Below are 144,179 nucleotides of genomic sequence, written 5' to 3'. Positions count from 1 at the left end.
AAAAGGGGCAAAAATCTTACAGAAAAATTAAGGAACAAATGATCTGTTCTATTTGCATGGAGCAAGTAGGCAACTGCTTTGTTTTAGTCTTTAAAAAAAAGCTGCTTAGTATTAGTTTGGTTGGTAATTGGGATCCTTCTCTGTGCCACAGTTAAACAGATAATCACTACCTGCTACTTTACAATGTCTTCACTTTGTAATAACAAACTTGTGAGTACCACTACAATTGCTGCCACAAGTAACACTTTTGTTTCAAAGTAATGATCAAATGATGTCCCGGGAGTATATGCCAAAGCACCAGGACCTAAATAGACTAAAGCCGCAGACTTGCAATATTACTAGTACTAATGCACACGCTCACACAGTACGGACAACAGTCCTGCACAGGAACTCTCTCTCCCTCCCTCTGCTTCGCCCCTCACTGCCTTTGTTCTTCATGTTGCACAGCTTTGATATCACCAGTAATGTCCTCCTGGCATGGCTCTACTGTGAATTGACCAGGAGCTGTGATAGGGATGGAGACTTGGTACTCATTCTGTGTATTTGGTGTAGCTGCCCATGCTGGCTTGCAATATTATGCATGTGTTCTTTGTGGTCCTTACGTGGCTTTTGAAATGGCTGAAATGTGGTGATTGCAAGCTTATACAGAAATGAAATTATATTTGATGGATGGTAATTAGCCGGAAGATGAATCACAAAAGCTAGAGGTGTCAATTGGCTTTGGACGGTCTTGGTATCTCGGTGAGCTACGAGAAGTAATACTATTGGGTCTGACGGCAAAACAAAAGCTAAGACATGCTTAGCTTTACATGGTCGGTTGTTGCCTTTCTTTCTATGAGTAGGGGAAAAAAAATGAAAACGGTACTGTTGTATAGCAAGTGTATTTATATGTGCTGCTTTCCATACACCAAGAGCTTTCTTTTTACTATACTAGGTATCATGTCCATGCGTTGCTACGAGATAGCTAACATCTTGTACTTAAAATACACGGATCACATGATAAGATAATAATAGTGTAAAAATTAAATATCAATGTTAAAGTGTCATTTAAATCCAAAAAAATAAAGTTTGTGAAATTAACATAGTCACGGAGAGCGCGGCGTCGCAGGCTCACAAACTAACATGTACGGATGATTTTCTAGTAGGCATGTAGTGTGTATACAACATATTCGTGTAGAGTCTGATAAACTATTTAAAAATATATAGGAACAACAACAAATATGACGTTAGTGAAATAATATTTGTACAATATAAATTGAATGAAAATACATTTTGTACGTTAGTAATGTTCTATTACCTCGTCTATGGCGTTAGAACCTCCTTAAATACAATATTCTTCGTGAAAGTTCCATCCACTATTGGGGTCTTCTTATCCTTACCTTTTTATTTGACGCATTTTTATCTTTTTTCTTTCGGCATTCTTTTTAGCATTTTTCTTCTTCATCTTTTTGGCCTCCTCCTATGCATCCGCAACAGGCGGGGCAAGGATCTTAATATTCGTTCTTGATGTGTTAGAGAACAACGTACAACTGACGGTTAGAGAACACCGGTGCGGGCAGGTACACACCCACGTTCGGAATAGTTTGGCCCTGTGACTTGTTGACCGCCATGGCAAAGCTCAGCCCGATAGGAAAGTGCTTCCTCTTAAACTGGAACGAGAACATCTCGTCATCAGACGGGCATAGCGGTATTCGAGGAAGAAATACCCGCTTCCCAGCATGCTGCCCCACCACGATTTTTTGCATCGACTGTATTTCTTCGGAACCCCCGCACCACTAGCCTTGTGCCATTGCATAGCCCATTGGCAGGATCAATATTCCTAAGCAATATGACAGGACACCCGAGCTTAAGCTTCAAGACGTGTGGAGGCAGCCCGTTGGGGGTCAGACTGTTATGGAACTCCGATGGATAGTAGTTATGTGGATCATCTACCGTGGAGTCAAAACTGTGATACACTCTCTCGCCACCCTAGAACATATCAATCATTTTCATATTGATCATGTCAACCCAATCGTTACGTGTAGATAAAATCACTCTTGTGGTGATGTAGTCTTTGTCCGCCTTGTTTGCATTTAGATCTAGAAAGATAATGCCGATCAATCTATGAAGATCTTTCTCGGCATCGCCAGAGTACGGGACACAAATCTCATCTGGAATACGTACATTACCATCTCCGTTAACCTCTTCCGTTCCACCACCAATGCGCAATAGATAATCTGCAAACCACGGGTCACTCTGAGCCCTCATATTGCGGATGAGCTTTTATGTGGCGCATGGATTCCCAAAGATACGACCTTCATAGAGAAGCACCGACTATTTGAGCTCGGGATCCTTTCCGCACAATAGGGAGGACCTGTCTGAAATCTCCACCAAGGACAACAGTCTTCCCACCAAACGGTAGGTTTGACCAGTCCATTATATCTCGTAGGCTATTGTCTAGTGCTTCCACATTTTGCCTCTTTGTCATAGATGCCTCGTCCCAAATTATGAGAGATGCTTGCTGCAGCAACTTAGCAGTACTACTCTATTTCATGAAGCTACAACAACAACCCTCTTCAACAGTGAGGGGTATCTTGAAACATGAGTGGGCCATCCTCCCGCCTATCATTATGGACGTTGTGACTCCAGATATAGATATAGCCACGACAAGCTTGTCCTAGCTACATAGTTTTGTGAGAAATGCCCTATACGAAAAGGTCTTTCCCATCCCGCCAGGTCCATCCATAAAGAACAGCCTACCTTGCTTGCTATAGACAACGGCCATTATCTCATTATAGGCAGACATTTGCTCAACGTTGAGTGAGTCATACAATAGCACATCTTTGGGATTCTGCTCGATGCTAGCTTCCTCAAATATCTCACGAGGAATATGGCTGGCATCGTCATATGAGTGATCAACATCTAGAAGAGGAAATGACCATATGTCCTTCCCCATAGACTACATCATGTTTCTAATGTCTATGAAAACCATTTGTTGCACCAGATCCAGGGATGGATTATTACGATTGTAGTCCTCTGACATTGCATCATAGTGTTTTTTCCACAACCCCATCACATCATTCGGCTCACAGAATACCAATATTGTTGCAAATAGCCTTCGCAGAGAGGAAGGAATCTAGAAGAAAGTAGCTTCAATTAGACATTCATCCAGTGTATTGTCTTCTTCGATTAAACCCCTCCTTTCTGCAGCTTCACGGAATGAAGGTAGTAGCACGCCATCAACCATCCTGAGGTGTTCGTATGAGGTAGCACCAACAACATTGTTTAAGAGAACATGGAGAAAATAGCATTCTCCCTCAGCAGGATGAGCCGAGATGACTTTGCCAACTTGGAAAACAAAGTTTTTCCTTTTTTGCTAGAATTTACCATCAGGCTACCACGTAAAATTCTCCGAGAAGTCCCGATACAAGATTCCGTGGGCTTCCTCATGCCGCCTGTTTGCATCGAAGTATGCTGTCAATATTGACTCCTCTACACCTGACCTATTAACGATCCGTTCGACCTTGTCCTGTTTATAAAATGCCACCATGTGCATATCGGTAGATGAAGCTGTAGCTGCTGTATTGGTGGATGGTTCTTGCTCAAGTCAAAGCCATATATCCTCCACAGTGCTTCTGGAGGCGCCACCCACCGGACGTCTCTATACTGCTTGATCTCATCAATGTTCCCTTTCTTGTCTGCTTTGTCGGTCTCCCTCATCACCATCGATGCCCTGTCGTGCCCTTGTATATGTACTTGAATAGTACTTTACTAATTTAATGCTCCCACAGGCCTCAATATTTATATGACAGTTGAAGGTACGTAGCAGGCAAGGGTTGTAAGGCATGACCCATTGATTGTCTAGGTAATGGCCTCAAACTTTTTGTATACGGCCGTCATTGCATCGCCGATCGATGGGGTACGAATCCTTTCCCTATGATGTTGCCTCACAGAATGGGTGCGGGTAATGGTTCTTGCATGACCCGCGGCCCACCGTACATGGATAGTATGGATTAGGTGTCCCACAAGGACCATGCATCATATGATTCATGACCATCTTGTATAGCTCAGGGTGCTTCTTCTTGTTTGGTAGCTCTACAGTGATAATCATGTCATATTGCTCGAGACATGTGAGCTTGTACTTCCATTCCATTATTAGCAAGAAGTGTGCATGCGGCAAGCCCCTCTTCTGGAACTCCACAACATTTACGTAGGCTTTCACCTTCCCAAGTATGTCTTTCTCCATCAATATTTTCCTCATCGCCTCTAACTTTGCTCTAAAGACTCATGTGATGAGATCTGGGCGGTCCTGTGGTGTCTGGCCTAGATAAAGTTCATTCTTGATCTCATCCCAGTTAGGGTTGCACATCATTATGAGGAAGATATCAGGTTTATCATACTTTCGCACCAGAGCCATTGCATCCATGTATCGACGCCTCATATCACGGAGTCCTTCGATGAATGACGAAGATAGGATAGTACGCCTTCCGACATTCTCAGTAGATCCTTCACCCAAATGCATGATGTCCACCAGGCCTTGGTATAGGTCAGCCCTCAAAGTATCTTGATTGTTCCACATGTAGTCTAAATGTGAACTCTCAATCTTGATGTAGGTGTCGACGATGAACTGCTGGAAAAGACGCCAGCCATAGAGTATTGGATTAAATATCCCTAGCCGCATCTAGAACTTGTAGCAGTAGTAGTCACGCATGGAGACACATGTATTCACAATAGGTTCTACAAGGAGACATTGTTCGAATTAGTATCATGAGTTAACAAAAAAGAGTTTATATTACACTATTGAAAAGAGTTCAAGTTGCCTCCATCATTATCGCCACCATTCTTAGCATGCTTTTTGTGGATTGCTCGAGCTCGCTCAACTTGAGCCATAGTCACACCCAATTTTGGAATGCAATTGTGCCACCCGAGCTCACCTTTTGAAAAGAACATCGGGTATGACAGTGGGTCATAGCATGCATTATATGAGCAGATGTCGTGTATAGACTGATCCTTCCCTTGTAGGAGAACACTATGCTTGAATTGGCCATGATGCTCACTCCCCTCAACCTAGACGGTGGCCACCTCTAATGTCAATGACATGTTATATGTTCTCTGGTCAAGCCGCTGGTCAAGGTTCAACTCGACTCGGTAATCCTTGAGGTTTTCAACGTGTCCCATACTCCTCAGTTGCTGAGATAGGGATTCCCATTAAAGATACTTACCAATTGCTCTATAACTTCTCTATCTTTTTGGGCGCATTGCTCACGTCACTTGCTCATCCGATGCTCAAGGGATGGATCATCACCATAGAAATAAAGCTCGAGGTGTCTCTTTTCGACACCCTCCTCTTTACCAAATGATCATATGTTATGGTAAATCTAGCCATGGGCATGAAACGTGTAGACACCATAGATTCTCATGTTAGTGGTCACACGATCTAGGTGGCAGCATAGAGAAGTGAAAGAGAAGTGTCCGTTGAAATATTTGATGTTTGCACGAAAGTGCCTAGCATCAGTGTCTGAACTTGACCACAACCTCATGAGATCTGGTGGTGTCTTAGGAGTTGAAAGATGAATCTTTCCACCCCGACAATAAAATCTGGGCGGTTCACCCTCAAATTTCTTTGTGTTGTAGTGCTCACAGTTCGACATCGATGGTAGCATGTGCGACTCTAATGGGACATTAGCATAAACCCTGTCGTATGGATCTGGGACATCAGGTTCATTGTTCTCTTGCTTATCTATGTTGAGATTGTGCTCGATGTCGGTTCCCTCCTTGTCGTCTTCTGACAAAATGTTGATGTGTTACGCGTTGAAAGAAAGTTTGTGAAAGAATGTTTTGACTATTATGCAGTGTACCTTGTCCGACAAAAAAGTACGCCTCATCCTCTTCCTTGTCCTCCTCAAATATGGCATCCTCATCATAGTCTGTGCAACATGACCACATATATAATGAGAGAAACATAATGGCATACAAAAAAAGAAAAATGGGATAAATTTAATAAAGAAAATACCATCCTCGAGCATAGAGTCTGGTGTATGAGCTTGTGCACCATTTGGAGGCATTGAAGAGGTAGCATCAACTATAGGCGGTTGTGTCTGTGTACCTGTGCAATTATTAGGTGGTGGAACTGGCGCTTCCTGGGTGGCACCATCTATAGTAAGAAAATGTATGAGTTTTTGTAATAGAAGAGCGAAGGTAAAAGCACTGATAATATATAGTGATCAAGGCTAATTACTGTTGTAAACCACACTCGGTTGAGTTGGGTCATTCAAATCATTGCACTTTCCATCTGCATGCCCTCTAGCCCTTCTTCCAATGTTTGTTCAAAAGCTTGATTGCGATGGGATAGAAGGGAATTTCTCTCTCTAGTGGTCACTCGATGCCTATGTATGGTCTGTGCCATAGCCAATTCAGGTGTCTAGACTTCTGGATTTTGAATTACAGTCGGCGCGATGTCAACAGGCGTGCTCGTCGATTCAGGTATTTCCATATCGTGTGAGGGTGCTTTAGGCGATTGAGGTGAAGAAGGGAAAATAAGCTGATGGTTAAAGTGGGGGCTCTCCATGGCGATTGAGTCTGGATGCAAATTATTGGCTCAATGTTCTCTCACCATCATTTTGTAGTTTTTATTGCTCTCTTTTTTGTTTCAACTTCTTCTCTTGTGGAGTCATTCATAGTTTTCTTGCAGTATTTTTGTGTGCATTTTTTGCCGCATACAACTCACGTCGCCTCTTGTTTATTAGCGCCTTTTGTTTAGGAGACATTGCAGCCCTTCGTGCTCTATCTAGCTCACGCTTACGCTCTTTCGGACACATGACAATATTGTCGATGGAGCTAGATGCATTTACAACACCTATATTACAATACAAAAGTAAGGTCTCAACGTCTAATCCATGAAGGACACAGATTAAGTGAAATTCTATGATAATAAAGTTTATGCAACAGTGTCAGCTACTCTGGTATTCAAACTCTTTTTGTAATTAAAAACAAAGCCATGATTCTATAAAGGCGTACCCATTTCATGAATAGTGTTGATATCCATCTATGTTAAACCATCATCAATATCATCAGGAACTCCAATGCTTAAAGGGACAAGACCATCTAAAATTTATTAATATAATAAGTATCCAACAACACCATGATATTTTCGTTGTAAAGAAATCAATTTTATTACCATACCTGTTGACTAGGCAGTCTCCTTTGGAGTCATTTGTAGCATCTTTGCAGATTTTTTCGGTGCAGTTTTCATTGCATACAATTCATGCTGTCTCTTATTCACTAGCGCCCTTTGCTCAGGAGACATTGTTGCATTTCGTGCTCTGTCACGATCACGCTTACGCTTTTTTGGACATGTGACAAGCCAGTTGATGGGACCTAGTGCATATCCAGAACATATATATATATATCATGGAATGCCACTTTAATCAACACACAATAGGATGGTATCTAAGCACAATTGTAATAAACAAACACAAGCATGATTCACCAGAATATCATGCAATGGATACAAAAGTATACCCGTTTCATGAATAGTATTGTTATCTTCCTCAGTGTCAATGTTATCCATGTCACCAGCGCCACCAGTGTCAATGTTTCTAGATAAAGAAAAAAAATTAAAGGGTCAATTGGATGTCGTATTCTCACATCAACCCTGTCCTCCTCCCTAGCATAAACAACAAAACAAGCAATAAAAAAGTGCAAATTTTTTATCAAATTGAAATCACTCTTGGGTAGATATTAATGACAGGAACAACAAATTCTCTTGAGGTTGTGCTAATTGTAATAGCAAGGGAGTAAACCCTATATACTAAACCTATCAATGGGCATTGCATAAAATTTTGCACAAAGCGGTAGGACTCAATTCAATTCCTCACACAAATGGAAGGAGTCAATTTTGTAAATACAGAACAAAAAAGACATGGTAAGCTGTGAGAAATTGACTAGGGAGTCATGACAATCCACTAAAATTAAACTGAAAGCATCTAGCCCCCCAGTTGGGGTTTGGTGATTAATGATGACACAAGATTACTATGACTAACGTGTGTTTTGCAGATGCAATTTGAGTTAGGTCATTGTAATAGAAATTGATTGGGCAATCATTGTTGTCATGCCCCCCATCGATGGAAATTGTTTTAGTTTTAAAAGGATAGATGACAAGGTTAAGGACAGACTAGTTCTAAGTGTCTTTTGGTGTTAGAGAGACACTTAGAGTAGTTTAGGACTTTGTTTTTCCTTTGGCCATACTATTAAAGGGGGTATGGACTAGTAGCGTGACCTAGGTGAGTCTAATGGATTAGGTGTGGTGCACACGTGTCAACCTGAGCACTAGGTAGCTCAAGAATAGCCCTAAGATCGATAGAAATCAACTTCATTCTTGAAGGATTTCGAATTGGAAGTGAATAGAGGGTTAAATGACTGACCAGACGCTGGTTTGGTTGTGACTGGACATAGTTTGAAGAGTCCGGTCAGTTCATTTGATTAGCAGCTATAGTCATATACTGACCGAACGCTAAATAGTACATGACCAGACGCTAGGATGCCTGTGTCCGATCAACATCAGAGAGCATCTGTAGGTGCATTTTTCTGACCGGACGCATCCGGTGGGTGATAACCGGACGTAGGTCAGAGTCTAGTTAGAGCTAATGGCTCTCTCTGACATAGTGACATGTACTACTGACTGGAGCGTCTGGTCACCTCAAAACTTGCTGAGTTGGCCTCTAACCGTTATGTTTTGAATGAGGGGATATAAATACTTACCCCACTCATTCATGGGAGGTCTCTTGCCCATTTGTTCAGATGTGAAACACCTTTGGAGTTCAAGAGAGAGCAAGAGCCTAGTGTGGTGATTGAGAGTTGATAATCCAAGATTAAGGACCTCACTAGTGCATATAGAGTAGCAAGTGTGCATCCACCTTTCTCATTAGGCTTGTCTTGGTCAAGTGAGAGTTTGTGCTTGTTACTCTTGGTGATCGCCATCACCTAGACGGCTCGGTGGTGGTTGGGAGCTTAGTGATCATCCAGCGGAGCTTGTGGATGTCCCAAGTCATGTTGTGAGCGGTTGTGGGCGATTCATCATGATGGAGTGTTAAAGAATTAGCCCGTAGAGAGCACTTGATCCTTGCGTGGATCAAGGAAGAGCTACACCCTTGCATGGGTGCTTCAACAAGGACTAGTGGGGAGTGGCGACTCTCTGATACCTTAGAAAAACATCACCGTGTTCCTTTCTCTCTCTTTATTTTGAGAATTTACATTTGAGCAATTAGTTTTATGTCTTTACATTCCTAGAATTATCATGCTAGAGTAGGATTGGAACCTAGGGTGCAAAACTTTTGTATGGTAGAATAATAGAAACACATTCTAGACACAAGGGGTGAAATGAGCTAAGTGTAGAGCTTAATTATTACAAAAAAATAGAATTAGCCCAATTCACCCCCCTCTTGGGCATCTTGATCCTTTCAATTGGTATCAGAGCCTCGTGCTCCCTAAATTAGGCTTAACCGCCTAGAGTAAGATGTCCCACGGAGATAGACCCCCTCCTGTCTTTGAGGAAGATGGTTTTTTCTTATTGAAAAATTCACATAGAGGCATACCTAGAGGCTTTAGATGTTGGAGTTCTTAGAGCCACCTCACAAGGCTTCCTAAAACCTAAGGATCCCACAAACCTTCAAGGCGATGAGGTTAACTACGAGAAATGGAATGCAAAGGCTAGAAACATTCTCTTTAGAGGCCTTTATAAGGGTGTCTTTAACCATGTGTGGAACCATAAAGACACCCATGCACTATGGTCAGACATTTGTGTGCTCCATGAGGGAACCAAGAGTGAGCGTGAGGAACGCTATCATCTTGTGATGAAAAGGCTTAATTCATTTGAGATGCTTCCTAGAGAAAGTGCCAATGAGATATATTCATGTTTGAATGTTCTTGTAGGGGAAGTCAATGGGCTTGGACTCACACAAATACAACCATCCGATGTTATGAGAAAGATCTTAAGTGTCCTCCCCATTGATAAGTATGGGCATATTGTGACGGTGCTTCATCAAGGTGATCTTTCCATCGCTACACCAACTCAAATATTGGGGAAGATCAATGCACATGAGATGTACATGCACATCACTCCACAAGATGGCTCATCTTCCACCAAGAAGAAAGATTTGTCATTCAAGGCTAGCTAAGAGAAGAGGGGCAAAGCAAGAGTTGATTATAATAGCTCAAGTGATGATGAGATTGATAATGCAAGTCTTGCTCTCATGGTGAGAAGAATCACCAAGATGCTCAAGAAGCTAAACAAGAATGGTGTCAAATTTGATGGCAAGAAGAAAAAATTCTTCACTAGTAGTAGAAGGAAGCTCATCTCCAAAATGGATTGCTATAATTGTGAAGAACTTGGTCATCTAGCTCATTAATGCCCCAAACCCAAGAAAGACAAGTACAAGAAGAAGTACAAGGGCAAGAAAGATGACTCAAGTGATGAAGATAATGATGAGAAGAAGAAGAACAAGCCATACAAGAAGAAGAATGGCAAGAAGAAGGAATTTCATAAGAAGAAGAAGAATGGCAAGACATACATTATTGGTGATTGACTCACGGACATTGAATCATCAAGTGGCTCATCCGATGATGAAAGTGAGAAGGAGAAGGAGAAGGAGAAGGTAGCCACTCTTGTGATTGATTCTTCACTATTTTCACCGACACCGCCGCCATCATTCTCTACACACCTATGCCTTATGGCTAAGGGTGAACGAAAGGTACAAAATGATGATGATAGTAGTGGTGACGATAATGCTAGCAATGATAAACATGGTAGTGATAGTGATAAAGAATTTGAATCACCTTCTTATGATGATCTTATCAAGTTGCTAAACCAATACACTAAAATCATTAGAAAGACAAGAGCTAAAAATAAAAAGTTAGAACTTAAGAAGGACTCACTCTTAGCAAAATATGATATAGCCGAAAAAGCTAGTGTTGAGCTTAGAGAAGAAAATAAAATTATGTCATCCAAACTCAAGGAGCTCAAAATCTCTAAAAAGGAGCTTAGAGAAAAATGTGATAAACTTGAGGGGATACATAATGAGCTAACCACTAGTTACAATTTGCTAAAAGAAGAGTACACCAATCTCAAGATTAATCATGACAATCTTATTCTTTCTCATGAGTTATTATCCAATGAGCCACATGATGCTACTAACAATGTTGTTAAGATTGATAAGCTACATCATGTGATGACTTGATGGTTGAGAGCATTGAGCAAGGTTATAGTAGCAAAGGCAAGAAAGTGGTTGAGTCCGACAACTATGATGATCATGTCAAGCTCAAGAATGAGAATGAAAAGCTCAAGAAAGATCTTGAAAAGCTATCAACCACCGACACAATTATGATAGATAATCTTGACAAAGATTATGATATGGCTCTTGAGAATGAGATGCTTAAAGAAGAGAACAAGAGACTCAAGATGGAGAAAAATCATGATGAACTTAGAGAAGAAAACAAGAAGCTCAAGTTGAAGAAAGAGCATCTTAAGACCGGTTTGAGCAAGTTCACAAGAGGCCAATATCTCCAAAGTGAGCTACTTATGAATACCGTGATGAAGATGGATAGAAGTGGTATTGGGTACTTGGCAAATCAAAAGAAGAAAGCTCAAGGTCAACATCAACAACAATACAAGTCAAAGCCTAAGCCAAAGAGATGCTTTGAGTGTGGACAAGAAGGTCACTTTGCTCATGAGTGTCAAACTCCACCACCATAACCCTTGCCCAAGCATGCTAGACCATTTGCCTCCAATGCTCACTACATGCTTAGAAAGGATTCTAGTTGAAAGATGAAAGTCATGTTCTTAGGTCCACCCAACAAGAATAGGCCTAAGCAAATTTGGGTTACAAAGTCACTAGTTGAGAAAGTCAAGGCCCCCCATCAAGTTTGGGTCCCTAAACAACAAGCTTGATCTCTTGTGTCTAGGTGAACTACAAGACCGGTGGAAGTCATTGGGTTATTGATAGTGGTTGCACTCAACATATGACCGGTGATCCTCATATGTTTACCTCACTAGATGAAGAAGTAGATAGTCAAGAAAGGATTACATTTGGTGATAATTCAAAGGGCAAAGTTCAAGGATTGGGCAAAGTTGCAATATCAAATGATCATTAAATAACAAATGTGCTATATGTTGCTTCATTGAGTTTCAACTTATTGTTCGTTGGTCAATTATGTGATCTTAGCTTTCTATGTTTGTTTACCGAGAAGGAAGTGGTTGTGTCAAAGAAAGATGATGATCAAGTTATATTCAAGGGTTTTATATACAACGACCTATATCTAGTGGATTTCACCTTCGAAGATGCAAACTTGAAGATATGCTTATTCACCAAAACATCACTTAGGTGGCTATGGCATAGAAGACTTGCACATGTTGGGATGAGCTCACTCAAGAAGCTAATGAAGAATGAATTAGTGAGAGGTTTCAAGGATATGAAATTTGATAAGGACAAGCTTTGTAGTGCATGTCAAGCCGACAAGCAAGTTGGAAACACTCATCCAACAAAAACTTACATGTTAACAACAAGAGTGCTAGAGCTTCTTCACATGGATCTATTTGGACCAACAACTTATAAGAGTTTGGGAGGCAATCTCTATTGTCTTGTGATAGTTGATGACTGTCGGGGAGCAATACTAGGGTACCCAAAGAGGAGGAGCTAATAACCATCAATGTTGATTCATTCGAGTGGTCAAAAGCATGACTACGCCTCTTGATGGGCTCTGCTTCGGCTGACCCTCAAGGGTTGGCTCCGCCTTGCCCGACCCTCGAGGGTTGGCTCTGCCTTGGGTGACCTATGAGGGTTGGCTCCAGCTCTTGCCAACCACCAAGGCCATAGACTTTGCCTTGTCTGACCCCTGAGGATGGCTCCACCTCACCCAATGTTTGAGTGCTGGCTCTGCCTCGCCTGACGTCTAAGTGCTAGCTCCGCCTTGCCCGATGTCTGAGGGCTGACTCCGCCTCGCCCGATGTCTAAGGGTTGGCTCTACCTTGGTCGACGTCTGAGGGCTATCTCCACCTCACCCAATGTCTAAGTGTTGGATCCACCTCGCTCGACATCTAAGGGCTAGCTCCGCCTTGCCTGACCCCTCAGGCATGGATCCTAATGGAAGCTCACGCCACCGCCAACCACTATGGTCCAAAAAGTACCACCCAAGGTTAAACTTCTAGCATCGCGCAAGGAGTGGTCATGTCTTAGCATGACCCATCCCCACAACATGTCATTCCAAGGAACTCACGTCGCCCACAGTGACGGACACATGGTCACTATGTTGCCTACTCCCTGTATAGCCGCTGATTAGCACGCTGGTGCGCCGTGCCACCCGCCAGGGTAGAGTGGGATGTGGCAACCCACTAACAATGCCAAGGCATGGCATTGTCAGCGGATAGGTGCTCGGTGTGGAGCTATCCCTATCACCACTACCGTGTTAGTGGGACACACATAGAGGAAAAGGAAGGCTCAGCAACCCTAAAGGACTTCCTCTGCCTCTCGTTCTCCTTTTTTTCCAATGTAACCCGTTCTTTCTCTTAGCAAATAAAAGGGAAAGTAGGGTGTCCCACTAAGGGGATCAGTTCACCGCACCACATCAGATCAAGAGCACAAGCATCAAAACTCTAGCACATAGTTGAGCAGTGACCAAGCTCCTGACACCCATTCGTCCTTTCCACCAGAGACTTGGGACCTGTCCCTCTCTCACCTGTTTGTAACCCCTACTACAAACTTTCAGTGCTAGTAACACAAGCAGCCACAATGAACTGGACATAGGGACATTCTGCCCAAACTAGTATAAACCTTATGTCCTCTTAGCACACCATCCGAGCTAGACGCGCAATAATACAAATTGACATGTGCCTGAGGTGCTCTTCCTTTCAACCTTGCATCCTGCATAATTCAAGTTGGAGTAACCAACTAGCTCAAACTTTGCTCCTTTGGGATACCACAAACCAACATTTTATGTATGCTTCAAGTACCTTAATATTCTCTTTATAGCCTTCAAATGACTTTCTCTTGGTGAGGCTTGAAATCTTGCACACATGCATACACTAAACATGACATCCGGCCTTGATGCGATCACATAGAGTAGGCTTCCAATCATAGATTGATATAATTTTTGATCCACCATATTGCCACTTGCATCGCTATCCAAGTTGCCATTTGTTCCCATTAGTGTACTAATGGCTTTGCTATTACTCATGCCAAACTTCTTGATTATATCCTCGATATACTTGCCTTGACTCACAAATGTACCATTTTTAATTGCTTGATTTGAAGACCAAGAAAGTAATTCAACTCTCCAATCAAGGACATCTCAAACTCATTAGCCATCATCTTTCCAAATTCTTCACAAAAGTCTTGATTGGTTGATCCAAATATGATGTCATCAACATAGATTTGCTATATAAATAAATATTTTCCAATCTTCTTGATGAAAAGAGTGGTGTCAACCTTGCACATCATGAACCCTTTAGAGAGTAGGAAGTCTCTCAATCTCTCATATCATGCTCTAGGTGCTTGCTTCAAGCCATACAATGCCTTCTTCAACTTGTACACATGGTTAGGCTTCTCATCATCTTCAAAACCGGAAGGTTGCTCAACATATACTTCTTCATTGATGTAACCATTAAGAAATGCACTTTTAACATCCATTTGATAAAGTTTGATGTTGTGGGCACAAGCATAAGCTAGTAAGATCCTAATTGCTTCCAATCTAGCAACCGGGGCATATGTTTCTCCAAAGTCAAGACCTTCAGCTTATGTATATCCTTGTGCTACCAATCTTACTTTGTTCCTTACTACTATCTCATCTTGATCTTGCTTGTTTCTAAAGACCCATTTGGTTCCAATCATGTTGTGTTCCTTTGGTCTCTCTACTAATTCCTATACTTGATTTCCTGTGAAGTTATTCAATTCTTCATGCATATCATTCACTCAATCAACATCCTTCAATGCTTCATCTATCTTCTTTGGTTCAATGGATGACACAAATGAGAAATGCTTACAAAATAAAGCCAATCTTGATCTAGTTTGCACACCTCTTAAAATATCACCAATGATAGTGTCCAATGGATGATCCCTTATAATATTGATTGGTTGGAGGATGGGAACTTGATTCCTTGCACTTCCTTGATCATTGGATTGAGATGATGTCCTAGTCACTTGATTTTGTTCATTATCATAAGAGCCACTTGTAGTAGCTTGATTTATATCATCTTGCATATTTGAGTTAGAGAGCACTTGCACTTGATCATCTTCATCATCATTCACTTGCCTAGGTCTTAATTCACCAACATCATGTTCTTCATAGCATTTGAAAGTTAAATGCCTCTAACATCTTTCAAGTTCTCATTTTCTTCTAGTGAACCCTTGGTTTCATCAAATTCAATGCCATGAACTTCCTTAAGAGTACCACTATCTAAATTCCAAACTCTATATGCTTTTCTAGAAGTTGAGTATCCAAGTAGGAATCCTTCATCACATTTCTTGTCAAACTTGCCTAATCTAGTGCCTTTCTTCAAGATATAGCATTTGCAACCAAAGACCCAAAAATATGCAATGTTGGGCTTTCTACCATTCAAGAGTTCATATGGTGTCTTCTCTTTCAATGGATGACAATAGAGGCGGTTGCTACAATAGCAAGCCATGTTGATAGCTTCGACACAAAAGGATTGACTCACATTGTACCCACTAAGCATAGACCTTGCTAAAAGCTCTAGTTTGGTTTTGGTGAATTGATGAAACCCTAAGTGCTAACCTAGTTTATCAAGTGATCATGAGATAGGTAGCACATTCCAAGTGGTGAAGCAAATGAAGATCATGACATGATGATGGTGATGCCATGGCGATGATCAAGTGCTTGGACTTGAAAAGAAGAAAGAGAAAAATAAAAGGCTTAAGGCAAAGGTATAAATGGTAGGAGCTATTTTGTTTTGGTGATCAAGACACTTAGAGAGTATGATCGCATTTAGGTTTGATAGCCGTACTATTAAGAGGGGTGAAACTCGTATCGAAATAAGGTTATCAAAGTGCCACTAGATGCTCTAACTCATTGCATATACATTTAGGATCTAGTGGAGTGCTAATACCCTTGAAAATGTTTGTGAAAATATGCTAACATATGTGCACAAGGTGATACACTTGGTGGTTGGCATATTTGAGCAAGGGTTAGGTGTAACACCCCAGGTGTTTGCCACTAGTTAAGCAATGGGTTTGAGCTAAAACATGGTATATTAAGTGATGATGAAGATGTCAAGGTCAAACCTATAGAAACGAGCCCCAACCTAAACTTGGATATTGCACCTGTGCTCGCCTATAGACCCCTTTTCAAGATATATGCTTGGGTGGTGTGATTGGGATATCTTCATGTGTCTCACATCAATACCCATCTATATTGGGCACTCAAAAAGTTTCGTGAAGTTTGGAATCAAGAAGTCACATGAAATGATAAGTTATATCCTTATTGGAATGACTTTACTAAGTGCTTGAATTGCACTATTAAGTGAATGAGAACATGAGATGTCAACCCAAACCTTGCAACCTTACCAAAATGACTCTAGATGAACTCTACAACAAAAATCATGAAAGGTTCATGTTGGGCAAATGCCAAGAAAATGCTCCAATGGATCAAAAAGGATAATTTAAGCTTCATCGTGATCCTACTTTGGTCAAAGTAGAACAGCAGGTTCTATACCAGTTTTGAGGTTAGACCTTAAATGAAAGTTGTAGTCCATATCATGTAGAACAAACTTTGTTTTTGGACTAAGAGCTAGATCATCTTGGAAGCAAGTCAAATCGAGGTCACAAGATCAAATTTGCTGCTGATTTCAGCACTTAGAAATATTCTAAGTCTGGAATTTCGCTAAGCAACGACGTTGGCATTCCGCGTTCTCCGAAATTCGTTAAGCAACTTGAGTTGGTCCAAGAATAAAAGTTGAATGTTATATTATGGAGAAGAGCATGCAAAAAGTTGCACTGAGTTTGACCGAGTTTCGACCTCCGAAAGTGAATTTCCGTGACCGTTATCAAGGCGCTGACACTGTCATTTTATGGCTTAATTATCTGCTGATGAAGAGCTCTAACGACCATACCGCCTTAATCAAGCTTGTAGAGCATCCAGAGTAGAACAACTTTGCTACTGGCGCCAAGGTCCGAATATGCACGGAATATGCCGAAAAACGAACTCCAAGTCGGGCACAGTGACGCTCACCACGTGTTCGACGAAAGGGCGCCGTGGCAGCCATGCAGCAGAGCGCGCGTTTCATTGCTGCCGCGCGTCCGACCTCCGTGCCACGCGCCGCCTCGCGCCCTGCTGCTCCAAGACCGAGCGCCCGGGTGTCTCCATGCCTCCCTCCCTCGCTCTCGCCCTCCCTGGCGCATTTCCTCTGCGCGCTCGCTCGCTCTGTTGCCGCGTGGCTGCTCGCCATGGCCATGGCCGCCATTGCCAACTCCCAACCACCGCCTTGCCCCTCTGCTGCGCCATGCCTTGCTGCTCACTCCACCCGCCGCTCCCTTCACCTTTCCCACCTCACGCGGAGCCTCCTGGCCGTCGATGTTGCATGCTCAGATCGCCGCCGCCGCTGCAGCCGCCGCCCGCGCATGGCCAAGCCACCGTGGGCCACCTCGGGCCGAGCCGAGGCCTCCGGCGGGTGCGTAAGGACCCCCTGTTGCTCCCCCACTACTCGTCGCCATCAATCGCCGCCTCTCCGGCCGGATTCCGCGAGCTCCGACGGCCTCCTCTGCTTTGAACCCCGTCAAGGACTTCGCGCAAGAATTTGAAGAAAGGGAGGGGTGTAACTGCAATGTCATAGACTCAGGTGAATAGTACCATAAGGATTGGTTTGTAATTATTTTGCAGGAACTTTGGAAATTCATAGTAAATCGTAGAAAATTCGTAAAATAGTAAATGAGGACTTTTTGGAATCCTTGTGAAATTTTCTATGCAGTGGATCTATAATATGACATGTTTTAGTTTAAATATTTTATGGTACAAATAGATTTGTGCAGTAAGGTTGTAATGCTAGTTGAATTTGTTATTTTTCATAACTGTAGATCTAGGGCTCCAAATGAGGTGAAATTTTTGTGGCATGCTACTCATGTGATAGTTGATGTGTGGTAAAAATTTCATGAGTATTGGATGAAGTATGAGTGAGTTATTGGTTTATCTTGCTCTCACATGAATTCTTGCTTTAGCAACTTGTCTTTTTCATAGAGGTTGCTATACATATTCAAATGGAGTGAAATTTGTACAGTAGACTATTGAGAGGATATGTGAGCCACTGTAATTTTTGTAGAGTTTATTGTATACTTTTGGTATATGTTCATTAAGTCACCTCATTATCTAAAATAAATTAAGAAATGCATTAAAAGAATTTATTTGGTCATGGACACTAGGTTTTCTGGTGTTCTTTAGTCATGTGTGACATGTTGGTAAAGTTGGTTTTGCCTAATTATGTATTTGCAACATAAGTTAATAATTATTTTCTTGCCGATGTGGTTTATGGACAGATCTGGGAACTTAGCAAAGTTCTTCATGATAATGTGCTTTGTTGTGAAACTTGTTTATACAAAAGTTGTAGATAATTCATGTATCTAGCTTCTATTAAAATTTGGTGTCATTTGGCCAAGTAGTTTAAGAGTTATAGCTGTTTAAAGTTGGGTTTCAGAAATGGCTGTTTTCTGTCAATTGTGGACCAGTTTCTGTAAATGGATATATTTGACTTAGTTAACTTGAGAATCATGCTAAGATGATTAAAGATGAATTGTAGAAAATTTCATAAGCTTTCTAGAATGTCTTCTTGCAAGTCATTTGGATTTGTGTAACTCCAGTTATAGCTAAATCTTATAGCTGCTGTTTGCATGTCCAGAAATTGACAGATTCCAATTATAGTTGTTTGCTTGTATATTGCTAAGTGTGGCTTTGTTGATAATCAAGTTATGATACTTGTGACCTTATTAAACTTGTGTCATGCTTGATGTGCTTGCTCTCTATACTTAGTTGTGTGATGATAGTTAAATAGCTATTGGTGTCTATGTCTTACATAATCTTGTGTTGTCTTGAATGCTTATGTGATGCATCTTGTGTTACCATTCATCACATTCATACACATGCATCTTGCATCTCATTTAGGTACGCTAGATGAACCATGTGAAGGACATGATGTTGGAGCCAAACCCGAAGATGGTGTTGGATGGATCTGTCCCGAAGATGGAAGGACTAAGCGAGTGCTAGGATCTGAGATGTCACCAGGATGGTGCAAGTTAACTGAACTGACTTATGTCGGATCCCAGGCAAGCCCCGGAGCATTTTAAGTCTCCTACTTTATAAAAGCAATTGTTTCTATATATATGAGTTTATATATTGTTGCATTAAGTTGTAGGAGTTGATTGAAACCGTTGATGCATTTATTACTATCCTTGCCTACCTTATTACCTTTTACCCTGTTAGGTCAGGATCGAATAACTGCTTAGCCTTGCTTAGACCGGTAGCGATCGGTGATATCCGGTCACCTACATTTATAGGTGGTTACTGGAAGAATTTAGCTATGGAAAGAATGATATCCTGGAATTAACCATGTGTGATGGATAATTGGAGACCGGACGGAAAAGTTGGAGGCAACCAGACAGGGTTCTGGGGTGCTGTTAGTTTCCGTCTGTGTCGATTAAGGACCGTTCGTTGTTGGGCCTCGAGTCATGTTGAACGCATGCCTTACATTTAGCTGGCCGGATAAAGTACCTTCCGACCACGAAGCTAGGAGATTTTTCGGGCCGAGTAGATTGCCCGCAACGCACTGTGCCGGAGCAGGTGTGGTAGGACACGGGGGCGGGATGATAAGACCAAAGTGCAGTCGGTCAGCCCCCGGGTACATGTGGTTCCTGGCAAACTCGAGATTCCTGGAAAGTTGACTCGGTGATCAATATCTCACTTTAGCGGGTGAGTGAGGTTTGTGTAAGGAATAAATCACCAGCTGGTTAGGAATCGATTCGAATCGCCATCGCTCCTGGATAGTGAGCACTTGACTCGAGTTACTTCATCGTAGTAATTATTATGGAACAATGATGGTTATCTGGATGATATGGGATATGCTAAATCTAAATTGGTAACTGGATGTTATTGGTTAATCAAGTGATTGCTATAGTATAGGTGCTTACCTAGATGGATAGGTTATAATAAAGATGATGCAAAGTACTTAAAATGGTTTCTTCATGCTAGCTTATGCTTTTCGCAAACAAGTCAGCTAGCCCACTAAAGAAAGCCTTGCATGATCCTTGGTGTCATTTGTTTTGGTTTTCGACGGGTAAGTCTGGCTGAGTACATTCGAGTACTCAGGGTTTATCCCACCTTGTTGCAGGTGATGTTCTCGACCTGTTGATGATGGTGGCTAACCACCGGTGGGCTCGGTGATTCTATACTTACTTCTCATCTATATGCTTTTGTCGGATGATGTCACTATGCTAGCAATATATTTGGAACTTATATTAATGTAATCATTTGAAAGCTATGTTGTTTTCACTAAGCAGTTTTGAAACCCCAAACTTGTACTATTATTTGTTAACCCCTTTGTAATATTATTTCCACTGCAACCCGATGTATGTGATGTGTATTTGCTTAATCACGCGATCTTGGTTGTGATGTTGATTTACCGAGGTCTTTCAGGGACACTCGGCGGACTACCAGGTTTATATGAGTGAAAGTATGGGTGTATCAACGTGTTAGCGGGGACAACCATACTTGATCTTGTATAAATTGGGCAGTTCTGTCACATTAGGAACTTCACTGGTGGAGTGTCCGCCCATAGAGTGTGGATAGTCTGATGGTGCCACCGATGCCCAAGATAGAAAAGATGGAGGTCACTGTAAGTGACCAGACGCTGGTCTCAGTTGGACCGACGCATCCGGTTAGTGGCAGTAGAGGGCACGCAGCGTCGGTCTCTGACTGGACGCTGGGTCACTTAGTGATCGGACGCTAATAGGGTACATCCGGTCCTGCTGACGTCGGTCATGAAAAGTTGTCTCTAGATGCTTACTAGAAATGACCGGACGCTGGGGTTCAGCGTCCGGTCACTTTGAGCTATTGTGTCTGGTCATCACTTGACCATTGAGATTGGGTGATCAACATTTAAAGAGAGGGACATGTGGCACGCATTACGTGATCGGACGCTGAGGTCCAGCGTCCAATCACCCCGTGTTGTGCCCAGTGAAGGGGTACAACAGCTCTATTTGTAGGGGCTTTCTATTTAAGCCCCATGGCTAGCTCAAGCTCACCCTCTTGGTCATTTCCATTGACATAGCAACCTTATGAGGTTAGCCAAAGCCCTCCCACTCATCTCCATCATAGATTCAACATCTTTGTGAGATTGGGAGAGAATCCAAGTGCATTGCTTGAGTGTTTGCATCTAGAGGCACTTGGTGTTCGTGTTTCTCTATAGGATTCGCTTGTTACTCTTGGTGGTTGTCGCCACCTAGATGGCTTGGAGTAGCGAGGATCGTCGAGCAGAGGGTGGTGATTGTCTCTAGCTCCGATCGTGGTGATTGTGAGGGGTTCTTGACCTCTCCCCGGCGGAGAGCCAAAAGGTACTCTAGTGGATTGCTCGTGGCTTGTGTGATCCTCATCTTGTGTTGGTTGTGTGGCACCCCGCACCCTATTGAGGGTTTGGTGTGTGATGCCAATTAGCGTGTGAACCTCTAAGTGAGTGAATCACCACAACGAGGACTAGGTTGCCGGTAAGCAAGTGAACCTTGGTAAAAAATCATTGTGTTCATCATTTGATTCTGAGGTGATTGGTCTTCATTGATATTGATTCTTGTGATTGATTGGTTCACTCCTCGACACGGTGGTATAAATATCTCACTCTCTTCCTTTACATTATCGCAAACCAGTTACCAAGCTCTTTAGTGTAGCTAGTTGTGAGAGCTTGTTAGTTTGGTTAGTGTAGCTCTTTAGTTAGTCTTTGAGAGCACACTAACTTAGTGTAGTGTCATAGCTATTGTGTGGATAGAAACTATATAAACTAGAATTGCGGTAGGTGGCTTGTAATTTTAGTATGCTAGCGCAACACTTGCTTCGCCTCATAATTGTCTAATCGGTTTGTTAAGTGTTGTTGTAGAAATTTTTATTAGGCTATTCACCCCACCTCTAGCCATTAGGACCTTTCACTTGCTATATCAAAGAGTGTTCTATTCTTCCTCTCAATAAGGCCATTTAATTGTGGAGTGTACTTGACCGAGAATTGATGTCTAATTCTAAATTCATCACACAACTCATCAATTCTAGTGTTCTTAAACTCACTACTATTGTCACTTCTAACTCTCTTGATGGTTGTTTCAAACTCATTGTGAATGCCCTTGACAAATGATTTGAATATTGCAAACACATCACTTTTATCCACTAGAAAGAATACCCAAGTGTATCTTGTGTAATCATCCACTATCACAAAGCCATATTTGTTTCCACCGATGCTAGTGTATTGTGTTGGCCCAAATAAATCCATGTGCAACAACTCAAATGCTTTACTAGTGCTCATCATGCTTTTCTTAGGATGGGTGTTTCCAACTTATTTGCCAGCTTGACAAGAGCTACAAAGCTTATCCTTCTCAAACACAACATCTTTCAAGCCTCTAACCAAGTCATGCTTAACCAATCTATTCAATTGTTTCATTCTAATATGACCAAGCCTTCTATGCCATAACCAACCTATGCTAGACTTAGTGATCAAACACATAGATAATTTAGCTTCACTAGCATTGAAATCAACCAAGTATAGATTCTCATATCTAAACCCTTTGAAGATTAAGTTAGAGCCATTTACATTTATGATCTCTACATCATCTACCTTAAATATGCATTTGAATCCAAGATCACACAATTGAGCCATGGATAGCAAGTTGAAGTTCAAGCTCTCTACTAGAAACACATTGGAAATGCTCATGTTATTTGATATTGCAATCTTACCAAGCCCCTTGATCTTGCCTTTGCCATTGTCATCAAATGTGATACTATCATAACCATCATTGCCATTGGTGTTGATTGAGTTGAATATTCTTGCATCACTGGTCATGTGTTGAGTGCACCCACTATCAAGAACTCAATGCCTTCCTTCGGCTTTGCAATTGACCTACAAAAGAAGATCAATTTTTTTAGGTACCCAAACTTACTTGGGTCCTTGAAGGTTAGTCATTAAGCTCTTTGGTACCAAAATGGCTTTCTTCTTTGAGCCCATCTATGGTGCACCAATGAACTTAGCCTTCACACCATTTATACCCTTAGTAAGCACATAGAAAGAATTAATCTTAATTGAGGATACATTGGCCTTTTTGCTCTTATTCTTGCATTCATGCTCTTTATGACCAACTTGCTAGCAACTAGTGCAAAACCGACCATTGTTCTTCACAAAACTAGTCTTGTGAGGAGCAAAGGCCACCTTGCCTTTCTTGGGGGTATAGCCCAATCCCTCTTTGTAGAGAGAAGCTCTTTGACTACCCATGCATATAAGCAAGCGGTCCTCACCACCATAGGCCTTAGCCAAGGTGTGAGTGAGCTCATTGACCTCCTTATTGAGGGTCTCATTCTCAACCATTAGTGAGGCATCATAAGTGAAAACCATCACTACTAGATGAGGTGAAAGTAGAAGTGCTAGAAGAAGGGTTAGTGGGAGCAACAATGATAGGCATAGATAATGATTCATCAATTATGTCACAAGTTAAGCCTACATTACATGTCTCAACATGCTTCTTGTTATTTTGCTCATCAAACAAAGAGGAATGAGCTTTTTCAAGCTTCTTGTGAGCATTGCCAAGCTTCTCATGGGCTTCCTCTAGCCTCTCATGAGATACATTGAGATCATCAAAGGCTTGCTTAAGGGCTTTTATTTCCTTACGCAAGCTTTTGCATTCCCTTCTCTTAATGTCAAAGTGTTCTTTAGCATCATCTAGCATGTCAAGTAGTTTATCCTTAGTTGGTTCATCATTATCACTATCACTTTCATTTTCATTATCATGTTCCTCACCACTTCCATCATCATGAGTTTGTACCTTAGTGGCCTTAGTCATAAAGCATGAGGGAGTGCTGAAGAGAGAAGGCATCTCATTGATAGCAATGCTTACAAGTACCTTCTTCTTGGTGGTCTTGTCATCATCACTATCATCATCATCACTTGAGGAAGCGTCACTATCCCAAGTGACCATACATGAACCACCCTTCTTCTTCTTTTTGAAGGTCATTTTGTCCTTCTTCTCTTTCTTTTCTTTCTTGTCCTTCTTCTTGTTCTTTTTGTTGTTATCATTGTCACTATTGTAAGGGCATTGTGCAATAAGATAATCCTTGCTTCCACAATTGAAGCACCTTCTTGACTCTTCCTTATTCTTGGATGAAGACTTCTTTCTTCTAGCATGGTAGCCCTTCTTCATCATGAACTTGCCAAATCTCTTAACAAAGAGAGCCATCTTCTCATCATCCATCTCATCAAAGCTCAAGTCTGCATCTTCACTTGATGATTCTGGCTTTGCCTTACCCTTGGATGATGTGGCCTTGAATACCACACTCTTCTTGTCATCCTTCTTCTCATCTTTCTTCTCTTTCTTTTCTTCCTTCTCATCATCATCTCTATATGTGTCATCGGTCATTATATCTCCCAACACTTGGTTTGGTGTCATGGTGTCCAAACCACTCCTTACTAGAATAGTGACCAATGTGCCAAACTTGAGGGTAAGCATCTCAAGAACTTGTGGGAGAAGTCATTGTCCTTCACCTCTTCTCCAAGTGCTTTAAGATCATTAACAAGCACTTGAATCCTAAGGAACATCTTCGACACACTCTCATCCTCCTTCATCTTGAAGCTTGCAAACTTCTCATTAAGAATGTATGCCTTTGCACTCTTCATGGCTTGAGTGCCCTCAAATGATTCCTCCAACTTCTTCTAAGTCTCATGAGCTCTCTCAATGTTCTTGATTTGCTCAAATGTTCTCTCATCCAAAGCATCATGGATGACACTAAGAGCAATGTCATTATTTTAGAGTAGCACCTCTTCGATGACGGTGGGAGCCTCTTCATCATCAATCTCAATCTTGGTCTCCACCACCTTCCAAACCTTCCTATTGATTGACTTGATATATATTATCATCTTATCCTTCCAATAGGGATAGTTTGAGCCATTAAATTGGGGTGGCTTCTTAGTGTTGTTTATTTAAGCTATTTTGACACTGAAGGTTGTTAAGCCTCAAATCACGATGACCTCAGCTCTGATATCACTTGAAGGGTCCTAATGGCTAGAGGAAGGGTGAATAGCCTATTAAAAATTTCTACAACACCACTTAACAAACTAGTTAGACAAATATGAGGCGAAGCAAGTATTGCACTAGCCTACTAAAAATACAAGCCATCTACCATAAGTCTAGTTTCTATAGTCTCTATCCACACAATGGCTATGTCACTACACTAAGTTAGTGTGCTCTCAAAGGCTAACTAAAGAGCCACACTAACTAAACTAACAAGCTCTCACAACTAACTACACTAAAGAGCTTGATAATTAGTTTGCGGTAATGTAGAGAGAGAGAGCAAGATAGTTATACCACTGTGTCAAAGAATGAACCAATCAATCACAAGAATAAATACCAATAAAGATCAATCACCTTGGAATCAAATGATGACATAATAATTTTTTACCGAGGTTCACTTGCTTCCCGACAAGTTAGTCCACGTTGTGGTGATTCACTCACTTGGAGGTTTACGCGCTAATTGGCATCACACGCCAAACCCTCAATAGGGTGCCGCACAACCAACATAAGATGAGGATCACACAAGCCATGAGCAATCCACTAGAGTACCTTTTGGCTCTCCATCGGGGAAAGGTCAAGAACCCCTCACAATCACCACGATCAAAGCCGGAGACAATCACCACCCTCCGCTCGATGATCCTCGCTGCTCCAAGCTGTCTAGGTGGTGGCAACCACCAAGAGTAACAAGCAAATCCCGCACCGAAACACGAACACCAAGTGCCTCTAGATGCAAACACTCAAACAGTGCGCTTGGATTCACTTCCAATCTCACAAAGATGATGAATTAATGATGGAGATGAGTGGGAGGGCTTTGGCTAAGCTCACAAGGTTGCTATGTCAATACAAATGACCAAGAGAGTGAGATTGAGCCAGCCATGGGGCTTAAATAGAAGCCCCCATGAAATAGAGCCATTAGCTCCTCAGTCCACTGAAAATCAAGGCAACCGGACGCACCGATCGATTTGACCAGACACAGGACCCCAGCATCCGGTCCTCAAATTTTCACCATGTGTCCCCTGCTTCCAATGTTGATCGCCTGATCTCAATGGTCAATAGTGCACTTAAGTTATGATCGGACGCTCTACAGTGTAGGACTAGACACAGGACCCCATCGTTTGGTTACTTCTAGTAAAGTTCCAAACTGTACTCGCCCAGTGTCCGATCACTTACCCTCTTCTCTGTGCACCGCAACATCAGCAGGACCAAATGCTGAACAGTGTTTAGCCAGAGTCTGATCACCTGCGTCTGGTCACAGGCCGAGAGTACCACTTTCTTTTATAATTTACCGGATGCTGCTCTCTAGAGTCCAGTCACACATGACTAGACTCACTCAGAGTTCGATCAGTCTCTACTAACTGATCGACGCCTAGGTTTAGCCATCAGACGCGTCCGATCCGACGAGGACAGCGTCCAATGCACTCTATGAAACCCTATCTTTTCTATACAGGGCACCGGTGGCACCGTTGGACACTCCACCGGTAAAGTTTCGAACCCTTGCTCCCATGTGCTAAACACATTTTCAAGGGTGTTAGCACTCCACTAGATCCTAAATGCATATGCAATGAGTTAGAGCATCTAGTGGCACTTTCATAACCATATTTTGATACGAGTTTTATCCCTCTTAATAGTACGACTATCAAACCTAAATGTGATCACACTCACTAAGTATCTCGATCACCAAAACGAAAAGCTCCTATCAATTTCACCTTTGCCTTGAGCTTTTTTATTTTCTCTTTCTTCTTTTCCAAGTCTAATCACCATTGGATAATCACCATGCCATCATCATTATCATGTCATGATCTTCATTTGCTTCACCACTTGGAGTAGTGCTACCTATCTAGTAACCACTTTGATAAACTAGGTTAGCACTTAGGGTTTCATCAATTCACCAAAACCAAACTAGAGCTTTCACGCGTCCGACGGTACGGACGCCTGTGGCTGAGCGTTTCCGCACTTGTTATCATGACTCACTATTGTATAGGTTCTTGTGCCCAACTTGTTATTTGAACATCTTTAGAAATATAGTATCTCGTTATCCCATATCCCCATAAAACTATCATGTTAGGAATAAGTATGCTTTTTTCTTGCTTCACTAGTTTCCCATCTCTCTTTATCACCAATATTTCTCTTATCTCCCTTCAAGTGGGGGGTGTATCTCCTCCAAATAGCATGAAAACCACCCCAACTACCACTTTTTGTCCATCTTTTCTACTACACTCATAAGGGACCTACCTTCCATATGGGTACTGGGGGAGATATATTGATATATTGCTACAGCAGTCACCAAATATTCACAAAAATAAATATTGGGGATAGGATATTGGGAAACTAGTGGAGATGCTCTAAGAGCCAAGCTCTGCTCTGCTCTCCTCTCTTCCACATGAGCAAAAATATTGACTAACTTACTATAGGATAATTGTTCTTGCTCTAAGGCTGTAAGGGCAAAGCCAACTAGGAAGAATACCAGGGCCATTAGAGCATCTCCATGGGTTTTGTAAAACAACTCTCTTGTGGGGGTATGGCCCCCTGTATCCTCAAGACAAGACATGGGCTGCACCATCAGAGGTAGCCTAGCCCACAAGATCAAGACATGCACGGCGCTGCTCGGCGTGCACCTCAAGATATTGTATAGTACCAAATAGGATACTTTCCTTGTAACCCTACCCCTTTAGAGTATATAAGGAGAGGCAAGGGTCCCCTAGCGGACAAGATACATCAAGATACATACATCCGCATTTACGTAATATCATACAATAGCTAATACAAATCAACAGACCACAGGAGTAGGGTATTACATCATACTAATGACCTAAACCTGTCTAACTCGTGTGTCTCTATTGCCTTCTTGTTCTTGATCACACGCTTCCCTGTCGATCAATCTATCTTCGTGGGATATCCCTCGGAGGACTGCCGATGATATTTTGTTGGCAGTTGACGCGCCAGGTAGGGGCTTGCGTGTTGTTTCCTTGTCGAACAAGATGACTTTTTTCGTAGGCTCTTCGTTCCTCCCACAACCTGGCCAGATCTTCACGGTCGGATTGATCTCGTGGATCATCAATGCTGATGGAGTCAAAGAGCTCCTCGAGCTAGTGCAGATCGATTCTATGCCGATCATCCCCACACTTGCAACTATAGATCTGATCTCGGAACTGCCTCCGAGGTCACCTTCATCAACAACTCGCTGCTCGCTTCCTCGCTACCAGAGAAGGCAGATCAACAACGATGATCTGATTGCATCAATCGATCAAGTTGGTCAGAAGCTAGCCGATTGCCCTCCAGCGCTGAATCGGCTCTGGACACTTTGGTTCAGCGCCGACCACCCTCCAATCCAGATCTATCAGAGGCTGCTCAGGAAACTCTAGGGGTTATGGCCCTACCTTTTGGGTTCACCAACACCACCATCGCTTACCAACATGCCCTGAGCGGTAGATTCGTAGACCAGGTTGAAGACGTCCATCCTCTCGCTGACCAGATAGCGCCATACACCGTCGACCAGATGTTCTGTGCTAAGTCACGCTTTAATATTTTTCTAAATCTTCTCCAATTTTCGTTAATCACCATAATGTTTCTCCGAGTTGTTTTCTCCATATTTGCTCTCCAAACAATTTTCTGAACCCCCGAACAGTCATGTTGATGCTCGAATGCCTCCAGAGACGGCCCTGTCTTCGGCCCCTCCCTACACGTGCACGAGCATCTGCCCTCTGCGTTATGGGTGGTCGGCAGCGGCTCCTTAGCGATGCCTATTCCTCCTACACGTGCACGGGCTCTGTGCTCCGTGTTATGGTTAACAGTCTAGCTAGGGCTAGAGACTCAGCTACACACTAACTGTTTCGGTGGTTTATATTAAATACATCTTCACACCAACTAATCGTCGAGCTACTTATGCTATTTCATCGTCATTGCTGATTTTTCTCTGGAGTTCATATATTTGTACATCATGTACTACCCATTCTACAAATTTGTATTGTTGGATTATAGGACCACCTGGTGCTCAGGCTTCTCCACCGATCAACTAGTCAGACCGCTAGGTCCATAGACTTCATCACCGACCAGTTGATCGGATTGTTCATCGGTCGCTTCTACTCAATGTTCACTTCGCCACCGACCAGTTGACCAGACTATTCGTCGCTTGTGCTTTATCGCCAGCTGCGTCGGTTACTCCTCGGCCCTCGGATTCTTTGTGCTCGAGGACTAAGTGGGCACACTTCACCCCACTTTACCTTGTGGACATCGCTAGCTACACCGGGAACTCCTCGGTGCTCGGACATCGTCAGCTACGCCAGGGACTCCTCGGTGCTTGGACATCGCCGCCTACGTCAAGGACTCCTCGGTGCGCAGACATCGCCAGCTACGATGGGAACTTCTTGGTGCTCAGACATCACCAGCTATGTCGGGGACTCCTCGGTGCTCGGATATCGCCGCCTACGCTAGGGACTCCTCGATGCTCGAACATCGCCGCCTACGTCGGGGACTCCTCGGTGCTTAGACATCGCCGCCTACGCTGGGGACTCCTCAGTGCTCAGACATCGCTGCCTACGCCGAGGACTCCTCAGTGCTCCGATATCGCCAGCTACGTCGGGGACTTCTCGGTGCTCGGACATCACCGCCTACGCCAGGGACTCCTCAGTGCTTGGACATCACCGCCTACGCCGAGGACTCCTCGGTGCTCCAACATCGCCAGCTATGTTGGGAACTCCTTGGGAACTCCTCGATGCTTGGACATCACCGCCTACGCCAGGGACTCCTCGATGCTCCGACATCACCAGCTACGCCGGGGACTCCTCGGTGCTCAGACGTCGCCAGCTACATCAAGGACTCCACGGCGCTCAGACATCGCTCTTGGTGGTCGGATCTTGCTACGTCTCATCGGTGTGGTATCAAGCTGCTCCATGCTATTCGAATTAGGGTGCTAATCTTGGGTAGCACATCTGGGGTCTTGATATGCACATGTCGGATGACGTCGGCAAAGCTTTTAGACTTCTTTTTCTTTGACCCTGCTACAAGATCCATTCTTCATCTTCCAGCAGACTCGGGGACTAAGAGGACACACTTCACCTTGCGGTGAATGTGTGCTTTTCTCATCTCGAGGCTACGCCCAGGGACTGGCTACCTGCTCGGCTGGTCTTCTACTTTCTAACCCTAGCACCATGTGACTACGTCACCTACTGTCAGGCTCAGGGACTAAGTGGGCACACTTCACCTTGCGGTGAATGTGCGCTTTTCTCATCTCAAGGCTACGCCCAGGGACTGGCTGCCTGCTCGGCTGGTCTTCTACTTTCTGACCCTGGCACCATGTGACTACGTCACCTACTATCAGGCTCAGGGACTAGCTGTGGGGGTATGGCCCCTGGTATCCTCAAGACAAGACATGAGCCGCACCATCAAAGATGGCCCAGCCCACAAGATCAAGACGTGCACGGTGCTGCTCGGTGTGCACCACAAGATATTGTATAATATCAAATAGGATACTTTTCTTGTAACCCTATCCCTCTAGAGTATATAAGGAGAGGCAGGGTTCCCCTAGCAGACAAGATACATACATCTACAGTCACGCAATATCATACAATAGCTAATACAAACCAACAAACTACAGGAGTAGGGTATTATGTCATACTGATAGCCTAAACCCGTCTAACTCATTTGTCTCTGTTGCCTTCTTGTTCTTGATCTCACGCTCCTCTGCCAATCAATCTACCTTCGTGGGATACCCCTTGGAGGACTGCCGACGATATTCTATCGACATCTTTATTTTAATGTTTTAGCAAAAAAGGAAAAATCATGCTCCAATAGTTTGGTAAAAGAGCTCCTTAAAAATAAAAAGTTGTCAAATATCCTCTTCAACTTGTAAGTTTTCGCGGTCGAGAGAAACTTCGTATCTGCTCCCGGACATTTTTCTCGAGAGATCGGAATATATTGGACCAATGAGTAAATTAAGAAAATGATTCCATATGAGAAAGCGGTAAGAAGAAATTGATAAAAAAATATTTGTTTGGTTAGAAATCATTTAAGATTCCTAAAGCAAAATCATTTAGGAAGCTATTAAAGGAGGCTGTTGGAGAAACATAAAATTTAAGGTTGATATTTTTTCTGTTGACTTGCGAAATCTATTAGTTTAGCAAGTACATTATATTAAACTCGTGGATATGCTCTTAGCTCCATTAAAACATGCATGATGATACCAAGCAAGAAATAAACTGTTAAAAAATTCTAGAATTTCGTCGTGTTAGCTGAGCCCGACGACAAAAGGGGTTCTAGCTCGGCCATGTTCTACCTGTTCGTTGCCAACATTCCACTCTTGGGCCGTCACTACTACAGAATGGACTTGTTGTCCCGGGCGGTAACAGCCTTTAGTCCTGGTTACCACGCCGGGACAACGATCTTAGGACTAAAGGTGGAACCTTCAGTCCTGGGTTATCGAGCTGGGACTAAAGAGGGACCTTTAGTCCCGGTTGGTGTTACCAACCGGGACTAAAGGCCCTCCAGCCGAGCAAACCTGGCTGCACCCTTTAGTCCCGGTTGGTAACCCCAACCGGGACTAAAGGTTCCTTTTCTTTTTTTTTGTTTAATTTGTTTTCAGTTCAGTTACACATATTTGTTTAATATATAATATGTTTTTATGTACGTATTCTACGCTGCTAATATAAATACACGCACGCATATAATTACATCTAATTCTCATCTCGAGCATTATTATATTCGAATAAAGTATGAAACTATATATATTATAGATATATATGTATATATACAACACTTTCATAATCTTGTTTTTGAAAATAACGATATCAATAAACATTTAATTTACATCATTAGTTCCTTAGGATCAAAGTAGAACTCGCCGTTGGGATTTAGCACTTTTTCTAGAAGATATCATGCTATTGACTCTTGAACTACTTTCAGATGGTCTTTTTGCATGACCCTTCGTTTCAACCATTCAGTCTTGCATTTGAAATAAAAGGAAAAGTATTAATACATATATATATTCATTTAAAAATAAATAAAAAATTGATATATACGTACTCTGAGAACATCTTCAGGAGTTCTTATGTATATAGTGATAAATTCACAAACATAGTATCCACACAAGTTATTACCTAGTTCCTACCGCAAACACCATTGTACGAGAAGAAGATTATTCTCATCATCTCACACGTAAATTAAAGTACGATATAGTAATTAAACACGTGGGGAAGTATATATAGTACAACTTACTGGTATTTCAACTACATTAAGTGGTGCCTTACAATCCTTGCGGTGTTGCCGAATAAACTCTTTCCAAACCTTATACGACCAATAATGTACGATCGTTAATAAATTATGGCAAAGTCTATTCAATAATAGTTGTGCGCGAGAGATCGAAATTACCCCTGGATAATATCTATCATATCTTGGTATAGTGCCCGCTCTTTTCTCAATGAGTCCAATATTACTAACTGACTTGAGTTTAACTCAATGACAATGAGTATCCAGTGAAACCTGCATTGGTTTATACACACACGTACGTGCATATAAGTTGTATTGATATTACATAAAATATATAGACTACATTATTATTAACACTTACTCAAAGTTGTACGAGAAAAGTATTGTTGTCTTGTCGTGCTGCTTCATGAAGAACTTCATGATATTCGTCTGTGCTTCAGATACCCAGTGCTCCTTAATAATAATATCGGTTTTGAATACGATATAAGGATCAATGAAGCCAACACTGGTGTCTTGTATTCTTTGGAGCTCTGACATCTGGAATCTGTATATAAATATAAGTTACATGTGAGGATAATTATATACACGTACGCATGGAAGTGAGTTTATTAAATAAAAGTAAGAATCACTTACAAACAAAAGGAGCTAATGATTGATTTGTCCAGAGTGTCCAAGTGGTATAGTTGATGCAATTCTTCGAAACTAATATGTAAGATATCATCGCCATGGAAGTAATTATGGTCTCTAAATCTGACAAAGATCCACTGCTCACCCCTGCCACACGCCTGCATGTATCACTTGTTGAGCAAGTATATTTACGTACCCAATTCATTCAGAGCCGTAGGGTTGTACAGACTTTTGCCAAATTTATAAGTCTTCTAGGTATCAACTTCCAGGTTCTGGATTGGATCTTTGCCCATCACTTGATCCAAGCTTAAACCAGTTTGTTCAAAAAAAGCATTAAGGTCTTGAACCGACACTTCTCTAGAGTTGTCTGGTCGATAGACTTCTATGTTGGAACCATATTCATTAGCAACAATAAGATTTTGCATTGGTTGCTTCTGTTGTTCGAGCTGTGGGACATCCTTTCCCTGATGCTCTTTTCCTTTTCTTATGTGCATCATGTGACTTCACGAGGGAGCGGTCATAGTCTGATAGTGGCGGAGGCTTACAAACTTCAAGCATCTTTTTCTTGTGAGCTTCGACCTTCTGCCTCAGCTGATCTCGTGGTATGTAAAAGTATGACTTCTCCTTAAGCTTCGCTTGTCTCTGCTTTTGTATATCTATAAAAAAATCTTTCACTTTTTTGTCTTCTTCAGCTGCTATTTGCTCATTAGTCTTTTTAGAAAGTATTTCTTGAGAAATAACTCTTTTTTTAGGTCTTCTTTGCCGCTGGGACCTTAGACGTCTTTGTAGTGCGTCGCTGTGGAGGGGGTGGGGGCGGTGTTGGAGACTGGCGTGGAGGTGATGAGGCTAGTGTTGGAGTCCGGCGTGGAGGCATTGGAGATCGTTGTGGAGGCGGTGGGGCCGGTGTAGGAGTTAGAGATCGTTGTGGAGGCGATGGGGCCGGTGTAGGAGTTGGAGATCGCCGTGGGGATGAAGTCGTCTCGCCCCCCCCCCCCCCGATGCTATGATGAGATGGGGAATGAATGATTGGGCTAGGCTAGGGGGAGACCCTGCTACAAAAACAAGTTGTGGGTCAATTATTTTTGAAGCCAATATAAAATTAATGGAAAAATAATATTTCATTCACTTTCATTCGTACCTAGGGTGAGGTAGGGGAAGCGGTGGCGCCCCAGGAATGATGATGAAGCGTTTGCGCCATTGAATAAATGTCTTCTCTGCTTCTCCTAGTGTCTTCTCCCCATCACTGCCTTCAATGTCAAGAGGAACATTGCTGTAACCTTTGAGCACTCTATCGACCGAGACGCTAGCATATCCAGGTTGAATAACTGACCCATGGATTCTTGGTGTCTTCGTTCGGTCTATTGGAGATACAACCCCGACAGCCACCATGATTGATGCATTATTACCATCTGGAATATGCAGCTCACATGTTGTTAGAGGCTCGGTAATGTCATCAATAGGGAAGCGCAACCCAGCATCACCTTAAATAACTGGCAGCTCCGTGGAAGCACAACTGCTTTTCATCTGACCAACGGGGCTAATGGTGACTCCCAGCGTTGATTGCGATTGCATTTGACTCATTGCTAGCTGCACTTGCCTCTTGATCTCCTCCTGCATTCTTGCCTCAAGAGATTTTTCTCGTTCACGTGATTCAAGCAATGCTTGTCGTGACTCATTAACAAATTGCTCCAATACACGGATTCGGTCTGCCTCCTCATCCTTCTTTCTTTAGCGGCTTTTGTAGGTATCCCTATCTGCTAAGGAATGCTTGTAGCCACAGAACCACCCCATAGCCTCTTGTTCGACCATCGTGTTTGGGATTCTCTAGGGCATATGTCAATTCATCATTTTCTCTGTTGGGCTTGAAAACACCACTATCAGCTTCTTCTCTAGCACGAGCTAGTCTCTATGTTGCTCTCTCAATTTTTTGGCCAAAAATTAGCTTACCAGTGTCTGGGTCTAGGCTTCCCCCATGAGCGTAGAACCAATTCTTCGCGTATTGTGGCCAGTTCTTCTCTATTGTTTCAGGTATAATTCCCTTGGTAGTAATCTCTGCTTCTAGGTTCTGCCACTTGGGAATAGCACTCCTATAACCACCTGATCCTATGCGATGATGGTATTGCTTCTGTCGGGCATTCTGATGATTCCTCATCACACGTTCCTCACTCTCTTGAGATGTCTTGTATTGTACGAAGTCATCCCAATAGGGACTCCAACTTGACAAACGCCTTAGCATTGAAATTCGGCGTTTCATTCTTCAAGATAAACTTTTTATACAATGTCTTCTTCCAACTCTGGAACAATGTTACCATCTTCTTCATTGTCCAATCCCTCACTAGCTCCTTCAAAGCATCATCTGCTTGTAATAGTGAAATGCTGAGTGATATCTCTCCAAGCTAGGTTCTTGTCACGATCAGATATAAAACTAACATTAGGAGCGGATATCTTCTGCTTCCATTCATGAGCACTAACTAGGATCCTATCCCTTACAATGAACCCACATTGATTGACATATGTCTGAGCATGTGGTCCCAATGGTTTACCGGTGTCGATGTCGAATTCTGATATTATGAAACGGCCCTCTAATGGCTTTTTTGGCCCTCGGACTTTCCTACTCTTACCGGTGGTTAATGTAGATCCAGAGACCGGCTACTATGAGTAGAAACACAATGATTAACAACAAATATATGTACGCATGCATCTATAAGAGATGATAGATAATCGAATATACCTCGCCAGTATTTTCTTGTGCGATAATTTGTTGATCTTCAACCACCAGCATATTCAGGATATTCCTCATAATCAGCGAAGTACTGACTCATGTCATCTACATCCATATTGGTGCCGACGTTGATAATATTCGCCATTATGTCATCATTCAAGTTATCATCCGGAGCAGCCATTTGTATCTTCAAGATAACACATAGATAGAATTACTATGGCACATAACATAAGTACATGTGATAACACATATAGAATTACTAAATCCAATTAAATATAATAACACATAATATTTCATAAGGATAAACAATAATAAGGTATAGGCTTTGGAATCGGAATAAAAAACACTTTCGATCCAAAAACATGGAAATAAGTACATGTATATATACACATAGAATGATACAATTTTCTCTCTCTCTCAACACATAGAATAAGTGCATATGTATATATCTCTAGATATGCATGTGATAACACATAGAATGTCTCTCTAGATACAATTTTCTCTCTCTCTCAACACATGGAAATAATTAAGTACATGTATATATACACATAGAAATAATTAAGTACATATATATGTATACATATAGAATCTCTAGATAGAATTAATTACTAAATCTAATTAAACCTAACATATATGCATAGATAGAATTACTAAATCAAATTAAATCTAACACATATATAGAGAGAGATAGAATAATAATTACTAAATATATCAAAAACTATAATAAAAAACTATCTAAAAAACTATCTAAATAAAGTACTAATTAAATTTTAATACATTTAAATCTAATTAACATATATCAAAAACTATCTAAAAAACTAAGAATAAACTACTAATTAAATTTTAATACATTTTAATCTAACATATATATTAAACACTACCTAAAAAACTATCTAAGACTATCTAAAAAAGTATCTAAAAAAATATGTCCGAGCGTGCTATATAGCTAGCAACAGGCTATGGATGGCCATGGCGGCTGGGTGTGCTGGCTGGCCACGGGGCCGAGCAGAGCCGCGTGAGGACGACGTACGATGGAGACTCGACGGTGGCCAGGCGAGGCTCGATGATGAGGCTGGGCGGGGGTAGACGACGACGGTGGCGCGGGCGCGACAGAGACGACGAGATCGATGTTGTAGATCGAAAAGTAGAAGATGAACAGAGAAACCGTTCAATATATATAGGCCGGGATCCTTTAATCCCGGCTGGTAACACCAACCGGGACTAAAGATCCTTTAGTCCCGCCTGGTAAGCCGAACCGGGACTAAAGGTCCAACCCTTTAGTCCCGGCTCGGCTTACCAGCCGGGACTAAAGGATCTTTAGTCCCGGTTGGTGTTACCAGCCGAGACTAAAGGTATTTTTGGACGGGTAATTACGCCCATCCTTTAGTCCCGATTCCTGGCCTGGGCCAGGACTGAAGGCCTGAAATTTTTGCAGCCCGCCTAAAGTGTTGTTTTTTCATTAAGGATTGTAGATCTTGATGAGCTGCTCAAATGAGACACTAAATGACCTCAGATGAAAAATCTCTGAATATCAAGTTTGATCATCTCATCAAGATCTACAATTGTTACATAGCTCATTTTTCCATTTGAGAAAGTTTTATCAAACACTAGTCACAAATTCTTGAATCTCATATAGACTTTCTAAAACTATGTCACACACTTATGAAATTTGAACTACATTTTATTCAAACTTTCTCAAATGAAAAATGACCTATATAAGGATTGTAGATCTTGATGAGCTAAACAAACTTGGTATTCAAAACTTTTCAATTTAAGACAATCTAGGGTTCCGAAAACTAGTTTGTAGGCTGTCGAAATTTAAAAATCATAAATTTGAACCATCCAAACTATCTCAAATGGAAAGTTGACCAAAACAATAATTGTAGATCTTGATGATTTTAACAAACTTGGTATTCAAAACTTTTCAATTTGAAGTCATTTAGAGTTCATAATACTAGAGTCAAAGTGTTGTTTTTTCATTTGACCAAATTTGACTTAGTCAAACTTGCTCAAATGAGACACTAAATGACCTCAGATGAAAAATCTCTAAATACCAAGTTTGATCATCTCAGCAAGATATACAATTGTTACATAGCTCATTTTCCCATTTGAGAAAGTTTTATTAAACACTAGTCATAAATTCGTGAATCTCATATAGACTTTCTAAAACTATGTCACACACTTGTGAAATTTGAACTACATTTTATTCAAACTTTCTCAAATGAAAAAATGGCCTATATAAGGATTGTAGATGTTGAAGAGCTGAACAAACTTGGTATTCAAAACTTTTCAATTGGAGACAATCTAGGGTTCCGAAAACTAGTTTGTAGGTATTAAAATTTAAAAATCACAAATTTGAACCATCCAAACTATCTCAAATGGAAAGTTGACCAAAACAATAATTGTAGATCTTGATGATTGTAACAAACTTGGTATTCAAAACTTTTCAATTTGAAGTCATTTAGAGTTTATAATACTAGAGTCAAAGTGTTGTTTTTTTATTTGACCAAATTTGACTTGGTCAAACTTGCTCAAATGAGACACTAAATGACCTCAGATGAAAAATCTCTGAATACCAAGTTTGATCATCTCAGCAATATCTACAATTGTTACATAGCTCATTTTCCCATTTGAGAAAGTTTTATCAAACACTAGTCACAAATTCTTGAATCTCATATAGACTTTCTAAAACTATGTCACACACTTGTGAAATTTAAACTATATTTTGTTCAAACTTTCTCAAATGAAAAAATGGCCTATATAAAGATTGTAGATCTTGAAGATCTGAACAAACTTGGTATTCAAAACTTTTCAACTGGAGACAATCTAGGGTTCCGAAAACTAGTTTATATGCGTCGAAATTTAAAAATCATAAATTTGAACCATCCAAACTATCTCAAATGGAAAGTTGACCAAAACAACAATTGTAGATCTTGATGATTTTAAGAAACTTGGTATTCAAAACTTTTAATTTGAAGTCATTTAGAGTTCATAATACTAGAGTCAAAGTGTTGTTTTTTTCATTTGACCAAATTTGACTTGGTCAAACTTGCTCAAATGAGACACTAAATGACCTCAGATGAAAAATCTCTGAATACCAAGTTTTATCATCTTAGCAAGATCTACAATTGTTACATAGCTTATTTTCCCATTTGAGAAAGTTTTATCAAACACTAGTCATAAATTCTTGAATCTCATATAGACTTTCTAAAACTATGTCATAATAGTGCATCGTTGTATCATGCGGGCACAATGGTGAATTTTTTCTTAACGTATGACCCTTGGTTATGATCTTGTCATAACCATGGAGTGTCTTCATCATTTAACATGATGCTTGGATCTTTCTTCACTATGAAGGGTGGAATTCGGATATTTCTTTCATAATCTTCTAACATGTCTAACTTGTCTTCAATTCCTCACTATATTTATTTTCCCAGAAAGAACTATGTAGTGCTTTGGCTCATTGATCATTGAGTTGATGTCTTCATTTTTTTCTCTCTTTGATTTTGTAGACATGTCTTTCACATAGAACATCTAACTCACATCGGTAGCAAGGACGAATGGTTCGTCTTTGTACCCAATATTGTTGAGGTCCACTGTTGTCATTCCATACTCTTTGTCGACTGTTACCCCTCCTCCGGTCAGCTTCACCCATTGGCACCTGAATAAAGGGACTTTAAAATTAGGTGCGTAGTCTAGTTCCCATATATCTTCTATGCGGCCATAATATGTTTGTATATTCCTATCTGTATCTGTGTCATCTATGCGAACACCACTATTTTGATTGGTGCTCCTTTTATCTTGGGCAACTGTGTAAAATGTATTCCCATTTATCTCGTACCCTTGGTACGTGAGGATATGCCATGATGGTTGCCTAGCCAATAAATACAGTTGCTCATAAATATTGTCATCGCCTTGACATTCTTTTTGCAACTAACCACTGAAACTTTTCATGTGCTGACACCTAATCCAAGCTTCAGTCTTCCCTGGAAACTTGGATCGTAAGAACTCCTTATGTATCTCGATGTACGGATGCACCAATGACGAGTTCTGAAGAACTGTGTAGTGTGCTTTATTGAAATAATCATCTTCCATGCCAATATATGTTTTCTTTCCTAAAGTTCCTTTACCACTGAGTCTCCCCTCGTGTCGCGATTCGGGAACGCCAATCGGGGCAAGGTCAGGAATAAAGTCAACATAGAACTCAATGACCTCCTCTATTCCATAGCCCTGGGCGATGCTTCCTTCAGGCTTAGAACAAACTTTCACATATTTCTTCAAGACTCCCATAAACCTCTTGAAGGGGAACATGTTATGTAAGAACACATGTCCAAGAATACTAATCTCCTTCACCAAATGAACTAGGAGGTGTGTCATGATATTAAAGAAGGATGGAGGGAACACCAACTCAAAGCTGACAAGACATTGAACCACATCATTCTGTAGAGTAGCTAGTTCCACTGGATTGATTGCCTTCTGAGAAATTGCATTGAGGAATACACATAGCTTCATGGTGGCTAGACGTACATGTGGAGGTAGAATTCCTCTTAAAGCAACTGGAAGCAATTGCGTCATAAGCACATGGCAGTCATGGGACTTTAAGTTTAGGAATTTCTTCTCTAGCACATTTATTATACCCTTTATATTGGAGGAGAATCCCGATAGGACCTTGATGCTGCTTAGACATTCAAACATGCTGTCCCTCTCTTCTTTGCTAAGCATGTAGCTAGCAGGACTTAAGTAATGACGTCCATCATCTGCCTTCTCTGGATGAAGGTTGTCTCATTCTTTTATGCCCTGCAAGTCCTGACGTGCTTCAAGTGAATCCTTTGGCTTCCCATACACACCCATGAATCCTAACAGGTTCACACAAAGATTCTTTGTCAGGTGCATCACGTCGATTGCGTTGCGGACCTCTAGGACTTGCCAATAGGGTAGCTCCCAAAAGATGGACTTCTTCTTCCACATGGGTGCGTGTCCCTTAGCATCTTTGGGAACAGATTCGCTGCCTTGTCCCTTTCCAAATACTACTTTCATATCCTTGACCATTGCGAGTACATCTTCCCCGGTTCGGTTATGAGGCTTCTTCCGGTGGTCTGGCTTACCTTTAAAATGCTTACCTTTCTTTCTTACTTGGTGATTCAAAGGAAGGAATCGACGATGACCAAAGTACATGACCTTTCAACATCTTTTCAAATATATACTGTCAAGGTCATCAAAACAATGTGTGCATGCATTATATCCTTTGTTTGTCTGACCTAAAAGATTACTTAAAGCAGGCCAATCATTGATTGTTATGAACAACATTACTCGTAGGTCAAAGTGTTCTTGTTTGTACTCATCCCAGACACGTACACCTGGTTTGTTCCATAAAACTAGAAGTTCTTCAACTAATGGCTTCAGATAGACATCAATGTCGTTGCCAAGTTGCCTCGGACCTTGGATGAGGATCGGCATCATAATGAACTTTCGCTTCATGCATAACCATGGAGGAAGGTTGTAGATACATAGAGTAACTGGCCAAGTGCTATGACTAGTGCTCTGCTCCCTAAAAGGATTCATACCATCTGTACTTAAGGCGAACCTTAAGTTTCTAGCCTCATTTGCAAACTCTAGAAATTCCCTGTCTATCGCTCTCCACTAGGACCCATCAGCTAGGTGTCTCAGCATATTATCTACCTTATGGTCTTCTTTATGCCACCGCAACAACTTTGTATGGTCTTTATTTCTGAACAAACGTTTTAAGCATGGTATTATAAGAGCATACCACATAACCTTGGTAGGGATTTTCTTTCTAGGACGTTGTTCACCCTCGACGTCACCAGGATCATCGCGCCTGATCTTATACCGCGCTGCTTTACATACCGGGCATTCATCCAAATTCTCGTATTCATTGCCATGGTAGAGGATGCAGTCATTAGGATATGCATGTATCTTCTGGATTTTTAATCCCAAAGGGTAGACAACCTTTTTACTTCGTACGTAGTGGTGGGCAATTCATTTGGCTTCGGAAGCATCTTCTTTATGAGGTTCAATAAATTCCTAAATGCCTTGTCAGATACACCATTCTTTATCTTCCACTGTAGCAATTCTAGTGTTGTACCTAGCTTTTTTTGCCCCTCTTCGGCCGTCGGGTATAGCAACTTCCTATGATCCTCAAGCATGCGCTCGAACTTAACTTTCACTTTTTCACTTTCGCATTCTTGTTGTGCATCACGAATGGCATCGCCAAGAGCATCACCGAGATCATCTTCTGCCACTACCTCTTCTTCATCTCTCCCCATTGTAGTATCATCAAAGGCACCATACTGAGCAATAATATCATCAATGTCTAAATCTTCTCCTTCACCTTCTTCCATCATGACCCCGCTTTCTCCATGCTTAGTCCAACATATATAGTTTGACATGAAACCTGACTTAAGCAAATGTGAATGAAGACTCATTGAGCTTGAATATTCCTTTAAATTCTTACATATGGCACATGGACAGCACATGAAACCATCCCGTTTATTTGCCTCGGCCACACCTAAGAAATAGTGTACGCCCTCAATAAAGTCTTGGGAGCGACGATCGGCATTGTACATCCAATGACGTGACACAATCTGCATTACACGATAAATTATGAAAACCTTAAACATAATTAAGTATTTTATTACACAACATAGATGACACACACACGGTTGATTAATTAACTAAGCCTGGCTACAACGTAAGCAATCCTAACTATCACTAAACAAACTAAAACTACAATGCACTTCAGTAACATAATTATTTGTGATCGTACGCAACTAAAACAGATAAATCATTCTTCTATTGAATATCAATAAGCTTCTCCTGCTGGCTCACTGCCTCATCATCAGCAGCCGCTACCTCAAGCGCACCCGAATTCTACACGTATGTAGCATAATCTTCCTCCCAGTACCAACCATCGCATCCATTGCCCTCCCACTGAAATTAAAGCCAGAAAATATTTAGTCAAAAATATTCAAGAAAAGCAGGTCAATTAGCCATAATAATCAAATGCGTAAGAAACTCATATCGCGATTCGGGCACTTGTAGAAAACACGACCCTTGTTGGGTCCCTGTCTCTTGACTTGGTACTCCATCACAATCTTCTGCTTACACTTGCCGCAGATAATGAGAGGGAGTTCTGGCCTCAGTCGTTTCGCAACCGAACGAGAGGCCGAGGATCCGGTACCAGTTGTCATCTACTTTCTATACTTATTTTTGCAAACTAGTGTAAATTTATATTTTCTAAAATAATATATTTAAACAAAACAAAAATTATTTATTTATCTAACTAAACCATGAAATATGTACTATGTATAATAGTAAAATACAAAACTATCAAGTGATTTTACTATTGTAAATCATCATGTGATTTTGAGCTAAAAATGACATAGAAATCACATAGCTCAAAAACATGTTTCAATAAATAACCATCCGTACTAGTTGACCTTGCTTACGTGATCATCTCGGCGAGCATTTCTCCACCGGACGGCACCGTACTTGGCCAAGGAAGACCTCCGATTCTACGAGAAAGGCAACACGGTCTTCCACGACCGTTGCCGCTCTCCCTCATAGAATCAAAGCTCCTCCTTGACGTCCGTTACCGCTCGGCAGAGAACATACTCGGCGAAATGAACACGGTCCGCAAGTTCAACTAGTACGGATTTTCTATAATTTTCTAACTATTTTCTAAGTTTTTCATTTTATGGAAAATTTAATTCTAAAAAATAAAAGGCATGATTTCTAAGTCGTTCATTTCATGAAAAAATAATTCTAAGTGACCTGCTCGATATCGGCGAGCTCGCGGGCGTTTAGGTTGCCGAGGATAGTAACATTTGTAGATGACATTTGTAGGTCTGAAGTTATCAAATATCCATCAAATTATTATTCAAAAACATGTTTCAATAAATTACCATCCGTACTAGTTGACCTTGCTTATGTGATCATCTCGGCGAGCATTTCTCCACCAGACGGCACCGTACTTGGCCAAGGAAGAGCTCCGATTCTACGAGAAAGGGAACACGGTCTTCCACGACCGTTGCCGCTCTCCCTCGTAGAATCAAAGCTCCTTGACGTCCGTTACCGCTCGGCAGAGAACATGCTTGCCGAGCTGAACACGGTCCGCAAGTTCAACTAGTACGGATTTTCTAACTATTTTCTAAGTTTTTCATTTCATGGAAAAATTAATTCTAAGATCACGTAAGCCGCCGGGGATGAGGATGGCGTGTGCTCCAGCGAGGACGAGCGAGGCGTGATTTTGATGAACTAATTTAACTTTTGTTTATCCAAACATATATGCAAATCATCATGTGATTTTGAGCTAAAAATGATATATAAAATCGTAATAAAGTCCAACATATAAAGTTACATATGCATCTATGTTCTACTGATAAAACATAAGAGGATTAAGTTTGTTACCTCCAAAATCGAAGAGCAACACCAATGAAGGGGGGGGGGAGCAAGAACAACAGCAAGTTGAAGAACAGAGGCAGTGAGTTTGAATGGAATGGCTTGGGCTCAGGGAGGAAGAAATGAGCCGGTGTATAGGCCAGCATAATTAGTCCCGGTTAGGTGGCCAAACCAGGACTAAAGATTAATATTTATTCCCAGGGTATCATCTAAACCGGGACTAAAGATCTCTGCCCCGCGGACGACCGTTGGGCAGGGACCTTTAGTCCCGATTCGTAACCGGAACTAAAGGGTCCTTTAGTCCCGGGGATAAAAAAAAATACCGAAGCTAATACTAAATTGGGACATCGTTCTAAAGTCTGTTCTCCAGTAGTGCGTCTACGTTTTCTATTTACCTTGAACTCGATCGATTACACTCCATGGACCATGCTTATCGCTGGTCCTTTTCCCTTGTCAATTTGTCTTGTGGCATGACCTGCATCGCCCCCCCTGTCTAAACACACAGGAGGATTGGATTGTACGTACCCGTGCCCAAGGACGCTTGAAATTTGGGAATTGGGATCTGTACATGGGTCACACTGAGACGCACCTTCCCTGGTAACTACCTAACTGGCATGGAGGTTTCTGATCTGGCACGACCATCTGCTGCTGCTGCAGCATGGGTTTGACACGCGAGGACAGGACAGGAGATGAGTACGTCCAAGGATCTAGAGAGCGTACGTTCTGCTCCATTGCACATCAGCATTCACCAACCGAACCCTCAACCATCTGATGGTCCATCCGTGCATATATTCGAAGAAGGCCATGCCGGCATGTTTAGCCATTAACCTGTCTCTGTGGCCTGCCTCATTTTTCTTCCTTCTATTCTCCTGATAGGACACATCATGTCGACTGCATGTAGGCCAGCCCATAAATCATGACACAAAATGCATGATTTATTGCCCATCAGGCCACCAGACATGCGGCTGTTTGGTTGCCCACCACAATCTGCCACACCTCAAGTTAGGCTTGCCACAACTGCTTAGGCTGGTGTTTGGTTGAGTACCGAGGTTAGGCTCGCCACAGCCACGAGAAGCATTCGCCACAGCTTTCGCGGTCGAATGGGTGGCGGGCGTTTCTTCCGCCTCCGACACAAGCTGCTCTGCCGCCACATCTCCTACGCCACGGACACGCCGCCATCCAAGCCCCCAGGCAGCCTGCCCCTCCCACCATGACGTGCTCAGCCCCCGCAAGCGCCTTCGCCACGACGACGCGAAGTCCATCGCGAGGGCGCCTTGCCTGCGAGGACGCTGAGGCAGTAGCACGCGGAGCAGAAGGGCCAGCAGGAGCGTGAGCGGCGGCCGGGACCGGGAGGGCGCCCGCAGGAGAGCGAGCAGCGAGAGAGAGGACGAGCATGGCATCCAGGAGAGTGCGGAGGCTGGAAGAGCGGCGACGGGAGGTTAGTCTGGCCATCTGAGAGAGCAGCGGGTGGTCGGTCCATGGCTCAAGGATAAGACTTATCCACTCCATGGCTCAAGGATAAGTATGCGTTTGAACTTTTTTTTTAAATGAGGTCAACTCAATTTACGTTTAGGCTATTATTTCTTACTTATTAGTTTAATCTAATTTAGCATAATATGATTCAAACCGTACATTGTAATACTATCACTTTTTATCAAATATACCAGTGGACATGTATTATTTTGACCAATATGTTGCTGCATCTAAATGGTTACCGTAACTTTTTGCCTAACATTTGTAACCATAAACCAAACAGCTGTCACATTGTTTTTGCCACACCTTAGTTGTCAACCAAACACTCTTAATTTACCACAGAATGTGGCTAGCCACAAGTATGGCTTGTACCTAACGTTAACGTTAGATATGACAAGTTGTGGCTGGCAACCAAACATGCCCTACAAAGACGCCCCCACGTTCCCATGCCGCCCGTCTAATTGCCCCAAGACGGCAAAGAGTCACGGACAAATGATGAATGGATCTATCTATATATCTACGGTCTCTTCGCTCTTAAAATTCCTGAAACACACGACGCATTTTCGCATCCTGAACTGTGTGCCTAGCCTTGAGGACGATCAACAGGTTCATACTTCATAGCCGCTCAACAATTTCACTAGAGCTGAAAGTTCGAAAAGACAACGCTGATCCATTGACAGCCAAATTCTTGGGCCTGATGGGCTTTGACAGACGCAGGTCGGCCTATGCAAAGCCATCTGGGCCCAACTGCCTCGTCTACCATCCATTCATCAATGGGTAAGCAAAGAAACAACCCGACAGGCTTTGCTCACTATATAGTCAGTACTCTACTCAGTGGTAACGTCTCAGTGTGAGAATGGGGCCCACTTGTCAGTGAAACCCTTAGGTCAACGCTGAAGACTCTGGTACACGCAGGCCACGGCAGATCTGGCCTGATAAGAATTTTGGCAGCAAGCTGGTAACCCGCTAGAGCACAACTCAGTGCTCTCGTGGTAACTCGTACTCGTAGTAGGTTGCCGATTATATTAGGCACACCGTGCTGGCCGCCGGCCAAAAGTTGGGTGCACTCAACCTTTTTTGCATGTCAAATTTAATTAGTACCATAAATGCTATTCATGGAGTCAGGAAAAAAAATATTATTGTATTTTTTTTACCAATTGAACTTGGAGAAAATAGGTAAAAACTAAAGAAAGGGCATCATACGGTCCTTATGACAGGGCTTCGTTTTGATCAACTTGGTATGAGAACTATACAACCCCTCAAGTGTTTGCTTTGGCTCTACATACATGACCATGCATCTTTTTTGTGTTCGGATGAATGCGCGTTGTCGCCAAAGTAAAGCCGAAAGCCATAACTCTGCAGTGCAAATGTCTATGGCTGTAGCTCTCTTCAATTATGGTCGAACCACTAATACATATCCGTGCTACTAGAAATATATTGCGTTTATTGGCTCTCAATAGAAACTATGACTACTACAAGTTTGGCTTTCATGCCAATATTACAATTAACATTTTTTCCTCTTCAAATATTTTCGTGTTCAGCACGGCATTCCATAGGTGCCAGTGGTTAGGATTTTAAGTGGTTTTGTGGTCAGCACGAGACATTTCATAGGCAACAGTGTTTACATGGATTTCAGGTGGTTTCGTGGTCAGCACAGCATTCCACAGGTAACAGTGTGTTTACGTGGATTTCAAGTGGTTTCGTGGTCAGCACGGCATTCCACGGGTAAAAGTGTGTTTACGTGGATTTCAAATGGTTTCGTGTTCAGCACGGCATTCCATAGTAGGTACCCATGGTTACGTGGATTTCTGGTGGTTTCGTATTCAACACGTAACATCGCTTTAGTATTGCTTCGAAGAATCTCACACAAGGTTTGAGCCCTTAAACCTAAATTCCGGTTCTTCTTACTACTCACGCTACTACCAGCCGCCTTTCTCTGCAAAGCCTCTTTTATGTCGAGATGAACATAATTCTTTCATCGCAATTTTTACTCTCGGGCATATATTTTAGACCCTCGAACAACCCCCCCTACATACATTGTACATACTCATTGCCTGGTTGTGGAAAAATACGCATTTGCTTGTACCGTTGTACACCTAGCAATGGGGCAAATCTCATTTGCCTTGGCACGGTGGCACCCCAGGCCCTCTCCCCTCCCCTGTAGAATAGCTAGAGCAGTTCAGTGCACATGGTGTATTGCATGCGAAAACAAACGAGCCCACCACTGAACCCGTCACGCGGCCATCTTCCCCTCCTGGCCTCTCCTCTAGTCTAGCAGTAGATCGATCGATGCAGATATGCGCGCGTCCGCCACCATCTCTCCTCCCAACGGATCGATCGAACGAAAAAGGGCAAGGCTAGGCGAGTGCCGAAGCGAGACGAAACTCACACCACCCTCATTGCATTTAGTTACTGCTTCCCATAAATAAATGCATCCATGAGCGAGGTGCAGCCATAAAAAGGCCAACCAAAACACCAAGGGAAGGAGGACCCAAACCAACACACACACACACACCCTCCTTCGATTTGCACCCTCCCCAAATCTCCCACTGCCCCCACTCCCCAGTCAGTCTCCCTCGTCCTCCGCTCCGCCCGGCGCCCGCCCCGCCCATGAGGATCAGGAGGCGGCCTCCGGGCCAGCCTCTCGCCTACCTGCTGCCCTCAGATCCATACCCCGCGCCCCAGTCGTCGCCGCCGCCTGCGTCGCGAGATCATCAGGAGCGCCCTCCTCCGCCTCCGGGGGACAAGCAAGGGGAGGGGGAGTTGCACTTGCACCCCGCAACAAATGATTCCGCCGCGGATCTCGGGGACGCCCGCTCCTCCTCGCCGCTCAGGCGCCCGGCATTGCCGCCGCAGGTACGCACGCGCGCTCGCTCCTACCAGCCTCTTCTTCTCGATCGATTCCAATCCGCGTACGCATTCCTGGAATTTCTTAGGACACCGTCGTCTCGTCTCGTATCTGGGAAATAAAAAAAGTTGCCTTCCGTTGCACTTGCACCCACGGGCTGTGGGCTGGGCGGCAGATCTAGCTAACCACCATGTTCCTGGATTGCTGCTTTCGCAGGACGGTGCGGTAGAGCAGCGCAGCAGCGGTCTACAAGGTGCACAACAACAACAACAACAACAACAACAGGGGCCTGCAGACGGCGGCAGCAGGTATGTATGTGATGAACACGAACGAACTGCTGCCTGAAATGAAACCGCGACAGCCAGGAGCAGAACAAGAAAGTGCTGCTGCCTGCCTGCCTGTGCGACTGCGCGTGCTGTGTGCCGTCCGTTTCGTTTTCGTGGGTATGGTATGGTACGGGTGGGCTCTTGCGATGGCTGTGGGAATTTTACGAATAGAAAAATAAAAAAAGGAAAGGATCCAAGGCCCCTTTTTTATTATTATTTGCAGGGCTTGGGTTCACTGTTTCACACTACTATAGTGGGCAGTGCCAGCTTGACACATCAGTCCAATCGATTAATGCCCTCACTTGCTTGCCAGACAAAGCCCTCATGTACCCATGTAGGGTGTGTGCGTGTGTGGAGCCGGCCGGCCGGCCGGCCACTGCTCCTGCCACCCCTATGTGCATGCATGCGACATCTATCTATCCAGTGCAACCTCTTTTGGCTCTTTCATTCGCCACTTTGATCTGGGCCTTCCTTGCTTGCTTGATCGCCTTGCGTCGTCGTCCATGTTCTTTTGATTGATCGGGACCTTCCTCGCTTGATCGCCTTGCGTTGCCCATGTTCTTTCGATCTGCACCTTGCGTTGCCCATGTTCTTTCGATCTGTATGAGTGCAACTCGGTCTTTCGATCTGTATGAGTGCAAGTGCAACTCGGGTGCTTCGGGAAACATGGTCCATGTGCGGTTATGCACGCCGCATCATGAAACAGTCCAGTTCACTTGCACATTGCACTTTGTTTTCTGTCGTCAGGCATTAGTAGTGGTTTTGCATCCGTGCCTGCTTGGAGTTGTGTATGCATCGATGCACTCAGATAGTCATCGATGCACTCAGATAGTCAGATGAAGTGCACGAAGAGGGGCCTGCTGGCCTCCATCGTAGCCACGAATAGGTTCTGGTGGTCTCAATTGTCTCCGGCATCAGTGCTGTGGTCAAGAAAACCGGACTGTTAAAATTTCCTAGCGCTGTTCGTCAGTTTAGTCTCAGGCTCTCAGCAGTTGCAATGCTGTGATCTATACTAGTAGTTATCCTTGTGTTGTGTTTCCTGTATAATGTACATGTACTGCTTCTTTCTTTGCTGGTCGCATTTATTCTGTCCCGTCTAACCCAGCATCCATATACATAACCGTAACCAAGGTTTTAAATCTCCAGCTATAGCCTCCGCTATCTCCGGCTATAGCTATTTGAGAAGGATTTAGCTAAGTTTTTTCATGTACAAATTAACTCTTAGTTGCCGCTATAGCCCGCTATAGCCAGCTATAGCCTGTTTTCGGACATAGAAAACTAAATGGCTTAGCCGGCTATTTAAAACCTTCACCGTAACACGCTACATTACACACACTTTGCAGCCTAGAGAATAATGGTCTCCATCATCGCCACGTGCCGGAGCCGGTGACGATCCAGGCCGGAGAGCATCTCAGCAACAACGGCGTTGGCGCAGCAGCGGTGGTGACAACGACAGCAACAACGGGCGCAAAGGCGACGAAGCAGAAGCAGCAAGTGACAAAGAATACCAGCGGCGGCGTGAAGAGGGCGCCGCCGAGCCCAAGCAAGCTGATGGCGGGGTCACGGTGCAGCCGGAAGAACGGGCGCGGGTGGCGGTGCAGCCAGCCGACGCTGATGGGCTACGCCCTCTGCCAGTACCACCTCGGCAAGGGCCGCATGAAGAGCGGGAGCGCCGCGACCGGCGGGCGTGGCCCCGGCCAGCTCGGCCGCACCGAGCACGCCAAGAAAACCTCCGCTGCTGACGTGGCCCCGGCCACCGCCGCCGCGACCGGCGGGCGCGGCCCTGTCCAGCTCGGCCGCACCGAGCACGCCAAGAAAACCTCCGCTGTAGCTGCTGTGGCCCCGGCCACCGCGGCGCCCAAGGCGGAGGTGCCGCCGCCGCCGAGCGTGGCCCATGCCACCGCGGCGCCCAAGGCGGACGTGCCGCCACCGCCGAGCGTGGCTCCCGCCACCCCGGCGCCCAAGGCGGGCGTGCCGCTGCCACCGAGCGTGCAGCACTGCTAGGCGCTCGCTGGCGCGTGTGGCATGGCATGCCATGGATGGCTGGTTGTGTTCCGTCGATCATGGGGGCGCAAGATTCTTGGACATCGTGGTGGGGTTGCATATAACCTGGTGGTGGCGACTGGAATTCTTTTGTTGCGTTTCTAAACATGTAAGTGCTGTCCTGCCGACGTGCCGTACCCTGTGATGAGTTTTTCCGCGGATTCGTTGTTATACAAATCTTTCTTTCGTGTTCGTCGTTGCATTGCACCCTCCCCCTAGTGCTAGCCGTAGTCAAGGTGCACTCCTGTGAGTGACTCCATTGCTACATGCCGTGGCTGTTGGCGCAGCTTTGGCTTGCGGTGCTTTGGTGCATCGACGTCCCAGTGCATGCATTTGCGGTAGCTCGTTTCTTTGTTTTTCTTTTCTTTCGATTATTCTATTCGACGAAATTTTGAAATGCTAGTGCTGCTCATGCAACCGTGCATGAACAGAAGGGACAGTGCACTGGGCAAGGGAACATTTCCTGCTGTCAAAATATACTTCAAATCACCTGAAAAGCTGGAACAGCGGTCGTCTGGACAAGGCCTGACGTGACATAAGGCTGCCACGGACGACAATAGAAAGCTGTCAGTGTCAAGGCAATGTTGATGCACCAAAGAACCGCGTGCCATGGCCTGTGATGAGTTTTTCTTCGTAAACAAATGTTTTCAGGTTCATCAACGTGTACTACGTAGGAGTACAGTGGCAGCATAGGATCCAGGCATTCACATACACACAACACGTCGTTAGTGTCTCGCATCGTTTTTACGAGGAGAGGGGGAATGGAAAAAAGAGCATACGAGGGTAGGGTGAAAATGAAAAGGATGCATCTGTTAGATGCTTTTGGATGCTAGCACGTACTCGCAGAGGAGATCTGGCTGAGCTAGCAGATCTCAAAGCTGCTGCATGTGGGGGAGTCACTGTGTACTAGACTACTGATGCACATCTTGCCTTCTTTGCATGGCTTGTAGCTAGAGGCAACAACGAGCTCGAGAGCATGAAGGGCTCACTAGTTCAGACAAGCAAGTGTCAGGGTAGAGGGAAGACCATGTGGCCCGTTGCCCCGTCGGCGCTTTGTTTTGTTCAGATGGGATGTTTTTAGTCAAACCCGCCAGTTCAGTGGACACTGTATCATACTATCATCTCAGCCCGTGGACAATAAACTAGTACGACTACGTAGCATCTTTTAAAAAACTACTAACACAATCTCCGCCATGTGCTAATCAGCGTAAGAGCCAATCACCGTCTTCAAATCGGGACAAAACGTACTCCGTACCCCATTTTGCAAATGGTAGCATGGTTCTTAGAGCATAGCTTCAAGTTTTTTTTAAAAAAAAAACAATTTCTAAATCCAGTTTTTGGGCCGAGAACAAAACCAATTGGACCCTCCAGCAACTTTCGATGGCCACTTCCAATTCTTCCCCGTGGCCAAAAACTCTCCCGGCTCCTCATTCCTCAACATTCCGCCCAGTGTCTGCCCTCCAAATCGATCGAGTTCGTGCGTCCTTTTCTTTTCCAATCCCTCGTGCGCCTAACTGAGCCATAGCCAGTGGCCACCCCGGCCCTGACCGCTCGTGGCTGCTAGTGCTAGCCTTGGCTGGCTGCAGCTGCCCGGTGGCGGGAGCTAGCCCGTTGTGGAATCGGCATTCAGCAACATCAGTTGTGCAGCAACGGCACTAGACCGGCAAAAAAGAAAAAGAATAAGAAAAAGTGAAGCTAAGGTCCATTTGTTATACTATACAGTACCTCTGTCCATAAAATATATAATTCTAATGGTAATAACTGTCTTCAATTTCGGAGAATCGGCTGAAAAAATAACTACTTTGCTGCATTCATCTTCTCTTGGAGGAAGTACTTTTCTTTTCGTATGAAGAATACGTTTTCTTTTTTTTTTTGAGGAAAAGAATACGTTTTCTTTGGATTAACGAGTTTAAAGTTTGACCAAATATATATGTAAAAATAATGTTTATACACCAAATAAGTATAGTGTAAAAATATATCTCATGACAAATTAAATCTAACGACACTTATTTGATATTATAAATATTAATATTTTTTTAATTTATAGTTAGTAAAAAGTTAAGATACTTTAACTTGATATTGGGCTCGAATTTTTTTTTTTTTTTTTGGACGGAGCGAGTAGTTTGTAAGCAGTTTACCCAAAATAAGCTGAAGCTAGAAGGTAAACAATATATCTTTAGTGTGTGTATCCTAAATCTATATTCTTCGATGTCTTTTTTAAGAACATCATGGAGATACTCACAGTAGACTTATCATTTTCTTACTTTATGACAAGTTACTAAACAAGGAATCACGGTCTAATCCGCCTGCAAATGAACAGCTACTACCTTTTTGTGATGCAGGCATTTCATCGAAATTTTACAGAAAAAGTTTACAGGAACCAAATAAATTGCTGAATGATTTTGGACAAATAACTTGCGTTTGATTAGAAGCTTGTTGAGGATGGGTGCAAGTGTGCAACTGCATCTCATGTTGCCGGGCCAAAATATCACACACGTTGCCATCCCCAAAGGAAAAGCTCAGGATAACGCAGCAAGCCCTTCTCTTCTCGTCTTCACACACCTACGTACGCCCACCCCCAAACCCAGTGGCCGCACCGGCGCACCGCAGCACCCCGGACACGAGCTCCACCGGCACGCTAAAGCCAGCCAGCCAGCCATGGAGCTGCTGCTCGTCGCATGCCGTGTCGCCAGCGCGCGGCCGCTACTTCCAATCAGCCCCGGCGCCTTTCGCCGCGCCAGCGCCGGCACCGTCAGGCAGGCGGCCGCCAGTTCCAGCAACGTCGAGGTCATCGACGCCACGGCGCCGGCGACGTCGTCGCCGGGCGCAGCGAAGCAGTGGCGCGCGGGCGGGCTCGGGCTGGAGCTGTCGGAGGAGATGCGGCGCGGGATGATGTGGCGGATGCTGTCGCCTCCCGCGGCGGCGGTGGCGGCGGACGTCGCGTTCCTGGGGCTGCTCGAGCGCGCGCAGCCCGGGGACGTGCCGTCATGGGCCGCCGCCGCGGGCTCCGCCGTGCTCTTCGCGGTGGGGCTGCTCGGGGTCCACTACGGGTTCCTGTCGTCGAGGTGGGACGCGGCGGAGACGGGGTCCGTCGTTGGGTGGGACCTCGCCGTGCGGCACTGGAACGTACTTTCCATGGCAAAGGAGTACTCTTCCTCGGTGGACGAGGAGGAGGATGACGACGACGAGGAATACGAAGACGAAGAGGAGTATGAGGATGAAGACAGTGATTGATCAAGGGGTAAATCCGTAAATGTAATAACAGACCTTGGTTAATCTAAACGACCTGGCAATGGTTGTACTAGCGCCGTAGTGCTTAGCTCTAGAGCGATGGTGAGTAGTAAAGATTTCGATTTCACCTTTGATTGCACACTGGTCCTATTTTATCTTGAGGTGGCGTTTGCTATGCAATTGATGAACATGAACCTATTGTTGTCTGATGAACAACATCTGGTTCCAATCTTAACAAAAGGATTGAAGATGCAAAATATTTTGTCTCTCTCCTTCCAGCTTCAAAGAATTGCTCTTCTTTGAACGCTTGAAGGTTGGATATATTATGGGCTTGCCCATATAATATTTAATAAATCAAATAAACTATACGGCCCGTAATAATGTATGATATATGATTTAATATCGTACGGGATTTTGATAAGACGTTGATTCGGTTTATATGGTTGGACATTGTCTATCTATATTGAGAAGCTGAGAAAAGGACGTGAGTGTGCAACACGCGTGCGGACGAGACGTGCCACTCAATCCACATAATTATCGGAGTTATTCTCTTTTATGTTGGAGGCGGCTTCATTGCGGGACGGGACGTGCCACTCAATTCACGTAATTACAGGAGTTACTCTCTTTTATGTTGGAGGCGGCTTTATTGCGGGAGTTTTCGCCTGTTATCGTCATCTCCATCCTTCTGCATCCAGACGCATTCTCTGTCTCCTGATCTCCTCCTGAGCCTCTTCGCTTCCCCACTGCGAGCATATATTTTGAGCTCCTCTGTCAGTCATTTCTCTAGGCTTCCACCATATATATTGTAACACCCCGGTGTTATGCCAGCATTTAGGCACTGCAAATCATGCATATCATGCATCATCAAGCATCCTAATCATACATGCCTAATCCTGTAAATAATAACTGAAACCTTGCTTCGAAACATACGAAACATGCTCGCGGAACATGAATGTTGCATACACTTGTTTGGAGTTGTTTTTGCCCTAGTTATGCTTGCTAGGTTAGTAAAACGTGTTTGGCAATGATTGTAAATCATCTAGAATTATTTAGCATAATTTTTGGAGCAAAGTTTGTATTCAAATTATTGCCAAATTTTGCTTTAAAAATAATTCTCCAAAATTAGGGTTTTGAGTTAAAATTGACTTTAATTTTATAATTCAAAATCTAGCAAGAATTGGACTTTGGTCATAAAATCAAAGTTGTAGCGGATTAAATTTTAAACAACTTTTATTTCTGGGCCATTTTCAAAATAAGTTATTTTCTTGCTCAAAAGGGTATTTGAAAACTGTTATTTGAAATTTCCTTAAAAATCAAAAATTGAAAAATGCTTTTCTTCTTTCACGGGCCGTCGCCTCCTTTCTGGCCCGCCAGCCGAAGCCGGCCCACGCGTCGTGCCACGCCGTCCCGCGCTGCGCTCGCCTCGGCCCAGCCCAGCTCGTGTGCATGGCCTGCCTCCGCACTGTGCCGCGCCCGTTCCCGCGCGTCGCATTCCGACAGCGCCAGAGCACACCCGCCGCGTGGCAGCCACGGCCTGACTCCGCCTCCACGCGCGCGCCTTCTTCTGCCCGGCAGCGCCGCGTTCCTCCCTCGCCTCCCCACTCAGCCAGCCAGCCACAGTAGCCTCAGCTCCCGCGCGCAGCGAGCTCTGCCACTGAGCGCCGCAGTCGCTCCACCGGCGACGTGCTCCTCCCGCGCCTCATTCCTCGATTCCACCCGCCAGCAGCTCCGCCTCGCTCTCCGATACCTGGTGCTCGCGGCTGTGACGCCTTTTGAGCCAAGGTAGCGCATTCTTCGCGCTTCGCCGCCGTCAGTCATGGCGCCGCCGTGCTCAGCCGCCGTGGAATGCGTCCTCCTCCCCTCCTCCACCCTTCCTAGTTGCCTGCTCGGGTTCGCCACCTCCTTGCGAACCCCGCGCGCTCGCCCGCTTGCCCTGACCCGGCCAGCAACGACCGCCGGCCCGCTGGCAGAGTCCGCGCCGCCGTGGCGTCTCGACGCTGGCGTGGCTCCTTGCCTTGGCCGAGCTGGGCCAGGCTAGCTTGGGCCAAAGCCCCGAGCCAGGCCACCGCCCTCCCATTCGCTCGGTCTGAGCAGGCCGAGTGTGGCCGTGGGCCAGTTGGTTTCCACGGGCCGGCCCAGTAGTAATAGGAAGATTTCTTTTTCAGTTTTTCTTTTATTATTTGGAAAGAGAAATGATTTGGAAAATGTTTGTATACTCAAATTTGCTCCAAATCTGTTGAAACAAATTTTGCTAGATTCCTTGTCACCAGATCTACATGATAAAAATATGGCATGTCATTTTTGAGATACTTTTCTGTAGAGCTTTATTTAATCCTTGATACTGCTGATAACTTAAAAAATGTGTAGAAAACCCTATAGGCTTCAAAAAATATGATTCTAAGTTTATTAATCTTCTTATGTAATGTACTTCCTAGGAAAAATATGTGTCATGCATGTGCTATAGAAAAAGTATGTGGTGTAGTTCAAGTGCCTTTAATGGCTGATTTTTGTTATTTTTGCTAGATAGAAAAATTTGTATAAAAATGCATGTGATAATTTTTGTACATTGATTATTTGCTGTGTAGAACATAGGAAAAATATTTCCTCTGTTGTTTGACACTTTTCACAGTACAAAGTATTTTCATGTTCATAATCATGCCATAGCTTGTTATTTTTGTGTAGGCTAATCCACTCATTCAAATAACCTAAAAATCTGATGGTAGACTACTTAGGGTAGTACTGTGCTATGGTAATTTTCTAAGATTTTTCTAAGTAATAAAAATAGATGTTACTATTCAAACCTATTATTAATTAGGGTTTAATCAAGTGTTGCTTTATGTGTGATTAAGAAATTAGTAAAGCTTTGGTGTATCTTTGAAGCATTTAATAAGATGTGTTGACTTAGCATATTAGTAGTAGAAGAGAATGCAGTAGATGACATGTGCTTGTAGTATATGTTCTTGGATGATGTTGACTACCTTGCATTCAAGCATATCCATTGTATTCATCTCATCCGATGCACCGATTGCATAAGCACTTACGCACATTGCATCATACAGGATCGCAAACCGAGAACCCAGTCGTCATACCCGAGGAGCCCGAGGAGCAGCTCGAGGTGCAGCCGCAGGAAGTGCCCAAAGCCGACGAGGAGGACGTTGAGCAACTTCCAGAGTGCCCCGATCACCGCCCGAGCTCCTTCGAGAGAGGCAAGCCCCGAAGCATTTTCTCCCTGGTTTACAATTAGTAATTCAATGCTTTACTTTAATTGATGCATTACGTTCAGGAGTTGTTTGCAACCGTTGCTGCATTATACATTGTCTACCTTTGTTATACTATATCCTTGTTAGGTGGTTACCTGGATCTGCTTGGATGACTACAAAGTCATGGTATAACTAAGTGTTAAATGAAGTTGAGACCGGACGGAGACTTATAGAGTTTTGAATTGTAGTGCTTTTCGTCTGTGTCGATTAAGGATCGACCATTGTTGGGCCTCGAGTCATGTTGAACGCATGCCTTACATTTAGCTGGCCGGATAAAGTACCTTCCGACCGCGAAGCTAGGAGATTATTCGGGCCGAGTAGATTGCCCGCAGCGCACTGTGCCGGAGCAGCTGTGGTAGGACACGAAAGCAAGATGATAAAACCAAAGTGCAGTCGGTCGGCCCCTGGGTACATGTGGTTCCTGGCAAACTCGAGATACCTGGATAGTTGACTCGGTGATCAATACCTCACTTTAGCGGGTGAGTGAGGTTTGTGTAAAGAATAAATCACCAGCTGGTTAGGAATCGATTCGAATCGCCATCACTCCTAGATAGTGAGCACTTGACTTGAGTTACTTCATCGTAGTAATGTTAATGGAACACTTAGATAGTTATAATGAATATGACAATATGGAAGTTGTTAATGATCATTGGTTATCATTATTGGCTTAATCACATGTTTGATCTAGGATAGGTGCAAATCTAGTCGACAGGTTATAAATAATTAATTTGGCAATAATGCTTTTGGAAAGGTTCTTGAAATGCTAAAAATGCTTCTTTTTGCAAATGAGTCAGCTACACTACTATAAAGCCTTCATAATCCTTGGTGTCACTTATTTTCGGTTATGTCGGGTAAGTCTAGTTGAGTACCTTCTCGTACTCAGGGTTTTATTCCCACTTGTTGCAGATGGGTAGATGTATTATGGCTACTGTATTAATTGCCTTTATCCTATGATGGGTGATGCTTAGGACCATGGGCATGGTCATTCCTTACGTCTCGTCTGATGCTTTTGTTGGAGATGATCATTAGCTGGCACTGTATTTGAACTCCGTGTGAATGCATGTGGTTTTGAACAAACGGCTTCCGCTACTTTTATTTGAACTCATTTTGTAATAACTATGTTTAAACTCTGATGTATCTGAGATGCAAACTTTTATGTAATATGTGATGGTGACCGCTAAACTTATTACGATCTTGGCTGGGATGTAAGTTGGTTTGAAATCCTTCGTGATTTCACGAACTACCGGGTTATACGGGCTTAAGTTTGCTAAATCATCTGCTCTGGCGAATGATTTTCTTACTTAATTTTGTATAATTGGTCGGTTCTGTTACAGCTGGCATCAGAGCATGGTTTAGCGTGTTACTGTTCACAAGTGTATTTAAAACAAAAAGGCATTTGAAAAACGTGGTTTTCAAACTAAAAAGTGTGCCAGTGGTCATATCATTTATGCCTAGTTAAGGACTCTAGGTGGCTTAATTAAGTACTGACTTAGGGTTCTTGCATCATATTTCTCTTTCGTCGCTCATACGGCATGCTATTGTATGAGTGCCACTTGTTTGAGTGGTAGTGTATGGATCAATTGCCTCTACGCCTCAGTAAGTGTGAGTTGTGAGAGCATGATCGGATACACCGCCGATCTAGGGTGAATGCTTATATGATGCTAGAGTAATTACATGTTCTACGCATGTTTTACAAAAGTATCTCATGTGTGGGTATTCCGTCTGTTGAGGCGATGCCGTCAATAGGACGATGGTTCGGGTAGTTACTACCGTTGTATACGTATCTGGGGATTTATGTAGAGCGTGTAGATAAAATTTACTGCTTTTATGCATTCATTGGGAATTGGGCTAAAATAAATCTTCTACAAGTACATAACAACGCTATCGTGTAGAACGTATTAGCTACGTAATTGAGAGATCATTTGTATGCCACCGAATTCATCGCTAGAAATTATTCATTCATAAGTTTGTGAGAACGTACGGCACATACATACATCATATTACTTGTGCATTTCATTCATATCATGCATTCCTCCCCTTATAAATTGATTATCTCATTTTGATAAAAGTTGTATCACCTAAAATATGTTTCCCTGGGGTAATAAAGGAACTTTTGCTACAGATGGCCTGCACAAAGCAAACCGCCCGTAAGTCCACCGAAGGAAGAGCACCTCGACGTCCGTTGGCCCTGAGGGAGCATCGCACCACGGACACCTTCTTGAGCGAGTTTGGCATGCCGACCTTGCTTTGGAGAGTGCTCCATGATGTGGGGTACCTAGAGGGTCAAGAACCGGTGTACTCTTGGAATGAGAGCCAGTTAGCAGAGGATGGACTTGCAGTGGTAGAGATCATGGTTCCTGCCCTTGGTGATGCTCTAGATTGGGATGGTTGGCACTTAGAGTTTGAGGGTCGCACTCCTGCTGAGGGTGCAGAGGGAGCAGCCTTCTGTGTCATCAGGGATATAATGAGCAGATTTCTCAGTGAGCTTGCAGCAGCTCTAGCTGGCACTTTTCCTAGGGATGATCCTCGTGATGCTATTTGGGTTCAGCCTCAGGGAAGTGCCTTAGTCAGAGGTCTAGCTGAGGGACAGGCTAGCGACAACCATGCAATGAGTGCTATGTTCGCCGCCATCAAAGCGTATAAGGGTCTCGAGAGTACCTACTAGACTTTGATTGGCTTACGTAGTCATGATAAGCTCAAGATAGGAAAGCAGAAGAAGAGACAGGCACGTGCTATAGCTAGTTTGTAGGAGCAGTTGGCTGATATGAACTTACAGCAGAACCAGGCGATTGAGAGAGATGATAGAGCTATGCAGTGGGTGCATACATTGACTCAAGCCAACAACAATGCAGACCGCATGATTGGACAGTTGGTTCAGGAAAGGAATGAAGCCTGGGACGAGAGGGACCTTCTGCTGTAGAGGGTCGATGAGCTAGAGGAGTACAACGGCAACCTGCATGAGGAGTTTCACGTGCTCTATAATGGGGTTGGCCCATATGCTCCTCCAGATGCCGCTAGCATGGACATCGACGACGACAACGAGGACAAGCCTGTAGTTTCACCTAGGGCGATGGTGACGTCTCTAATACCGATGATGGCCCCGAGGAGTAGGCTAGTTGCCTTGCGCTAGTATCTAGGTCCTATCGTGATGACCTTTCTTTTGTTGGCATGTAACCTAATGTGTTTTGCTTCGAACTTATGAGACTTGGCATGTGGTTGGAACTTGATTAAGAATGCGATATCTGAACGCATAAAAGTCCAGTGTATATATGCTGGCAATTTGGTTGTATGGACATGATGTTTGCTGTTGAAGTAATTTGATTAAGTGATGTTGTTTTAATTGGGATGCGATTGTTGTGCCTCTGTTTTATTGTATGAATTTATTCTCTCTAGTAAATTCAGTATGGCATAATTTTTCCTTCACTCACAATTATTACAGCTTTACTCAATCATTACTTGTTGTTGAAATATGTAGATGACAAACACTCACCGAACCACGTATGAGGCCACTAAGACCGGTGCTAACGGTGCGGGGACCGATGGTGGTGGTGGAAACCACGGCAACAACAATGAGCCTCCCCATGAACCGCATTTGCCACCTCCTCCTTCGTTTACCCTAGAGATGTTCCTCGCACAATTGCTCGGGAGTCAGCGCAACGCGGAACAATCCCAAAAGAATATGGAGGATTTTCTGTATACCATCGCCAACAATGTTCAACGCGGTAACAATCAGGGTGGTGGCATTAGAGTGAACCAATATGGTAGCTTCAAAGATTTTATGGACACCAGGCCGCCCATATTCAAGGAAGCAATAGAGCCACTTGATGCTAAGGAATGGATCAACACTATGGAAGATAAATTCCGTGTGTTGAGGATGACTGAGGTATTGAAAATGAAGTATGCTGCACATCAGTTGCAAAGACCAGCAGGAATGTGGTGGAAGCACCATCGCACCACCTTCCCTCCAAATGCTCAGATTTCATGGAGAGAGTTCGTTGAGGCCTTCCATGGAGTTTATATTCCACCTGGGCTGACCGAGATGAAGTTAGGAGAGCTCTTGGCGTTGAATCAGGGCACCAAGACTGTGACGCAATATTTGCATGCTTTCAACAACTTGTGTCGTTATGCTCCTAACATGGTTGACACCGATGCTAAGAGAATCGCTAGTTTCAAGAGGGGACTCAATTCAAAAATGATGAAGCATGTGGGTACCAACAACCGTGTCAGATTCAATGACTTCATCAGCGATTGTCTGAAGCAGGAAAAGAACAACAATGCCAGCACCGTAGCCAAGACTTGCAAGAGAGCCCTTGAAGGTGGTCCGTCCCAAGCAAGAGCACCTGTGGGAGGTCATCCTCCCTATCGTCCATCTGCACCGGGCGCTAGGTTCAGGCCACCTCAGTAGAGAAGTCAGAATTTCTGTGGACCCCAAAAGCCTTACAAGATGGCAGTATAGCCCAATAAGGCAGCCACAACTGTGGTATAAGGCAGTTCCAAGGGAGCTGTGGGATCTGCTGGGACAGTGAGGGGACCCTGCTACAATTGTGACCATCCCGGCCACTTCTCAAGATTCTATCCTTATCCGCCCAAGAAGAAGCAGCAGACTTATAATGCTAGGGTGCATAGTACGACTGTGGATGAAATTCCTGAGGGAGAGCCCATAACCACTAGTAAGTTTCCTGTCAACGAAAACCCTGCAGTTGTTCTATTTGATTCTGGATCATCGCATTCTTTTATGACTCAAGCATTTGCACAGAAACATGAACAACTATGCACAGAATTGGGTTATGGTTACCGTATAAGTTCAGCAGGGGCTGATGTTTTGACCAATCGGATGGTTCGAGGGGCAACCCTTGAATTAGGTAGCAGGAAGTTTTGAGTGAACTTGATAGTTATGCCTGGACTAGTTTTGGATGTCATTATAGGGATGAATTGGATGAAGGATTGGGGAGCAGTTATAGATACCGGAAGTCGGGTACTTACCCTTAAGGATCCCCTGGGTGAGTGTACTTTCCAAGTACCATTGCCTTGGAGAACAGACCTTATAAGTGTGACATGTGCTATAGAAGTCATTCCTATTCATCAGATCCTAGTAGTGTGTGAGTTTCCGGATGTATTCCTGGACGAGCTACCTGGTCTTCTGTCGGATAGGGATATTGAGTTTGGAATTGAGTTAATCCCCGGAATAGCTCTGATTTCAAGGAGACCATATCGGATGCCTCTAGATGAATTAGCTAAGCTAAAGAAGCAACTAGAAGATTTATTAAAAAAAGGGTTTATCCATCCAAGCAAGTCTAAATGGGGATGTCCTGCCTTGTTTACGAAGAAGAAGAAAGGGGGCACGTTGAGAATGTGCGTAGATTACAGGCCACTTAACGTTGTAACCATCAAGAATAAGTATCCCTTGCCTCATATTGATGTTCTGTTTGACCAGTTAGCCAAGGCTAAGGTGTTCTCAAAAATAGATTTGAGATCCGGTTATCATCAGATCAAGATTAGGCCACAAGATATACCGAAAACTGTATTTTCCACTAGATATGGGTTGTATGAGTATCTTGTCATGTCCTTTGGCTTGACAAATACTCCTGCATACTTTATGTTTTTGATGAATACAGTTTTCATACCAGAATTGGATAAGTTCGTGGTCGTGTTCATTGATGACATTCTGGTATACTCCGAGAACGAGAATGATCATAAAGAGCATCTAAGAATTGTCTTGACCAGACTTAGAGATCATCAACTGTATGCTAAGTTTAGCAAATGTGAATTCTGGTTGAAGAAAGTTCCTTTCCTTGGTCACATTCTGTCAGAAAATGGAGTTTCAGTCGATCCAAGTAAGGTGCAAGAGGTTATGGATTGGAAGACACCGACCATAGTTCCTGAGATTAGAAGTTTCTTAGGATTAGCCGGTTACTACCGTTGCTTTATACTAGACTTCTCAAAGATTGCCAAACCGATGACAAGTCTGCTACAGAAGGATCACAAGTTTGTGTGGACAGAGGAGTGTGAAGCAGCTTTCCACACTTTGCGAAAACTGTTGACCACTGCTCCTGTTCTAGCACAACCAGATATCGAGAAACCATTTGATGTGTTTTGCGATGCATTGAAAACTGGATTGGGCTGTGTTCTTATGCAAGAAAGGAGAGTCATTGCTTATGCCTCACGTCAATTGAGAAAGCACGAGGTCAACTATCCAACACATGATCTCAAACTTGCTACAGTCATGCATGCTCTAAAAATTTGGAGACATTATCTACTTGGTAATGTGTGCAACATTTTCACAGACCACAAGAGTCTCAAGTACATCTTTACCCAACCAGAGCTAAACATGAGACAGCGTAGATGGTTGGAATTGATCAAAGATTATAACTTGAATGTGCAATATCATCCTAGAAAAGCCAATGTAGTGGCAGATGCTTTGAGTAGAAAGTCACATTACTTGAATGTGCAGCCATTACTTGAAGATGGGTTCGATCTGATGCATCCTGCTGTGTTACATAGTATTCAGATTAGTTGCTCTTTGGAGAGTAAGATAATAGAAGGCCAGAAAACCGACAAAGGAATATTCCACATCAAAGAGAAAAACAAAGAAAAGCCGTCTCAGCACTTTAAAGTGGATGAACAGGGCGTGTTGTGGTTTGATGATCGTCTTGTGGTTCCCAAGGATTGAGAGCTTAGGAATAAACTCATGGATGAAGCTTACCTTTCTAAGCTATCTATCCATCCTGGAAGTAGTAAGATGTATCAAGAACTAAGACCTCATTATTGGTAGACCAAAATGAAGAAAGAAGTTACAGCTTATGTCGCTAGATGTGACACTTGTTGTAGAGTGAAAGCCATTCATATGAAACCTGCCAGTTTGTTGCAACCCTTGTCAGTCCCTAGTTGGAAGTGGGATGATATAAGTATGGATTTTATCTCAGGTTTGCCCACTACTCAAAAGGGACAACATTCGATTTGGGTGATTGTGGACCGTCTTACCAAGACCGCTCATTTCTTGCCTGTCAAGACAGAATATCGACCACCTCAATATACCGAGAAGTATATCACAGAAATTGTGAGGTTGTATGGTATACCAAAGACTATAGTATCTGATAGAGGATCACAGTTCATGGCTCACTTTTGGGAACATTTACACAAAGGCTTAGGAACTAGTTTGATTCGTAGTACCGCCTATCATCCTCAGACAGATGGTTAGACTAAACGAGTGAATGTTGTTTTGGAGGATATGTTAAGAGCCTGTGTATTGTCTTCTAAGGGATCATGGGAGTCATGGTTACCACTAGCTGAGTTTTCTTACAATAATAGTTATCAAGAAAGCATCAAGATGGCTCCATTCTAAGCTTTGTATGGCAGAAAATGTAGAACACCATTAAATTGGGTCGAGCCAGGAGATAGAAGGTATTATGGCATTGACTTTGTAGAAGAAGCCGAGAAGAAAGTTCATATTATTTAGCAAAATATGAAGGCGGCCCAATCGCGTCAGAAAAGTTATGCAGACAGAAGAAGGAGACCTCTTGTGTTTGAAGTTGGTTACTATGTTTATCTGAAGGTCACACCAATGAAGAAGAAAAGGTTTGGAGTCCAAAGAAAACTTGTCGCTAGATTCATAGGACCATACAAGATCTTGAAAAAAAGAGGTCCAGTAGCTTATAAGTTAGAATTACCTGAGACAATGAGTATCGTCTTCACAGTTTTCCATGTATCACATCTTAAGAAGTGTTTGTGTGTTCCGGAGAAAAGAATAGAACCTCAAGGCATCCAACTCAAATCAGATTTGGTGTATCGTGAGCAACCGGTCCATGTGTTAGACACTAAAGAACGTGCTACTCGGAATAGTGTGGTAAAAACATACAAGATACAGTGGAATCATCATGATGAGGGAGATGCAACTTGGGAAACGGGAGAATATCTACAAAAAGCTTATGAAGATTTTTATAACAAATGGTTCGTAACCCAAATCTCGGGATGAGATTTTTATAAGGGGGGAGGGCTGTAACACCCCGGTGTTATGCCAGCATTTAGGCACTACAAATCATGCATATCATGCATCATCAAGCATCCTAATCATACATGCCTAATCCTATAAATAATAACTGAAACCCTGCTTCAAAACATACGAAACATGCTCGCGGAACATGAATATTGCATACACTTGTTTAGAGTTGTTTTTGCCCTAGTTATGCTTGCTAGGTTAGTAAAACGTGTTTGGCTATGATTGTAAATCATCTAGAATTATTTAGCACAATTTTTGGAGCAAAATTTGTATTCAAATTATTGCCAAATTTTGCTTTAAAAATAATTCTCCAAAAGTAGGGTTTTGAGTTAAAATTGACTTTAATTTTATAATTCAAAATCTAGCAAGAATTGGACTTTGGTCATCAAATCAAAGTTGTAGAGGATTAAATTTTAAACAACTTTTATTTCTGGGCCATTTTCAAAATAAGTCATTTTCTTGCTCAAAAGGGTATTTGAAAACTGTTATTTGAAATTTCCATGAAAATCAAAAATTGAAAAATGCTTTTCTTCTTTCACGGGCCGTCGCCTTCTTTCTGGCCCGCCAGCCGAAGCCGGCCCACATGCCGTGCCACGCCATCCCACGCTGCGCTCGCCTCGGCCCAGCCCAGCTCGCGCGCACGGCCTGCCTCCGCGCTGCGCCGCGCCTGTTCCCGCGCGCCGCGTTCTGACAGCGCCAGAGCACGCCCGCCGCGTGGCGACCATGCACCGATGACGCCCGCCGCGTGGCAGCCATGGCCTAACTCTGCCTCCATGCATGCACCTTCTTCTACCCGGCAGCGCCGCGTTCCTCCCTCGCCTCCCCACTCAGCCAACCAGCCACAGCAGCCTCAGCTCCCGCGCGCAGCGAGCTCTGCCACCGAGCGCCGTAGTCGCTCTGCCAGCGACGTGCTCCTCCTCCCGCGCCTCATTCCTCGATTCCGCCCACCAGCAGCTTCGCCTCGCTCTTTGACACCTGGTGCTCATGGCTGTGACGCCTTTTGAGCCAAGGTAGCGTATTCTTCGTGCTTCGCCGCCGTCAGTCATGGCGCCGCCGTGCTCGGCCGTCGTGGAATGCGTCCTCCTCCCCTCCTCCACCCTTCCTAGTTGCCTGCTCGGGTTCGCCACCTCCTTGCGAACCCCGCGTGCTCGCCCGCTTGCCCTGACCCGACCGGCAACGACCGCCGGCCTGCTTGCAGAGTCCGCACCGCCGTGGCGTCTCGACGCCGGCGTGGCTCCTTGCCTTGGCCGAGCTGGGCCAGGCTGGCTTGGGCCAAAGCCCCGAGCTAGGCCGCCGCCCTCCCCTTCGCTCGGTCTGAGTAGGCCGAGTGTGGCCGTGGGCCAGTTGGTTTCCACGGGCCGGCCCAGTAGTAATAGGAAGATTTCTTTTTTAGTTTTTCTTTTATTATTTGGAAAGAGAAATGATTTGAAAAATGTTTGTATACTCAAATTTGCTCCAAATCTGTTGAAACAAATTTTGCTAGGTTCCTTGTCACCAGATCTACATGATAAAAATATTGTATGTCATATTTGAGATACTTTTCTGTAGAGCTTTATTTAATCCTTGATATTGCTAATAACTTGAAAAATGTGTAGAAAAACCTATAGGCTTCAGAAAAATATAATTCCAAGTTTGTTAATCTTCTTATGTAATGTACTTCCTAGGAAAAATATGTGTCATGCATGTGTTGTAGAAAAGTATGAGGTGTAGTTCAAGTGCCTTTAATGGCTGATTTTTGTTGTTTTTGCTAGATAGAAAAATTTGTATAAAACATGCATGTGATAATTTTTGTACAGTGATTATTTGCTGTGTAGAACATAGGAAAAATATTTCCTCTGTTGTTTGACACTTTTCACAGTACAAAGTATTTTCATGTTCATAATCATGCCATAGCTTGTTATTTTTGTGTAGGCTAATCCACTCATTCAAATAACCTGAAAATCTGATGGTAGACTACTTAGGGTAGTACTGTGCTATGGTAATTTTCTAAGATTTTTCTAAGCAATAAAAATAGATGTTACTATTCAAACCTATTATTAATTAGGGTTTAATCAAGTGTTGCTTTATGTGTGATTAAGAAATTAGTAAAGCTTTGGTGTATCTTTGAAGCATTTAATAAGATGTGTTGACTTAGCATATTAGTAGTAGAAGAGAATGCAGTAGATGACATGTGCTTGTAGTATATGTTCTTGGATGATGTTGACTACCTTGCATTCAAGCATATCCATTGTATTCATCTTATCCGATGCACCGATTGCATAAGCACTTACGCACATTGCATTATACAGGATCGCAAACCGAGAACCTAGTCATCATACTCGAGGAGCTCAAGGAGCAGCTCGAGGTGCAGCCACAAGAAGTGCCCGAAGCCGACGAGGAGGACGTTGAGGAACTTCCGGAGTGCCCCGATCACCGCCCGAGCTCCTTCGAGAGAGGCAAGCCTCGGAGCATTTTCTCCCTGGTTTGCAATTAGTAATTCAATGCTTTACTTTAATTGATGCATTACGTTTATGAGTTGTTTGCAACCGTTGCTGCATTATACCTTGTCTATCTTTGTTATACTATATCCTTGTTACCCTAGTATCCGCAGTCGAGTCAATGCTTAGCTGGCTTAGACCGGTAGAAGTCGGGTGATTTCCTGTCACCTACGAGCTATAGGTGGTTACCTGGATCTGCTTGGATGACTACGAAGTCATGGTATAACTAAGTGTTAAATGAAGTTAAGATCGGACGGAGACTTACAGAGTTTTGAACTATAGTGCTTTCCGTCTGTGTCGATTAAGGACCGATCATTGTTGGGCCTCGAGTCATGTTGAACGCATGCCTTATATTTAGCTGGTCGGATAAAGTACCTTCCGACCGTGAAGCTAGGAGATTATTCGGGCCAAGTAGATTGCTCGCAGCGCACTATGCCAGAGCAGGTGTGGTAGGACACGGGGGCGAGATGATAAGACCAAAGTGTAGTCGGTCGGTCCCCGGGTACATGTGGTTCCTAGCAAACTCGAGATACCTAGATAGTTGACTCGGTGATCAATACCTCACTTTAGTGGGTGAGTGAGGTTTGTGTAAGGAATAAATCACCAGCTGGTTAGGAATCGATTCGAATCGCCATCGCTCCTAGATAGTGAGCACTTGACTTGAGTTACTTCATCATAGTAATGTTAATGGAACACTTGGACAGTTATAATGAATATGACAATATGGAAGTTGTTAATGATCATTGGTTATCATTATTGGCTTAATCACATGTTTGATCTAGGATAGGTGCAAATCTAGTCGACAGGTTATAAATAATTAATTTGGCAATAATGCTTTTGGAAAGGTTCTTGAAATACTAAAAATGCTTCTTTTTGTAAATGAGTCAGCTACACTACTATAAAGCCTTCATAATCCTTGGTGTCACTTATTTTCGGTTATGTCGGGTAAGTCTAGCTGAGTACCTTCTTGTACTCAGGGTTTTATTCCCACTTGTTGCAGATGGGCATATGTATTACGGCTACTGTATCAACTGCCTTTATCCTACGATGGGTGATGCTTAGGACCATGGGCATGGTCATTCCTTATGTCTCGTCTGATGCTTTTGTTGGAGATGATCATTAGCTGGCACTGTATTTGAACTCCGTGTGAGTGCGTGTGGTTTTGAACAAACGGCTTCCGCTACTTTTATTTGAACTCATTTTGTAATAACTATGTTTAAACTCTGATGTATCTGAGATACAAACTTTTATGTAATATGTGATGGTGACCGCTAAACTTATTACGATCTTGGCTGGGATGTAAGTTGGTTTGAAATCCTTCGTGATTTCACGGACTACCGGGTTATACGGGCTTAAGTTTGCTAAATCATCTGCTCTGGTGGATGATTTTCTTACTTAATTTCATATAATTGATCGGTTCTGTTACATATATTCAGCTGCTCTTTGGTTCTCCCCGTCCCACTTCCTACGTGCACTGGAACTGGGAGAGTAGGGCCTCCGGAACGCCTGCCGTCTTTGAGTTCACCTGCTCGGATGAAGGGCGGCAATCACGTTTTTTAGGAGTGTCACTAGCGGCACGACTACTTTGCTAGGTCTTCTTCCTAGTGCTGGCGCACGTTGAAGGTCCTCCACTGATCAGCACTACTTTTCCGTCTACACTGCAACGAGTGGGACGACTACATCGACAGGCACTAGGTCATCGAGTGCATCCAGCTCTACTATTGGGCATGTTTGTGGAACGAATCTTCTAAGGTCTCAATCCTTAGTTTGAGTATCATCTACATGCTCATCATGTTTAGAACACACAAGCACATATATGATGTCACCAATATGATCATTTTGTTTAATGTCTTTTTTCAGATTAAATTGCTGTTAAAATTGCCTAATATTTTAACATTGAATGCTTTGTGCGTTGGTGGTGGTGGTGGTGAATGTCGGATGCGTCCTGAATTTTAGATTCAAACATTAAAACACTGTATGTTTATGTGAAATATTCATTGGTTGGTTTCTAGGCTGATAAACTTGGCTGGTGCTGGTTTGTTGTGAGAGAAAAACACTGTTGATTGGTTAATAAGCCCTGGCTAAAACCAACAAACGAATAGGCTGAGTACTAAAATCAGCAGCCGAACAGGGCCGAATCATTTCTCGTCAAGGAAGCAATACCAAAAGTTGGATGGGGCTTTGGGGTTTGAAGCCAATATTTGGTAACCATAACGATAATTTGGTAAAGAGTTCACAGAGATAGGGAATTTGGTAAGGCCATTTTTTTAGCAACATTTGGTAAAGCCAAATGCCGAAGCCTTTCCTAGTGCTAGTAGTTTTCTAGGCCGAGAGGCAAACAGGCAATTGTGGCAATTTTCTTAAGGCAAAAAGGGATTGCAGAAAAGGCTCCGATGTAGCTGGGCCACAATTTCCCAGCCCAGATAATATATAGTGGGTCCTGCCTAGATAAGGCCATGGCAGCCGGATGGCTTCTGTCTGTTCAACTCCGAGATCCCATAAACTCCCATAGGCAAAGGCAATGGAGTCTTCTCTTCTCCCTCGATTCACTCGCACCCGCATCCGCGCCTCCTGTCCTCTCTTCTCTCCCACCCTCCCCTGCTCCTCCCTCCCCCGCTCCTCGCTGCGCCTCCACGCTCCACCTCATCACATCTGCCTCTCCGCTTCAAGCCCTAGCGGATCGAACTCCACCGACGATGGCGAGGGCGACCGCAGCAACGTCAGTGACAAGGCCGGCCTCGTGGCGCAGCTAAGGAAGGTCGTCGACGCCTACCACAACAGCAACAATGACCTTTGGACCTTCCTCCAGAACCTCGTCGACGCCAGCGTGTTCGACGAGTCGGACGTCTTCGGTGGCACGGGGGACGACGATGATGACGCCCTCCTCTGGGCCCTCATCGACATGGACCTCCCGAGCGGGGACCCCGACCTCGGCGTGCTGTGGAAGCTCCCGGCCGTTGCAGCGCTCTCCTTCACCGGCGTGCCCGCGCTACTCGGGTACCTCGGCGACGCAGTGGGCACGCGCGTGCCCGCCTAGGTGTCGCTCGCCTACTCGCTCATGTCGTTCCTGCTCGGGTTGCTGCTGGTCGTCGACGCCTCGATTAGCGGCGAGGAGTGGGCCCACTGGCGGGAGCACGAGGGGCAGCTCGAGTTCCTCGAGTCGGAGGAGGTGCTGTGGTGGGCGGCGCGGAGGGCGCCGGCCGCCACGCTCGCGACGTCCGTGGCGGGTGAGGCGGCGCTGCGTGCGGCCACACAGGTGAAGGGGCCGTTAGAAAGGTTCTAAACTCTAGTGTAGATCTCGTGGGTAAAGAACATATGTTGATGTACTTTTGTAGCTAGTGCTCTACAGCGACTGGAAATGAAGTGCAGTCGCAGTCCCTATGACGACGCGAGGTATAATGTCCTAGTGGTGGCACTGCAGAGACGATGGCGGAGTCGGTGGGGCTTTCCGTCGCTTGTAGCACCATTCTTTAGATCGGATTAGTATTTCTCTGGTTACGGCGGCTCGGGTCAATCTCATAGTTAGAGTCCTGATCCTACTTCTTTTTATAGTATTGTGTGACAGGGGCCCACCAACCATATTATGGTTGGGCGCCCCTAATCAGGGCGTAGATCCAAGGGGTGGCCTATTGGTGGAGATCAACTAACATTCTCCCTCTTGATCTCACTACCATATTTTAATTTCATATCATTTACTTTTGTTCATTTGATTATAGATTAACGCATAGATCATGTTTTATCGTCACGGTCAATTGCCGATAGATTTAACAGCTACAACACACCACTCTGTTCTAAAATAGATACTTAACTTTGGGTCTTCTTTTGTCCAGGAATTTTAGGTTTTCCCTTAAACCCATGCTAGCTATATGTTCTCTAAACACGTTGGGTGGTAAGCCTTTTGTAAGCGGATCCGCGAGCATCTTTTCGGTACTTATATGCTCAAGACTTATGACATGATCTCGGACTTTATCTTTCACAACATAATACTTTATGTCAATGTTTTTGACAGCACCACTTGACTTATTGTTGTGAGCATACTGTACTATCGGATTATTATCGTAGTATAACTTAAGTGGTCTATAGATGTCGTCAACCACCTTCAAACCGGGAATGAACTTCTTTAACCAGTTCACCTGTCATGTTGCCTCATAACACGCTACAAACTCGGCATACATTGTGGATGATGTAGTGACAGTTTTCTTTGAGCTTTTTCATGAAATAGCCCCCCCTACGAGAGTGAATACATATCCAGATATAGATTTTCTATCATCTCCCGCATAATCAGAATCTGAATATCCCACTATATGGAGTGAATCAGATCTTCTATACGTCATCATGAGGCCTTTCGTTCCTTGCAAATATCACAAGACTTTCTTTACTAATTTCTAGTGTTTTGTTCTAGGATTGCTCTGGAATCTGCCAAGTAATCCGGTAACAAATGTCAAGTCAGGGCGCATACATACTTGAGCATATTGCAAGCTTCCGATAGCTAAAGCATATGGAACCACTTTCATCTGATCGATCTCATATTGGTTCCTAGGGCATTGAAAATCCCCATAACTATCACCCTTGACTATAGGAGCAGGTGAGGGACTATATTTGTTCATACTGAGTTTCTTTAAGATCTTTTCTATGTATGTATTTTGTGATAGTCCTAATACCCCTTTACTTTTATCTCGGTGAATCTCGATCCCTAGAACGAACGAAGCTTCACCAAGATCTTTCATATCAAATTTTGAGGACAAAAACTTCTTTGTCTCTAGTAGTAGACTGACATCACTACTAGCAAGTAAGATATCATCCACATACAGGACAAGGAAGATAAAGTTCCCATTCTTAAACTTTGTATAGACACAATTATCCTCTATATCCTCTTTAAACCCAAAATTCCTTATTGTCTGATCAAACTTCAAGTACCACTGTCTTGAAGTTTGTTTTAATCCATAAATTGATTTTTTTAGGCGGTATCCCATTCGTTCCTCTCCTTCCATGACAAAACCTTTCGGTTGTGCCATGTAAACATTTTCCTCCAAGTCCTCGTTAAGAAATGTCGTCTTTACATCCATCTGATGTAATTCTAAATCGTAATGTGCCACTAATGTCATTATGATTCTGAAGGAATTCTTACATGAGACTAGAGAAAATGTCTCATTGTAATCAATCCCTTCTCTTTGCGTAAAGTCTTTTGTCACAAGTCACGCTTTATATCTCTCTATATTCCCTTGAGAGTCAAGTTTTGTTTTGTAGACCCATTTACAGCATACTATTTTGGCTCCTTTAAGAATTATTTCCAAATCCCAAACTTTATTGGCATTTATAGATTTCATTTCATCTTCCATGGCCTCAAGCCACTTTGATGAATGATCACTTCTCATGACTTCTTCAAATGAGGTGGGATCATCCTCCATTTGAAAATTTCTCAGTGTTGTATACTTCATAGTTAGCATGAATAGTTGATTTTCTAACTCTTTAAGACCTTCTAGGAGCATCCACATTTGGCACATCTTCTGTTTGGGGCTATTGTTGCTCTCCCTCATGTGTGGCAATAGGTTCTATAGGATCCTAAAGAAAAGGTTCCTCATCGTCATTCATTGTTGCCACATGCGAAATAACAACAGGTGCTGGCACCACAGTATCTTGCACTGTCGGTGCAGCGACAGCAGGTAGTGAGAAAAATGGCTCATGAATCATCGGAGTGGGCGCATACACCCGCTTCTCTTCAAGGTCAATTTCTCGAGCTACCATTCTCCCCCTCATCATTTCGTCCACTAGGAAGACAACGTGTCTCATTTCCACAAACTTTGTATGTCTCTCTAGACAGTAGAAACGAAAACCTTTTGACTTTTCTGGGTAGCCAATGAAATGACAACTTACTATTTTAGGATCTAGCTTCCCAATATTTGGGCTAAATACTTTAGCCTCAGTAGGACTCCCCCCCACATGTAAGTGGTTTAGTGAGGGTACTCTTCCTATCCACAACTCATATGGTGTTTTGGGCACCGACTTACTTGGTACTCTATTAAGAATATGAATGATAGTTTTTAACGTATCTATCCATAGGCTCAACGATAAGATGGAGTAACTTATCATACTGCGCACCATATCCATCAGGGTACGATTGCATTTTTCAGCTACTCCATTCTGCTGAGGTTCGCCCGGTGTAGAATACTAGGCTACTATGTCATTCTCTTGTAAGAACCTTGCAAAAGGTCCAGGAACTTGACCATATGGAGTATGCCGACCATAGTACTCCCCCCACGGTCGGACCTAACTTTCTTAATCTTTAAATTGTATTGGCTTTCAACTTCTGCCTTAAATATCTTAAATTTATCCAATGCTTCTATTCTTTCTTTAATTGGATAAATGTAGTTATAACGGGAGTGATCATCTATGAATGTTATGAACGAATCATAACCATCCACACTCTTTATAGGAAACAGACCACAGATGTCTATGTGAATAATCTGTAAAATTCCTACACTTCATTTGACATCTTTCTTAATTTTCTTTATATACTTTCCCTTTATGCATTCTCTGCATTGTTCTAAATCTAAGAACTCTAATGGACGAAGAATATTATTCTTAACTAGTCTTTCTATTCTCTCTCTCGAAATATGGCCTAAACGACAGTGACATAATTTCAACGACGCATTGTGAGCTCTCTTTCATTGTCTGTTTACATCCGCAGACGAGGATGCATTCTCATTATCGCACACAACGTTCCCATCATCGCATACAACATTCATATCATCACGTAGTGATAACAAATAGTATGTGCTCTCTTATGCCACCATTTTTAGAGTATCACTCTGTCACCAGCTGCTTTATCAGCTAGATAGCATGTCTTTGAAGAGCCAGTGAACTGACTCTTTATTCTATTGAGGTACTCGGTGACCGTGTCATACTCTGGGAGTGAGCCCACAATTGCAGGCTCAATCGTTTTCTTTATCACAACCAAACATTTTTTGTTGGCAGTGACCCACTTCCTATGCTCAAGGTCATAGGACATCTTTTGGGATTCAAAATCGCTCTCTTTAGTTGCCCAAGCGACATTAGCCTCATTTATCTCCCTCACCGGTGTCACAGGCACAGTGGGACACGATGAGGTGACTACCGAGTCCACCTCAGCCAAGATGAAGGCCAAGTCAATCTTTTTCTTCCACTCCGTGTAGTTGTCACCTTTGAGAGTAGGGATCTCTAACAATTGAATGTCTTGATTCCAATGTTGGTCAAAATTAAAACATACAACTGTTCTTATATACTAATTTACATCACCGTTGAGCAGAAATAGAATTAATGTATAAAATCATTAAAATTACGATATTCTTATTAACAACGTTGGTCAGAAAATAACAACATCATAATCATGTCAAAATCACTAATTCTACATCACCGTTGGGCAGAAATAGAATTAATGCATAAAATTATTAAAATTAAGATATTGTTATTAACAACGTTGGTCAGAAAATAACAATATCATAATCATGTCAAAATCTCTTTTTCTCCAATTAAATATCACGTTGGTTCAAAATAACTGGAGAATAAACAATTTCTTTAGCAACGGAAATACTAATTCAATTTAATGAATTTTACCCGCAGGAAAAATCTCTTTTCTATTTTCTTTAAGACATTAATCAATTTCTAGGAAATAAACATTTACTGGAAAAAGAAAAAAAGGAAAACTGATTCATTTCTTTCACTATTTTTGGCCCAACTGGCAAAACGGCCCACGGCCGCGCACGCGCTCTCCCTCGTGCTCCCCCGCGCCCAGGCCACAACCTGGGCCTGGGCTGGGAAAGTGGCCCAGCGCTCGTGCCCGCCTGAGCCAAAAGTAGGCCCGGCCGTTCGCAGCCGCTCGATCAAGATCGACGGTCATCCGTGCGTCTCGGGAGATCAAAAGCGCGCCACGGCTAGTTGAAAGCTCTAGTTTGGTTTTGGTGAATTGATGAAACCCTAAGTGCTAACCTAGTTTATCAAAGTGATTATGAGATAGGTGGCACTACTCCAAGCGGTGAAGAAAATGAAGATCATAACATGACGATGGTGATTCCGTGGTGATGATCAAGTGCTTGGACTTGAATAGAAGAAAAAGAAAAACAAAAGGGTCAAGGCAAAGATATAAATTGTAGGAGCCATTTTGTGTTAGTGATTGAGACACTTAGTGAGTGTGATCATATTTAGGATTGATAGCCATACTATTAAGAGGGGTGAAACTCATGTCAAAATACGGTTATCAAAGTGTCACTAGATGCTCTAACTCATTGCTTATGCATTTAGGATCTAGTGGAGTGCTAACACCCTTGAAAATGATTGAGAAAATGTGCTAACACATGTGCACAAGGTGATACACTTGGTGGTTGGCATATTTGAGCAAGGGTTAGAAACTTCACCGGTGGACCGGCGCCCTATACAGAAAAGACAGGGGTTCATAGAGTGACCGGACGTTGGTGGTGCAGTGACCGAACGCTGGGGTCCTACGTTCGGTCAGTAGCAGCAGTGAGCACGTCTCTCGGTTTTGTGACCGGACGCTGGCGCGAAGAGTGACCGGACGCTCAGGGTCCATGTCCGGTCAATGCTGACATACGCTGATGTGGTGGTGCACAAAGGAGACATTGTGTGACCAGATGCTAGGTGAGTCCGGTCGAGCATGACCGGGCGCGTCCGGTCATGATTTTACATGAATGGAACCTTATTGGAAACGACCGAACGCTGTGGTCCAGCGTCCGGTCACTTCACAGCAGCGCATCCGGTCATCACTTAACCATTGGGATTGGGTGCTCAGTATTTGAAGAGAGGGGACACATGGCATACATCGCGTGATCGGACACTGAGGTCCAGCGTCCGGTCAATCTGACCGGAGCGTCCGGTCGGCCCCGTGTTCAGTGTAGTGAGTAGCCCAACGGCTCTATTTTGTAGGGGCTTCTATTTAAGCCCCATGGCCGGCTCAAGCTCACTCTCTTGGCCATTTGTATTGACATAGCAACCTTGTGAGCTTAGCCAAAGTCGACTCATCTCCATCATTGTTTCATCATCATTATGAGATTGGGAGAGAATCCAAGTGCATTGCTTGAGTGATTGCATTTAGTGGCACTTGGCATTCGTGTTTCGCTATGGGATTCACTTGTTACTCTTGGTGGTTGCCGCACCTAGATGGCTTGGAGCAGCGAGGATCGTTGAGCGGAGGTTGGTGACTGTCTCCGGCTCCGATCATGGTGATTGTGAGGGGTCTTGTGCCTTTCCCACCGGAGAGCCAAAAGGTAACTATAGTAGATTGCCCGTGTCATTGAGTTACCTCACTTGTGGGTAGGTTCTTACGGTGTCCAATTGTGTGGACGAGGTTCGTGCAACACCTCTTAGCCGCAGAACCACCAAGTGTTGGTCGACACAACGGGGACTAGCGTGCTGGCAAGCACGTGAACCTCGGGAGAAAAATTGGTTGTCTCTTGCCCTTTGGTATTCTCCCGGGGATTGATTTAGTATTCATCTTGTGATTGGTTCACTCCTCTATACGACGGTATAATCACCCTACTCACTCATTTATATTCTTACAAACTAGTTGTGGTAAGCTCTTTAGTGTAATTAGAATTGAGAGCTTGCTTTGTTATTTTAAGTTCATCTAGTGGAGCTCTTTAGAGTAGCAAAATTGAGAGCTCTTTGTGAGTATTAACATTGCAAGTTGTGTGCCTAGTAATCATTGCAACTAGAATTGTTGGATAGGTGGCTTGCAACCCTTATAGAGCTAGAGCAAGTTTGCATTTCGCTATTTGTCATACTAATCAAATTACTCTAGTTGATTTGTATATTTTTAAATAGGCTATTCACCCCCCCTCCCCCTCTAGCCATATTAGGACCTTTCACCGGTGCCCCGAAACCCTAATTCCATTTCGCATTCTCTGCTTCTCTCTCTTCGTCGCTCTCCTCTTCCCTCTCAGCCCAGCCACAGCGAGTGACCGAGAGCGAGACGCGATGTGGAGATGGCGGCTCTGTCGTGGCACCCCTCGCCGACGCACACGTGCGGCCAGAGCCGCGCGCAGCACCATCGAGCGGCACCACGGTGGTGCCCTTTGGCCTGAGCCCGAGGCGGAGATCGTGCAGCGACGCTTCTCCCGCCTCGGTGGCTGAGGTTGTCTTCCCGCACGGTGTCCACACGACTGTCGGCGGTGGAGACGGAGCGGGCGGACCCCAGGTAGGAGCCCCTGCCCCTTTGTCCGTTCACTCTCTTCCCCTTTCTTGTCGCGAGTTAGGGTTTCGTTAGGTAAGCCACCTTGCTAGCTCTTCCCCTGTCCCCTTCTTTTCTTTTGGATCTGCTTTCTTTTCTTCTCAGAGCTTTGCCGATTGTGGATTAGGGTTAGGGTTGCGTATTGTTCTTCTTCCCCGAGCTATTTGCGCGGGTTAGGGTTAGGGTTTGACTCACTGGAGTCACTATTCATCTTCCCCAGCAAGTTCTTCGTGGGTTTGAGCTCAGATTCGGGTTCTTCTTGAAGCCGAGTCCTTCTTCTTACTCCTTTCCTTCACCATGTTAGGGTTGGGGTTCGGCGACCCTCTTTTAGATCCGAAAACCGAATCTCTCACCTCAGCTCTATTCTTTTCTTGCCGCGCGCCGGCGAAGACGGCGGTGTGGCATCTTTCCCCGCTCGGTGGCGGTGGTGACCGGGAGTTGAGTGACGTCCGCCACCCTCCGGTCTCTTTTTATTTTCTTTTACCCGGTTAGGGTTAGGGTTTCAATCCGAACCGGATCGAACCCACTATTACTTTTCGATTTCTTTTTAATTCTCTACCCCATACTAGATCTACACACTGACAACCTTGGCTCCGGTACCATTGTTAAAAAGGTTCTAAACTCTAGGTGTAGATCTAGCGGGTAAAGAACATCTGTTGGTGTACCTTGGTAGCTAGTGCGCCTGCAGCGACCGGAGATGAAGCGCAATCACAGTCCCTATGGCGACACGAGATACAGCGTCCCGGTGGTGGCACTGCAGAGGCGACGACGGAGTCGGTGGGGCTTCCCGTTGCTTGCAGCACCCTTCTTTAGATCGAATTAGTGTTTCTCTATAGGTGGTTACGGCGGCTCAGGTCAACCTCGTAGTTAGAACCCTGATCCCCACCTCTCTTTATAGTGCCGTGCGACAGGAGCCCACCGACCATATTAGGGTTGAGCGCCCCCGATCAGAGCGCAGATCCAAGAGTCCAATAGGTCGTTGGATCTATTGGTAGAGATCAACTAACAGGGGCTGGACCTGCAACCACCGCTCTAGGTGGCGTTCCTGCTCTTCGGCGTCCTCCTGGGCGTGCCGTACGGGGTGTTCTCGGCGAGCTTCGATCCAGCGGTGGAGGGCTCCTGGCTCGGGTGGGAGGACTTCGTTAACAACATCCGCGATGTCGTGCTCCAAGCCGGCGATCGCCGTGGCCGGAACAATAAATAGGTTGATGAGAACTGCTGGGGCAGTCGGGATGGAACGCCTCAGTCTGGTCAGATCGACTGACGACCGACAGTTTGGAACAGTTTCGTCAGTCGTCAGAGAATTTTACTGAGATTTATACGAAACAATTCAACTCAGGACCGTAGGATTAGAGAAATACTCCAGTTTCAAATGACCTTTGGAATGCACACCTTATTACAGGAAATTCCTGTGGAATTCAAGAAAAATTCTGGAGTAGGGAAGGGGCACTATGGCTAATCCTGGTGTTCACTAGGATTCAGCCGTGACTGTAATCTGTAAACATTTAGTTTGAATGAATACCATAACATAGAGATTGTATACTTCACTTCTGGGATATCCCAGACTTCTGATCTCTGAGGCTAGCTGCAAATCTCGTGCAATACCCACGGATTGAAATATTGCGTGGCTCATCACTCTGAAAAGGAGCTATTTCATACCAAATAATTTTCTTTTATAATGAATATTTATTTACAGCTGATGAGCATCCTGGTTGGCAGGCAAATAACTGATCTCCTAGTAATCCGAATGCAAACCAGGATGCATTCGGATTATCAGCTGATAATGTGCGTGTGGTAGCTCTAGCAGAGGCAACCATGCATGAAAAAAACTATCCTCTTATCATGTACACTGAACACCAAAGCCAAAAATATTTGCCCCATGCGTTAGGTTCCACCAAGTAGACATGTTCGGAGAATTTCAGAGCTCTAGAAGCTTTAGATGCAGAACTGAAACTGAAAAGTTAGTGACTAGTCAGGTAGAGATCATCCCCTCTGTCCACGCTGAAAAGAATCATGTGTCGAGATCCCATGCGAGGTATAAGTCTCTTCGCTCAACCTTGACTTCTCAGCTCGCTTCAGCTGCCTTTTCCAATACCTCCATGCAATTTGAATACGAGTTGCAGCAATGGTTCGCCAGTACGGGGATTCATATCTATTGGACGCAGAGATTAGTTCAAAAGGAACTAAATTAACAAGTCTTAAATCGCAGTGATGCATGATTATCAAAAAATTATTATATTTTGCCATGAATTAGCAAAAACAATTATAAGAACAGCCTTAACTATTCTGGTGGGCAGGAATATGATAATAATATAATAAATTAAACAAAAATGTGGCTACCTGATTGCTCCCTGCACTTGTGGATTACGCAAGAATCGAGCAAACTGTGAGGTTACTTCTTCCAGATCACTTGCTCTGAGTACAAAAGCTTCAACATTTGTTAAACATCTTACTGTGCGTATAGCAACCAACCGCGTACCTTGGAATTTAATTTTCCCACCATCTGAAACAGTAGTAGTTCATGAGATGGGACAACTACAAAACCAAAAGACAAACAGCAGGCAGGAAGGGCAGAAATTGCATACCTCTATTCGCTGAAGAATGTTCTAAGTACCAGGTGAGGAGCTCCTCTCCACATACATCTCCATCATGTAATGGAGCCTTGCTACCATCTGCACTGATGCTTTCCAGCTTCCCTCTCACTATGAAGACCATCTTTTCAACAGTACCACCTTGATAAAGAATGTCACTTCCACTAATATATAAGTTTTGTCTTAATTTGTCACATATTGCATCCAAGATAGGCCAATCCATCAAGGTGAATAATCGGACCTGCAAATAATAAGGTAAAAATTAGTCAAGTAAGAGTTATCTTTACCAGACAACATTAATAGTAGAAATCATGTAAATGAGGCAACCTACAACGTGAATGAGAAAATACAAGTAGCTACTTTTTTCTTAAACTTCTTTTCCAGTTTCCATCATCACTATGGCAAACTATTCGGTGCAACCACCCTTTTGGTGCAATCATGAAAACCGCTTGAAACACATACATAGTTCTAAAAAAAATTGAAATAATGCACCTCCATAGTGCATATATGGAGGTATACATTGTCCCAAAAAGTTTAACATGCAATTTTTTTTCTAAAAATTCATATGAAAATGACAAATTCCAGTTGCATACGTACTAGAAGACAATCACAGGAATTTTGCCTTCTAGTGCACATGCCATAGCTCCGCCTATGGTGGGGCGCCTTTAGTGTCCCAGCATAGTAGGTCACAAGCCCTGGTAAAGGAGGAGGGTTGTGTTAGGCGCGGCGAGCCAATATAAAAACTTAGCCACTTTAATGGAGATGAAACCCAAAAAAATCCCATTGGGGCGTAACCCTCTTAGCAACGCGCCATGTCGGAACCCGAGTACGGTGTTAAATGAGCAAGGGCTGGGTCGTCACCCCCGTGACGCGCCGTGTCGTGATCTGGACACGGTGTCAAGTGAGCAAAGATCGGGTCGTCGCATCCTTAGTGGCGCGCCACATCAGCGCCCGGGTGTGTTGCAAAATGAGCAAGGGTCTTCACACCTACCTCAGCGGGTGCGAAGGGTAAGAAAGCTAGTCGAGCCAACTAGGATCCGTTTAGGTAGCTGGAATGTAGGGTCCCTTACAGATAAGTTAAGAGTCAGTGGACACAACGATTAGGAGGCGTGTAAATATCTTATGCGTCCAAGAGACTAAATTGAAGGGGCAGAAGACGAAGGAGGTGGATAATACCGGCTTCAAGCTCTGGTACACAGGGACAACTTCAAATAAAAATGGAGTAGGAGTTTTGATTGATAAGAGACTCAAGGATGGTGTGGTGCAGGTGAGAAGGCAAGAGGATAGGATCATCTTAGTTAAACTTGTCATTAGTGATATGGTCTTAAACGTAATTAGTGCGTATGCCCCCCAAGTAGGCCATGATGAGAGTGCTAAGCGGCTTTTCTGAGCAGACTTAGATCGCTTGGTTAGAGCTGTCCCTAGTAGCGAGAAGCTCTTTATAGGAGGTGATATTAATGGCCATGTAGGTACATCAAGTGCAGGTTTCGAGACGGTTCATGGGGGTTTCGGATATGGTAGTAGGAACTAGGAGGGAGAGGAAGTCTTAGACTTCGCCATAGCTTTTGATCTGATGATAGCTAACACTTTCTTCCGTAAGAGAGAGTCCCATTTAGTGACCTTTAGTAGCGGCCAGTACTCTAGTCAAATCGACTTTGTCCTTACAAGGAGGGATAAATGAACAGGCGTGGACTGTAACGTGATACCTGGAGAATGTGTGGTCGCTCAACACAAGCTGGTGGTGTCTGACTTCCGCTTTCTGGTGCAAGCTCATGGGAACAAACAAGCTAGAGTTGCTAGAACGAAGTGGTGGAAATTAGAAGGGAAGGCATCAAAGGTCTTTTAAGGAAAAGGTCATTGTGTTAGTCGCTGAATTCTTACTCTTGGTAGTAGCAGAATTCTTACTCTTATCGAGAGAGGATGACACTAGGAGTTGGGATAATTTTCTGGTTTATTTCTCACACAAAATGCCATGCCAATCTGAGGGGTTGGGAATACATATTTATAGGCTGCTAGCCAGCCTAGCATATGTCAAGATGCCAAACATATGCCAAGATGCTAGTCCTAGATGCTGTCCTAGATACTAGTCCTAAATGCTAAGATGTTGTCCTAGCCAGTCAAGTATGTTGTCCTTGCTGCAGCCCCACAAAGACCAGCCAACACAGAGACTTATCCATCATTCTCCGCCTAAATTTTGTGCGTCGTCTTGTGGGAAAATTGAACCATCCTGGTCCTGGAGCAGAGCTCAAGGAACTTAGATCCTCCCAAGAGGCTTGGTAACACGATCCGCAAGCTGGTCCTTGGTGTTGATGTAACTCGCCTTGATGCTCCCTTCCTTCAAACATCCTCGGATGAAGTGGTACCTCACCCGGATGTGCTTACTCCGTTCATGGAAAACGAGGTTCTTTGCCAGGGCCAGAGCGGACTTGCGTCCATCCTGAGCTCCACCGCTCTAGTGTCTCTGCCGAGGAGATCACCAAGCAGTTGAGCGAGCCAGAGCGCCTGAGTCGAAGCGGTGGAGGCCGCTATGTACTCGGCCTCGCGGCTGGACAGGGCCACCACCTGCTGCTTGACCGACTGCCAGCTAACGAGACACTTGCCGAGGAGGAAGAGGATCCCACTCGTGCTCTTGCTGGTGTCGATGTCGCCGGCGTGGTCGCTGTCGCTGTACTCGACGAAGTGTGCCGTCCCAGGGCACCTAGGGTAGTAGAGTCCCCGCAACGTAGCGGATGATCCTCTTCATAGCCTGCTGGTGCTCCGTCGTCGGTCGCTGCATGAACCGACTAACGTAGCCGACGGAGAATGCCAAGTCCGGCCGTGTGTGGACGAGGTAGCGAAGGCTCCCCACAAGACGCCGGTACTGCGTAGCGTCCACCTCCTCCGTCGTGCTGTCGCGGCTCAGCTTCAGCCTCTCCATCGGACTGAGAGCTGGGTTGCAGTCGGTGAGCCCAGCTAGCTCAACGACGCGCTTGGCGTAGGCGGTCTGCCGAAGCGTGATCCCGGAGTCATCCTGGTGCACCTCGATTCCCAGGTAGACGGAGAGAGGCCCTAGGTCACTCATCTGGAAGGTGGCCTTCATCTCTTCCTTGAATGCCACCACCTCCGCATCCTTGGTGCCGGTGATTACCAAGTCGTCGACGTAGACATCCACCAGCAGAGCATTTCCTTCACTGCCCCGTCGGTAGATGGCCGCCTCGTGCGGGCTTTGCTCGAAGCCCATCCCCTTTAGCGTGGAATCCAACTTGCCATTCCACGCCCCCGGTGCCTGCCGCAAGCCATAGAGGGCCTTGCGCAGGCGGAGCACCTTGCCCTCCTTGCCGAGGATCGCAAATCCCGACGGCTGGTGCACGTAGACCTCCTCCTTCAAGTCGCCGTTAAGGAACGCCGACTTGACGTCCATGTGATGAACACGTCAGCCCTCCTGGGCAGCTAGCGCAAGGAGTCGCACGGGAGCAAAGGGCGTCGTCGAAGTCGACCCCCTCCTGCTGCACGAAACCTCGTGCCACCAAGCGAGCCTTGTGCTTGACGATGGCGCCGGCTTCATCCCTCTTCAGCTTGTACACCCACTTAAGGGTGATCGCGCGGTGACCACGAGGAAGGTCAGCAAGCTCCCAGGTGCGGTTCTTCTCAACCGCATCCATCTCCAATTGCATCGCGGCGCGCCATGCCGCGTGTCTCTCGGCCTCTGCAAACGACCGAGGCTCGCCGTCGTCACACGCAAGGTGCAACTGCGCCTCCAGGTCGTGAGGCACCAGTCTCGGCACCGGCTGGTCGCCGAGAAGGTTCTCCATCGTACGGTACCGCAACGGCTTGCCATCGTGGTACGCGTCGATGCGCTTGTCGTGAGAGAGCGGAGTAGCGAGCTCAACCGGGCTGTGCTCGACACGAGCTGGTGTTGGAGTAGACGTGCCCGGAGAGGTGCCTATCGGTGCTGGAGTGCGTGACGGTGCCGGCTGTGCTGGAGCCGGCGAAGAACTCATCGCAGCCGAGGTCCTGGCTGGAGAGCGTGGTGCTGTAGGAGTAGCAGGCGCCGGGGTCGATGGAGGCTCGGGGACTGGGGTAGACGCGCTCGTCGAAGAAGAGCTGCCTACTCCCCCAGCTCCCTCGAAGTGGACGTACTCGACAGTGAAGTCGTCGTACGTCGGAGCCGAGCCGTCGTCCACCACCATGTCCCACGCCCATCCTCGCCCTTCGTCGAACACAACGTCGTGCGCCGTGCGCACACGCTGTCTTCGGGTCGAGGATGCGGTAGGCCTTCGAGCCCTCCGCGTAGCCGATGAACACTCCCGGAGTGCTCCTGTCGTCGAGCTTGTAGACGGCCGACACCACCGCCTCTCCCCAGAAGACAGCCGGCATCCCCCTCTGCTTGAGAACGGCCCGAGCCATCCCCACAACCGTCTGGTTGCGCCACTCGACGACGCCGTTCTGCTGCGGGCTGTACGGCGCGGAGTAGTGGCGCTGAATGCCCTCATCAGCGCAGTACAACGCGAATTCAGCCGCCGTGAATTCGCCGCCGTTGTCGGTGCGCAGCACGCGCAGCTTGCGGCCGCACTCCGCCTCCGCAGCAGCCTGCGAGCGCTTGATGGCGTCCGCAGCCTCTCCCTTGCTGCCGAGGACCATCACCCACATGTAGCGGGAGATGTCGTCGACGAGCAGCAGGAAGTAGTGTCGTCCTCCCGGTGTGGCCGGTGTCACCGGGCCACAAGTCCCCGTGCACAAGCTCGAGCCTCTCCTTGGCTCGAAAGCTCGCCCGCTGGGGAAAGGGGAGTCGCCTCTGCTTCGTCAACACGCAGACGTCGCAGAGCTGCTCCACATGGTCGAGGCACGGTAGGCCTCGCACCATCTCCCTGGCACTGAGCCGTTTCAGGGCCTCGAAGTGAAGGTGCCCGAAGCGCTCGTGCCACTGCCACGCCTCGTCATCCCGACGAGCAGCGAGACAGTGGGGTTGTGCCACCTGCACGTTAAGGACGTAGAGTCGATTTGCGCTTCTGGATACCTTGGCAAGAAGGCGGCGACGGCGATCCCAAATCCTCATGACTCCATCCTCAACCACCACGCGCGAAACGTTCTCATCCAGCTATCCCAAGCTGATGATGGAGTTCCTCAACGCGGGGATGTAGTAGACTCCGGTGACTAGCCTGTGCTCACCAGACACGGCGGTGAAGATGACGGAGCCGACGCTCTTGATCTCCACGCCGGAGGCATCTCCAAACTTGACGGAGCCTCAGACGCTAGAGTCAAGCTCGGTGAAGAACTCCCGTCGACCGGTCATGTGATGGGTGGCGCCGGTGTCGAGGCACCACCTGTCAGTCTTGTCGTTGCCGGAGCCGTCGCCGAGGAGGGCGTGTGCTTTTGGCTCGTCAAGGTGGAGGAGAGCCGCTGCGGCCGGTGCCGCTAGAGGTAGCTCGATGCTTGCATGTGCCATGAACAGAGCCGGCTCCTCCGCCTGTGCGACGTGGGCCTGGCCGCGTCGTGGCTGTCGACAGTCCTTGGCCCAATGGCCAAGCTGGCCGCAGTTGCGGCAGGTGTCGTCTCGTGCCGGCTTGTGCTTGCCGACGGCGCCGCCCTGGGCGCCTCCGCGGGCATCACCCTCGGCACGTCCTCGCGCCCTGGCCTGGGCATCTCTGTGCGCCTTGCGCGGCTTGCCACGCTTGCGGCCGCCTGTCGCGGAAGAAGGCTCCCCCTTCTTCCGGTCACCTTGGCAGGCAGCCCACTGCTCCCGAGTGAGGAGCTTCCCGCCAGTGGTGATGGGCCCCGAGAGAGACTGTGGCTCATCGCTGTCGACGACCTTGAGGCGACCTATCGCCTCCTCGATCGACGTCGTGGAGAGATCCAGCAAGGACTCGAGCGAGCGAGCCATCTGCTTGTACTTCTCGGGGACGCAGCGGAAGAGCTTTTCGACAGCTCTCTCCTCACCATAGGTGTCATCGCCGAACTGCACCATCTTCTGCAACAGTGTTGAGACGGAGAGCAAAGTCATAAACGTCCTCACCTGGCTTGAAGGCCAGGTTCTCCCACTCTTTGCGAAGTGCCTGCAGTGTGGACTTGCGGGCGTGGTCGCTGCCGATGCGTGCCGCAGCGATGGCGTCCCAAGCCTCCTTGGCAGTCCGCTTGTTGGTAAGCGAGAACTGCATCTCGAACGGGACTGCAGCGATGAGGGCATCTAGCGCTCGTCGATCCTGGTCGTAGTCGACGTCGCCGTACCGGACTGCCTCCCACATGTGCCGCACCTGGAGCTTTACCCCCATCACCGCAACCCACTCGACGTAGTTGGTCTTAGTAAGGGTAGGCCACCCACCGCCGGGGCCGACGTCCCTGACAACAGCCTGGAGCCCGTGGTAACCACGGTACCGATCCGGGGAGAGAGCCACGCTGCCTGTGAAGGCCGCGCTCTCCATCGACCCGTCTGCCACCGTTGCCGTGCGTGCCTCCTCCAGGAGCGCCACCACCGTGCGCGCCTCCTCCAGGAGCGTCGCTACCGTGCGCGCCTCCTACAGGAGCGCCGCCGACGCGTCCATGCCTGTCTGGGCTGCCGCCGCGCTCGTGGGCGTGCGCGGCTGCCCACTGCGCCGCCCGCGCTCGCGCTGCCTCCCTCCCCAGCAGCTCGAGGTCCGCGTCGGCGCTGTCGTCAGCAGAAACGGAGCTGCTAATGCTGCCGCGCAGAACCTCGACCTCTGCTACCGCCGCACGAGCTGCATCCGCCGTCGCCGCTGCTTCCGCCTCCGCTCTGGCTGCTGCCGGCTCCGCCGCTGCCAGCCTCGACGCCCTTGCCGCCGCCGCTCGCTCGCGTTCCTCTACCGTGGCAAGTTCGGCCTCCTGCCGACGCCGCGTGCTCGAGGCGACCGAGCGCTGAGACTGCCTTGCGGACATGACGCGCTACCGGGGGGCTGCTGCGTGGGGAGAGGGCTGCTTCAGACGCGCAGAGGGAGAGGAGTGAGCAGGAGCGGCCGGAGCTACTGCTGCTCCCAGCTGGGGCTGCTGCGCGGCTGGGAAAGGAGATGAGCAGGAGATGCTCAGGCTACAGGATAGTACGGCTCTGATACCACTTGTTAGTCGCTGAATTCTTACTCTTTGTAGTAGCAGAATTCTTACTCTCATCGAGAGAGGATGACACTAGGAGTTGGGACAATTTTCTGGTTTATTTCTCACATAAAATGTCATGCCAACCTGAGAGGTTGGGGATACATATTTATAGGCTGCTAGCTAACCAAGCATATGCCAAGATGCCAAGCATATGCCAAGATGCTAGTCCTAGATGTTGTCCTAGATGCTGTCCTAGATGCTAAGATGTTGTCCTAGCCAGTCAAGGATGTTGTCCTTGCTGCAGCCCCACAAAGACCAGCCAACACAGAGACTTATCCATCACATTGAAGAGGGCCCTTGGAATGATGAAGGCGATGCAAACAGCATGTGGGAGAAGATGGCAACATGTGTTCGAAAGGTTGCTTCAGAGGTGCTGGGAGTGACCAAAGGGAGCGGATGCGACTCGAAAGATGTGCAAAAGGCTATTAAGGAAAAGGAGTGCTATAAGCGCTTGTATCATGACAGGCGTGCAAACAACATAGAGAGGTACAAGGTGGCAAAGAGATTGCAAAACGAGCGGTGAGTGAGACAAAGGGGCGGGCCTATGAGGATCTTTACCGACGTTTGAGTATGAAGGAAGGAGAGAAGGGACATTTATAGGATGGCTAGGGCTCGCGATAGAAAGACAAGGGACTTCAACCAAGTCAAGTGCATAAAGGATGAGGGAGCAACTCTTGATGAAGGAGAATAAGATCAGACATAGATGGCAAAAGTATTTTGATAAATTGTTCAATGGTGAGAACGAGAACAACACCGTTCAGCTGGGCGACTCGTTTGATGACACTAACAGGCGCTTTGTGCAGAGGATTCAAGAATCGAAGGTTAGAGAAGCCTTGAAAATGATGAAAGGGGACAAAGCGATGGGCCCTGATGGTATCCCAATCAAGGTGTGGAGATGTCTCGGGGATATAGCTATAGTATGGCTAGCCAAGATGTTCAACAATATCTTTCGATCGAACAAGATACCTGAGGAATGGAGAATAAGCATATTGGTACCAATCTACAATAACAAGGGAGATATCCAAAGTTGTACTAATTATCGGGGAATTAAGTTAATGAGCCACACTATGAAGTTATGGGAGAGAGTCATCGAGCAACGCCTGCGAGGAATGACGCAGATATCAACAAACCAATTCGGTTTCATGCCCGGAAGGTTAACCACAGAAGCAATCTTCTTAATAATACAGGTTATGGAACGGTTTAGAGAGCAGAATAAGGACCTCCACTTGGTTTTCATTGACTTGGAAAAGGCTTATGACAAGATACCAAGAAATGTTATGTGATGGTCTTTGGACAAACATAAAGTCCCATCAAAGTATGTGACCCTCATCAAGAATATGTACAACAATGTTGTGACTAGTGTTCGAACTAACGATGGTAACACAGATTACTTCCCGATTAAAATTGGACTTCATCAAGGGTCAGCATTAAGCCCGTATCTCTTTGCCTTGGTAATGGATGAGGTTACCAGGAACATACAAGGGGATATTCCTTGGTGTATGTTGTTCGCTGATGATGTAGTGTTAGTGGACGAAAGCCAGGCGGGAGTAAATAGGAAACTAGAGTTATGGCGACAGACCCTTGAGTCTAAAGGTTTTAATTGAGCAGAACTAAAACCGAATACATGAGATGCGACTTTGGCGGAGTTGTACAGGAGGAGGGAGATGTGAGTTTGGAAGGTCAAGTAGTGCCTAAGAAGGATACCTTTCGGTATCTGGGATCGATGCTACAGAGGGATGAAGATATTGATGCGGACGTTAGCCATAGAATCAAAGCAGGGTGGATCAAGTGGTGACAAGCTTGGCATTCTCTGTGACAAGAGGGTACCACAAAAGCTAAAAGACAAGTTCTATAGAACGGCGATTAAATCGGCTATGTTGTATGGAGCATAATGTTGACCTATAAAGATTCGACATGTTCAACAACTGAGTGTTGCAGAAATGCGTATGTTGCGATGGATTTGCGGTCATACAAGAATGGACCGAGTTCGAAAAGATGATATACGTGATCGCCTAGAAGTAGCACCAATTGAAGAAAAGCTTGTCCAACATTGGTTGAGGTGGTTTGGCCATGTCCAAAGGAGACCTCTAGAGGCACTAGTGCATTGTGGAGTCCTAAGCCTAAGCTAATAATATAAGGAGAGATAGAGAAAGACCGAAATTGACATGGGGAGGCAATAAAAAGATATTTAAAAGCTTAGGATATACCTAGAGATCTATGTTTGAATAGGAGTACTTGGAAAGCAGCTATTGAAGTGCCTGAACCGTGACTTGGAGCTCTTGGTGGGTTTCAACTCTAGCCTACCCCATCTTGCTTGGGACTGCAAGGCTATGTTGTTGTTGTGCACATGCCATCTGAAGTTTGTTATTTTCATATGAATTTTTGTACATTGAGTTTGCACCTCAATTTTTGCAACAATGTACATCTGTATATATGCAATGGAAGTGCACCATTTAATAAAAAAAACTTATATATTTCAAGGGGGGTTTCACAATTGTGTAGCTGAATGGGGTGGTTTGCACTAAATATTTTGGGCTATTGCTTATTTGGAAGTGCTGAACCAGATGTTTAGCTCAGCACACATTTGGTTGTGGTCCCACATCAATTCTGACCCCTTTCCCCTGAAGATAAAGTTCTTTTCCATTCTCTCTCCCTAAATAATAGTTACATTTACAAGTTGTGAATGCTAAGAACCAAACAGCAGTAGCAAAGATTCCAAAATAGTAGAATTTCATATAAGCACAGAACTAACTACGAACATGGTAGATGAAAGAAAGGATGGGAGTGGAAATACAAGGTATTGGAGTAATATTTGTTGACACCTTAGAAACTAACCTTATTAAGGAATCTAAAGAAGTGGCGACGTATGTCCCTTTGGATATCTTCAGGTAAATTACTCAAAAGCTCCTCTTCATTCACTCCTTGAGTAGCAGCCCAGGTGAACCTTTCAGCTCGTCTAACCCTCCTACACATATACAGAGGTGCAGGTGTTGTTATCTTCCACTGTAAGAATAAAATGGCTGCCTTTCGGGTTAGGGTATTTCATCAGAGTTTTGGTATATAGCTCAAATATTGATTGAACTAAATGCCCTGCGTGACTACAAATTTACAATACACAAAAAACATTCCAAACACATTCAGTTTCTTCATTAACACTATACTAGATGGTACATCCTGTGGATATGAAACATTGAAACCCCAATTGCCAATGTCAATTCTGAACTAATCAAATAATTGTTATGTTTTCAGACTATCTGACAATACAGCATACACCTTTTTTCATGACTACAAAGTAAGATTTTTGAAGTATATCATTGCTGTCACAAGGGCCCTAGCCAATCATGAACCACAACCAGATCGGTACTACTGCTTGACAGTATAGTAGCAAATGGCTGCATTAGACAATGAAACATGCTAGCTAAGTTCTTTGTTTTTTGAAAGAAAAAATAGTGATAAAGATTTGCTTAGTAAGTTCTGCAGAGGAACCTTCTCAAATCTTCAGGCAATCGTCTATGGCTCATCCACTTTTCAACATCACGGTGCCTAAGTTGCATTTCCAATCTCCTGTCAGAAGATAAAAGGAGTAAAATGTTCACACACCAAGATAGTTACAATTAAAAAAATGATTTAATCAATCGCATGGGTTTTTCTGTGTTTACTGCGCTTTGAACTACTGCTAACTGCTGAGTGAATTGATCTACTGATGACTTTAACGGGCTTGTATAAAGGGGCCTATAGAGATTTCTTGAGCCAAGGGGGTGACAGCACGAGTTTCACCTATTAGTAGTGTGACATATGCATGCCCCTGGGATCAGATTGCTATGTGGGCCAGTCACTTGGGAAGGTGGAGAGGTACTAAAGCATCAAACAGCAGCTGAGCGAACAGAAACCAACAGGGGCTTCGTCTTCCTTCCAATTTCTCCTCCAATCCCTGTATGGCTGTATCTCTGCTCTTCCTGCTGTCTACCACAAATCGAATGCTAATCGCCATCCAAACTCTACCCAATTCCTTGTAGCTTGTACTCAGTCGTTCAGTGGTAGGGCTGTCAAAGAAGCTCGAAGTTTTTCTCTACAAGCTCAATTCGAGCTTGGCTTGTCTGCTAATCAAGCCAAACTCAAGATTGCTCGCCGAGTTTCACGAGCTTAATTTGAATCGTTCGCCAGCACACATAGTGCAATAAAATTTCCCACCTTTTGCTACTACTTCCCTCCAGCCAGTTCAACTTTTCTAAGCCAACCACCTCCTTCAAGGTCCCTCTCCCACATGCTGCTCAGCCCAAAAAAATGCGAGTCACACACTTCACTCAATTGATAAATAAACAAAGAGAAATATTATCATCCTCAATTATGTTCTTTCTTCCCAACACAATGCCACCATTTCGTTCTCCACATGGTTCTGCTGCTTGCCTCGATGTCCTCACCTGCCGAAGGGAAACGATCCTTTCTCTTCCCTCCAGCTACAATGCAAACTGCAGTCACCTAATACCCCATGGACTACTCCATGAGCACTGAGCACGGTAGCAGGCCAGCTGCCATAAATGATTTGATCCCTCAGCTTATTCATTGTAGTTGAAGAGAATCCTCACCACCGTGTGCCCAGAGGCACCGTTGTCCTCCTTCGGCAACAATGCTGGTGCCCAATGCTTTGGGAAGCACCGACGACTGTCAACCATCTCAATATGTCATCTTCTTGGCTACAATCTAGCCTGCTAAAACCGAGCTTGATCCTTATTCGAGCTTCGATCAAACTGAGCGCCCGAGCCCGAGCTCAAACCTTACTATAAGCTCTAGAGTTCAGGCTCTGCTAGAGCTTGGCTAGAAATTTAGTCAAACTTGAGCTTGAGGTGCCAGGCTCGCTCAAGATCGGCTCATTGACATCCCTATTCAGTACCCAGGACACGACATGCCGCAGTGCATGACCGTACAAGCATATAAGCATATACTTACCCCAAACGAAATTACGAAATTGACACGGTCTTCAGTACGACGCTTTTACTACCAACATGGCAACATCTACAAAAAATATTTTAGTTTAAATGAAAAGAGCTTATATTATAAAAGTACTTTTCATAATGAATCCAGTAATGTTAATCTTTTGTTGTCAATCTATATAGCAAAATTTAGATATTGATAGTCAACGATAAAACAAGGTTTGACCTAGGACAAACCTAGATGAACTTATATCTACATTTGGGTTAAGTAGCATGATAAATAAGCCAGTAGGATAACCACATACCGTCTTCCAAGAGCTTGGAGAAAATTTTGCATGTTTCCAATAAGCAACGCAAAAAGCAACAGTCCCAGACCAATAATAGCCATCGTGAACAGAACTTCCCATACAAAGTAACTCGGGACAAGGTTTCCTGCTAAGGTACTTATTTGCTGAAATCAAACCATAAACTATGAGTAAAAAAACTAGTTAGATTGTAATGAATTTAAATAGAATGGAACCTCATTAGTTAGCATGACACATAAGATAGTAACAACCTAAAGATTATACATGACAGTCAGATTGTCACATATTTGGGATGCAACAAAGAGACACCTACAGAAGTAGAAAGGCACAAGCAAATGATGGCAAATACCTGAAACCCCCAAAATAATGAATATATATATCGTTTTACAGCGCTGTCTTCTGTAGTTAGCAAAACAGCTTGCTCATAAATTCCATATTGGAAAGTAGCATTATTTCCAGTGTTAAAACAAGCTTCTGCACCCAAGTCATTGAACCACTGCTGTCTGTACAGTCCACTCCCAATGCCACGTCCACAGTCTATAAAAGAGTCACAATATGGAATGGTCGATGCAGAACAAGCATCTCGTAGACATTGGTTAACCCTCTGACAAAATGAGAAACAAAAGAAAATGATACGATTGATCTGGACCTTCAGTATCAGTTAAAACCAATAGTTACCAAATAAGCTGTGATTTTTGAATATATAAATTGAACATGTTACAGATTAACATAGGTATTTGGAGCTGCACATTTTCCACTTTAAGTAGGTATAACGTGTATTCCTCATTCTTCATTAGTGAAACATGTTGCACACTAGATTTGTTCGTACGATTATCAAATTGGAACATTTGAATCAATGTGCACTACCAACTTTTGTAAACAACCTACAGAAGAAATCAACTAACCTGTAAGCTAAAGAGATACCAACATGAACCAACCACATGTCCCGCCAAAACAAACATCAGAAGATTGATCACAAAATTAGCCCATGCTGACTCAAATATGAATCCATTGGCGGACTGACCATCAAGAAGTGGTACAAATCTGATGATACGGGGCACATATTGAAGAAGAACAGTGGCACGCAATAAATTCTTAGCATAGTTTGCAGCAGATAACCCAACTTTAGGAACAACTAGCAGTATCATCACCTTGATCAACAAACAAAGAAAAATATTAGCAAAAAGCATAACGAGTGCAACGAAGAAAAGGCGTACCCAGTGCAGAGAGCTCCCGCTCTGTGCGGGGTCTGGGGAAGGGTGTCAGTGGCAAGCCTTACCCTCACCTGTGCAATGTGAGGAGACTGCGACTCGAACCCGGTACCTTCCGGTCACAGGCGGTAAGACTCTACCGCTTGCACCAGGCCCGCCCTTCAACGAAGAAAAGATGTGTAAAAATATTTTACTTTTCTTTTGTTGTTAACTACATCGGAAAAGAACAGGTCATCAGTCATCAGTTTAGAGTTTAGACAAGGAACTTTAGCTGTTGACAGATACATGGCATTCATGCAAGTAAAATCATATGAAGTGCTACACAGACAGACAAGGTTCGTGGAGGAAAGCTGCAAACAGGTAAGGCAGCAGCAAGTTATTGACAAACACGAAAATATATTCCTCAAAATTATGGTTGGATGTAAGTATGACTAAATCGACATCAATTCTTCCCAGATGCTTACATGTCACAAGTTCAGGAACAGGAAAAAGTCATGGCATGCCTTGGTATATACAAGGCTATCGAAACCACAATTCATGTTTTTTTTGTATTTCTTGTTGACCTTAAATGTAACGGAAACTACTCAGACCTTACATAAATAAAAGACAACATAATTAAACAAAAAGGGGTATGTAACAGGTAGAGTTTCGATTTTTTTTTCAATAAAATAAGATGTGTCAATACATTAAAAGTAAAAAAAAGAAGAAACTTATAGTATCTAAAGCGAGAGAAATTAGAGCAGAAGGGAAGCTTTATGTTGTTAGTCGCTGAATTCTTACTCTTGGTAGTAGCAGAATTCTTACTCTCATCGAGAGAGGATGACACTAGGAGTTGGGGCAATTTTCTGGTTTATTTCTCACACAAAATGCCATGCCAACCTGAGAGGTTGGGGGTACATATTTATAGGCTGTTAGCCAGCCAAGCATATGCCAAGATGCTAGTCTAAGATGCTAAGATGCTGTCCTCTAGTCTAAGATGCTGTCCTCTAAGGTGTTGTCCTCTATTCTAAGATGTTGTCCTAAAAAACAGACCATGCAGCCATAAGGATCATGTGACCAGCACAGCCCCACAAAGACCAGCCCACACATGAGACTTATCCCATCATTCTCCCCCTAAGTCTTGTGCGTCGTCCTGTGGGAAAGTTGAACCATCCCGGTCCTGGAGCAGAGCTCAAGGAACTTGATCCTCCAAAGCGGCTTGGTGAGCAGGTCCGCAAGCTGGTCCTTGGTATTGATGTAGCTCGCCTTGATGCTCCCTTCCTCCAAACAGCCTCGGATGAAGTGGTACCTCACCCGGATGTGCTTGTTGTGTTCATGGAACACGGGGTTCTTTGCCAGGGCCAGAGCGGACTTGCTGTCCACCCTGAGCTCCACCGCTCTAGTGTCTCTGCCGAGGAGATCACCGAGCAGTCGAGCGAGCCAGAGTGCCTGAGTCGAAGCGGTGGAGGTCGCTATGTACTCGGCCTCGCAGCTGGACAGGGCCACCACCTGCTGCTTGACCGACTGCCAGCTAACGAGGCACTTGCCGAGGAAGAAGAGGATCCCGCTCGTGCTCTTGCTGGTGTCGATGTCGCCGGCGTGGTCGCTGTCGCTGTACCCGACGAAGTGTGCCGCCCCAGGGCACCTATGGTAGTAGAGGCCGTGATCGAGAGTCCCCGCAACGTAGCGGATGATCCTCTTCACAGCCTGCTGGTGCTCCGTCGTCGGTCGCTGCATGAACCGACTAACGTAGCCGACGGAGAATGCCAAGTCCGGCCGTGTGTGGGCGAGGTAGTGAAGGCTCCCCACAAGACGCCGGTACTGCGTAGCGTCCACCTCCTCCGTCGTGCTGTCGCGGCTCAGCTTCAGCCTCTCCTCCATCGGAGTGAGAGCTGGGTTGCAGAAGGTGAGCCCAGCTAGCTCAACAACGCGTTTGGCGTAGGCGGTCTGTCGAAGCGTGATCCCGGAGTCATCCTGGTGCACCTTGATTCCCAGGTAGACGGAGAGAGGCCCCAGGTCACTCATCTGGAAGGTGGCCTTCATCTCTTCCTTGAATGCCGCCACCTCCGCATCCTTGGTGCCGGTGATCACCAAGTCGTCGGCGTAAACACCCACCAGCAAAGCATTTCCTCCACTGCCCCGTCGGTAGATGGCCGCCTCGTGCGGGCTTTGCTCGAAGCCCATCCCCTTTAGCGTGGAACCCAACTTGGCATTCCACGCCCTCGGTGCCTGCCGCAAGCCATAGAGGGCCTTGCGCAGGCGGAGCACCTTGCCCTCCTTGCCGGGGTTCGCAAATCCCGGCGGCTAGTGCACGTAGACCTCCTTCAAGTCGCCGTTAAGGAACGCCGACTTGACGTCCATGTGATGAACACGCCAACCCTCCTGGGCAGCTAGCGCAAGGAGGAGTCGCACGGACTCCATCCGTGCCACGGGAGCAAAGGCGTCGTCGAAGTCGACCCCCTCCTGCTGCACGAAACCTCGTGCCACCAAGCGAGCCTTGTGCTTGACGATGGCGCCGGCTTCATCTCTCTTCAGCTTGTACACCCACTTAAGGGTGATCGCGCGGTGACCACGAGGAAGGTCCGCAAGCTCCCAGGTGCGGTTCTTCTCAACTGCATCCATCTCCAATTGCATCACGGCGCGCCATGCCGCGTGTCTCTCGGCCTCTGCAAACGACCGAGGCTCGCCGTCGTCACACGTAAGGTGCAACTGCGCCTCCAGGTCGTGAGGCACCAGTCCCGGCACCGGCTGGTCGCCGAGAAGGTTCTCCATCGTACGGTACCGCAATGGCTTGCCGTCGTGGTACGCGTCGATGCGCTCGTCGTGAGAGAGCGGAGTAGCGAGCTCAACCGGGTTGTGCTCGACACGAGCTGGTGTTGGAGTAGACGTGACCGGAGAGGTGCCTGTCGGTGCTGGAGTGCGTGGCGGTGTCGGCTGTGGTGGAGCCGGCAAAGGACTCATCGCAGCCGAGGTCCTGGCTGGAGAGCGTGGTGCTGTCGGAGTAACAGGCGCCGGGGTCGGTGGAAGCTCGGGGACTAGGGTAGACGCGCTCGCCGAAGAAGAGCTGCCTACTCCCCCAGCTCCCTCGAAGTGGACGTACTCGACAGTGAAGTCGTCGTACATCGGAGCTGAGCCGTCGTCCACCGCCTTGTCCCACGCCCATCCTCGCCCTTCGTCGAACACAACGTCGCGCGCCGTGCGCACACGTTGTGTCTTCGGGTCGAGGATGCGGTAGGCCTTGGAGCCCTCCGCGTAGCTGATGAACACTCCCGGAGTGCTCCTATCGTCGAGCTTGCTGATGTGGCCAAGCTCCTTGGCGAACGCGAGGCAGCCGAAGACCCGCAAGTGGGAGACCGCCGGCTTGCGCCCATGCCAAGCCTCATACGGTGTCCTGCCGTCGAGCGCCTTGGTAGGCAAGCGGTTGAGGATGTAGACGGCCGACACCACCGCCTCTCCCCAGAAGACCGCCGACATCCCCCTCTGCTTGAGAAGGGCCCGAGCCATCCCCACAACCGTCTGGTTGCGCCGCTCGACGACGCCGTTCTGTTGTGGGCTGTACGGCGCGGAGTAGTGGCGCTGAATGCCCTCATCAGCGCAGTACGACGCGAATTCAGCCGCCGTGAATTCGCCGCCGTTGTCGGTGCGCAGCACGCGCAGCTTGTGGCCGCACTCCGCCTCCGCAGCAGCCTGCGAGCACCTGATGGCGTCCGCAGCCTCTCCCTTGCTGCCGAGGACCATCACCCACATGTAGCGGGAGAGGTCATCGACGAGCAACAGGAAGTAGCGTCGTCCTCCCGGTGTGGCCGGTGTCACTGGGCCACACAAGTCCCCGTGCACAAGCTCGAGCCTCTCCTTGGCTCGAAAGCTCGCCCACTGGGGAAAGAGGAGTCGCCTCTGCTTCGTCAACATGCAGACGTCGCAGAGCTGCTCCACATGGTCGAGGCACGACAGGCCTCACACCATCTCCGTGACACTGAGCCGCTTCAGGGCCTCGAAGTGAAGGTGCCCGAAACGCTCGTGCCACTGCCACGCCTCGTCATCCCGACGAGCAGCGAGACAGAGGGGTTGTGCCACCTGCACGTTAAGGACGTAGAGTCGATTTGCGCTTCTGGATACCTTGGTGAGAAGGCGGCGACGGCGATCCCAAATCCTCATGACTCCATCCTCAACCACCACGCGCGAACCGTTCTCATCCAGCTGTCCCAAGCTGATGATGGAGTTCCTCAACGCGGGAGATGTAGTAGACTCCAGTGAGCAGCCTGTGCTCACCAGACACGGCGGTGAAGATGACGGAGCCGACGCCCTTGATCACCACGCCGGAGGCATCCCCAAACTTGACAGAGCCTCGGACGCTAGAGTCAAGCTCGGTGAAGAACTCCTGTCGATCGGTCATGTGATGGGTGGCGCCGGTGTCGAGGCACCACCCGTCAGTCTTGTCGTTGCCGGAGCCGTCGCAGAGGAGGGCGTGTGCTTTTGGCTCGTCAAGGTGGAGGAGAGCCGTTGCGGCCGGTGCCGCTGGAGGTAGCTCGATGCTTGCATGTGCCATGAACAGAGCCGGCTCCTCCTCCGCCTATGCGACGTGGGCCTGGCCGCGTCGTGGCTGTCGACAGTCCTTGGCCCAATGGCCAAGCTGGCCGCAGTTGCGGCAGGCGTCGTCTCGTGCCGGCTTGTGCCTGCCGGCGGCGCCGCCATGGGCGCCTCCGCGGGCATCACCCTCGGCACGTCCTCACGCCACGGCCTAGGCGTCTCTGCGCGCCTTGCGTGGCTTGCCACGCTTACGGCCGCCTGTCGCGGAAGAAGGCTCCCCCTTCTTCCGGTCACCTTGGTTGGCAAGCCACTGCTCCCGAGTGAGAAGGAGCTTCCCGCCAGTGGTGATGGGCCCCGAGAGGGGCTGTGGCTCATCGTTGTCGACGACCTTGAGGCGACCTATCGCCTCCTCGATCGACATCGTGGAGAGATCCAGCAGAGACTCGATCGAGCGAGCCATCTGCTTGTACTTCTCGGGGACGCAGCGGAAGAGCTTTTCGACAGCTCTCTCCTCGCCGTAGGTGTCATCGCCGAATTGCACCATCTTCTGCAACATAGTGTTGAGACGGAGAGCGAAGTCATCAACGTCCTCACCTGGCTTGAAGGCCAGGTTCTCCCACTCCTTGCGAAGTGCCTGCAGTGTGGACTTGCGGGCGCGGTCGCTGCCGATGCGTGCCGCAGCGATGGCGTCCCAAGCCTCCTTGGCAGTCCGCTTGTTGGTAAGCGAGAACTGCATCTCAGGCGGGACTGCAGCGATGAGGGCATCCAGCGCCCGTCGATCTAGGTCGTAGTCGACGTCGCCGTACAGGACTGCCTCCCACATGTGCCGCACCTGGAGCTTTACCCTCATCACCGCAGCCCACTCGACGTAGTTGGTCTTGGTGAGGGTAGGCCACCCACCACCGGGGCCGACGTCCCTGACGACAGCCTGGAGCCCGTGGTAACCACGGTACCGATCCGGGGAGAAAGAGCCACGCTGCCTGTGAAGGCCGCGCTCTCCATCGACTCGTCCGTCACCGTTGTCGTGCGCGCCTCCTCCAGGAGCGCCACCGCCATGCGCGCCTCCTCCAGGAGCGCCGCCGCCGTGCACGCCTCCTCCAGGAGCGCCACCGCCGTGCGCGCCTCCTCCAGGAGCGCCACTGGCGCGTCCGCGCCTGTCGAGGCTGTCGCCGCGCTCGTGGGCGTGTGCGGCTGCCCACTGCGCTGCCCGCGCTTGTCCTGCCTCCCTCCCCAGCAACTCGAGGTCCGCGTTGGCGCTGTCGTCAACAGAAACGGAGCTGCTGATGTTTACGCGCAGGGCCTCGACCTCTGCTGCCGCCGCACGCACGCGCTACATCCGCCGCCGCTGCTGTTTCTGCCTCCGCTCTGGCTACTGCCAGCTCCGCCGCTGCCAGCCTCGACGCCCTTGCCGCCACCTCTCGCTCGCGTTCCTCTGCCGCGGCAAGTTCGGCCTCCTGCCGACGCCGCGTGCTCGAGGCGGCCGAGCGCTGAGACTGCCCTACGGACATGACGCGCTACCGGGGGGCTGCTTCGTGGGGAGAGGGCTGCTTCAGATGAGCTGCTGCTCGTCTGCGCAGAGGGAGAGGAGTGAGCAGGAGCGGCCGGAGCTGCTGCTGCTCCTAGCTGGGGCTGTTGTGCGGCTGGGAAAGGAGATGAGCAGGAGATGCTCAGGCTACAGGATAGTACGGCTCTGATACCACTTGTTAGTCGCTGAATTCTTACTCTTGGTAGTAGCAGAATTCTTACTCTCATTGAGAGAGGATGACACTAGGAGTTGGGACAATTTTCTGGTTTATTTCTCACACAAAATGGCATGCCAATCTAAGGGGTTGGGGGTACATATTTATAGGCTGCTAGCCAGCCAAGCATATGCCAAGATGCTAGTCTAAGATGCTAGTCTAAGATGTTGTCCTCTAAGATGGTGTCCTCTAGTCTAAGATGCTGTCCTCTAAGGTGTTGTCCTCTAGTCTAAGATGTTGTCATAAAAAACAGACCATGCAGCCACAAGGACCATATGACCAGCACAGCCCCACAAAGACCAGCCAACACATGAGACTTATCCCATCATATGTTACCTGAGGGAGTGGAAGCACAACGAAGAAATCAAGAAAAAAGTAACCACAAAGATAATGGATAGCAACTTTCTTTGGCTCATCAACCAAGTCTCCAGCTCCCACCACTCGTGACTCTGGCGCAACATAAGCCAGTCTGAACTGAAAGACAAATATCTAATTACATTCATGAAAATATAGTCACATAAGCAGGTTGGTTCAACTTTCTTTTGACAAGACAAATATTTGATCATTAACAAAGAGAAACCTATCAGTTATTGCAGTATTTCCACTCTCCCTAATTAAATGCTCTGATAGAAAAGGTATGGTTCTATATAATTCCATAAAATAGGGGTATGGTTGGTCATTTCACATTGTTTTTTCTTGATGAAGCTAGTACTTCCTCGTTCTCTGCACTTGGTGGGCTGTGGACAATTATTGCAAAACAGAGGGAGTAAGATCAGGATAGCAAGGATATGCAGCGTAAACAATAGAAAGTTGTTCTGGACAGTGTAACTTCAGTATTTCCAGAAGTCAGTATCTGATCGAAGATTTGTTTTAAAGAAAGTGCAGAACTTATTCACAAAGAAGTGTCCTGAATATAACTAATATAGAATGCACATAATAATAATCTTAAATCTGCATACCAAATCACCCATATAGACATATATCACAAGCATTACATCTTGTACCGACTTGTGTATGAGCGATAAATATTGTATAAAAAATAAAATGTAAAAGCTGATCTGGAAGAGTAAAAGGATGATGAACTTACCTGAAGCAGCATGTGCAGGAAATAAATAGCATCAGTCACACTTCTCACAACAGCAAGTCCTGTAGCAAAGTTCCAATTTAACACTATGCAGTTGCCATCCTGCATTTGACGAAATCAAATAAACAAAAAGTGGTTAGCTCTGATTAAAATTACAGTGTGACTAACAAAATGAAGTAATCAAATGCATATAAGAAGCATGGACATTGATCTGAAGCATACTGAAAAATTTGTATAACATTACCTGACGTACTGATAGTAAGAAGAAGAACAGGGGATCAATGAAAATGGCAATCAGGCATGATATGACAAAGAATTGATTCCACTGCTGAACCAGTTTTGCATGTGGGTTCATAATCGGAATGTATGCCATGATCTGCTCAATTTTCTTCTTCCATCCACCACTGTGACCATAAAGAATGTTATGAATCTTCAACAGGAACAAAGGAAAACATGTTAGTACCTTATTCAACAGATGAACAGGTCATTATTTGCAACTTAGATCAAATGACATATTTCAAGAACATACCTTATTGTCTAAAGCATTCGAACCTCTCTGGAAATGTCTTCTATTTCTACAAGCAGGAGGGCAATTCACACAGTCAGCATTATCACATTGCCCCAAAGGTCCAGACATCATCAAGTGTTCATTCTTTGGAACCTGTCCACTGTAAGACCACCTATTTCCTCTAATTTCTTCAGGCAAGATTGCATGTGGCTTGCTGACTTGTTTTCCCTGTGAAGGTCTAGGAAGCCTATCAGGTGTGTCTCTACTTGTAAATGGAATTCCTGGTGCCGTCTGAGTTGGCGGCTGAACAAACAGAGGACCAGTATGGGGTACAAAGGTGTCTTCTTCATATTCATCATCCCTGACTGGTATACACATTGAAGTACTTCTTAGAGGAAATCTTGGTAGCTCAACATTTCTTAGCAACATGGGAACATCATCTCGCTCCTGGTCAGTCATTTTGAAACACTGCAGCACAAATCCATTACATTAGCACATAACTTTCAATTAAACAGCCAAAATATAGATTCTCTGCAAGCATGCATGTATCCTTTATACACAAATGAGATTGTCCTTTAGAAAGTAAGAACTCCGTGGATATCCAGGCTAGCCAATATTTACTGGTCAATTACAGTGGGATATAACAGTAAAAAATGTGAGAAAACAACAGAAGAATAATGATGTGGTGTCCAAGGTTAAAAATGACCCATCGAAATAAATAAGACTTCGTAATTATTACTACCATTAGCTTGCAAAGGCACATAAATGGCAACTGCTGAAATACCATAAAACAAATCCAAGAAAATAGAATATGAGCAATATCAACAAAACAAAAACAAGTTGCATTAATACTAACACTGCTAAGACCTACCTGTATTATCTGAAAGGAGAAATCAAGTCTTCATCTAAAATTCTGCTGGCCCTGCAAACGCAACAGCATGAAAAATAAGGTTTGAAGAGTTATAGAAAACTATGGATCCCATAATGTGCACATTATAGTAAACATGAGCCAGTTAAAAGGTGCGTGAGTTGTGTGTGCAGTACTCCAACCAAAAAAAGGATGCAATTGAACAATTCTAGCTTTCTATCAAGTCAATCTATCTCAACTTTGGCCAAATATATACAAAAAATGTACTCCATGAAATATATTTAATCAAACCTAACTTATTTTGACTCGATCTAAAACCCCAATTGCATCTATTTTGGGAGGGAGGCAGTGCATGCACATGAGACCGTTAATCAAAAGAACCTAACTGGCGCGATTTAGCGTCTAACGAAGATTCTGGTTACCCATTACATCTGGTTGAGGGAGGTGGGGGAGAGAGACGATCAGGAACAGAAGCAATTTGTTGGCCCTCGAGGCCCCTTCGCGCAAGTAGAGAGCGCATCAACGGAATCCGATGAAAGAATGGCCGCCTGCATAAAGAGATTACCAGAGCCCAGTAAACCCCAGAAGAGAAAAAGACCAAGACAAAAAATTACCGCCGTGAGATGCACAAATAAAGAAAGAGCAGAATCACGTTCTGTACTTCCACATCTCAACCTCCCGTCCTCCAGTGATGAGATTTAGAAAAATGCGCGAAAAAAGGGCGATAAATCGATCCAAAACGCGTCGACCGCGGCGCCACCTCTCTCGTTAGGAAACGCTGGAACCGGAAGCAATCCCAGAAATTACTCCAGACCCGCGTTGCGCTTGCGCGAGCCTTGCAGCGCGTCGGAAACCCCCGCAGAGAACCCCCCAGATTTTGCACAAAGATAAGCAACTAAAAATCAACTCTCGCCGCAACCACAGCTGCACCAACTAGGCTACTCCAACCCCATCTTGAGTGGCTAACCTGAACTGTTCGTCTCGATGCGAGGAAGTGCTCGGGATCAGCAGCCGAAACGCACGCAGCAGCAGGCAACAGCAAATCGCTTACGAGCTGTTCGATTTGCACAGCGGGCGAGAGCGAGTTCTCTCTCTTCTTTTTCTTTAATCTATTTTGGTCGGGGGTAATTGAAGGAGTTTTGAAATAGGAGTTTGGGGTAATTGAAAGCAGGAATTGAAAGTTTAGAAAAAAATAATTGTTTGTTCCCTAGGAATGGGAGTTTTGGGAAGGGGAAGGGGAGTTCAGGTGGTCAACTTTCACTGGTCAATGTTTTAGGGGAGATATAGGAATTGGGTGCGAGTTATCTCCTACGACTAAAAAGAATAAAGTGTGATATTTTTTTGTGCGACATTTGTTTTGGTTCGTCCATCTGTCCACGCCTGCGATCCTAATTCATCTCCCGTATGCCATTCTCCTTGATTGAATATTGCCTGCCATGTGATAGAGGAATTACGACAAAATAGAAAGTAGAAAATTATTGTGCTATCCATATACACAATGCATGTTTGCATGCACTAGCATTCATGGCAACAAGCAAAAGAAAAGAAAATTAACATAGAAGAAAAGAGAATTAAGACAAAATGAACATCTTTGCATTTCTGAGAACCTTGCCAAATATGCCTACATTTAATTACTTTTCTCTTTGCATTTGCAAAAGGGACAACTTTTTTCTCCATTCATTTGGTTTCACGCTCACGTGTTACATCGCCCTCGCTTATTGTTTCTTGCTGAAATTGTCCTTAGGTCTGTTCATTTTGAATCATTTCCCCATATCCCCGTTCCCCAATCCATGATCCATCACGACAGTAGATATCAGATACCATTTCTTGCGTGAACCATAGTTGATGGCATATGTCTTCCATGGCTCAGCCTCCCAATTCCAAGAGAAGATCCCTACCTCTCCCTGACTGGAGATCCGGCCTGCCAGAGGATCTCCTCGAGTCCATCGGGTAGCATCTCGCGGCCAGGCCACGACGCGGCGTCCTTCCGATCCGCTTGCTCCCCATGACGCGCCGCCGTCCCGTTCGTGACCTTCGGGCCGCTCCTGCTGCTCCCGTTCGACCCTGACTCGGACCGCGTCGGCTTCTACTGTGTTCCGAAGAAGAAGGTCTTGTCCAAGACGCTATCCGACGTGCGTGGCATGGTGGCGTGCGGCTCCTCGTGTGGGTGGCTGGCGCTCATGAACGAGGCGACATTCGTGACGCTGCTGAATCCATTCACCGGTGCCCGTGCCCCCCGCGTTGAGCTCCCGCCAGCAGGCGAACACATCGCGACGGTGTTCTCATCGGAACACGTGTCTATGGTCCACGGTCGGTGGGTCCTCCATCCCACCAACGACTACAGGGACGCAGATGCCACAAGCAGAGCCATCAAGCTAGAAGACATAAGGGATATGTTCTTCCATGAGATCGTGATCTCGGCGCCGTCTGACGTCGTCGGCCACGAGTGCATGGCCATGACCATGCTTGTGTGCTCCACGGAGGTCGCGTTCTGCCGGATTGGAGTCGACAGCGCATGAACGCTGCTCGACACCAAACTAGAGTTCTCCGTGGGGTCCATCGTCCATTGCTAAGACAAGTTCTTAGCGATTGACTGCACTAGAGAAATCTCTATCTACAGTAGCAACGCCACCAGCGCTACTCCAACCGCGACGCTGTTGCCATCGTTGTCACCACCTGCGGGGCTCTGCCACCGCAGCTACCTAGAATCAAACGATGAGCCACACGTTATGGGTACCATGGTGAGCACGTTTCACGAGACACAGAGCTTCACCTACAACAGCGCGATCTATAAGTGCAACCTCCATGACCGTACGCCAGAATGGTCCAGGGTGAGGGACATCGGTGATCAGACACTGTTCGTGTCTAAATATTTCAATGAAAGCTTCAGTGGAACAAGTGTATCCAAGTACAAGGAGAATAAAATCTACATGTCTAAGCCATTGTATGGGGATCCATACGACTTGGTCCATCGATTGGAGATCGTTGATATTGCTACCGGCGCATCCGAAGTGAAGCTCATCCAGGAAAAGATGCAGGGTTTCGAGACTTTAGGTTGGATTCAACCCAATCTCTAAGAGGAAGGTACGTTGATGTTCTTCAAAGGTTTATTACTTCAAATACTCATATTAGGGCAAGCGCGGTTGAGATGTTTTTCGCTTCTGCACACAAATAGTGGCTAAAAGAATTCGATATATGCCACATTTAGTTATTACTATTAGTTCGCGATCTGAGTTAATTCAAACAAAACCTTAACTGACGTACATTATATGTACGAATGCAACCAGTTCTCTCCTTTTATATCCAACTAGGTAGCGTGTCCGTGCATTGCTACGGGATAACTAACAATTTATACTAAAAACACACGGATCGCACAATAAAATAATAATATTGTAAAAATTAAATACCAACGTTAAAGTGATATTTAATCCAAAAAGCAAAATTTATGAATTTAACACAATACTCATATTAGGGCAAGCGCGGTTGGGATGTTTTTCGCTTCTGCACACAAGCGATGGCTAAAAAATTCGATATATGCCACATTTAGCTATTACTATTAGTTCGCAGACTAAGTTAATTCAAACAAAACTTTAACTGACGTACATTATATGTACGAATGCAGTCAGTTCTCTCCTTTTATATTCAACTAGGTAGCATGTCCGTGCGTTGCTACAGAATAACTAATAATTTATACTAAAAACATACGGATCGTACAATAAGATAACAATATTATAAAAATTAAATACCAACGTTAAAGTAATATTTAATCCAAAAAGCAAAGTTTATGAATTTAACACAGTCATGGAGTACGCGGCGTCATAGACTCACAAACTCTACTTTATAGACCTTTCTGTGATGCAGCTAAGATAATATTTTATATTGACAGAAAGAAATCTCCGATATCCATTTCTTTCATTGTAATCTATTTATCTGGACAATGTTTGAGGTGAGGGCACGATTACAGTTTTTTAGTAGCTTTGCAATATTGTCTGAAGCTATGAGACGATTGATGCTTGCAATGATCTTTTTATTAATTTAGTTTTTTATCTATGTTTAATTGTTTATTCAGTCTATTTTATAGGCACGTCGGTAGATAATGGATAACAAAATTCAAGCATCCATAATTTATCTCTTTGACTTTGAGCATGAGTTTTACTTTTATTTTTTAATTGATATATTGTCCTTTTATTTTTACCATAGCATTAGTACGGGCATGCATGAAAAACGAACATGTCTTTACATCGCAGAAATCTTTCAAGAAGATCATGTATAGATTATTCTTGTATTGAATATTATATATATACAATCACCTAAATATTCTAATTAAACTATAAAATTTTGAATCAGGATACGGGGTAAGACATGCAAATAGATATTTCAAAACTACCTGTAGAGTCAAAAAAAACTTAATAAATAAATCTTTCTGGAGACAATACAAATTCTCTCTAATCTTTTATTTGGTGTAGTTAGTGTCATTATAGTATCCGCATATATTCATGGAAAATAAATCGTGGACAAAACGTGGACACTTTTTTATGCGACATTCCAATATGGGTCCATCGTCCTGCCAATATCCTTGAGACAGATCACATAAAGGACGAGAGTCCCTCTATTAGATTGCTCACAAGAGACTCAAACTTATATCTGATCATGATAATGTTGAATTGCTTTACATCAAAAGCATCGACAATGATAAACGAAGACATAGGTTTTAGTATGCATAGTAGAGCAAAATTCAACATTGGCCTTCTCAGCAATTTTTCTAAGCTTTTGCAGTGCTAACTTATCTTTACTCAGATAGTCAAGAGGTGCACCATAAAATTATGCACCACTAAGAAAAATATCACCATTGGTTGCCTTGATCTAAAAAATATGTCGAAATTAAGAATTACAACACATAATTCAACATCTTAGAACATATACTCAAGTGGATACCTTATTCTATAATATATGTCTGTATGGAATAGTTCTAAAGCCACACATATTTATACGGTGAGTATAACATACTTTGTTTTTAAATTTTATGAGAGATTTTTTAAGACACACAGTATTATCCATATGACAGGCACTAATATTTACATATATACTCGAACCTGTGTGTATAGGATTATATGGAGATACAGCGGAACTTATTTATGGATTTATTGGCGCATGAAAGAAATGGATATCGGAGAATTCTTTATGCCGATATAAAATATTATCTTAGCCATATCACGAAAAAGACTATATAGTAGAGTTATGAGCCTACGACGCCACGCTCTCCGTGACTGTGCTAATTTCACGAACTTTGCTTTTTGAATTAAATATCACTTTAACGTCGGTATTTAATTTAACAGTATTGTTTTACACCGCAGAAATCTTTCAAAAAGATCATGCATAGATTATTCTTGTATTGAATATTATATATATACAATCACCTAAATATTCTAATTAAACTACAAAATTTTGAATCAGGATACGGGGTATGACATGCAAATAGATATTTCAAAACTACCCGTAGAGTCCAAAAAACTTAATAAATAAATCCTTCTGGAGACTACAAATTCTCTCTAATCTTTTATTTGGTGTAGTTAGTGTCATTATAGTATCCGCATATATTCATGGGAAATAAATCGTGGATAAAACGTGAAAACTTTTTTATGCGAAATTCCAACATGGATTCATTGTCCTGCCAATATCCTTGAGACAGATCACATACAGGACGAGAGTCCCTCTATTAGATTGCTCACAAGAGACTCAAACTTATATCTGATCATGATAATGTTGAATTGCTTTGCATCAAAAGCATCGGCAATGATAAACGGGGACATATGTTTTAGTATGCATAGTGGAGCAAAACTCAACATTGGCCTTCTCAGCAGCTTTTTCTAAGCCTTTGCAGTGCTAACTTATCCTTACTCAGATAGTCAAGAGGTGCACCATAAAATTATGCACCACTAAGAAAAATATCACCATTGGTTACTTTGACCTGAAAAATATGTCGAAATTAAGAATTACAACACATAATTCAACATCTTAGAACAGATACTCAAGTGGATACCTTATTCTACAATATATGTCTGTGTGGAATAGTCCTAAAGCCACACATATTTATACGGTGAGTATAACATACTTTGTTTTTAAATTTTATGAGAGATTTTTTAAGACACACAATATTATCCATATGACAGGCACTAATATTTACATATATACTCGAACCTGTGTGTATAGGATTATATGGAGATGCAGCGGAACTTATTCATGGATTTATTGGCGCATGAAAGAAATGGATATCGGAGAATTCTTTATGCCGATATAAAATATTATCTTAGCCATATCACGAAAAAGTCTATATAGTAGAGTTGTGAGCCTACGACGCCGCGCTTTCCGTGACTGTGCTAATTTCATGAACTTTGCTTTTTGAATTAAATGTTACTTTAACGTCGGTATTTAATTTAACAGTATTGTTATCTTATCGTGCGATCCATGTGTTTTTAGTAAAAAAAATTTAGTTGTCTCGTAGCAATGCACAGGCACGCTACCTAGTATTCTTAATAAAAGAAAAGTATCATCACCATCTATCATGCTTTGCCTTTGAATTTCTCCCTCAATACCTCTACATCAAACAGAGGATATGGATTCCCTCTTCAATTCTTTTTTATTATTTCCCTCCACGGACCAAACAAGAAATTAAAATTAAAAATCAATTTTCTTCATTAATTCCCTCTGCCACACTAATTCCCATGTCTCTTCACGTAGTTGCCAAACACACCCTTACTCCCGTTTCTCTGGCTTCGCCGCTAAGCAGAGACAGAGGAGTGAGGCCGCGTTTAGAAGCAAAAAATTTTTGGTTTTAGGTATTGTAGCCCGTTTGTTTGTATTTGACAATTAGTGTCTAATTATGGACTAATTAGGTTCGAAAGTTTCGTCTCGCGATTTCTCACCCAACTGTGCAATTAGTTTTTTTTCGTCTACATTTAGTACTCCATGCATATGCCGCAAGATTTGATGTGACGAGTACTACGCAAAATTTTTTGGGAACTAAACGGGGCCTGAGATGGCAAAGCCGAGAAGGAGCGAAAAGTCAAAAAGACGTCTTGCCTCGTTTAGCAGGAGCGGAGGCGGAGGCGGAGGCGTGGTGTGCTAGGTTTGTGAACTTTTGTCACTGACACGAGGGCACGAGGGATGTGTAGATCTGTGGACCGTCTAGTCAGTGTCCTGTGAAGGTTTGAAGTTTTGAACACGGTTGTGGTGGAAGTGTCGCTAGCAGCAGCCAGCAGCTGCGGCGCCACGACCGTACGTGTCGGTCGTGGCCGGTGCAGGATGGAGACCTGCTGGATTCTTCGTCGTCGTCGTTGTCGTCTTTTTTTCATCTTTCTTCTTGACGACGCATTATAATGTAACGTTGACTTGTTTGTTGTGCAATGGGTGCATCTGATTTCTTATCAAAGCTGACTCATACCTTTCTCTCATCTTATTACTGGAGAAAGAGTTTGTCTCGTTTTAATTTGTTTACGAATCCATCACAGGGTTTCCTAATAATGTAATTTTTTTTGTGTTTTAAATGACTAGACTTTGGTATTTTCGTACACGTGTTTGACCAAACCAGTGCGTCCCTTTTGCAGGGTGCCATAAATAACTCTAGCTGATGCTGATCCAAACATTATTAGCTTATAGATAAAAAGTAACTTATAGATAATTTTTTAGTCCACAAACTTCATATCTGATCTAGACATATTAACTTGTAGACAATGCAGTCACTCCAGCAGATTCCGTAATCGAACAGATGACCAACTTTAACGACCTAGCTAAGATTATTATTTGCTAAATAATAATAATTTTACATGCATTATTTGTTAAAGTATCTAGAATTTAACCAGGTATAGATAAAAATATTAACATTTATGCCGTCAAATAGGTAAAAATAAAAATATATCTCACGATAAAATATTAATATTTTTTCATATCTAGTTTTTCAAATTTAATATACTTTAATTTGTTAATGCATTAGAATTGTATTTTTATTCTAGATGGAGGGAGTTTTTTTTCAAACGAAACCTCTAGCTTAGATTATAACAGTCCTGTAGTCCATACTTTCCTTGACTTTTCTATTCTAAACAATTCACAATTTACAAGTGAATGCTTTTATAATCTTTTGTTGGTCAAGTGCACCATAGTCTGTTGTTTTCTAATCAAATCTATCAGATGCCTCTACAGTGGAGAAAGGTATAGATCGGCTTTTTTTACTGGAAAAGATTTTGTCACGTTTTATTAGAATCCATCATAATTTGATTTATGTTTGTCATTGTAGATGTGTCCCTTTGATGAAACTAGTTTGCCAAAATTTGGCCATGCTCTCAAACTTTGATCACGAACAAATTTTGTTTCACGGAAGACCGCAAACCAATCGTGCCCTTAGGCCTATAGTTGGGCCGGACCCCGGCCGGTTTTGGCCCATCTGGCGTGCGGGCCGCCTTCTGGAGTTCTGGTCGTGGAAACGTCAATTCTCCATGGCCCTCCTCGGAATGACCGTCACTTCGACTCTCCCACTCCTCTGTCGCTTCGCTGCCGTTCGCCACCTGAGTCTTGTCGCCGCCGCCGGGATGGCCGGAGTCACCGCCACCGGGGTGGTCGGAGTTCCCTCCACCTTCTCCTCTGCCACCGCTCAGATCGGGGGCTTCCTGTCGAAGAAGCCTTACGCGCCGCCGGCGTGGGCCACACACCTCTCCCCCATGCCTTCCCACACCTTCTCGCTCGGCCATGTAAGCTTCCCTTCCCCATCTATTCCTGCCCCACTGCTTGACCGCTACCTGCTCTATCCATAACTTCAGATTAGTTCGAATTGACTTGAACTCCGTGTTTGAGTTGATCACTTTCGTGTGACTCGTGAATTATGCTTTCAAATCGAAACAGTTCCCAACACCGATTCACAAATGGAATCTGCCCAATTTGCCGGAAGGCACGGAAGTATGGATCAAGGTGCAACCAGTCTCCCCAGTTCCCATTAAAATTCAATCGAAAACTTGCAATATATGTTAATTTGACATTTTGTTTCTGACACGGTACTTTTTGGGGATTTGTAGCGAGACGATTTATCAGGCATGCAGTTGAGTGGAAACAAGGTCCGGAAGCTGGAGTTCTTGATGGCAGATGCTGTGGCACAAGGGGCAGACTGCGTTATTACTGTTGGTGGTATACAGAGCAATCACTGCCGTGCCACAGCTGTGGCTGCGAAGTATCTCAATCTTGATTGCTACCTGATACTACGTACCTCCAAGGTCAATTTTGTGTTGTTGGTGATGTGAAATCTGTAGAATGCTTTGGCATAATTTGGTTTTGGTGGAACATTTTCAGCTTCTTGTGGATAAGGACCCTGGTTTGGTTGGCAATCTCCTTGTCGAGAGACTAGTTGGGGCACACATTGATCTTGTGTCAAAAGAAGAGTACGGAAAAATTGGCAGTGTGGTAAGCTCTTCTTCATGTTTTATTATGTTATTGGTGTGAACATTTATTGTGTTTCTGCATGGCCATCAGTAACCAATGCCTTTGTTCCACTGTGGTGTTACTTGTCATTCATGCATGATTAGTCACTTCTCTAGAGAACCAATCAAGTAGCTTATACTTAAGTAAATAAAAACTGTGCTTTTTGCCACTGTACACTGACACTTGCCGTAGTTTCTTTTTTTTGGACTAGGGAATTTCTAACCGTGTGACATGGACTTATTTGGTGTAGGCTTTAGCTGATCTGCTGAAAAAAAGGCTTCTGGAAGAAGGGAGGAAGCCATATGTGATTCCTGTTGGCGGATCAAACTCATTGGGAACTTGGTATTATTCTATACTCAGTGCTAACTGCCAAGAGCAACTCATGGTTGCATATTTCATTTTGGTGTTTATTAAATAATCTGAAGTTACCTCAGGGGTTAGTATCCATGAATGGTGGCCGTTGTCGTTTTGTTGTAATATTTGTTGGCCTTTATGCTACGACGGGATATGTATAGATTACATGTTGAATCATGTGATAACGTATAAGACATAAGACATTTCAATATTAGCATAAGACATAAGACATTTCAATGTTGGTGTAGTGCAGTATACTGGCTAGCTAGTGGAATGTAAGAAATTGCCTTGTGTGTAAATATTACATAATTTATTATGGACCTTGAGTCAGAGTTTCATAATAAAATAATAAGAATTCAAGATTACATGCTGTAAAGGGTTGTACTTCAAATAGTCTGGCACATACCATGTCAGTTTTTTTTATAAATGAATTCAGTTTAGAAAGTGCAGCCTGATCTTTATAAATCTTACTGTTCAGGGGATATATTGAGGCAATAAGGGAGATCGAGCAGCAAATTCAGCAATCTGCTAATGTTCAGTTTGATGATATCGTTGTTGCATGTGGCAGGTATACTTCTTATGGGTAATTTTGTGTGTGCAGTTCTTATTTTGTCATGCCTAGATTCTGAAAGTTGCAAGGCATCACTTTATGGCTGGATAATATTTAACTTCATGCAGTGGTGGAACCATTGCTGGCCTTGCTTTAGGATCCAGATTGAGCAGCTTAAATACAAAAGTATGATCTACCCTTGTTTGTTGTATTATCTGACACTGAACTTTCTAGACTAATATCCTCTCGGTGGATAGGTCCATGCATTCTCTGTTTGTGATGATCCTGAATACTTCTATGACTATGCCCAAGGCCTGATTGATGGACTTAATTCTGGTTTGGATTCGCATGATATAGTTAGCATCGAAAATGTAAGTACATTTTGGAATTTTCATTATTTATTGGTAAATCATTTTGGTGTGCTAACTCCAAAAGGTTCATCTGCAGTGCCTTGTTTCAACTTGTTTTAAATATATAAACTACATTTCATAATCAAAATTTTGCAACGGTCAATGAACATTTGACATTCTCTTTAACTTCTCCTTGACAGGCTAAGGGATTAGGCTACGCCATGAACACAGCCGAGGAGCTTAAGTTTGTCAAAGACATAGCTGCAGCAACAGGCATTGTCCTTGATCCAGTCTACAGGTGCAACCTATGTCTGAATCAATGAAATAGATTTGGCATGCGGTCTATGTTTTGGTATTTGCTAGTCGTAAACTGTATAAAAATACGTGCATCATCATTTTAATGCAGTGGGAAGGCAGTTTATGGATTGCTAAAAGACATGGCTGGCAATCCAGCCAAGTGGAAAGGGAGAAAAGTTCTGTTTATCCACACAGGTGGTCTTCTTGGGTTGTATGATAAGGCTGACCAGTTGTCATCTTTGGCTGGGAGCTGGCGCAGAATGGATCTTGAAGATTCTGTTCCACGTAAAGATGGCACTGGTAAGATGTTCTGATTAATATGGTCCATGTGCTTCCATGATGGCTCATTCTTGCAAACATTGTATTCATCATAGAGTTTTTACTCTTACATTTGTGCAAGAAAATGCAGAATAGATGGTTCGCATTGTATAGAGCACTGATGCAATTTAAGAATAAAGCACATCTTTCTGCCATTTGGAATAAATATTTTTATGTTGAGGTTTGCGTGTCTTCTCTGCCTGCAACCTTGTTTTTGTTTGTAATAAGAACTTCTAATTTGGAAATTGCTTTCTGCTACAAGGACATGCCTATCAGTAGGTCTTTAGCGCCCTCAACAAAGCAGCTACCAAGTGCCAACCTGTAGGGTTCCCATATCTCCTGAGTCTCAGTTAAGAACCACAATAACTTATACAAAAAAGCAACTACATTTGTTGTCATTCATTCTTCAGAATCCTGTGAAGTAATCATTGATATTTAGTAGGTGAAGCCTTGTCACGCACATAGATAAAAAAAGCAGAATCACCAATGACACATCCAAATGGCCTGTATACTTTTTCTTACATAATTTCATAACGAAAAACATATAAATAAGATTTAACAGAGGGAAAGTCACAGATATCACGACTGGACAACAGATGTCAAGTAATAACACTTAAGTTAATCACCAGAGCTAACACATCATCCTCACAAACGAGGTCAACCCAGTTGTACTAAATGATCCTTGCACTACAAAAGTTCCACCTTTAAGCAGAAAAGATCAGGCACTCGATCCAATTGGTCCGCGCACCACTGTAACCGGGCATGTTGCATTGTTGACTACATAGTTGCTGACACTTCCAAGGAGAGCCCTGCATTGAGATCCAATGAAATGTAAAAAATTAAGGGAGCTGTGTTAAGCCAAAGACTAAGCACTTGACAGAGGAGAGGTTAGATGTTAACCTTTTCAGTGGCCCTAAGCCTCTGCAACCAAGCACAAAGGAGTCCACCTTGAGATCATCTACCGCCTCACAGAGTTTCTCCCTTGCATCACCCCAGTAAATCTTTGCTAGTACTTCCACCTGATCAAGCCGACATAGAAGCAAAATTTTACCAAACAGCGTATTTGGATACAATATTATTTTTTGTTGCCTCCAAAAAGAAAAATAATTCTGTAGATAGTTGGAGCCATGAAAGGCAGGTGACAGGTAACCTTTTACAATGTTTGGCTGTTGCCTTTAGCCTTACCAAAACATAAAAAGCGGGGTTGACAAAGCTGTGCATATAATCTCAAGGGACTGCCATGGAGAGCTCTATTGGCTGTATGGGCAAACGATGTTTTCATATGTCAGCTGCTCACTCAGTACCCTTACTAATTATGCTGGTTGTTTAATAGTTGGGTAGTGTTTGGCACATTGTTTTGTCATGATTGGTTCACATAAGGATTCACACTATTAGACGATAATACAGGAGGCAGTAATGTCTGAAAATGATTCATCTAGTTTGATGTTTAGGGAAGCTATGATATAAAATACCATATAGCAGCTAGCCAGCTACCGTAAACTTGATTAAATTCGAGATTATGGTCTCTGATGATTGACCTGACTTCCGACAACACAAGTCTATATGAGAATTTGACTGAATACTCTTCTTTTTTTTTTTCCTTGTTGGATACAATTCTGATGGAATCCTAACTATATTACTCAGATCTGTAGCATTAGGTGTGAAATTTAGGCCATAGCCCTTGCTATTGCGCTATACAAATATACTTTGGACTGTATCCGTTGCAAACTATGCGTTCTGTTTTTAATTTTTATGTAACAGTACAATTTCATTCTCTAGCTTAATCATCTAGCGGAACCCTTGAAAAAGAGTGAACAAACTGCATTATCGCATATAACAGAAAATTCCGCCAACAAGATAGTAGCTGCTGTAGAGATATTACCTGCTTGGACTTGGATGCAGCTTGCAGGATCTCCAGTATCTCCTTATCAGGGTTCAACCCGTACCTCGCCTGCACGTTCATCTCCATGAACTCCGGTAGAGGAATCAAAGCTTCAGGTTAAAAAAAGAGGAACAGAAACACCGGTTCAGTTGACAATCTTTGCGATGGAGAAGAGTCTGAACTCAAGAGAGATACCAGCAGAAGTGAAAACCCAATGATACTTACGCGAGCCGGTGCTCTTCCAGAGCTCCTTGTGGCTAGCGTCCGCCCCCTTGGGGAGGACATGGACGAGGATGATCCTGTCGCAGGCCTTAAGCAGGTTGTCGACCGCCCACCTCGCGGCGGTCTTGCTGGACGGCGAGTAGTCCATGCCCATGCCAATGGTGCGCCTCTCGGCCGCCATGCCCAGACCTGCTGCGAGTTTCTTGCCGGTGTAGGAAGGCTGTGGAGGTGTGAAGCTGAAGCTGGGAGGGAAAAGGAAGGTGGTGCAGGAAGGCTGAGGCGCAGAGGCAAGCTATATATAGCGCTTTCCTGGGAAGAGTTCGGGTTCTGCTCTGAGTTGGAGTACTCGTACTGTCGTACAGGTTTAAGATTGTTGGGGTCGAGCCAAATATCCCCTACTGAGACACTACTCGTAGGAGCCTAGGTTAGCTTTATTCCTTGAGGATTGAGGTGAAGATGATCGAGTCGGTTTCTGACGGTTGGGAGGGCATTGCCAGCTGGACGTACTATGATGGCACTTAACGTCCAGAAGGCTCTCTACTTGTCTAGAAAGCCCAAGAAAAGATGGCTTGGTCCAAGTTTTAGTAAAGCTCCGGCTGTTATCTTGCTCCAAGTGTAGTTAGCAGTCGTTCATGAGTTGTCAGTGGCTACTGATGTCTCTTTCCTGTGGGCAATCACATGGAATTCGACGAGAAGAGAGGTGTCCAAAAACCAAAATAGAAACTCTCGCTTTCTTAACAGATATGGCTTGCCTCATTATTCATTTGATTTTCGTTCTACACGGAGAACCCGACACGGTATCGTTACCCGTAGCTGTTTTCTGCTGACGCTAGCAGAAGCAAAACTGTGGGCCGGCCGGCCGGTGTAGGGGTTTATAGGCTGGTGCTGGAATGGGATCGTATACCCGGCCATCTTTTTCGCTTCTTACCTCGTCTTGTTCAGTGATCGTCTTGAACTTGAAGGGTCGTGCCTATCTGCTTTGGTCAGCTTTGTCCCGGCAAGTAAGAGAGCATAAATAAACAGATCAAAACATGCGTGGAAAGGACTTGTTCAGTGCGTACGTAACTACGTATGGATGACAGGTACTTGCTGATCCGAGGATATTTTAGTTGAAACTGAAAAGGATTTTATTCCAAGTCCAGCCTTTGCACGACTTGTGTACTCAACTATCCGAGAATTGGCTAGTCATCACACACCAATGGGAAATGGATACTGACACGTGTCATGTGCAGTGATTCAACACCACGGTAGCACTAGCACCTCGTCTTTGCAGGCGCGGTCTCATGCTCCACGAGGCAAGAGATGAAGAAGAGAGACGACGCATGTCAAGGCCACATGGACCAAACCATTCAATGGGCCTCCACATAAGGCAGTTCTTAGATAACTGGACCGTGGTTTGGCCCAGCAAACGCCCCGATACGACTTGTCGGAAATTCTGTTGGCTCTCGTTCGGGTGCATTGGCCGTAGGAACGTGAGACGACAGACCCTGTCCGAGTGTCCGGCGAACTGGCAAAGGCAACACCGAGTCGCCGAGCCTGACCTAGGTGCTGGGCTGCTGGCTGCCTCCTCGCCGGCGTAGGCGTCGCCGGTGCTCATACATCTCCCGTGCGGTCCCTTGCCGCACTTGATCAATGTTCTTTCTATATTAAATTTTTCTTTACATAGAAACTACTATGAAAACCATGGTTGCGAAGGTTCGTTTCCATAGACATTTACTGTTCTATTTTTTCTTGAAAACTACCCATAGAAACTATGGGTTAGGACTGCCCTTAATGACGACAAGTACATCTTTTTTTAGGAAAACTTAAGCATCTTTTTGGTCGGGGATTTCCGCTTTGCTCTAAAGTTTTATTTATATCTGATGATTTGCGTCAAACAATATCTGAAAAAAAAAGATGTTTGCATCAAACAAAAAAACGATGGTATCACAAACTTTGCACGTTGACTGATGAGCAGCAGAAGCAAAAATATATAAAAAAGATGGTACCACAAACCAAGCACGTAGACTAATGTGCAGCGGGTCGGAAGCGGGCCGCCGAAACCCAAATCTGGATCGCAGCTCAAAAGCACCAAGGATCCAAATGGAAAAACCCCGCGCACGCCACACCATGCTGATAAGGCCAAAGCATTATCCACTAGGGACCAAAATTTAATTTTTCAGAATTGGCAGGGGCCGCGCGAACGCGTACCAAGGATCCAAATGGAAAAACCCCGCGCACGCCACACCATGCTGATAAGGCCAAAGCATTATCCACTATGGACCAAAATTTAATTTTTCAGAATTGGCAGGGGCCGCGCGAACGCGTACCCCCTCTACCACAAATTATGACGTCCACTCTCCCACTTGGGGAGATGGTAAGCAAGCGCACCCGCCAAGTGCAATGCGGGCCACTGACTCAGGCCACGGGCCTTGGTGATCGGCCGTCGACCCCGTCCAGGTAAGTATGGAGCAACGGTGCACGGGGCGCTCACCTTATAGTGGGAGTTCACGGCGCATCCGTCTTCGGCTGGGGAGGTGGTACTAAACGCTCGGACCGAACGAACGCGTTCTGTGCTCTGCCGCTGAGCTCTCGTGGGCTATCGAGACGTACGTACATGGGCCTCTGTTGTTGGGCCGACAGGAAGACATTCAGACTGCGGCAAGCACAAAAGTCTCCGACACCTCTGATTTTACACGACGGGATGAATTAGCCGTATGCAGTGACTGAAGCATGTAGTGATTCAATCAACTTCCTTGGACTCCAAGGTTCTGCGATTGCAGCCCGGGGACCACAGATTTCAAGACGTCCTGCATGGAAGCTGGACTACTTCTTCACTGAATGTTCATGTGGATTCTCGCGAACTTTTCCTAGTAAAATCTCGTACAATACGAAACCGAGTGTTAGCGGATACTCCTAAGACGCACTTGCTCGATGCTTAACACCTATAAAATGGAGCAAGCATGCTGGCACTTGCACCAAAGGAGTCAAGCTTGCCTTGCTCGGTTCAGTTTCAGAGGTGCTTCTTCTCAGAATCTACGTGCTACGAGTAGTTTTTACTATTTTAGTTTGGCACCAGCTTTGCACTTCCGCACTTCATGTCGGGCGTTCTGTTTTCTGTTGTCAGGAACATCTCAGATTCTCAGCTTGTGTTGCCCCCCGGCAGCCATTGGAGGAAGGATGGGAGGCGCTAACCGTAACAAGGTGAAGAAGAGCATCTGGCAGCTGCTCGTCACCCCAGACGACGGACTGATCACCACAGTTCCATGGTCTGAGCTTGCCAAATTAGGTCGTCGGAAGTTGTTTGTTGGTAGATGTAATGAGCCAGTGTGCTAATTTGTTTGATTCAGTTCGTGTCTGGTCGTTTTATATATATGTACTCAGTATGTGCTGTGCGTCACGAAAGATGTAATGAGTCGGTCGTCTCAGTTGTTTGATTCCATTTGTCTGTGGTCCTGTGTTGCTCTAGTTGTGTTGTTGGGTATCAATGTAAAACACCATGCTCCTCTGTTTGGGCTTTCCCCTGTTATGCTCCTATAATATAAAATGAGTTGAAATCCCTTTGTAAACCTTTGGCTTCCTCAGAAAACTCCCACCTGGTGATACATAAAAAAAGAAGTCCTGTTGCACCTCTGGTATAGAAAAAAAAAGAGCATGTGTTTGGCGTTTCAGATTTTCTGAAAAAACGATGTGTTATAGTCACAGTCCTTGGAACAAAAGTTTTTTATGTGTTCATTGCCTTCCATGAGTTAGTCATTGAAATCGTTGCGATGGTTACTGTCTTTTTTTAATCAACGGTAAAAACATTATAAGAACCTGACTACGTGCAGTCATACGACCCAGAGTTTTTCTATTTTCTAAAACGGGAGAAGCAAGCCTGCCCCCTAAGATCCTACGTGCAGCATCCGCCTTTGGTTTCAATCAACTGAACTGAAAGCAGGGCCTCCGAAGTTGACAGGAGCATTCTGAGGGCGTGTTTGTTTTCGCGATGCCGTATCGCGCCGTTCAGGTTTGAGCGAACGCGGCTCCAAGGCCGTGTTTTGGGAATCGCCGAACCGCGTTCATTTTCTGCTGCGAAACGCTCGAGCGCCGCAGACCGTTTGGCAGGATTATCTCGCGTTTTCCGCGCATCTGGGTCGCCAACGCGCTTATGAGCGGAAACAAACGGGCCTGAGATTTGTCATGCCATGTTCTATGCATTGGGAGAGCAGCTGCAGGCCCGTAAAAAGGTGTTTTCTTTTATCAATCACCCAATCAGGCCGGTAGTCCGCTGGAAGCTACAACTATGAACTATTTTTTGTACCTGAAAAACAAAAGAGAATAACTGAATACTCTGCTTATTCCTTTCTTTCTTCTTTTCTTCTTCTTCCGGAACAAGGTACACGATACTCTCAAACTCTGTGCTTGTTGCAAGGTGCATCGTAGCTCTCGCACAGGTATCTCTTCCTGGACACACAGAGGCACAAGTGGACCTTGGGCATCAGAACAGAACATAAATACTGCTCCCTCATTTCTAAAATGTTTTTTTTTTATAATTTAGCTCTATGCCTCTATTCCAAATCACGTTTTCAACTTTAACTAAACTTATAGTAGTAAATTGCACCAAAATCCGTAATGACAAAATATGGTCATTAAGCAATGAAAAAAAGGAAAAAGAAAAGAAAAGGAGCAGCTGAAACGTTCCAAACACGGAAAAAAAAAGCGACGGTCCTAAAATAAACCAAGTTAACGGGTCAGTGCTATGCTTCAGACAAGGGAATTTTGTTACCCCATCCGGCATCAGACCGCGGAAAAAGTCTCCGTTAACGCGTAATATACAGGTCGTGCTCCATGCAGCCGACCAGAAGGCATCAGAGCTGACCCATGTCAAGTCACACACTCACTCATCACTTGTGCACTTGCTGTCCGCGAGTCATGCTAGCTACTAGAAGCCGTTCAGAAATAGAGAATTTTTACAATGGTTGTGAAGAAATGGACGGCTCACGACGTCCGATCCAACGGCTAAAAAGGCATAGGAACTAAGAGGAACCAATTTAAGAGGTACCAGGAGGGCACCAAGCGCGTATTAAATGGTGGGCTCATTCGCACCAAGTGTGTACTGAAATTGGTGAGATCAGTGCCTAAAAATAATTGGGATAATTCTAATTTTGAATATTTTTTATATAATTAAGGGTAGTATAGTAAATGTATAATGGAAGCATATTGTTTGGAGTAGTATGTGGATGATTGAAGCACTATGGTTCTGAAATGTATTTCTTCTATTCCGACCACACCCTGGTCACTCGGTCTCTGTTCTTCCTTCTCTCCAACTCTCGGTGACGGGGGAGGCGGCTGGAGTGGATAGATCAGGAGCTCGGTTTGGGGTTGGCAATGGTGGCGGCGGCGGCCATTGGAGGCGCTGGAGAGAGGAAGGGGTTTTGGGAAAGGGCTAGGAGGCAGTGACATGCTGTGGCGGAGCTGATGTGATGGTTATAGGGAGGACGTAGAGGGAGGAAGGGCCAGGTCGCGGAGCCAGAGCATGCTGGCCATGGCGGCCGCGATCGGTGTCTTGCCCATGCACGACAGGGGCGGATCGAGATGGAGTAGGGAAGGGGAGGGCTCGGTCGCGCGGTCGCTGGCGATGCCGGATCGGGATGGCGCGGTGGCTGGAGGTTGGGGCAGGAGGAAGAAGTATAACGTGGCTCCCCGGTGTCCGCACTGCCCGCACTTTACTCAGTCGCCGCCGCGTCCGCACTCCCCGCACTTGACTCCTCCACGGCCACTCGTGCAGCATTCCGTAGGACCGCATCGGCGCATGGCATGGCCACCCCTGGTCCCCGCCATCTCCCTCCCGCTCCTCGCAGCCCTCCGAAGCTATCGATCCATTGTTCCTCTGTCTTTGTCGCCTCTTGCAGTGATGTAATGCGATCCAACGTTCATTCAGTGAAGGTCTGAAGGAACCGAAGAAGTACTGGGCCAGTTTACAACTCCATAAACTACTGTAGCTGGCAAACTAGGCATGAGTGACATTTTCAGATCAGGCACATGCCGTCATTTTCAGATCAGGCACATGCCGACAGAAATATTTCTTCTTTGAAAGTTCTAGCTGTGTATACCTTCAGTTCTAGTTGATGTTTGCTTTTGTAATTTTCCTTTTCTTGCCCCTTATCTATGTTTTTTTCCCTAGAACGAGCTACTTTGACCTGATGCTGATCCACGGCCAAGTGAAGCGAATTTGATTTTTGCAGAGGCACGTCCATCTTTTACAATCATATTGGCATGGAATCCTAGAGATTTTTTCTTGAGCAGTTGGCAATACCTACATGGCCATGTCTGCAGACATGACAGTACTGTGTGTGTCCTATGCATAATCTTTCACCAGCTTCACATCTACGAGTTGGTTGCCAGTATACACTATACAGAATGGTAATACAATGTAGATAGAGCGAAATTAGACTGAAAATTCAGTGCTACTAGTAGCACACAGACGCACATTGAACCATTTGCATCTTGCAGGACCACCAGTTATCTTCCAAAACAATTTTATCGTTGTCGTGGGCGCTGGGGAGGACCGGGGCTCCCAGCGACGAGTGCGGGCAAGGGCAGGACACCGGCGGCAGCGATGGTGAGGGTGGGCGAGGCGGCAGCGGCGGCGGCTGGGGCTTGTGCGCAGCCTCGCGGGCTAGGGCTTGTTTCGTGTCCTGGCGTCGGGCTTGTCTGTGACGGATGACGGGAACCGGGGATTGGGAAAGGGGAGGTAGAAGACACTATTACCATACTAACCTTCCACTCATAAAATTAATTAGCGTTAATTATTTGCTTAGTAACCGAGAGGAACCATGAAGTACCCCAACCACAGTAAAAGAGCTCATGTTTTTTTTTAACCATACCACTTTTGAGCATTCTCTATCAGTTGAAGGAAGGCTAAGCTTGTAACCAAAAGGGCTCGCTCCCTGCTCCCGCGCTTGCACTCTCCCGCTGCTGCTGCAGTGAAATCGTCGGGAAAACCTTGCGAAATCCACGATTTTTTTGCCATACCATACCTGGCAGCAGTTCTCCCTTTCCGTCCTACCATGGCCGGTTCAATTTCCTAAGACGCCGGCGGCCGCCATGGTGCCCGACGTGGTGCTTGGCCTCATCATGAATGTCATCGATGTGCCATGGACCATGGATTCTGGTCTGGAAGTGACGACTGACGAGCGTCAGTACTGCATGCCTCGGCGCTCGGGCCGCCGTGCGCCCAACCCGTTCTCTGCCCGCGGCCTCGTCCGCCTAGCTCCACTCACCGTCGTGCGTCGTGAACCAGATTGTCACGCTCGAGCCTCCATCGCGCAGAAAGGGGAACATGCCCAAAATTCGTCGCTTCGTTCCACACCTCAAAGGCTCAAACTGACCTCACCGCGCTAGGTTCCACCGAGCTGCAATCCCACGAAGACACCCAGCCGGAATCAGCCCTCGACGAGCCGCGCGCTCCACCGCCGCCTCGCCGGCAGCCCCTAGCTGGACGTTTTCCCTTCAACTGCCTAGTAACTCCTGAGCTGAACCTTTCAATCCACTACTGGACGGCGCGCTTTCCGTTTCCATCACAACAGAAGCAACACCCGCTACACGTTACGCGACCCCCTCCGCCGTATGCACTCAGCAAGGATCTTGAAATGAAGCATTGACTGAAGCCCACTAGTGTACGTTTTTTTTGAACTATAAACGATACGTACTAATTAAGCAGTCGCATTCAGTTTACAACGTTATTCAGAGTTTCAAACGTGCAGCGCTAAACAAATTTGGACGTCTAAGACTCGCTGTATCTACGCATCCAAATTCAGGGCGTAGGTAGGTTCAGTTAAGCTGATGGCGACCAACTGTCACTGGACTTTGTCTGAGAGGACCGCACATTTCCTGTTCAAGTCCAGGAAGCTGGACTCGTTCTTCACTGAAAATTCATGTGTCTATTCTCGCGAGCTTTTCCAAGTAATATCTCGTACAATTACTAATAAGGTAAAGGGGGATACTCTTCAGGGAGCTTACTTAAAAGGAGTAGCAGGCTTGCAGCAAAGGTACCACCCATGCATTGTTCATTGCTCAGTTACAGAGGAACTTCTATTTCAGGTACGTACAATCTTTCTCTGGAGATGCATGCAGATGCTCTAGCCTCTAGGCTGTATGCTTTAATGCTTCTATGCGCTGATTGCAGCAGATCTCACTTGTGTTAGTTCTACCACCAGCTATATGTAATGACATATATAGGTCGTCGTTTGTCATTTGCTCCATGGGCAATTTATTAAGTTGTCTGAGGTAGCTAATATAATTTTGTTATTTTCAGGAACATCTTCTTGAAGCATTTGGACTTGTTGAGCTAAGCGAGCTCTTGGGTGAAGGACGATGGCAAAGCGTAACGGCGTGAAGAAGAGCATTTGGGACTACCTCTGCGGTTGCTCATCTCCCAAGACAAAGTGATTGATGCAGAGTTAAAGACATGAGAGGTTCAGGATCTAAGGTAGCCAAATTATTCTTTTGTATACGCCGTTAGGAGCTGCATGCATGGTTCATGAAATTCGATCGTAGTAGTGAGTCCTTGTACTTCATTGTTTTATTATTCGATTTATGCCTGGTCTTGTTAAGTGTTTTGTATGGGTGTTGGAATTCTCTGCAGAAAGGGAGTGTAACTGTGTAAGTGTCATGTAAAGCAGATCCTGTAATAAAATCTCTCTGTCTATCATTTGCCAGTTCTAAGAAGAAGGCCTCAAGCCATACATATACATGACTCATGAGAATATGCGATCTATCTGAATCTGATAATATCAGCCAAAAGGTTAAACACTCCTCTGTGAATCTGTCATGTGTAGGTGTCGATTTGCTCGAAACTATACCTACTGCAGTCTGCACTCTGCAGGTCTACAACTGCAGGTTCAGAACTTGTGCTAGCTCTTATATGTGTAAACACTCCTATATTACGGCTTCTAAAGTGAACGCCACTCCTATATATTCCTCTCAATTTCTCTGAAATCTGAAGATTTGCTTGTCTTCCTCCACGCAAATTCTGTGAAGATGGCAAGACAACCCGGGAGGCAGGTTGTTCTCTGAAGCTTTCAGGAGTATTCATGAGATGTACCATGTCATACTTTTCTATTTCGATGCATTTGGAGCGCAACTATTGATCTGAAGATATTCCATTTCGTCAACCAACAACGGACCACACATCACTGGAACTCACATTTGTCCACACATTAGATGATGAATGCATGAGACACGTGAATGAGCGCTCTGTTTTCTTTTTCTGCTGATGACTTGCTGAGGAAGCTAAACGATACTAGCTACTAAATCCGTTCCAAATTATATTTCATTTGACTTGTTTTACCCTAAGTTTGACCACTCGTCCTATTTAAAAATTTGTGCTAAATATTACTTTCTTTTGTTGTGGCTTGCTTTATTAACAAAAGTTCTTTAAGAAAGACTTAAATTTAACTATGTTTGTATAATTTTTTTTAATAAGACGAGCGGTCATACTTGGGGTAAAAAAAAAGTCAAACGAATTATAATTTGGAACGGATATAGAATTATACTACAGGTGCAGGTGCATGCATGTATGCGACGCCTACAAGCACGAACCAAGAGCGCGCGTAAGATGTTCCCGGTGGACGTCGAAACGTACGCGATACGCCCAACAGAGTATTGCTTACTAGCATCTCTTTGGGCGAATAAGTAGCAGCACTTGCAGTCTTGAACCATTCCAAGCTGGACATGTAAACGGTCTATACACTATTGTCCTGAACCATTCCAAGCTGGACATGTAAACGGTCTATACACTATTGTCCTGTTCGCTCGAACTTATCAGTCGGCTTATCAGCTAGAATCTATAGTGCTTTTTCTCTCACAACAAAACAGCTTTAGCCGGCTTATATATCAGCCGACCAGTCATTATATGCTTCTTCAGTCAATGTCACGTGGACGTACTACGCTCAAACGGAGCATATATATTTTTCGTCGAACAGCCGAGTCCCCGTTTCCGCGTAACAGATGCGGTCGTGTTGCATGCATGCCGACCAGTGAAGGAATCAGATGCCTGGTCCTGGACGACTTCATCAAACCCACAGCAGTCGTCACTCATCAGTCACGCTAGCACTCTCAACACTGTCTGGTCACTAGTCAAGTCTGCATATTCGGCGTTGCAGAACATGCAGGAGTTTTCACAAACTAGACTTGCAAGACTGGTCCAGTGAGTGTAAGCAGTAAGCCTTGCACATCAAGCAACTCACTTTTTTAACTTCAAGAGGCCGTATATGGAGACGCATCTTTCAGTGAACATTCCATGACAGGACAGTTTTCAAGTATGACTTGGTGTACATGTTTTTCTTTTTTCTGAACATATGGCGTACATGCGTAGTGAACCCTTATGTGTCTCTTCATGCAATTTTCCTTGTACGTGCATGCCAAGTTTCCCTGGTCGTTAATTTGTGGCGGTATAGTACAATATGGTCAGTAACATATACATTTGGGGCTAGCTTGTTCGTCCCTGAAGAGGCCATGCAACATGGACTGCTACTAAAAATTCAGATACTTATAGGACTCGTTCTTCAGTGACAATTACTCATTCACATTGTCTTCAATTGACTGCTTCTTCACTGAACCGTTTTCCGGTTTTCCATTTCTTTTCCTAAACCCTTGTATATAATAACCTTGAGGCATCCCAATTGACCGCTGACCTCTTGTATGGAACCTCTTACCTCTATAAAGAGGACCTCAAGAGTGCTGCTTGTCTGCACCAAAGGCTCCCCAGCATTCTGCCTGTGCAGTTTAAGAAGTGTTTTCAGGCATCTTCCATCGTTTTCAGCTGTCAAGTTGTTCCCCAAAGCAAAAGATATGCCTGACCACAACAAGGTCAAGAAGGGCATGTGGGATCTGATACATACTTGGCTGCTTTTCACCATCCAAGAAAAAGAAGAAGAGATGAATCAAATCCTCTAAGTCTACGGAGCAGCTCTCGCTCATGGAAATTAGTATTCTTAGGTTTATATATGTGTCCATGCGATAGTGTGATGTGTTGTTCAATGTAGATTCACTATTTTTTCTCTATCAGGCAATGTAGAATCACTATTAAGGAAAGGTTTTTTTAGAGACGACTGGAATGGATTTGAATTTGTCTCTAAAAACCAATGAGAGACGGATTGAAATTCAGCTGCCTCATACACTACTGGAAACCAAAAATTTCCTATCGGTAAAAAACCATCAGAAAAAGCAAAAAACCGACAAGAAAATTTAAAAATAATTTTTCTGTCGGTATAACGACAGGAAAATTTCGACAGAACTAAAGCGATAGGAAAATAACTTTTTTCTGTCGGTTGTATTATTTTACTATCGGTTTACTATTTTTCTTGTCGGTGGGCGTCGACAGAAAAATTGTGGGTCGCCAAGTCTAGAATTTTGTTTCTGTCGGTAAATGACGATAGGAAAAATATGTGTACCGACAGGGAATAAAATTTCCGGTCGGTGTTGAACCGCCAGAAAAATAAACGCGTACCGACAGGAAATAGTAGTTTTTTCTGTCGACGGAGCCGCGACAGGAGAATTACAGTTTTCTTGTCATCCTCTCTCGACAGTATAATTATAACGTACCGACGGGAAATAATTGCAGTCACCAGGCCACAGAAGCACCTCATTTATTTATAATTTCATACGATATTCATGATAACAATATAGGCACAAACATGACATCTGATTCTATAAGGTTTTCAACTAGAACACAAATATATTGCATCAATTTATCATCATCCACACGCCATACATATAGATTAGATGCCCACGGTTGACATCAACAGCCACAAATTAAGATGCCCATAGGTCTTGCATCCACAACTACATAATTAAGATGTCCATAGGTCTTGCATCCACAGCTACATAAATAATAATTTCACAAAAGCATCAACTAGATGATTGTCTTTCCCAAAAACAAGCATCAACTTGTTGGCTGCACCTTTACTATCTAAAGGTTAGAAGTGGCAACTACCGACAGCTTCTACAACACACAAAATGGCATTATCTGTTTGTGATGACTCCCACCTTCATGTATGGTTTTGGTTCAGTGTTTCCAATGCAGCTCTGTATGCGGCATTGAGATTGTCTTCATCGTGGCCATATGTGGCATTGTCATCATTGGTCGATTCCGAGCCAACATGAGAAGAACCAGTGGCCTATACATATATGAAGAGAAATATTAGTTAGATTGCTACAGGTAGTAGTAGTAATCTTCCAGATGCTAACAACAGCCAGTGGGTAAACACATTCCAGATGGAAGCAAAGAGATTATTTGCCTTCAGCATGTACTACCAATTAGCCATACATAAACAAAAATGTACCACCAATTGTCCATCCCAAGGTGTACTTGTAGTTGTACCATAGATCTATCAAAGCATACACTCAGAACAAATCACTAATTTGAAATAATACTCACAAAATTTATCATCAAGCAATATTACAGTCTTACAGAAGACGTCTTAAAAAAATGCTAATCTTATTGTTTCATTTAATATTTATTCATTCATAAGGAAAAAAAATCATACAATTCCCATTTGTCATCAATGCCACTCAACAATATTAGAAAAATATGAGCTGATATCAAGTTATGTGAGAACAGAACAGTGCTACCTATTTTTAGGGAATCAGATCTATGAAAATTAGGCAGTAAGTATAAGTGCATGATAACACATTGGTTCAAAAATTAGTTGAGAGGAGAAATCTGGAGTGATATCAACTGAGTCCCGGTCCATGGGAACTGAACCAATGCAAATATCTACCTTACCATTAGTACTCAATTAATTCAATTTAAGTCTAGTAGCTACCCAAGAATCAAGATGAGACCACTTCCTCACTGGTGGACTGCATGTTGCCATTTTGAATACCACATCAAAATTATAGCCATTTTATAGAAAAGATAATAAGTTAGGCTAGCTGTACTCACAATTGCTTGCGCTGCTGCTGCTGCAAGTTGTGAGGATGCCTCTAGAATTTCCTGTCCCAGTCCTAAGCGTCGACAAAGTGCCTATAGTGAAGACATTAAATATTTTAGATTTTGAAAAATGGTTTGCTTGTAGAAAAAAACTATCAACACACATACTTACCATTGTCAGATCTATAGCAACTTTGCATTGTTGCATCACACTATCCTTCTCTTTATGTAGCCTTGCATTTTCTCGTCGTAGTTCTGCATTTTGTTGGGCCAACACTTTCATTGAAACTGGATTTGATTGACTCACATTATTCTCCTTCGCAGCTGCTCTGACATCAGCTACCCTAACAGCGCCATATCCTATAGCAAAGCGCCCATGGGTGGACAAACCACCCGACACGCCATACAACACCTTTGTATTCAACTCTTGCTCATGTTCTGGCCCTTGCCCTTGTTCCACCTCTTCCATATCCTCATGCTCTTCATGCTCACTATCGTCTTCATGTTCTTCATGCTCCTGTGTAACCCTCTTAACCCCTGCTATATAGTCATCCTACAAGCAATTCCAAGTAATCATGTTGTGATGCTACTAGGGTACTAGCTTAATCTAAAAACAAGAAATTTAATTGTCCTTTAATTTGATATATATCAAGCCAAGAATGGAGTGAAAACACTGCTAGTATTTTAATCACTCTTGTTTCAGGGTCTAGACCATTTTAAGAAAATTACATCCTAAAAAATAACTTACCTAGACTCTCTATGCAAATTAGAAGGTAGCACAAAAAAAGATGTAACCTCTATATTACTAATATGTCATTGTTGATATACTATTCATAGATTAGAGTTTGAAGGTTAGGAAAATTGCAGTCAATAGAAAATAGGTTGCAGCCACAGCTACTTGCACATTTCCATGGGATAGGGAGATCCTTGAAGAAGCTTATGAGCAGCAGCCATACTATCTTACTGACATTCTAGTTCTAGTAATCTTGTCTTACTGAATGCAAGCACACAGCCATAAGCCAACTTGATCATAAAAAGTGAACAAAATTGAAGTCTATCACTAGTAGCCATAACCATGACAAACAAATAAGCACTTCAAGCATTGCTGACAGTGAGACTGTGGAACAACCAAATATTTAAAAGTGGCATGCTTTCATGTTACATGAAGAGACAAACAGGATACAACCGTAACTTCAAGGTTAAAGTTTAGCTTCATTTCTAAAACAAACTTAGTAGATATCAGGTACAATACCTTTTTACACACATGGCTAACACATAGAACAAGTGAACAATACAACAAGTAATACCATAAGCACTGTTTCTTAAGAGGTTTGGTCCTCGGCTAGAACCCAAGGCTTCAGTGACATTTCATAACCAAGATCAGGAGAAGCTCAACAGAAATCACTAGTCATGTATCCATTTTAAGCTATCATGGTTGGATTTCAAGAACTAAAATTTTGTAGAAACTAAACGATTAATGTATGTTTTCATAGCCTGACTTAGATTTACATACCATACGTTGTTGTGCTTTGTTGCTGTTGATCGGACCACAATTACCACTGCTATCCACATTTTTCATGCCAGATTTCATTGCAACAAATGCATTAATAGGGGTTCCCTTATGTTGTCCAAACCTATGTGCCTACAAATACAAATAGTTAATGAGCAGCATCAAAATAGACATGTTTACATTTGTATGCAAATATTAAGTCAAAGATACACATAACATACCAAAACTTGTTGTGTCTCTGTAGTTTTCAAGTATGACTTGGTGTACATGTTTTTCTTTTTTCTGAACATATGGCGTACATGCGTAGTGAACCCTTATGTGTCTCTTCATGCAATTTTCCTTATACGTGCATGCCGAGTTTCCCTAGTCGTTAATTTATGGTGGTACAGTACAATATGGTCAGTAACATATACATTTGGGGCTAGCTTGTTCATCCCTGAAGAGGCCATGCAACATGGACTGCTACTAAAAATTCAAACACTTATAGGACTCGTTCTTCAGTGACAATTACTCATTCACATGTCTTCAATGGACTGCCTCTTCACTGAATCGTTTTCCGGTTTTCCATTTCTTTTCCTAAACCCTTGTATATGATAACCTTGAGGCATCCCAATTGACCACTGACCTCTTGTATGGAACCTCTTACCTCTATAAAGAGGACCTCAAGAGTGCTGCTTGTCTGCACCAAAGGCTCCCCAGCATTCTGCCTGTGCAGTTTAAGAAATGTTTTCAGGCATCTTCCATCGTTTTTAGCTGTCAAGTTGTTCCCCAAAGCAAAAGATATGCCTGACCACAACAAGGTCAAGAAGGGCATGTGGGATCTGGTACATACTTGGCTGATTTTCACCATCCAAGACAAAAAAAAGAGATGAATCAAATCCTCTAAGTCTACGGAGCATCTCTCGCTCATGAAAATTAGTATTCTTAGGTTTATATACGTGTCCATGCGATAGTGTGATGTGTTGTTCAATGTAGATTCACTATTTTTTTCTCTAACACGCAATGTAGAATCACTATTAAGGAAAGGTTTTTTAGAGACGACTGGATTGGATTTGAATCTGTGTGTCTCTAAAAACCAATGAGAGACGGATTGAAATTCAGCTGCCTCAGAAAAACCGTTTTACAGAATTTACAAATCAGACAAAAAAGCAAAAAAAACATTTTGAACCCTAGGAAGGCCACCAGCCAACCCCTTTGTGGTAGTCATCACAAGTTTTCACGTAAAATACAGACCTTGCACATTCCTTCCTTACCACTTCACCTCAATGTCACATAGTCAATATGATGTCAGCAAATTTGTTTATTCTACTAGAATTATGTATGCCCATCAAGTGATCTAACATGGGTTAAAAGTAGGCGGCCCAACATTTTGACCCATGAACGGAGCATTCTGGCGGTGGGTCGCATGGTGCTAAACTGCTGATGGTTCAGTCTGTCAGTGCACTAGTGAACACCCGCTGTTTTGCTTGATTTGGCAGTGCGAGAAATGGTGGTACGAGGTACCCTTCCCTTGGTCTTGATTGCATGTTTACAGTACACGGGAATAGCCTCCGGTGTGGCATTTACAATAAAAAGATCTCAACCGAACTCAGGAGGAGATCTATCATCTACAACTTGGATTACAAGACACTTGAGATACAAGATATATATGCTAGTCTATCCAAACTAACCTGGACGCTAGCACAAGGAGGGATGAACCTAGACACCGAGCATACAATTCGTCTAACACCCCCCTCAATCTCAGAAACTAACAAAGTTGAGATGGCCTCTAAACTTCAACAATTTCACCACTGGTAGAGCTTTGATAAAGCCATCAACAACCTGATCACCTGTATGAATAAATAGGATATTCAATAGCCCTTGTGCTACCCTCTCTCGAACAAAATGGAAGTCAATTTTAGTATGCTTCATTCTAGCATGGAACACCGGATTAGCTGAGAGATATTTAGCCCCTAGGTTATCACACCATAACCGAGCAACTGGCGGATGAGAAATCTTAAGTTCAGTCAATAATTTTTGAACCCACATCATTTCAGCAGTAGCATTGGCTAGCGCCTTATACTCAGCTTTTGTGCTTGACCGTGACACTGTTGCTTGTTTCCTAGCAGTCCAAGAGACCAAATTCTCTCCAAGAAACACAGCAAATCCACCAGTGGACCGCCGATCATTAACACAGCCTGCCCAATCTGCATATGAGAAAGCACTAACCATCATAGATTTGGACTATCGGATACGAAGCCCAAGATGAGTTGTTCCATGAGTATACCTCAGGATCCTTTTCACGGCGCTAAAATGTGTTGTTGTAGGCTCATGTAAAAATTGACACATCTTGTTAACGACAAAAGAAATATCCGGCCTTGTCAAATTGAAATATTGCAATGCCCCAACTAGACTTCTATACTGTGAAGAGTCTTCTGGACTAAGCTTGTCCCCTTCAACAACACTAAGTTTCTGCGGCGTACTAGACAGAGGTGTATCAATAGCTTTACAGTTGTCCATACCTGACCGAGAAAGTATATCAGCAGCATATCTTCCTTGAGACATAAACAGGCCATCTTGATCCCTCTTGACTTCGATCCCCAGTAAATAACGAAGGTCGCCCAAATCCTTCAATGCAAATTCTCATTGCAGATCTGAGAGCAATGCATTTGTTGCTTCCTGGGAAGAGCTAGCAACAATGATGTCATCAGCATAAACCCGAACAAACAAAGTATAGTTCCTTTGTTATAATAAAATAAGGAAGTATTTGCCTTTGACGGTATAAACCCCAAGGATTGTAGTTTTCCACACAACTGTGCATACCAAGCTCGTGGAGCCTGTTTCAAACCATATAGTGCCTTGTCCAACTTACACACAAAATTAGGATATGATTTATCTGCATAGCCTGGAGGTTGATGCATGTAAACCTCCTCATCTAGCACACCATGAAGAAAAGCATTTTGCACATCTAGATGTCGAAGTGACCACCCTTTGCTGACTGCAATTGACAATATAAGACAAATGGTGGCCACCTTAACAACATGGCTAAATGTATCTTCATAATCTATACCATACTATTGCTTATACCCTTTGGCTACCAGACAAGCTTTATACCTATCAATAGAACCATCAGCCTTGTGTTTTACCTTGTACACCCACTTGCAGCCGATGACATTTCTCTCTTTCGGTCAAGGCACCAAATGCCATGTATCATTACGTATTAGCGCTTGATGTTCTGAGTCCATAGCTTCCACCCACTTCGGATCAGCAAAGCTTCTATTACAGTAGTAGGCTCCTCTGCAGCAGAGTTGGCAACCATACTGTTGACACCAAAATTTGCAAAGTTTACCCTGACATGAAGGAGTCAGCTGATGGTGTCAAAGGCAAAAAAATCTCCTAATTAAACGTATTTATGAACCGGGGCTAGAAAATATTCTTTAATACATTTGGAGATGTATTTGGGAAAGCTTGACGTGCAGGAGCTCTTCATCGGCCAAGAAACATTATTTAATATATCTGGGAGAAGCAGATGTCCAGAAGCTCATCACAGAAGCTCATCACGTGAAGGCAAAGGAAAGACATGAAAGCCAAAAGATTGTTTAAGCTGAATCATCTCCGTTGCCGAGTAAGAAAAGATCTGATAATCTAGAGCTGAAGCTCCTTGGTGATTGGATGTTGGTGCCTGGTATGGAAATCAAAGTTCAAGTTCAGCATGCCTCATGTAGGTGCCATATTCTAGAGTCATCAATTTAATATGGTACGGAATCAAATAATCAATGCAAGTTTAGGCCTAGTGCATGGACTTGTCGGCTTATATACATGGACACGTAGCCAGCTGACCACCTGGTGTACGTCGTACATGGTTGGCTTTTGGAGCAAATGTGTTCAGGACATGTTAAGCCGAGTTAGATTGGATTTGATTCGGCTATCTACGGAAGGAAGCTGATAAATATTAATGAAAGATGGTAGACTCTAGGATATATATCAAGGAATAATACGTCAGCCAAGAAGCTTTATTAGCAAGGATTCTAAAAAGGAAAAATTAGAGTCCATGTACTTTAGTATTTCTTTTCAATTGTCAGGCAACTTATGTACATGGCTTGTTAGGAGTTATTAGCCCAGGGTATAAATATAAACCCCTGGCTATTGTATCAAAAAGATCCACACATTAATCAAAATCAGTCTTTACTTTTTTGGCTTCACGTCAGCCCTTAGGAGTAGGAGTAATATAGATCTCGACGAGTTCTTCAACAAGCAGGGTTGCATCGGCTGATCGACCTCGGGCTTGTCTGTGAGTACCGTCACGACTTGTATATCATTTGTAAGGCTGCATCAGCCATTTGATCTCTTGCGAATTATAATATAAGTTAGTTATCAATTCGTATCATTGTTTGCAAGGCCACATCATCCAATTGATCTCTTGTATATAACGATATTGATCAAAGTTATCGATCTTGTATTAATTACAACGTCACTAGTTACCGAATTTGACTAAGATTAGTAAGATTCTTCTTGCTCTTTTCGGTCAATTCATCTGGTTATCGATCTTATTATAATTAATGTTTTGTTAGTTATAATAATATCATAATTTATCCGGTTAAGATCGAGATAGATCGGCATCATATCATATCAATTGGTCGTCTTTTGGCTTTGTCATGATCAGATCTTAAATTTGATGTCTCGTTCTGTTAAGATCGGTTGTTTTATCTCGATCTGAACCATACATAGTATGCTTTCAAAGACATGAATTAATTTTAGATAGATTTATTAATGAATAAAGTTTGATTTATCGTTATTACCATAGCTGTATCGATCCGGTCAAACCTCACTAGTGAAACTTTAGATTGTGATTTATTAATTAATGAGTTTGTTTATGGTTAAGACATGTGCTTTGTTTGATTACTATGTTTGAAACCGGCTATTTTAGCCGATTGCGTATGATTTCACATCTATAGCTTGTACCATGAAACCGTCGAAAATATGGATAGATCTATAAGTTTTTTGGTTTTAGTTTATTATCGTTACCATAGCTGCATCGATCCGGTCGAATCTCACTGATGATGGATTAGATCTAGTTTGTTTATAAATTTATTCTTATTAGATAGTTGATTGCATACATGTTATAATCTCCCTTTTAATCTGAATCGGTTGTTTAGCCGATAGCTTGTGCTTTCAAAGATGAAATCATTGATCTTTATAATTGGGTGTATTGTACTTGTTTTTGTCTCGATTAATCAGTCACCATGAATCTGCCATGATCCATGAGCATCGGTTATTTTGATTCACATCATTATCATTTAATATTAGCCGATCATCCTTGATTTAAAGATTTTCCTTTCATGGATATGCTGGATATCGACTATTTAGTCGATGGCCTTATTTATTGGCTTTCAAAGCCGTATATTTGGAACTGTCTGGTGCAACACTGGCATGTTCCACCTTAAACTATTGATTATCTTCTCCTTGTCAATTGCAGGGTCAAATTGACTAGCACGCCTCTAGCCTCGAAGCCGACCGGTCCTGTGTTTGAAGCCAAACGGATCTCCAGACTTGCTCCATCAAGCGGATTCTTTCGGCTTGCTACGTGTTGATCATATTGCCACATTTTTGTGTCAACACATACACCATCTAATAGTACCATCAGTATATGATTTAGGCTTGCTAATACCTTGCTGTAGACGTGTAACTTGGCATTGGGCATCAGCCTGCACTGGAGAGACCACACCTGAGTCCCCCACATTAGTTCTAGACGCAGCCGCAGGGGATCCGACCTCGGTGGAGATGCCCGCCAACACACCAGCCCTATTCGGATCAGGCTGTGCCGATGCGGTGGAGCCAGAAGACACAGACTCTGGTGGCGTAGCCGTAGAAGATCCAACACTAGAGATCGACACCGTATGATCGCTTTGATCGTGACTGCTTGGTGATGACTGCAGCGTGGATCCCGAAGTAGATGTGCCGCCGCTGCCCAAATCATGCCCAGGCGTATCAGCTCTGGTGTGCGTGATGCCCCCTCTTGGGTGACGCATGTGATATAAGTCGTCGTGTACATTCGAATTTCCGGTTTATTGCTCCAAATTTAATCCTGTAGGCAGCAAGGCTCCAGCAACAGGTAAAGTAGGATTAGTAGGTACAGGAGAACTCATGGTACGGTCAAACAAATTGGCATCCCCAAGATTAGTAGAAGAATTCAACAGGATATCGGGTAAAAGGCAAAGTTCACCCTTGAGTCGAGCTCCGGCATTAGGGTGTAGTGAAGCAAAGGGAAACACATGCTCATCAAATACTACATCCCTAGAGATATAAATCCGCCCCTCATCTGGATCAAGACACTTAAAGCCTTTGTGAAAATTGCTATAGCCTAGAAAGACACACTGTTTAGATCGATATTGTAGCTTTCTAGACTTGTATGGACGCAAATTTGGCCAGAAGCACAGCCAAAAGTACGAAGGGAAGTGTAGTCTGGATCTTGACCAAAGAGGTGAGCAAAGAGGGTTTCATTGCCAATAACTTTGGAAGGGAGTCGATTAATAAGAAAAACAGCGGTAAGGAATGCTTCATCGAAAAATTTAAGAGGCATGGATGCATGGGCTAAAAGAGTAAGACCGACCTCCACTATGAGCCTATGTTTGTGTTCCGTGGAGCCATTCTGTTGGTGCGCATGAGGGCATGAGACATGATGGGAAATTTCTATGCGCTGGAAAAAAGAGTTTAGTGAACGATACTCCCCTCCCCAATCTGTCTAAACAACTAAAATCTTGCAGTCAAATTGTCGTTCACAAGATTTTGAAAATTATGAAAACATTGGAAAACTTCAGACTTATGACGCAGGAGATAAATCCAAACAAATTTGCTATGATCATCTATAAAACTAACATAATAATTGTGTCGTCCAACAGATGTTGGTGCCGGTCCCCATACATCTGTGAAAATGAGATCTAATGGCCTAGCTGATACACTTATAGACTGCGGATAAGGGAACTGATGGGATTTGCCTCGCTAACATGCATTACACAGATGATCTTTATTCAAGTCTTTAACAAATGAAAGCTTGCTGCTGGACTACTTGAGTGGAGCACAGCCTAGCCTATGGTGCCACAAGGAAGTGGTCGGCCTAACAACGCTGAGAACTTGCTTATTCAAGGACGACTTATTCGGGGATGATCGCAGCGGGTAGAGGCCTCCTTCACACCTGCCTCTAAGGAGGGTTCTCCTCGTCTCCTCCTCCTTTATAGTGAAATGTTTTGGATGAAATTCAAGAAAAACACCATTATCTCTTGTAAGGCAATGAATAGAAAGAAGGTTTTTATTGGCTTTAGGAACATGAAGAATATTTTTAAGATGAATATTGCTAGTAGGGGAGCGCAATAAGCTATGACCGACATGAGTGATCTCCATACCTGACCCGTTGGCGGTGTGGACTTGATCTACTCCATGGTACTTGTCACGTACCGTCAACCTTTCCAGATCACTAGTGATGTGATCAGTTGCCCGGTATCCATATACCAGTTTGTATCTACACCATACGACGTCATAGCAGATGAGGCCAACTTCTAGGGCGGCCTAGTGAAAGAGGTGTCAAACCTCTTGAAGTAGCAAAGAATGGTGTGCCCTTACTTCCCGCACAGCTATCAGAAGACGCCAGCTTGGAAGCCGCCTACTTGTGGACGGACACCACTACGGCCACCACGCTGTCCACATCCCGAGCTGCCATGGCTAAAACCACCACGGCCGCCACGGGAATCGTGGTTGCTGTGGCCGCCACCGCGACCACCTTTCGTGGCTAGATTGGCCGACGACTAGAAGCTGCCTCCCCCTCCGCCTCCATGGAGTTCCATGCGCTGCTTGAAGCTGGTGAGCTGGGTGAAGAGTTCCCCCACCATAATGGGTTCAACTCTAGCGGTAACAGTAGAAACAACGGAGTTGAACTCAAGGTCTAGCCCGGTTAGGATATAGGAAACCAATTCCTCATCTTTCATCTTGCGACCAGCAGATGCCATCTCATCTACGAGTCCTTTCGTTTTAGTAAAATACTCACTGATCGAGGAGGTGCCCTTAGACGTCGTTGCTAGCGCCATTCTTGTACTGATGATGCGGGCACGGGATTAAGAGGCAAACATGCCCTTAATGGTTGCCCATGCCTTGGTAGTTGTGTCCTCCGAGTTAACTTGGCCGAGGATCTCCTTCGACAAGCTGGTCAGTAGGTAGTTGAGTACTTGACCATCCTTGGACACCCACGTCTCGTAGTTGGGGTTGACAACCGGTGGCTCCTTGTTGTTGCCGTCGCCCTTCGGTGGCACAAACTACTCCGGTGGGCTAGAGGAGGGAGAAATGAAGCTAATGAGTCATGCGCCTTTTAGGGATGAGATCACTTGAGCTTTCCATGATGGGTGGTTGGCGCGGGTGAGCTTCTCGCTCAGCGACAGGAAGGTGACAAGTGATGGAACAATAGATGCTATGGAAGAGGATGGACTTAGCCCCACGGGAGAGTTCCATGAGGAGAAAGGCTCTTAATACCATGTGAGAAATGGTGGAACGAGGTACCCTTCCCTTAGGCCTCGGTTGCATGTTTATAGTACACGGGAATAGCCCCGGTGTGGCGTTTACAACAAGAAGATCTCAACAGAACTCAGGAGGAGATCTATCCTCTACAACTTGGATTATAAGACACTAGAGATACAAGATATACGTGCTAGTGTATCCAAACTAACCTAGACGCTAGCACAAGGAGGGATGAACCTAGACACTGAGCATACAATTCGTCTAACAGGCGGTCGTGGAGCCGATCTGCCAACTGTCATCGTAATAATGAGGAGTTCTGAGTTTGACCTAGGAGTACTTGATTGGCGTTATCGAGCACCATTTGAGCGACTCTTTGTTTGCAAACTAAGCTTTCTGAGGCGAGACGTGCATGCGCCCACTCGTGAAACGAGAAAAATCACCATCTTTAATTCGGAACAACCTGATAATGAATGGAGCCTTAACGTGTGGCGCTGACCACGGCAAACTGACATATGGGACCAAGCAGCGTCAAGATTTGGTGGGCCCCACTATAAAGCTACCGTCAGAACAATTTGCTTGCACTACTTCATGATGGGGTGAGAAATGATGCGTCGTGCGTCGTGCACATGTTAGAAAATTAGGCACTTTCATTGTCAATTTAATCTAGAAATATAACATCATCAGGTTCATGACGACATATATGTGCATGTTTATATCTCTAACGAACGCTACAGCATGCAGAGATGACATACAGATGAATATAGTAAAAGTGCAAAGTACAGTAATCATAGAGATTAGAGTGTACCCAGTGGAGGGTCCCATGCCGAGGGCATCGAAGGCTCCATTTGCACTAGTCGACATAGTGTGTTGCTCGAAGTCGTGGACCACAGTTGATGTAGGACGATGTTCGCAGTGCAGTCCCACGAATGGATCACCAGGAAGAAGACGCCTTGCTGTTCTACAGTCAATCACCGGGAAGAAGATGGGTTTCGAGAGCGATCGTCACCAGGAAGAAGGCATACGTAGATGAGCAGTCGTGGATCGCTCTCCCAAAACCTAATCACCGCACACCCTGTGTAAGGTTCTCAGGCGTGTGGGGGTTTCGGAAGCTCCTACTCTCCCGCTACTCCGTGCGCGCAGAGGTACAGGACAGGGAAGCTAGAAGGCTGCTGAGATGTGGTTTCTCTCAGGAGCGGTTACGGAAGACTCAGATCTAGACTAATGGAGGACTATGGATATATGGCTGCTACGGGAAGGGAGAAAGGCAGCGGAGAATCCCAGAAGACGGAGAAGCGGAAGCGGAAAGGACGGTAATTGACGCAATCAGTTCGCCTCCACGATCAAAGGGAGTAACTCCCGTGATTATGTGGATTAAGTGGCAAAAGACTGGCCACGCCTGCCCGCTCGCTCGTCGCCTGTCTGCCTGCCTGCCTTGCCACGGCATGGCCTCGGCCTACGCCCGCGCCCACGGCCCGGCCCGACCGGCGGCAGCGCGCGCATGTGGCACGCCTATGTCCTTTTCTTAGTTTCTCAATTAAGATGAATAATTTCTAACCATATAAGCAGAGTCAATGTTCAGTCAAAATCCCATATAGTATTAAACCATACAATGCTTAATGTTACGTACCATAGAGTTTTATTTGATTTATTGAATATTATATGGGCCAAGCCCATATTATATCCAACAATCCCCATCAAACTCTAGGGTTTGTAACAAAGTAGTCTTAGAACCACATTTCTTTTTATATACCAATGTTTCGATAGAGACTAATAAGTTGAACATCCATCTAGAGCAATAGTTTCACTCAGTCACAACCGAACAATGGACTAAGCCTTAAATTGCTAGTTTTGTGTGAGGTGAATGTCACTAAAGTCCTTAGCTGATACTTGACTGCAAAATGCATCCCCTCTGTTTGAAGCATATAAGTCTTACTCCAGTGCATTTTATGAGTATTTAGAGATCATCCAAATCTCATATACTGTGACCAACAGTCTGACTCATATAGGTGTGCTCCTCAAAAGATGTTCTATAGGACAACATCTTTGCTATAGCAAGCCACTTGGAACACATTAAGGTAAAAACCAACCTGCCTTACAGACAGGAAAGATGTGCATCAGAGATGAGTCTTGCTAAGGATCTTCACTCATAATTTACTACTAGCTTGTTTCACCATTCTACTTCATGGGATCTCCGATCATATAGAATAGGTTACCACTATAGTAAATTTCAAGTGGGTCTCAAACCCATCTCTCTCGATGTACTTTCTATCATATTACGTGACAGACCCTTAGTGAATTGATCTGCCAGATTGTTAGATGTGTGATTATAGTCCAAAGCTATTACTCTGGAGTTTCTCAATTTTCTGACAGATTTCAGTCATCTCTTAACATGCCTTGTGGACTTCTTGTTATCCTTAGAACTGTTAACATTCATAATCACAGTCTGGTTATCACAGTTCATAGAAATAACCGGTTTGGGTTTTTCAATAACCGATAAATCCATAAGGAGATCATGAAGCCACTCGACCTCAGAGCCAGCGGTGTCTAATGCTGTGAGTTCTGCTTCCATTGTAGACTTTGTTAAGATAGTCTGCTTGCAAGACTTCCAGGAAACAACGCCACCTCCAAGTAAAAACATATATCCACTTATGGCATAAAGCTCATCAGTATCAGAGATCCAGTTGGCATCACAATAGCCTTCTAACACTTTCGGATGTCTGGTATAACAAATACCATAGCTCCTGGTGCCTTTTAGATAGCACAACACTCTCTCAAGAGCACGCCAGTGATCATCTCCTAGGTTTGACACAAACCGGCTCAGCTTGCACACAACAAATGAGATGTCAAGCCTTGTTACACTAGCAAGATACATGAGCGAACCAATAATCTAGGAATATCTCAATTGATCCCTTGCTATTCTCCGATTTTTCCTCAATAGCACACTAGGGTCATAAGATGTAGAAGTAGGTGCATAGTCACTAAATCCAAACCGACTCAGCACCTTTTCCATATAGTGGGATTGTAACAGAGTTACCCCACCATCATCTTCTCTCAGAAGCTTGATATTAAGAATAACATCAGCCTCTCCCAAATCTTTCATCTCAAAATTATTAGTTAAAAATTCCTTCACCTCCTCGATCACTTTGAGGCTGGATCCAAAGATCAGTATGTCATCAACATATAAGCATAAAATGACTCCTTCACCCCCACCATACCGATAGTACACACATTTGTCAGCTTCATTCACAACAAAGCCAACAGATGTTAAAGTTCTGTCGAACTTCTCATGCCACTGCTTAGGAGCTTGTTTTAGGCCATATAATGACTTTAATAATTTACACACCTTGCCTTCTTGACTATTTGCTACAAACCCATCTGGTTGATCCATATAAATCTCCTCCTCTAACTCTCCACTTAGGAAAGCTATCTTAACGTCCATTTGATGAACGATGAGACCATAAGAGGCTGCCAGGGAAAGCAAAACTCGAATTGTGGTCAATCGGGTAATCGGTAAATAAGTATCAAAGAAATCCCCACCTTTCTTTTGAGTATAACCCTTAGCCACAAGCCTTGCCTTGTACCTCTCGATAGTACCATTAGACCTAAGCTTTTTCTTGAACACCTATTTGCACTCTATAGGCTTACACCCATAGGAACGATCAACTATTTCCCAAGTTCCATTAGACATAACATAATTCATCTCATTCCATACTGCTTCCTTCCATAAGTCAACATCAGAAGAGGAATATGCCTCTTCAATGGTCGTTGGTGTGTCATCCACAATGTACACAATATAGTCATCACCAAAGGATTTTGCAGTCATCTGTCTCTTACTTTTTTTAGTGATTATAGTGTCATTCTTCTCAGAATTTTGCATATAGGTTCCTCAGTTTATTCTATCGGAGTAAAATTTTTATGCTCATGGGGAATTATAAATTCATGACCAGTCGTGCTAGGTGCATTTTTCAAGAGAAACTCATTCTAAAAAAATATAGCATCTCTAGATTCCATGATTGTATCAACAGCCATTTCAGGAACACTAGAATTTATAATTAAAAATCTATAACCCACGCTGTAAATAGCATAACCAAGAAAACACACAATCAACAGTCTTTTGTCCAAACTTTCGCTTTTTGTTTATTGGCACATTCACTTTTGCCAAACAATCCCAAGTTCACAGGTAAGAGAGATTTAATCTCTTCTTCTCCCATTCCTCGAATGGTGTAATTTCTTTATTCTTTGTGGGCACTCTATTCAGGACATGACATGCTGTCAATAGAGCCTCACCCCACCATTTCTTAGATAGTCCCATAGTCTCTAACATGGCATTAACCAAATCAGTTAGAGTGCGGTTCTTTCTCTCTGCAATCCCATTGGACTGTGGTGAGTATGGTGACGTCCTCTCATGAATAATTCCATGTACCGCGCAGAACTCAGAAAATTCATTTGAGAAATATTCTCCCCCGTGATCGGACCGCAAACGCTTGATTTTCTTCTCAAGTTGATTTTCTATCTCAGCTTTATAGACTTTAAAATAATACAACACTTCATCTTTAGTTTTCAATAAATACACGTTGCAAAATCTAGTACAATCATCTATAAATATCATGAAGTATCGTCTACCGCCTTTAGTCAATTCGTCATTCATTTCGCATAAATCATAATGAACGAGTTCCAATGGTGCCAAGTTCCTCACCTCAGCAGTCTTGTGAGGCTTGCTCGGTTGCTTCGATTGCACACACACCTGGCACTTAGAATCTTTGACTAAGTTAAATTTCGGGATTAAATTCAGATTTGCAATCCGCGTGAGACAGTCAAAATTAATGTGACAAAGTTGTGAATGCTATATATTCGACTCATCCGAAATATTAACATTGTTCACCACTTTGTTACGCACATCATCAAGCAAAGA

The 144,179-nt window shown here is 44.5% G+C and overlaps 6 protein-coding genes, 2 non-coding genes and 2 pseudogenes across 12 annotated transcripts; 4 read left to right on the top strand and 6 right to left on the bottom strand.

The window, feature by feature from the left end:
• Nucleotides 1–48,065: 48,065 nt before the first annotated feature.
• Nucleotides 48,066–51,246, top strand: LOC136464616 (uncharacterized). The gene is made up of 3 exons (XM_066463565.1): nt 48,066–48,573; nt 48,782–48,873; nt 50,235–51,246. Exons 1-3 carry the CDS (start codon nt 48,328–48,330, stop codon nt 50,893–50,895), a joined length of 999 nt encoding a protein of 332 aa, XP_066319662.1. The 5' UTR covers nt 48,066–48,327; the 3' UTR covers nt 50,896–51,246.
• LOC136462265 (uncharacterized) lies at nt 48,889–49,642 on the bottom strand (annotated as a pseudogene).
• Nucleotides 51,247–53,438: 2,192 nt separating the features above from the next.
• Nucleotides 53,439–54,465, top strand: LOC136464614 (uncharacterized). The gene has a single exon (XM_066463564.1). It carries the CDS (start codon nt 53,593–53,595, stop codon nt 54,166–54,168), a length of 576 nt encoding a protein of 191 aa, XP_066319661.1. The 5' UTR covers nt 53,439–53,592; the 3' UTR covers nt 54,169–54,465.
• Nucleotides 54,466–61,047: 6,582 nt separating this feature from the next.
• Nucleotides 61,048–79,334, top strand: LOC136466198 (uncharacterized; annotated as a pseudogene).
• Nucleotides 79,335–79,804: 470 nt separating this feature from the next.
• LOC136467849 (probable cyclic nucleotide-gated ion channel 20, chloroplastic) lies at nt 79,805–104,123 on the bottom strand. Of its 5 annotated transcripts, XM_066466643.1 has the most exons (15): nt 103,911–104,123; nt 103,366–103,491; nt 102,947–102,997; nt 102,097–102,543; nt 101,812–101,997; nt 101,571–101,669; nt 100,820–100,957; nt 93,933–94,178; nt 93,377–93,631; nt 93,028–93,173; nt 91,278–91,355; nt 90,627–90,756; nt 80,703–80,949; nt 80,458–80,620; nt 79,805–80,269 (listed from the first exon to the last, which is right to left on the bottom strand). In XM_066466643.1, the coding sequence occupies exons 4-15, from the start codon at nt 102,532–102,534 to the stop codon at nt 80,101–80,103; spliced, it is 2,295 nt and encodes a 764-aa protein (XP_066322740.1). In that variant the 5' UTR covers nt 102,535–102,543; nt 102,947–102,997; nt 103,366–103,491; nt 103,911–104,123; the 3' UTR covers nt 79,805–80,100. The 5 variants fall into 5 exon arrangements, with proteins under 5 accessions (XP_066322740.1, XP_066322739.1, XP_066322742.1 ...); XM_066466642.1 differs by lacking the exon at nt 103,366–103,491 and having other exon boundaries at nt 103,911–104,122; XM_066466645.1 differs by lacking the exon at nt 103,911–104,123 and having other exon boundaries at nt 103,373–103,491.
• A 7,298-nt stretch (nt 104,124–111,421) lies between these two features.
• LOC136464613 (D-cysteine desulfhydrase 1, mitochondrial-like) lies at nt 111,422–114,464 on the top strand. The gene is made up of 10 exons (XM_066463563.1): nt 111,422–111,684; nt 111,836–111,901; nt 112,006–112,200; nt 112,277–112,387; nt 112,656–112,747; nt 113,238–113,327; nt 113,438–113,495; nt 113,567–113,680; nt 113,860–113,957; nt 114,066–114,464. The coding sequence occupies exons 1-10, from the start codon at nt 111,433–111,435 to the stop codon at nt 114,268–114,270; spliced, it is 1,281 nt and encodes a 426-aa protein (XP_066319660.1). The 5' UTR covers nt 111,422–111,432; the 3' UTR covers nt 114,271–114,464.
• A 310-nt stretch (nt 114,465–114,774) lies between these two features.
• Nucleotides 114,775–117,232, bottom strand: LOC136464612 (universal stress protein PHOS32-like). Its single transcript, XM_066463562.1, has 4 exons — nt 116,382–117,232; nt 116,157–116,266; nt 115,175–115,293; nt 114,775–115,083 (listed from the first exon to the last, which is right to left on the bottom strand). The coding sequence occupies exons 1-4, from the start codon at nt 116,557–116,559 to the stop codon at nt 114,993–114,995; spliced, it is 498 nt and encodes a 165-aa protein (XP_066319659.1). The 5' UTR covers nt 116,560–117,232; the 3' UTR covers nt 114,775–114,992.
• Nucleotides 117,233–118,665: 1,433 nt separating this feature from the next.
• Nucleotides 118,666–118,825, bottom strand: LOC136468328 (U1 spliceosomal RNA). Its single transcript, XR_010761833.1, has one exon. It is a non-coding gene; the product is annotated as a U1 spliceosomal RNA (small nuclear RNA).
• A 9,539-nt stretch (nt 118,826–128,364) lies between these two features.
• LOC136464611 (uncharacterized) lies at nt 128,365–129,745 on the bottom strand. The gene is made up of 3 exons (XM_066463561.1): nt 129,449–129,745; nt 129,289–129,369; nt 128,365–128,521 (listed from the first exon to the last, which is right to left on the bottom strand). The coding sequence occupies exons 1-3, from the start codon at nt 129,743–129,745 to the stop codon at nt 128,393–128,395; spliced, it is 507 nt and encodes a 168-aa protein (XP_066319658.1). The 3' UTR covers nt 128,365–128,392.
• Nucleotides 129,746–138,608: 8,863 nt separating this feature from the next.
• LOC136468284 (small nucleolar RNA Z247) lies at nt 138,609–138,747 on the bottom strand. The gene has a single exon (XR_010761800.1). It is a non-coding gene; the product is annotated as a small nucleolar RNA Z247 (small nucleolar RNA).
• Nucleotides 138,748–144,179: the final 5,432 nt, after the last annotated feature.

The sequence above is a fragment of the Miscanthus floridulus genome, chromosome 7 (genome assembly GCF_019320115.1).
Source record: "Miscanthus floridulus cultivar M001 chromosome 7, ASM1932011v1, whole genome shotgun sequence".
NCBI classification, from domain to species: domain Eukaryota; kingdom Viridiplantae; phylum Streptophyta; class Magnoliopsida; order Poales; family Poaceae; genus Miscanthus; species Miscanthus floridulus.
The sequence above is the reverse complement of the archived record's forward strand: the minus strand, read 5'-3'. Positions and strand labels throughout refer to the sequence as shown.

Excerpts from the sequence above, each read along its gene's own strand:
- LOC136464616 (XM_066463565.1), top strand. The coding sequence starts at position 48,328 with ATGAGGATCAGGAGGCGGCCTCCGGGCCAGCCTCTCGCCTACCTGCTG. Across the intron at positions 48,574-48,781 it reads GCCCGGCATTGCCGCCGCAG|GACGGTGCGGTAGAGCAGCG; the intron begins GTACGCACGCGC and ends CTGCTTTCGCAG. Across the intron at positions 48,874-50,234 it reads CCTGCAGACGGCGGCAGCAG|CCTAGAGAATAATGGTCTCC; the intron begins GTATGTATGTGA and ends CACACTTTGCAG.
- LOC136464614 (XM_066463564.1), top strand. The coding sequence starts at position 53,593 with ATGGAGCTGCTGCTCGTCGCATGCCGTGTCGCCAGCGCGCGGCCGCTA.
- LOC136467849 (XM_066466643.1), bottom strand. The coding sequence starts at position 102,534 with ATGACTGACCAGGAGCGAGATGATGTTCCCATGTTGCTAAGAAATGTT. Across the intron at positions 101,998-102,096 it reads CGAATGCTTTAGACAATAAG|ATTCATAACATTCTTTATGG; the intron begins GTATGTTCTTGA and ends TTCCTGTTGAAG. Across the intron at positions 90,757-91,277 it reads TTGCCTGAAGATTTGAGAAG|GAGGGTTAGACGAGCTGAAA; the intron begins GTTCCTCTGCAG and ends GTATATGTGTAG.
- LOC136464613 (XM_066463563.1), top strand. The coding sequence starts at position 111,433 with ATGGCCCTCCTCGGAATGACCGTCACTTCGACTCTCCCACTCCTCTGT. Across the intron at positions 112,201-112,276 it reads TGATACTACGTACCTCCAAG|CTTCTTGTGGATAAGGACCC; the intron begins GTCAATTTTGTG and ends GAACATTTTCAG. Across the intron at positions 113,496-113,566 it reads TGAGCAGCTTAAATACAAAA|GTCCATGCATTCTCTGTTTG; the intron begins GTATGATCTACC and ends CTCGGTGGATAG.
- LOC136464612 (XM_066463562.1), bottom strand. The coding sequence starts at position 116,559 with ATGGCGGCCGAGAGGCGCACCATTGGCATGGGCATGGACTACTCGCCG. Across the intron at positions 116,267-116,381 it reads CTGGAAGAGCACCGGCTCGC|CTTTGATTCCTCTACCGGAG; the intron begins GTAAGTATCATT and ends TTTAACCTGAAG. Across the intron at positions 115,294-116,156 it reads CTGCATCCAAGTCCAAGCAG|GTGGAAGTACTAGCAAAGAT; the intron begins GTAATATCTCTA and ends CGGCTTGATCAG.
- LOC136464611 (XM_066463561.1), bottom strand. The coding sequence starts at position 129,745 with ATGGAAGAGGTGGAACAAGGGCAAGGGCCAGAACATGAGCAAGAGTTG. Across the intron at positions 129,370-129,448 it reads TTGCTATAGATCTGACAATG|GCACTTTGTCGACGCTTAGG; the intron begins GTAAGTATGTGT and ends TCTTCACTATAG. Across the intron at positions 128,522-129,288 it reads CAGCAGCAGCGCAAGCAATT|GCCACTGGTTCTTCTCATGT; the intron begins GTGAGTACAGCT and ends ATATATGTATAG.